The following is a 133,928-nucleotide window of genomic DNA, read 5'->3' as shown; positions in this document are numbered from 1 at the left end:
AGCGTGATAAGAACTACCTGAAATGACAGAAACCATCTTTGGGAAAAAGTTATTTGATTATTTTTTTGGCCCATGTCCCATCCACTAACATGGAGGAGGCGGGGCTTATGACCTATGTTGCAGCCAGCCACCAGGGGGCAATCGAGACATTTTGGCTTCACATTCAGGGAGCTGTCATGTCGTCGATCTTCATATACAGTCAATGGTTTATCCAAACCAGTGGTTTCCCATACACTCTCTGTTCCAGGTGACTCCACAGAGCCAACACCACTCTGCTCTGCACAGAGGACACTGCATGTGCATACAGCCGCCTGCAGGGGGAGACAACACACACACTGTGTTTTCTGTGATAATGATGTAATGTAAACTTCTGTATGGTTGCATCTTTAATACAAACTCTTTTGCGTTTTACTGATTTCACTGATGCTCAACTCTCATATGACTGAATTACAACGCAAAGAGGGAGGAGGAGCCTGCAGACTGTGTGCAGCTTGAGAGACCAAACTCAGTCTCAGGGCCTTAGCACATTAACACCTGAGGGAGACCGGTTCAGACTGGTTCAGACAAGTTCAGACCACATGACCGATAAACCAGTTTCTTTAGAATCAGTTTGTTTCTCACCGTTTCTCTCCACAAGAACTGAACACTGAGGACAGGGTTTAGTTGACTCCTGCAGGAGAAGCAGGGAGGCTTGATCCCACCTCCCTCTGAGAGACGCCTCCTCCTCCACCACAAAACCCTGACGACAAGAGAGGAGGAGAGGGGAGGAGGAGGAGAGGACAGGAGAGGAGGAGGAGGGGCAGCAGCAGGAGGAGGAGAGGAGGAGCAGGAGGAGGAGAGGACAGGAGAGGAGGAGCAAGGGAGGACAGGAGAGGAGGAGCAGGAGGAGGGGAGGAGGAGGAGAGGAGAGGAGGAGCAGGAGGAGGAGAGGAGAGGAGGGGAGGAGAGTGAGGAGGAGAGGAGGAGGATCTTAATTTAGTATCAGGAGTATTAAGTATTAATCTAGTATTATATGTTCGTTAAAAGAAGGATTTCTTTTTGTGAAATATCAACTTCAACACCTTTGTGACAGTAAAATATAACTTCATTATAATAATACATATTATTATAATTATATATATATATATTATTATAATTGAGTCCCTGTTGGCATCTGTGATTGGTCAGCTGATCTGTATATTGATTGGTCAGCTCACCTGTGAGGCTTCACCTGTGGGCGGGGCCAGCTCAGTGTGACACGCGCCCTCATGGTACCCCTCCCTGCATTCTTTGCAGAAGACAAAGCCGCAGCCGAGCTGTCTGTCACACTCCACCCTCCTGCTGTCCTCAGGTGGGACAAGCCCCGCCCCACAGCCAGGTGACGGACACATCAGTCCTCCAATCATCAAAAGGCACTCCTCTGCCCCGTACTGCAGGTACCGCCCATACTGAGAGAGAGAGAAACAGATCTGTTAGCTTGGTGCTCTCTGATGTTTCCACAGTTACAGCATCAGACTGTGGGTTCAGACAGAAGCTACCTCCATGTTCATTTATTCTATAATTAATATCAGACGAGTGTTTAGAGACTGAAGCAGCGTGACATCCAATAACACCTGTTATATTAATGAGGTGTATTTTAGATTGAATAGAACAGAACTGAGGAATTGAAGTTACATCCCACCCATCACAATAAGCATAATATAATATATAAATAATAATAATAATATAATTATATAAAAGTATAAATATAATAAACATCACAGAGCTGCAAAAACATGAGAAACAGTATGTGTATATACATATTCAATTCAATTTCATTTATATAACGCCAAATCACAACAAAAGTCATCACATGACACTTTACAAACAGAGCAGGTCTAGACCGACTATAATGTTATTACAGAGACCAACAGGTCCCACCATGAGTAAGGAAACACTTCCTTTAAAGAGGATACTGAGCCGCTGTGGTTGACTGCATGACAGCAACAGTAACTCAGCTTGGCAAATAGAGACATGAGGACTGAATGTGATGAACTTCCTGTTTATCAGACCACAAATGAGACAAGAAGTAGGTTGGAAAAACGATAGATGCTGCTGGAGCTGAGTGTTTCTGGGGACTGGGCCTCACTGATTACTGTACAAAAACACACAACTTGATTCACTGATTTTGGTGAAACTCCATCATTTTATGAAAATGTTTCCTGGTTTTCCCTCTGATGTCCTCCGGCTGCTCTGCCTCAACTCTCAGTGATTTACGGAGTTTCCTGATGGAGAGAAAACTTTAGAAAGTAACTGCTAACAGCAGCTACAGTTAGCAGCCGTTAGCTCAGTTTGCTCTGAGCACCAGGGGAGTGTTGGTGTTTACACCGCCAGCACAGGAGCTTTGGACTGCCGGGAGGAGGAGGTTTTTGGTCCCGGGCTCCAAGAGTCAGATGGTTAGAGTCAGCTAACTAAGAGCATATATATATATATATATATATATATATATATATATATATATATATATGGCTAAGAGGACCGCTAGCTGCACAGCTAACTAGTGAATGGCAGCTACAGTTAGCAGTAGCTAACAATGACTTTAGCAACAAGTAAAGCCGTCTGTCCATCAAGGAACGACCTCCTACCTACCTACTTTCCTTCACAACAGAAAAAGCTCTTTCTATGAGACACTGAACAACCAAGAGTAGCAGTAAAGAGTCGTCCTGAGCAGAGCAGCCCAACAACTCAGACAGACTGGGGGGGTGAGCGGCCCTCTACTTCGTGGCCGTGCTTTGTTTTCTTTCTTCTTCTTCTTCTTCGTGGGTGTGCTGTCACTGCTGTGCACTGAGCTGATGACCATGTGAAGAAATCCGGGATGTATTATGTAATATGTCTCATGGGGGTAGACACGAAAAGCGAATGGAGCGTTTTGAGCAGTCTGAAGCTTTTGGCTCACAGGAATTACTTTTACATACATTTTTTACATTATTTGGCAACTTTGGTAATGTTTAATAGGAATATCCAACATTGTAGCTCTATGTAAATGGAAGAAAATAAAGAAAAGGATACAGTGGACCAAAAGAAATTATGACATGTTAAGTGAAGAAGAAATATTTTGATTCTGCACTATTTTTAGGTCGGCAATCAAATTTAAGCAAATTTATGGCATTGACCAACTGAACTCCTTCGTCCAAAAGGTCAGATGTCTTTGAGTTGTGTCCTTCCATCGAAGCATGCGTTCAGATGACAGGTGGATCTGATCTCCTCATCGGAAGCTCGTTCAATGAACTCAGCTTGCAGCCGGTGTTCACCTGTTCTAAATATGGCTGTGCCTCAAGTTTCCAGCAGGTCATTGCTCACTAAGCAGCATTGTGATAGTGGGAAACACAGCATCAGAACTAAGTGAAAGTGTCAGAAGTCAAACTGGTATTCTGAGCAAGGAGGGGCTTTCTCAGTGTCAAATCATGGCCAGGCTAAGGGTTTCTAAGGGGGCAGTGCATGGATCTCTAAAATGCTTTGCAGAAACGGGATCAGTTGTATCCAAAGCTCGATCAGGCAGACCAACAGTGACCACACCATCAGAAGATCAACACATCAAGTTTAGTTCCCCGAGAGATAGAAAAGCACCTTCATCACAGATACACAATCTGCTAAATAAAGAACGCCAGACTCCAATCAGCAAAAGTCCTGTCAAAAGAAGGCTGTCTTGTCGTGGTCTCTGAGGACCAGTAGCAGTTTCTAAACCACTTCTCAGAAGGGGAAACAAGGCCAAACTCTTGGGGTGGGCTAAGAAATAGCAGCATTTTACTGTGGATGAAGAAAAGTCCTATTTACTGATGAATCCAGGTTAGAGACTTCTGGCGGTAACAGAAGGGTGTATGTAAGGAGACGAGCAGGAGAGAGAATGATACTGCCGTGGATCAAACCAACAGGGAAACATGGTGGTGGGAATATTCAAGTCTGGGGGGGTTTGCCTACCTAACCCTAACCCTGCAGTGAATCGACTACAACCTGACCAAGGAGAAGCACCACTCCATTCTTCAGAGACATGCTGTACCCTCTGGTCTGCATCTTTGTGGAGAGGGATTCATACTGCAGCAGGATAAGGACCCCAAACACACCTCAAAGCTAACTGTCATGGACTTTCCTCTTTCCTAAATACTAAGATTCTCTAAAATTACTTATTTTTCAAAGATTTAACTTTTCACTCAAATTGCTCAGCTGATCATTTGTAATGAAAAAAATAGTATTACATTTGAAACAAATGCAAAATAGAAGTATATTGACTGGTGGTCTCCACCCTTTTGGACCCCACTGTATATACACACCCACATACATACATGTATGAGGAGGAAACACTCACCTGATCGTCTCCCAAAATCCTGAAATGATGCAACTCTTTAATGAGAGAGTCGACGCAGCCAACTGGAGACACAAAATAACACATTTAGTCAGATTTACTGATTACACTGATCACCTGATGGACACAGTTTCTACTCTGAATTAAATATGAATCATAATGTGAGTGACGACGACCAGCATGAAGAATCTATTTTGGATGAATAAAGAAGAACTGAGGAGTTAATGATTACGATGTTCATGTGGTTTATTTGATAAAAGCTGGAGTAACAGTCATCAGACAGCAGCTGACTGTTGTTTCACAGCTGCCAATTAACTGTGATTACTCAGTAACAGTGTGTGTTTGTGCGTGTACTCTGTAATGAGGATTAATGAAGAAGCCGTCTCTGTGTTTACAGTCATGTGACTCTCAGCTTCAAACAGGAAGTGGATTATTGATCAGCAGGTTTCTGACAGGACATGACATCACTGAGTCTGCCGGAGCCTCACTGTGACATCATCATCAACTCATTATAAAACTATCCATTAATGAAACTATTACATCATCAAGGCCAGACTGGACATGAAACCAAGAGGTTTCATTAAGTAGCCACATGTCTTCATTGGTAGTCATCTTATACAGTAGCCAAGTCATCTTATGCAGTAGCCAAGCGATAACATTGCTGGCCTCAGGCAGTACGGATCACGTGTGCAGAAACTCATGAACTGATGTCATGTGAAGCTCAGACTGATGTCACAAATCGTGTTTTGCTGCTGACATCACACTGTACTCAACAGTATCACGCTAAGTCTCACCAGCACACGGCAGTGAGTAGCCAATCACAGGATGAGAAACAAACTGTCGCTCGTTTAGTCGAGTCTGACAATAACGACGGAAACAGTCGAGACAGATCACATGACGCTCCGAACACTGGAAGACCAGGACCACGTCACTGAGAGACAGACAGGGAGAGAGAGAGACAGGGGGAGACACAGAAAGAGAGAGACAGGGAGAGAGAGAGAGACCGGAAGTTTTAAAAGATTTAAAAACAAAAATAAAACAACATGAATAACAATACAGCTAAAACACAAAGCGATTAATAAAAGACTAATATTATTAGCCTATAAATAATGTTATATTCTGTTGTTATAGTTCATAATGTCATAGAAGCACTTAATGGACAGATCATGATTTATATTTAGTTAATAGATCAATTAATTAAAGAAGATAAACAGCACACACACGCACGTTCATACACACGTGGGACTTTTAGAAAATTATCACACAAATGTACGTTTCTGTGTCTTGTCCTCCGTGACTCATTTCACCCCTATAGTGTGTGTGTGTGTGTGTGTTACATGATGTCGGTGCAGGCGATACAGGTGACGTCTCTGCTGTTGGTCATGATGAGGTCGAGGGCCACAGAGAGGTCGTCATCTGAGGTCGGGTGGGACGCGCACTTCATGTAGAACTCCTGCACACACACACACACACACACACACACACACACACACACACACACACACACTGGAGGAACTACATCTCCCAGAATGCCACTGAATGGACTGACATCATTTAACCAGCTTATGTACACAAAAAGACACACACGGACTGTGGCAGCCATATTAGACAGAAACTCCTCGCCCTCTTACCGCCTCGTTGCCATGACAACCATCTGATTGACACACACCATGGATACGACCTCGGAGGACAACATCATCCCAACAGGACGGACCCTAACAAAGAGGAATCATAATCATCATCACACACATTAACTCACGTGTGCTGCTGAGTGTGTTTGTTAAAACAGAGTTCGAAAGTAACCATTAAAACTAAATCATTAAAACTTAACCATTAAAACTCAATCATTAACACCTAACCATTAAAACATAATCATTAAAACTTAATTATTAAAACTTAACCATTAAAATTTAATCATTAATCTCAATCATTACATCTTAACCATTAAAACTTAACCATTAAAACGTAATCATTAAAACTTAGCCATTAAAACTTAATCATTAAAACTTAATCATTAAAAGTTAACCATTAAAACTCAATCATTAAAACTTAATCATTAAAACTTAACCATTGAAACTTAATCATTAAAACTTGACCATTAAAACTTAATCATTACAACTTAACCATTAAAACTTAATCATGTAAACTTAACCATTAAAACTCAATCATTGCAACTTAACCATTAAAACTCATCCATTAAAACTTAATCATTACAACTTAACCATTAAAACTTAATCATTTAAACTTAACCATTAAAACTTACAAATTTAAACTCAATCATTAAAACTTAACCATTAAAACTCAACCATTAAAACTTAATCACTAAAACTTACTCATTAACACTTGACCATTAAAACTTAATCATTACAGCTCAATCATTAAAACTTAATTATTAAAACTTGACCATTAAAACTCAATCATTAAAACTTAACCATTAAATCTTAACCATTAAACCTCAATCATTACAACTTAACCATTAAAACTCAATCATTAAAAAACTTAATCATTAAAACTTAACCATTAAAACTTAATCATTAAAAAATTAACCATTAAAACGTAACCATTAAAACTTACTCATTAACACTTAACCATTAAAACTCATCCATTAAAACTTAATCATTACAACTTAACCATTAAAACTTAATCATGTAAACTTAACCATTAAAACTCAATCATTAAAACTTAATCATTAAAAAACTTAACCATTAAAACTTAATCATTAAAAAATTAACCATTAAAACGTAACCATTAAAACTTACTCATTAACACTTAACCATTAAAACTCATCCATTAAAACTTAATCATTACAACTTAACCATTAAAACTTAATCATGTAAACTTAACCATTAAAACTCAATCATTGCAACTTAACCATTAAAACTCAACCATTAAAACTTAATCATTTAAACTTAACCATTAAAACTTACAAATTTAAACTCAATCATTAAAACTTAACCATTAAAACTCAACCATTAAAACTTAATCACTAAAACTTACTCATTAACACTTGACCATTAAAACTTAATCATTACAGCTCAATCATTAAAACTCAATCATTGCAACTTAACCATTAAAACTCATCCATTAAAACTTAATCATTACAACTTAATCATTACAACTTAATCATTTAAACTTAACCATTAAAACTTACAAATTTAAACTCAATCATTAAAACTTAACCATTAAAACTCAACCATTAAAACTTAATCACTAAAACTTACTCATTAACACTTGACCATTAAAACTTAATCATTACAGCTCAATCATTAAAACTTAACCATTAAAACTTACTCATTAACACTTAATCATTAAAACTCAATCATTAAAACTTAACCACTAAAACTTAATCATTAAAACTTAACCATGAAAACTTACTCATTAACACTTAATCATTAAAACTTAACCATTAAAACTTAATCATTAAAACTAAATCATTAAAACTAAATCATTAAAACTTACTCATTAAAACTTAATCATTAAAACTCAATCACTGCAACTTAATATTTAAAACTTAACCATTAAAACTTAATCATTACAACTTAATCATTAAAACTTACTCATTAAAAGTTACTCATTAAAAGTTACTCATTAAAAGTTACTCATTAACACTTAACCATTAAAAGTTACTCATTAACACTTACTCATTAACACTTAACCATTAAAACTTAATCATTAAAACTCAATCATGACAACTTAACCATTAAAACTCAATCATTAAAACTTACTCATTAACACTTAATCATTAAAACTCAATCATTAAAACTCAATCATTAACACTTAATCATTAAAACTTAATCACGTCAGATGTTCTATGAGCCATCACAAACACTATAACTTCAAGTATAACTGCTCTGTTACAAATACTGCGTTTTAGCAGTATGAGTACTCACCCTGCTGAGCGTCAGTGCCGTCTGTCTGCAGCTTCGGCAGCGAACTCTCAGTTTTCCTGGTTGGACCGACCTGCAGCTCTTACAGTACACAAAGAAAGTACTGCAGGTACGTACACCTGTACACACAAGTACACACAGTCAGACATACTCAGAAACTACAGACATACTGCAAGAGTACAGACACTCCTTCACTGACCTCTCAGACCTGCAGCCTGCACTTCCTCTCTCGCCTCCTCTGCTCCTCCTCCATCACTCCCCTCCAGGATCACTGCCAGGCCGGAGGAGGTGGTGGGGAGGCGCGATGAGCTGAAGTCCAGCCTGGTCAGAGAGTCCTGCTCCTCCTCCCCGCCCCGAGCCAGGCGCTCCTGCAGGAGGAGCAGCCGGGAGGAAGAGGAACCTGATGGAGGGAGGACGACATGGACGGTACTCTGCTCTGGAAGGTCACAACCCTGAGAAGAAGAGGAGAGGAGAGGAGAGGAGGTTTGGTTTTCAAAGTCCCTTTATTGAACCATTGCAAGGACACACCAGATCACTGTCAAGTCGTCACTTGAGGGCAAAAAAAGAAAACATTCCTGAAATACAGAACAAAAACTGAAACTGTTTCTCCGATCAGAAATTTACAATCAGCTCTTCCCCCTCCCCCACAGAGCATAAACCCCCCCCCAACAGCCCATATGTGACTGAAGGCCTGCATATTGTCTGTCATCTGATAATAAGCATATTCCACCCTCAGTCGGGCCTTCAGCAGTGCCTCCAGAACCGACACCGGCTCCACACTGCCGGCACTCTGAGCCCGTTTCCTGTGTGTCAGTCAGATGGCCAACTTCAATTCAATTCAATTTTATATAGCGGCAAATCACAACAAAAGAGGAGGAGACGAGAGGAGAGGAAGAGAGGCGGAGGAGGAGGAGAGAAGGAGAGGAAAGGAGAGGAGAGGAGAGGAGGGTGAGGAGGAGAGGCGCAGGAGAGGAGAAGAGAGGAGGAGAGGCGGAGGAGGAGGAGAGAGGAAGAGAGGTGGAGGAGGAGGAGGAGAGGAGAGGAGGAGAGAAGGAGAGGAAAGGAGAGCAGAGGAGAGCAGAGCAGAGCAGAGCAGAGGAGAGGAGAGGAGAAGAGAGGAGGAGAGGCGGAGGAGGAGGAGAGAGGAAGAGAGGTGGAGGAGGAGGAGGAGAGGAGAGGAGGAGAGAAGGAGAGGAAAGGAGAGCAGAGGAGAGCAGAGCAGAGCAGAGCAGAGGAGAGGAGAGGAGAAGAGAAGAGAGGAGGAGAGGCGGAGGAGGAGGAGAGAAGGAGAGGAAAGGAGAGGAGAGGAGGGTGAGGAGGACAGGCAGAGGAGAGGAGAGGCGGAGGAGAGGAGAAGAGAGGAGGAGAGGCAGAGGAGGAGGAGAGAGGAAGAGAGGTGGAGGAGGAGGAGGAGAGGAGAGGAGGAGAGAAGGAGAGGAAAGGAGAGCAGAGGAGAGCAGAGCAGAGCAGAGCAGAGCAGAGGAGAGGAGAGGAGAAGAGAAGAGAGGAGGAGAGGCGGAGGAGGAGGAGAGAAGGAGAGGAAAGGAGAGGAGAGGAGGGTGAGGAGGACAGGCAGAGGAGAGGAGAGGCGGAGGAGAGGAGAAGAGAGGAGGAGAGGCGGAGGAGGAGGAGAGAGGAAGAGAGGTGGAGGAGGAGGAGGAGAGGAGAGGAGGAGAGAAGGAGAGGAAAGGAGAGCAGAGCAGAGGAGAGGAGAGGAGAGTGGAAAGGAGAAGAGAGGAGGAGAGAGGAAAGGAAGCGAGGAGAGGACCTCACCTGCAGTGTGGCAGTGCTCCTCAGCTCCCTCCCAGCGAACAGCACCCTGAGGTGCTCCGGTCGGACTCCCTGCTGACTCCCCACCACCTCCTTCAGCTCAGCCACACTTGCCTCTTCCTGTAGCTCCACGGCCACACCTGGCCCCAGGTTATACCGCACAAACACTGAGGAGACACACACAGGTGACAGGTGAGGTGTCAGGTGAGGTGACAGGTAAGGTGACAGGTGAGATGTCAGGTGAGGTGTCAGGTCAGGTGACAGGGGAGGTGTCAGGTCAGGTGACAGGTGAGGTGTCAGGTCATGTGACAGGCGAGGTGTTAGGTCAGGTGTCAGGGGAGGTGTCAGGTAAGGTGACAGGTCAGGTGTCAGGTGAGGTGTCAGGTCAGGTGACAGGTCACATGACAGGTGAGGTGTTAGGTCAGGTGACAGGTAAGGTGAGGTGAGAAGTGGGGTGTCAGGTGAGGTGTCAGGTGAGGTGACAGGTCAGGTGACAGGTCAGGTGACAGGTGAGGTGACAGGTCAGGTGACAGGTCAGGTGTCAGGTGAGGTGTTAGGTCGGGTGTTAGGTCAGGTGACAGGTAAGGTGACAGGTGAGATGTCAGGTGAGGTGTCAGGTGAGGTGTCAGGTGAGGTGACAGATGAGGTGTCAGGACAGGTGAGGTTTCAGGTAAGGTGACAGGTCAGGTGACAGGTGAGGTGTCAGGGGAGGTGTCAGGTGAGGAGACAGGTCAGGTGTCAGGTCAGGTGACAGGTGAGGTGTTAGGTCAGGTGACCTCTTCTGATTCTGATTCTGATTTCTGATTCTGACAGGTCAGGTGACTAACTACATGAAGCTGAGGATACTTGAGTACCTTTACTGCTGATACTTCAACTACATGAAGCTGAGAATACCTGTGTATTTTACTGCTGATACTTTAACTACATGAAACTGAGAATATTTGTGTAGATACTTTTACTACATGAAGCTGAGAATACCTGTGTACTTTTACTGCTGACTATAATTACATGAAACAGAATACTTGTCTACGTTAACCACGTGAATCTGAGAATACCTGTGTATTTTACTGCTGACTATAACTACGTGAAACTGAGAATACCTGTGTACTTTTACTGCTGACTATAACTACATGAAACTGAGAATACTAGTGTACTTTTACTGCAGATAATTTGACTATATGAAGCTGAGAATAACTATTTTACAGCTGATACATTAACTACATGAAGCTGAGAATACCTATGTATTTTCACTGCTGATACTTTAAGAAGCTGATAATACTTGTGTACTTTTACTGAAGTAACCCTACCACTGAATCTGTCATCGATAGTTTCAGCTGTGACGTATTGTTCAGATAATCAATTAGACTCTGATTGAACTGACTGTCACACACACACACACACACACACACACACACACACACACACACACACACACACACACAGAGAACCTTCAGTAGAACCACAGTAGAGTTCGGTAGAATCTAGGACTCACCGATCATCAGTTACTTCGTCCTTCAGTCTCTGTTCGTGTTTACGGTCTGTCGGCCGCGGTGCACTCTGGGTACTGTAGTCCCGCTGCAAGCTCACAATCGTTACTAACGTCCTCCAGTAAAACTACAGCGCCGTCACGCAGGAATTACGTCACAGAGCGGCACCGGAAGTGGAGGTAGTCATGAATTTTAATAAACTTGTTTTTCTTTTTTTTTTCTTTGTGTGTTTTTCGGAGCCAGCTGGCGGACTAAGTACCGGAACATTACCGGCTTTCTTCGGACATTAAAGTCCCGTTAGTGTCTCCGGTTAGTGTCTCGAGATGATGGACAGTCCGGACAGCAGCGTCCTGCAGCGGACACACAGCGGCGGTACCGGCCCGATGGTGAGACAGACGGTCATACCGGAGACATGTCACAAATACCTGCAGTGTGTGTACATGTACATAGTGTGTGTGTGTGTGTGTGTCTATATATATATATATATAGACACACACAAGTTATTGATGAATGTCTGCTGGTCAATAATCAGATGTATCGATTGGTGAAAAGTCCTAGTTGTTATCATAATGTCACTTTTAAAAGCTGAAGAGCAGGAGTTTATTTTAGTTTTCAGTTTAGTCTATTTTATATCCTGACTGAACATTTACTCAAATACAATTTGGAAATACTTCTATCTTGTGTTACTTTATTCTTCTGCTGTACTTCTACATTTTCGTATAGAACACATGATGAGCTTCTAAAACCTGAAGCAAAGAAACCTCTGATGGAGTCGTTTTGGTTTTATTGTAGAAAAGAAAAAAACTTTATCACATTAAACAGCATGAAGGAGACAAACAGTCAAACTCTGATCCACACGTGTCACTTTGATCACCATGACAACAGGTGGAGAGGACTTACAACCAATCATGTTGGCTTATGTTTCTGGTAAGTATCAGATTGATTGATGTGTTGACTGACCAATCATCCCCCCTCCCCCCTCCTGCAGGTGGTGAAGGTGGAGTCAGCTGGGTCGGTCCTGATCCCATCACAGACCGCTGAGCTTCACTTCCTGCGTTCTCGGGTTCGACAGCTGGAGAGAGAGAAGGCGGAGCTTTCGGCTGAGAACCAGAGACTGAAGAACATGCTGGTCCATGGTGAGTCCAGATCCACAACACTGCCTGGTCTACCTGTTCACAGGTGACCAATCAGAGACCAATCAGGTTCCAAGAGGTAGTCAGAGAGAGTTCACTGAGTTACTGAATTTTAGTTCTCTTTTGCATCCTATCACATCTGATCCAGTTTAAATTAATCTGATCTGGTTTGATTTTGTAACATTTGATTTGACTACATTTCTCAGAAATTCCTGGGCTCCTGTCCACCATGTGGCAGACGTTGGGCCAGGCCAACAGTCACCACTCCGTCTCCACGGAAACAGGCAGGAGCGACAGTTACGCTCCATACTCACATCTCCACCACTCGGCCAATCAGGACGAAGACTTCAGTCCCCAGGTCTATGTCCAGGAGCTCCAGGATGAGCTGAGCGGGGACATGTCGGAGTCCTGGGGCCCGCTGGGCTCCGAGGATGAAGAGGTGCCAGGAGGAGCAGACCTGGGCCTGGGGAGCCACATGGGGGAGGAGGCGCCACTCTGCAGCCAGACCAACATGGAGGAACTAAGGAGGAGCTGCTCTGAGAGCCAGTGTACCGCTGGACACCTTAATGGACATGTGAGAACTCCTCTGATCTGGTTTACACAGGGTCTTATCTGTTTACACTGGAGCTGATCTGGTTTATAATGGAACTGGTTTAATCTGATCTTCTTACACTGGATCTGGAACTGATCTGATTGGTTTAAATTAAATCTGAATTAATTTGATCATGTTTTTAAATAACCTGATCTGATTTAATCTGACCTGGTTTAAAGTAGATCTGGTTCGTTGTAGAGGTTTTGAATAAATAGTTTTTGTCTGATCTGGTTTTAAACGTGTCAGTTATGTTTTAATCTGTCCAGGTGAGCCAGGTGGAGGTGTACCCAGGCTCTGGTGTTCTCTGTGATGTCCGCTCGTGGCAGACAGCCAATCAGGCACAGTCTCCCACAGCGATGGCGCGGATGCTGCTGATAGGTGTGTTTGATATGAACACGCTGATGAACAGTAACCTGCGAGGTGGACGGAGCCGTCGGCCCGCCTCCCACCCACAACGCAGCGCGCTCGACCCGCACAAGATCAACGCCATCTTCAGTAGGTCTTCCTCTCTCCGACAGTCTTCCTCTCTCTGACAGTCTTTCTCTCTCTGACAGTCTTCTCTCTCTTTCTCAGACGCCATCTTGGCTAGGTTTCCTCTTGCCAAGAAAGGAGACATTGGCTCCGGCATCAACTCCAAACTGTCTGAGATCCGTTTCCGCTCCCGGAGAGCCTGTCGAGAATCTTTGACGCATAGCTAGACAGCTCCACCTACCTCACAGAAAAGAATCCAATGAGAACACAGCAGAGTGTAGCTGCTGGACCAATGAGCAGCTGTCCTACAGACTGACAGACTTAATTTCAACCTCTGTTCAGTTTCCGGTCAGGTCTGGTTCTCATTTGCCGAGTCAGCACCTCTTTTGCAACAGCGACCTGTTGGAGAACTCTGCGTTGCTGCAACGACCCAGTAACCTGCCACAAAACCACAAGAGATGCAAACAACCACAGAGTATTTTTTTGTGTCCTTGTGAGCCCTCAGCTGCTCACAGTCGGGATAGTCTTTGATTTCTATGTTGATTTTGCATTTTTATGTTTTACAGACGTATTGTAACATCTCGTGGTTTATATTTTTCATCATTAATCAACACTAACACGTCTGGATGTGAATCCTATTTGTTCTCCTCTACCTCCTCCTCTCCTCGTCTCACAGTTTCACACCTCCTCCAGGAATGACATCACTCTCTTTTTAAACAAGGTGCGTGTGTGTTGTGCTGGAATGTGTGTGAACTGTCTATTCAGACACTCCATTTGAATATGAATCAGCTGTCGCCAGGCGGAAAACACCCGACACAAAAGTCTCTCTCTCTCTCTCTCTCTTTTCCCTCCTCACAGCCTTGACTTCCTGAAACAAGGCGTCCTCCTTAATGATCAAAATCTGCTATTCTTTCCTCCTGAATGAAGCTCTGAGGACTCGCTGAGGCTGCCAAGGACAGACACAAAGACACCAGGCGGTAGGAGAGGAGGTGGGAGGAGGAGGGGGGAGGGGTCAGTCCTCTCCTTTCATACAACATGGAGGTCTGGCCTCAACCCAAACATGCCACAGCAGATCCAGATCTCCTCAAAGACCAGAGGGGAAACTGTGGGAGAAAGTTTAAAAAAATAAAAAAATAAATAAAAAAGACAGGAGAGGAGGAGAGGAAAGAAGGAGTGGAGGAGGAGAGGAGACGAAAGAGGAGGAGGGGACAAGAGAAGAGGGGGAGGAGGAGAGAGTAGCAGCAAGGAGAGGAGAAGGGTAGAGGAGCAAAGGAAGAGGAGGAGGAGGAGCAGAGGAGAAGAAAGAAGAGTGGAGGATAGGAGAGAGTAGAAGGAAGGGGAGGAGGGGAGGAGAGAGGACAAGAAAGAGTGGAGGATAGGGGAGGAGGAGGATAGGAGAGGAGTAAAGGAAGAGGAGAGGAGCTGAGAAAGAGGAGGAGCAGGAGGGGAGGAGGTGAAAGGTGAATAACAAGTATAATAAATATTGTCAATGTTTTAGTGGAAAATAAACTGATTCAGAGTCAGCTGCTGTCACATTGTCCACTGTGAATCCTCAGACATCCTTCAGCCAAACTGATCTGAGAACAGTGTTTCAAACATCTGCTCCGCTTTATATGACAGCTACTATTCTTTTAATTAAACCTCCTTCAGAATAAAAGCTTCTTTGGTTTGTGTCTCAGGTTGATTTGTGGAGTCTCTGCTGGTTCATTAGTCTGGCTCAGATCAGCTGGTCTCAGTCCAAAACCTGGACTGAGACCAGCCAGGACCTTTCCCAGGACCTCGTCCATCCATCACACACACACACACACAGAGGAGCAGGAAGTACTGAGCCTGTACTGAACAACTCAGTACAGTACATGTACTATATGGACCGAGAAGAGGTTCTTTTATGACAATGTATTTACCTGACAGTGAGCAGTAGGAATTACCCAAGGGGAACCACACTCAGGTTCAGCAATGTATTAATAACCAGATAAAGATAGCACACTTTAGTATAAAATACAGGGTTTAACACAAAAAATAAAGCTTTGTATAAAAGCGATAAAAGGCAGTTTTTTTTGCGACACAGTCCCTTGTCCAGCCGCACCAACACAGTCCACGAACCGCTCCCTCAAAGTCCAGCTCCAACAGTGTTCTTCCCACTGCTGCTCCCCACCACACGCCGCCGTTTTCGTTTGGGAAGAACAAGAAAAACAGCCGCCTGTGGGGAGTCCGACAGTAACCTACTCCTCTTCCACCCTTTACTCCACCGTACTTACACTTGGTCTGGACAGCAGACCGTGTGTGGATCGCCTGGGTCTGCCGGCGTCCCTCTCTCCGTGGCTCTGCGCCTCGTGCTGTCGCTATCCCAGTCTTCTGTTTCTGGCCCGTCATATACCGTCGCTGTGTTCATATCCCATCTTGGTAATTAGTTGGATTATTCTTGACGGCTGTGGCCGAGTCAAAATCTCAACAAAAACTAACACAACACAACACACGAGAATTCAACGCAACACTTGAATATAAATCATGCATCAAAATCAGTAAAATAAGATAAAATGCATGCAACTGAAAACATAGCAACCAAAATATAGCTGTAAAACAATAAAGACAATTATGGCCAGTCTCACATACTACAGTCTCAAAATACTCAAAATCCAGCATTTAAAATCCTACTTCAGTGTAAGTACACAAGTATTCTCAGTTTAAGTGCAGTAAAAGTACAATATTTCCCTGTGAAATGTAGTGGAGTAGTAGTATGAAGTAATCTAGAAGACAATCCTGAGGGCAGCAGAACACGTATTAATTTCTTTATTGTATTTAAGAGATTACAAACATAAATGTTAACGTGATGTTACATGATATGATATACTTTGTCTCAGATACTGCACACATATACCTGCCTCCATAATAATAACTAATAATAAAAACAAACAGAAGCACATACACAACCACACATGCCAATATACTGTACCTCCATGCCAAAGTGACAACAGTGTTTGAAAGAAGAATCTGAGTCCTGGGTTACACAGCACATTATATTTTATGAAGACACATAGAGGATTGCTCTAACGTATCATAACAGATTATAAATTGTAAGTTTCTGTCACTGCAGGTAGTAAGAGTGTCTTTCTGTCTGTATTTAAACATTGAGTCATTCTGAAACATACATACATAAAAACACAACAGGGGAAGATTCATCGCACTGTACTGTAGATCTCAGACAGAAAGACATTTGTTCTTTTGTCTGATGGAAAACAATGAAACAACACACAGTCAGCTGATCTGAACACACACACACACACACACACACACACACACACACACACACACACACACACACACAGTTCATCAGCTGTTTGCCATGTTGTTATTTCACAGTTTCTATTTGGAAAAGAAGCTCAGGGATAGATGATGAGAATCGAACCAACAATGTTAAGGTTAACTTGTTTGAGTTTGTCTGACTGAGAAATATTTATTCATCTAACGTTGCTACGTTTTATTATTTCATACCTGAGAGTCCAGACTCATCATCCAACCCACCTGTATGCCTGACTGTACTGTGACATCATCATCCAACTCACTACAGTACTGTGACATCATCATTCAATTCACCTGTGTGCCTGACTGCACTGTGACATCATTGTCCAACTCACCTGTACTCCTGACTGTATTGTGACATCATCATTCAATTCACCTGTACACCTGACTGCACTGTGACATCATCATTCAACTCACCTGTACTCCTGACTCTACTGTGACATCATCATCCAACTTACTACAGTACTGTGACACCATCATTCAACTCACCTGTACACCTGACTGTACTGTGACATCGTCATTCAACTCACCTGTACACCTGACTGTACTGTGACATCGTCATTCAACTCACCTGTACACCTGACTGTACTGTGACATCATCATCTGTTTGTCAGTCCGTCTGTCTGTCTGTCGGTCTGCCTATCTGTCAGTCTGCCTCTCAGTCAGTCTGTCGGTCTGCCTGCCTGTCTGTCTGTCGGTCTGTCTGTCTGTCTGTCAGTCGGTCAGTCGGTCTGTCTGCCTGTCTGTCTGCCTGTCTGCCTGTCTGTCTGTCGGTCTGTCGGTCTGCCTGTCTGCCTGTCTGTCTGTCTCTATGTTAATGTGACCTTCTTACAGTCTGGAGGTCGTCTGAGTGTCTTGACTCAGTGAACACTGATGTCGTTTGTTCCTACCAATCAGAGAACAGAGTGGGTGGGTCGTTCCAGAGATTCTTCAGTAAACACAAACTGATCCTCAATACTCCTTAGTACTCTGCAGTACTCCTTAATACTCCTCAGTACTCTGCAGTACTCCTCACTACTCCTCAGTACTCTACAAACAGACAGACAGACAGGTGAGGTTTCCAGGTGAGCGGCAGTCATAAACTGAGTACTTTTCCTGTTTTGTAAGTATGTTTTTCTGATAATACTTCTGTATTTTTACTTCAATAAAATGTGTAACTTTTACTTCTAACAAAGCGTTTCTACAATACTTTTACTTCAGTAAAGAGTGTGAGTACTTCTGAAACATCAACAACACTTTTCTGCCTCTTCTGGATTCATTTCACGATTTAAACAATATGAACTTTGTTTTGAGGAAAAAATGTTTTCAATCAGCAGAACGACACAATAAATCCTGTGTGTAAATGTGTGTGTGTTGAACAGCAGACATTTTGTTCTGTTGTTTGTCAGAAAGAACAGCTTCATTGTTTCTGAATGCTGTTTAAAAACCTTTGTTTTCTTCTTCAGCCTTCAGCTGTGACTCATCATGACTCTGGTCACATGATGCTGTCAGGTGACTGCAGGTGTGCTGACACATCACAGTCTGGAGTTTGTTGTGTCACTTCATCAGTTTGACAAACCCTGAATCCGGAGCCTCCAGATTAATCCAGAATCATAGACTGTATCAGAAGTGGAGGTAGCCACTGTGACGCCTCCCCATTGCTTTGTGGTCAACCGTTTTGAAGCCTCAAGTTTGGCATTTTGGCCGTTGCCATCTTGGTTTTTTGGAACCTGAAGTGACCATATTTGGATGAGAAAGTGGAGCTGGTCTGAGAACCCGAGGACACTATGCACGCCTGCCTATACCGGCAACCTGACTGCACCTGGCTCCTTGAGTCATGAGCTGTGTTCGGAATCACTTAGTACATACTGCCGACAAATGCAGTATGCAGTATGTACTACATACAGTAGTATCCAGTATGAAACTGTCAAATCAATGTATTTTTCAGTATCCCCGGCCGGTTTTGGAAAGCGGATGTAATCATGCAGGTATTAGAATCAGTACAACATCTGGGTATTTTTGACATACTGCATATTTTGCTTTTGTTTGCGTACTGCATACTACATTTCGGCCAAATCAGTACGTACTGCTTGTATAGTAGGCGGCCATGGTCTCTTGTCAAGGTGTGCCCTCCCCCATCCTCTGTGATGTCGGTGGCAGCAGCTGATCATAAGTTCAAACTTCGCCTGGTTCTGAAGTCACTGAAGTGTTTCAAAGCATCTTTATCTCCTCTACCTGCTGAGCTGCCAAACCTCTGGCTCACGAGTGTTCGCTTAACACCTGTGCTCTCGCAGGTGAGCAGTTCAGTCAACAAAACTTTATTCAAGACATCCAAAAATGGATTTGGAATTGACAGAATCATCACAAGATACAATTCAGGTTTCGTATGTGAATCTAGATGAGGCTGTAAGTTTAGTTTCACAAGTGGGGATGGGGGGCACATCTTTTACTTGACAAAGCAGTGTTTTTCAGCCCTGAGTCTTGGCTACAGGCCTCCTCACAGGCTGCAGGTATAACCTCCACCAATCAGAGGGTCGGGCTGTGGCGTCCTTGTAGCCTGACAGATGAAACAAGGAGCAAAGGCAGACCTAGTCCTGGTTCAAACATTCTTCAGTCTGATCTGTTTCTGCTCAGAGAGACGAGTTTTCAGCCAAACTGACATCACAAACACAAGAAGTGTTGTTGTTTTATTCTTCCTCTCCTCCCCCCTCCTCCTCCCTCCTCACCCTTCTCTCTTTCCTTTTCCTTTCATGCCTTTTCTTCTCTTTTTCGGCTCCCAGGAGGGGGAGAAGGGGGTGGAGGGGGAGACTTGTTTCCATATGAAAAAGAAGCAAAACCATTAAGCCAATTAAAGTATTTAAGGCGACAGATTCAAACTAAGAAGCTTTATCCACACTGATGCCTGGGAACGAGCGAGAGACACTGACTCTCTGTCTCTCTCTCTTTTCTGTGTCAACACATTTCTGTTTCTTTATTTTCTGTAAAAATCTTTTAAATCTTTTAATGTGATTTTTATCATTGAGAGAAATATTCAGATAATTCTTTTAAAATTAAACTTGTTTGAGGTCATAAACTCTGAACATTAACTCTTTTATTAATACATTTGATGTTAACGTTTCTGACAACTGACTTCCTATTAAAGGTTTTCAGGAGCAAAATTCATTTAATAGCTTATTAACATTTAAAGCTGCAGAACTAAAGATCTATTACAAATTAATAATTGATAATTAACACGAGGATAAAACTTGAACGCTCCTTTAATTCCTCCAGACTGCTGCTGTGACCTCTGACCTCTGACCTGCCGATCAACTGCTCTCTGATTGAACAGGACACGTTAGGTGATGTTGACTTCAAAATAAAAACGTTATAAACACAATTCAGAAAAGTCAAACGAATTAAAAACAGTGTGTTGTGTTCATGTGACCATGTGATTTTATTAACATCATTATTATTATAATTATTATTATTTTTTTAAAATTATTATTAATCTCTTCACTCTTCTGTGCTGTGTATTGTGTGTAAACTGCTATTACAAATAAATTTGAATTGAATCTGAAATAAACTTTGTCTTTATTTGCATTGTTGTAATACAGATTTAATGTTTTGTGTTTTTAAATATTGTTTCTATAAATATTTCAGCATCATTTTATTTCATATGACATAAGATCCAGAGGTATCCAGAAATAGTCCAGAGGAGGTTTGAGGTGATCAATATATTTATTGAACAATGACACGCATTCTCATGTTTTTATTCTGAAGGTTTGTGTTTTTACTCTGAAGGCCGGGACCGGAAGCTGTGTGCTTCCTCCTTAGCCTCCCCGTCAGTCTCAGTGTGTGTCTGTGTGTGTGTGAGAGTGTGTGGAGGACCGGACGGAGCGGAGGAGCGTAGCCGCTGCTCGCCAACAGACAGCCACTGAGCGCCGGGGAGTTCCGGAGGAGAGCGGGTTGCAGAGCTGGAGCTGCTGGAGGAATAAAACCGGATTCACAGCTGATTCTCCTCTGATCCGGACCACTTCACCAGTCGGAGGAGAGTTCAGAAAGTCGGTGTTTTATTTTTCTTCACTTGTGGATTAAAAGCAGAACAAGAGGAGGCAGAGAGCAGCTCCGGGACCGGGTCTGGGTCCAGGTCTGGATTTATCTTCATGCTCTGCATATACACAGGAGGTCCGCTGTGATCCGGATCCGCCGTATTATTTGTCTCTGTTTCTTTTCTGTTGCCGGACCATGGTGGGGGAGATGGAGGGGAAGGAGAAGCCGAGACCCAGTCCGGATTATCTGATGCAGCTCATGAACGACAAGAAGCTGATGAGCAGTCTGCCCAACTTTTGCGGGATCTTCCAGCACCTGGAGAGACTGCTAGACGAGGGTGAGACTTTCTCTATAATTATATTTAGTGGAAAGAGTACTCCGATAATTTACTTCAGTGAAAATATCACAGTGTAAAAATACTACAAGTGAAAGTCCCGCATTTATAGCTTTACTTCATAAAAATGCAGTATTATCCGTAAAATGATAAAATATAAGGAGCGAAAGTATGCAACGGAACGGCCTGAAGGAACTGAACAGCTACCATTTACTCCTCAGTGTACTCAAATACAATCTTGAGGTACTTGTACTTCCTATTTAAAGTATTTTCATTGTACTCAGTTCAGTCTTTATTGTCCTGCATGGGACTGATCAACTTTCAGTTTGGATTAAAGAGAAAATTAAAAATGAAGCTTTTTCACATTTAAAAATGTTTTTTATAGTAAAGTACAATCAGAAGTATCAGCAACATGAACTTTAGAGCTGATCGAGTAGTCGATTAATCAATTAGTCGATCAGCCGAATTTTAATTGGGAGCTACTTTCATCATTTTATTAACATTCATATGTTATATGTTTTCTGATATAAAACAGAGAAAAACAACAAAGTCTTTTATTTGAGAAGAGCTAGAAAATATTAAAATCGTTTCACCACTTTTGTTTGAAAAATGATTTAAAACGATTAATTGATTATCAAAATAGCTGATCATTTTTCTGTCGATCGATTAATCAGCTAATCGTTGCAGCTCTGATTTATTATTATCATTGATTTTAGATAAATGAAAATAACTTGAGTCTTTATTTAACAGTGAGAATATTTCAGAACTGAATCTTTTAATGTGAAACTGAAACAGATCAAAGTGAAATGAACTGACTTTTATGAAATTAAAAGATCGAAGAGTTTAAACACTGAGGATCTTCAAGATATCGGATCGGTTCACGTCTCTGTAATTTGTGTTAAATCACCTTAAAGTGAGACAAGAGTCATTAATGTTTGATGTTATATTTTCAGACCACGTTTTTATAGAAATCACAATTGACGTCATGTGCTTCATTTGTAACCTGCTGATCAGGAAACAGGTGGAGACACTAACCAGACAGTAAGGGTGGGTGGTTGGGGGGGGGGGGGGGGGGGGGGGGGGGGGGGTATCTGGAGCAGATAGAGAGAAAAAGAAGAGAGGCCACACACACTGAAAACATCTGGAACATCTGTTTTCTTACATGCTTGGTTTGGTTGGTGGGGTTCTGTGGGGGCATATGGTGACAGACAGGTGAGCAAGCACAGGTAGGCTGTGTGGCCCGGGCGTAAGTCTGATGACTTCTGATGAAGTCCATGTCAGAGGGGCTGTTCTTGTGGTGTGAGGTTTTGGTCCTGATGGGCAGTTTGACAGTTTGAGGAGTCCTGGAGGCATACAGGTTCTAGAGCAGGGGTCTCAAACTCAAATTACCTGGGGGCCGCTGGAGGCAGAGTCTGGGTGAGGCTGGGCCGCATCAGGTATTCCACAAAAAAAGCTTTGCTAAAAAAAATCCAAACTTCTCAAACTACATTACTAACAGTTATTTAACTTCAATGGGTTCTTCTGAACATGAACGTTCCTTCTTAACATGGCGTCTCTTGCCTACTCCAGAAACCTGGCAGCGCTTCCTCTCACATAGCTGAGCCGAACAGAACAGCCCGGTAGCAGTCGCCTTTCTTTTTGCGCTAGATATTCATGTCTTTCATGATGATATGAACATCATGACATTTGTAGATGGTAGAAAGTACCGGGTTAGTGAGCGCAAAAAAAGGCGAATTCTACCGGGCTGTTCATTATCCGCCGTGCTGTTGTTGTTGTTGTAAACGTTGTCATAGAAACAAGTGAAAGCATGAAGCCGGGACAGTGGGACACCATTATCCCATGGAAGCGTTATTTACTGGCTTTTATTTTCTATAATAACTCCATGGATGCAGCAGGAGCATAGCGGCGTTGTCTGAATCAAATATGTGGTGTGGCACAGCAGCAGGTACGCCTGGTTCTGTTTTATTAATGTCACACACTGTGGAATCACATGCACGAGCCTCATTTGCTGTCACACAGTGCGCCAAACGTGGATGTAAAGGTCTTTTAACGTCCGTTTGTACGTCTGCTCTACTCATTAGACCTCAGTGAGAATTACGCACAGGTTCTCCAACAGCTGATCAGTACGCACAGCTGCTGTGGATATTTGGGGCGACTTTACCCAAAATTCATCACATGTTTCTGCAAACCGTCACCACTGTAAAGTGTCAGTCATCATTATTAAACATCAGAAGAACGATAAGTGATGTATTGACAGAGCTCGTGTTGAAATGGACTTTACAAAGTGCTTCACAATAATTAAACTAAGTGATCATTAACGGGGAGATGATGCTCAAATTAAAAGAATGATGCTTTATTAAGGTTTAATAATGCATCTTTGAATTTTACAGAAAGCTGTGTAGCAAAAATAACAACACAATCTACCGTGAGGTGCGCACATTCTCTGCGCACATTGGACGAACAAAAATCGCGGGCCGCACTAACATTAAACTTTTATATCAAGGTGGGGGCCACAAAATATTGTCCTGCGGGCCGCAATTGGCCCGCGGGCCGCGAGATTGAGACACATGTTCTAGAGTGATGGCAGATTGCAGCCAATCACCTTCTCAGCAGAGAGCTGATGTTCAGCTCCCACTTGAGGTCCTGGGTGATGATGGTGCCCAGGAAGCTGAAGGACTCCACAGTGTCAACCGGGGGGTCACACAGGGTGATGAAAGTGGATGGGACAGGGTTCTTCCTGAAAACCACAACCATCTCAAGTGTCTTCAGAGTGTTGAGCTCCAAGTTGTACAGTCTGCACCAGGTCACCAAACCTCAGAACGCTTCCATGTAACATAACTGTAACTGTTATGTTCTGATCTTAAAATCCTTATTGTATTAATATAATCTGGATCAACTTGCAGGTGTCACCTGGTAGTTTACAGACCAGCTGGTTACACTACAGACACTATTTTTCAGACTGTTGTCTGAATCATTATCAAACAAATCTCACAACAAACAAGAGGGTAATCAGAATCAGAATCAGAATCAGAAACTGTTTATTGCCAATTAACATACATTACAAGGAATTTGCTGTGGTCTGAAGGTGCTATTGTTTTGATAACAAATAAGTAGAATATAAAAGCTAAAATAAGAATAAGAATAAAAATAAAAATAAGATAAGATAAATAACAACAGTGCAGTGACAAGAATAAAGTAAAGTGTCCAGGTAAAGTGTCCAGTAGGGGGTGATGTACGTTAATATAACATATAAGTAGTGTTTGTGTTGGGGGGGGGGTCAATGTAAGTTCGTCAGGTTGACTGCAGAGGGGAAGAAACTGTTTTTGTGGCGGGAGGTTTTGGTCCTGATGGACCGCAGCCTCCTGCCAGAGGGGAGGGGGTCGAACAGATGGTGTCCGGGGTGGGAGGGGTCGGCAGCGATCTTCCCTGCTCTCCTCAGGGTCCTGGAGGAGTACAGGTCCTGAAGAGATGGGAGGTTGCAGCCGATCACCCTCTCTGCAGAGCGGATGATACGCTGCAGTCTGCGTCTGTCCTTGGTGGAGGCAGCAGCGTACCAGACGGTGATGGAGGAGGTGAGGATGGACTCTATGATGGCAGTGTAGAAGTGAAGTGAACGTGTTTCCCCAGCTTCACGTGCTGCTTCCTGTCAGACAGGAAATCTGTGATCCACCTGCAGGTGGGGTCAGGCACGTTCAGCTGGGAGAGCTTGTCCTGAAGAAGAGCCGGGACGATCGTGTTGAAGGCAGAGCTGAAGTCCACAAACAGGATCCTGGCATAGGATCCTGCGGAGTCCAGGTGCTGGAGGATGAAGTGTAGAGCCAGGTTGACGGCGTCGTCTACAGACCTGTTGGCTCTGTAGGCGAACTGCAGGGGGTCCAGCAGAGAGTCTGTGATGGATTTGAGGTGGGACAGGACCAGGCGTTCAAATGATTTCATGACCACAGAGGTCAGGGCGACGGGTCTGTAGTCATTTAATCCTGTGGGCCCTGTTTTTTTGGGGACGGGGATGATGGTGGAGGCCTTGAAGCAGGCTGGCACGTGGCATGTCTCCAGTGAGGTGTTGAAGATGTCCGTGAACACCGGAGACAGCTTATCGGCGCAGTGCTTCAGGCAGGATGGGGAGATGGAGTCTGGTCCAGCAGCTTTTCGCTGGTTTTGTCTCTTGAAGAGTCTGTTCACATCTCTTTCAAGGACAGACAGAGGTGTCGATGCTGGAGGAGTGGGGGGCAGCTGTGGTGGTAGGAGGCGTGAGAGTTCAGCCCCAGGTGTGATGAGGGGGTTGGGGCTGTTGGGCTGGAGCTGGTGGGTGATGGTGTGGGGGATGGTGTCAGGACTGTCCCATTGTCTTTCAAAGCGACAGTAGAAGTCGTTGAGGCTGTTGGCGAGGCGTCGGCCGTTAGCAGAGTTGGGGGCTCTTGGCTTGTAGTTGGTGATCTGCCTGAGCCCCCTCCACACAGAAGCAGAGCAGAGGAGAACTGGTCTTGTAGTCTCTCTGAGTACAGTCGTTTAGCTTCCCTCACCGCCTTGCCAAACTTGTACTTGGCTTCCTTAAACTCTGCTCTGTTGCCACTCTTGAAACGCCTCTTCCTTTTCCAACCTCAGCTGTCGCAGTCTTGCTGTGAACCAGGGTTTGTCGTTGTTGTAACTCACCCTGGTCCGAGTTGGTACGCAGCAGTCCTCACAGAAGCTGATATATGACGTCACAGCCTCTGTGTACTCATCCAGACTGTTGGTAGCAGTCCTGAAAACTCCCAGTCAGTGCAGTCCAAACACGCCTTCAGGTCCTCTGCAGCTTCACTGGTCCACTTCTTCGAAGTTCTCACAACAGGCTTAGAAAGTTTTAATTTCTGTCTGTATGCGGGAATCAGGTGGACCATGTCGTGGTCAGAGTGTCCCAGTGCAGCGCGGGTGACGGCGTGAAAAGCGTTACTGACTGTGGTGTAACAGTGATCCAGAGTGTTCCCCTCCCTGGTGGGGCATTTAATAAACTGTTTGTATTTGGGGAGTTCATGTCTGAGGTTACCTTTGTTAAAGTCACCGAGGACAATAACTAAGGAGTCTGGGTTGGTCTGCTCCGTTTCCAGTATCTGGTCGGCGAGTGCGCGCTGTGCGTCCTGCACGCTGGCCTCCGGTGGAATGTAAACATCGACCAAAATGAATGAAGCAAACTCAAGGGGGGAGTAGAAGGGTTTGCAGTTGATGAAAAAGGTTTCCAGGGAAGGAGAGCAATGCCGTTGGATCACTGTCATGTCGTTACAGCAGCTACTGTTGATGTAGAAACAAATACCTCCACCCTTTGTTTTGCCGGAGAGGTGTGCGTCGCGGTCCGCTCGGAGTAGCTGGAATCCGTCCAGCTGCAGCAGCGCGTTGGGAGTTCTTTCCCCCAGCCATGTCTCCGTGAAGCACAAAACAGCAGATGAATAAAAGTCCTTGTTTCTCCTCATCAGCAGCTGGAGTTCGTCCATCTTATTCCCCAGATCAGGGGCTCTGGGTCTTGATTCCTCCCTTCTGACCGTTCTGATTCACACTTCAATCCAGAATGTGGCGGTAATGCACCTACAAGCTGTTTGGCAACAGAAAAAGAAGATTCCTCCTTTCCTCTCTGTTGTTTCTTACCTCTGAGTCAAACTACCGTATGTTGTACACGGCTAGCTACTTCTTCATCTTATTCTTCTATTTTTTTAATGGCGGTTGCCAAACAGCTTTTAGGTGCATTACCGCCATCCTCTGGAATGGTTGGAAGACAGGAATCAAGCATGTGGAACCCCTCGTTTGTACAGAGTCGATGTGATTGGCTAGTTACATGCTAGCTAACCCTGATTGGTTGTTTGATTCAGACTGGGTTCTGTTTTTGTAAAAACTAAATACAAAGGGGCGGGTGCTCACAGACATACATTTGTTTAAAGGAACCCTTCAATTGAATATTGTTAGTGACATAAAATGGTCAAAATTGGTTATTTCAACCAAAATGATAATTCAATGATATTTCCTGCTGTAGCTTTAAAACAGAAAGAAAAGAGTGTTGCAGAGAAAAATTTTAATAACAGCGACATAAATCATCCTGACAGGTTAATCATCGCCGCCTGAACACACACACACACACACACACACACACACACCTCCTCTCATTCAGGAGTATTATTATTGACTCCGCCCACATATACTCCTAGACTCTGATTGGCTGTCTAGAATATATGAATATGTGTTTTTTTCTATTCTAGGACTAAACATTTATTAGGTTATGTTCATAACGTCAGATGTTCTTTTCGTATGAAGATAATACAGTTGTAACAGAGAGTGATGCATTATGGTTTGTTTGTAGCCTTAATGTTGCTACGCTAGTCAGTTTCTTCATATCAGTGGTTCACTACTTGGGGGTCAGTACTCCTCAAGGGGACACAAGACAAATCTGAGGGGTCGCAAGATGGTTATAAGAGGAAAGCAGAAAGAAACACATTTCTGTTTCATTTTTATCAGTTTCCTGATAAAAAAAGTAATGCTCTTTGGTTGAAGAGGTCAAAGTTGGTAGATATTTGAAACTAGTGGAAGCAAACGTACTCAGGTTTCAGGGCTCACAAACCTAAAAGGTTTATCGTGAGTCTGTTCAAGTCAGTCAGCAGTTAGTGTTTAGTTAGTTCAGTTTAACCTGCAGTGCGTTCTGTTTAGAAACAGACTTGAGATTACTGCTGTCACTGAATGTGTCACAGAGAAAAAATCCACCTTCCAGAGCTGCCCTGGCTCCTGACTGGCTCAGGCAGAGCTGAAGTGGTGTGTGGATTTTGGTTGCTCTGAGCTGAATCATCACAAAGACAGCTTCATTAAATCTCCCAGCATGTACTGGGAAGAAGAAAAGCACCTGCAGAAAAAAAATCTGACAGCACAGGGAGGGAGGTTCAAGGTCAGAGATGGTGTGGGTGTCATGGCAACCGTTGTCTGGTTAGTGTTTAGATGCCTGTACAGGAAATTACCTCACAGTTTACTTGTGTGTGAATGTTAGTGCCCCCCAGTGGTCACACTTCTCTTTTAAACATTGTTGTTTATGGTGTGTTATAATTAAGTGTATTATTGTGTATATTATTTAAATGGGTTTTCTCTTTATTTGTTAAACATTATCCTCCATTTTTGTAGTCCAGAAGGTTAGGGGTATGGTATTATATTTGGTATTATTATGTAAGGTATGTTACTTAAAAACTAAAAAGTCTGTTTGATTTTTATATTTATCTCCATGTTATTCTCGTGTTAATGAGATTCTCATTTGATCCTGAACTGTGCAGCAACAAAGTCTGTTAGTACCATTGACTGTACAGCAGAAGTGGTCGTAGCCACTGAGACGTCCCCCATTGGTTTGTGGACTACTGTTTTGAAGCCTCCAGTTTGGGATTTTGGCCGTTGCCATCTTGGTTTTCTGGAGCCTAAAGTGACAGCTCTCTGTGCCGAGAGGCATGAAAGTTTTTTCCCTGCATCTGCATTTATAACATTTGTTTGACTCAAACATAGTCTAACCATGTCATGTGATTATGCTGTCAGCTGTTTCTCACTGGAACATGTGCCCTGTTAGCTGAGAGGTAACAGACTATCAGAGTGAGGTGTAAAGAAATGTTTTGGAGATGTGAGGATGAAGATGATCATATTCACCTCTAAACAGGCATTCTACTGGTTTCCTCAAAGTTGCTTTATTTTTAAGTACTAAAAAAGTCAATTTATTAGCTATCAGGACATTGTGGTGATGACCATGTACTTCCTCCACTATAAACAGAAAACTTGTCTATACGATGCTGTGTTTCCAGATGTGTGTGTGTGTGTGTGTGTGTGTTTCAGAGATCAGCCGTGTGAGGAAGGACATGTACATCGACACTCTGAACGGTTCAGAGAGGATCAGCGAGCTGCCAGATGCCGTCGGTCCCAACGTCCAACTGCAGGAGAAACTCTACGTCCCCACAAAGGAGCATCCTGATGTGAGTGTTTGTGTGTGTTGTTATATCAGTTTGTATCATGTATGTTTGTGAGATCATCAGTTTTCTGGATTTATTTCCTTCTGTTGCTGAAACTTTAAAGCATCTGTATTTGAATTTTTTTTTCAGGATTTATATTGATTGATTTATTGATTATTATTATTGATTAATATTTGTGTGTTAGTGATGTTGAAGCTTAACTTTAAAAATATAACTACACCTTAACATCGACAGAGTGACAGATGTTATATGTCATATTTTGAACTGACGTTTGACTGATGTTTTCTGCTGGCCTACTGTCAGTACATAGTAATGAACTAATTACAAAATCATGCATACAGAGCTGGTCACTCAACTACCACTGCTTTAGTTTATATGACTGATAACAACAAAGAAATGGTTGGAACTGCGTTGTTTGATTTTAGTGCATCTTTTGACGTCATTGATCACGAGCTGCTAAAAACCAAACGTGGTTTATTGTGTACTCTCGCTTGGAGAGTTATCTGTCTGTAGGCTGTCGGGATAAGTCTGACATTGGCAGACTATTTCACTTGGCACCCTTCCCGTGTGTTACCGTTTTGTAAGTTCACCGTCGCTGCATTCAAGGCGACTGTGATTGGTTTAAAGAAATACAAACAAGCCAGAGTGTTTTTTCCCCTATCCCAGAATGATGATGAGTTCAGCCAGACCTTTCTCCAGCACTAAAACAAAGTGTGGCGATAGGTCTGGCTGTGTGAGACTAGGTAGAAATAAAGTGCATTGTCTTTGGTACTAGAAGAATGCGCAACCATATAATTGCTGTTGTTGTACTCCTCCCACTGTCGTCCCGCTACTCCTCCCAGTGCGATCTCGCTACTCCTCCCAGTGTAGTCCCGCTACTCCTCCCACTGTCGTCCCGCTACTCCTGCTAGTGCTGTCCCGCTACTCCTCCCACTGTCGTCCCGCTACTCCTCCCAGTGTAGTCCCGCTACTCCTCCCACTGTCGTCCCGCTACTCCTCCCACTGTCGTCCCGCTACTCCTCCCAGTGCAATCCCACTACTCCTTCCACTGTCGTCCCGTTACTCCTGCCAGTGCCGTCCGGCTACATACGCAATGGTTATAAATGAGGCTCCAGGTCAGTGAAGGGGAGGGGTGTTGGCTGATTGGCTGGTTGTCATGGTAACCACATGGTAGTGTGATTTCTCTCTCTCAGTTTAACTTTGTCGGGAGGATTCTGGGTCCTCGTGGTCTAACGGCAAAACAGCTGGAGGCGGAGACAGGATGTAAGATCATGGTGAGAGGAAGGGGCTCCATGAGAGATAGGAAGAAGGTAACACACACACACACACACACACACACACACACACTGTGTACTTGTATACCTGTGACCCTGGACCCTCATTAACACTAACCCTGAATTGAACCTAACCCTGATTCTAACTTTAAACTCTTAAAGGCGTTTTAATTTATATTTCTTTCTAAAAAAACTACAGAAGTTTAAACAATCTACTCTTCAGCCATCTGATTAAGATTTAAAGATCATATTCTTTGTTTTATAGAGCATTTGTACATTTGATCATCTGTTCCTAATCAACTCTAGTTTTTTGTAATTGATTAAACAGCTGTTTGTTGTTTTATTAGTGTGGAGAGGTTCAAACCGCCTGCAGTGTATTAATACATGTAAGAAAAAAATGAAAAATATTTCACCATATATATATTTAGTGAAATATTTCAGAGAGAAGATTTTTTGTGCTTGTTGTGCTTGTGGTCGGCTGTGTTTCTGTCTTGCTGTCAATACTTGCTGTAAAACACTAAAGCTGTTTTAGTCCACAGTTTATTTGATTTCACAGTTAGGATTACCCTAACCCCAAAACCTGCACCAGCTGATGTTTCTGTCGACTTGTTTTCAGCCTAAACAAGTAGTGAACACAACATTTCATCACCTTTTAAAATTATATGTTGAACTTGTTACCAACTCCTGAGGAAAATATCTGTCTCGTTAGCTGCTAAATGCTCCACTATGTTCAGCAGCTCGTCTCTAAATGACTCTGTCTGCTGTCTGCTGCTGAGCAGCTCGTGTACAGTGGCTTCTTACAGCTTTGTCTCTGAGCACGACGCTGTGAGAGCTGAGAGTGAACCAGAACAGATAAACAAGGAGCTGAAAGTCACTATGAAGACTCAAGTTATACACTGATTAACATTGACCAACGCTGTAAACTATCAGCTTATAGGTAGTAGACGTAGTATTTCTGCCATCGTAGTATTTCTACTACCGCTACTCTCAGTCACATGCTCACAGTTTTTCATACTCCACACTGCTGATGGTTGATATCTGTATGTATATGTTGAGGTGTGGGGAGGTGAACGTGACGTCACCTGGTAGTTTTTGGGGCGGAGTGTCTCAGGTTACGTTACAGATGTTAAACAGATGTTTTGGGGGTAGATTTTCTCTGGAAAAAGTAAAATAATGTCAGTTGTAATGAACACTATAAATGAGACAAGGATCGATTTAGTATGAAGAAAGAGACAAGTGTCTACAAAGATGCAACTGCATTGTTCATACTAGCTCATTGTGGTTGTTTCTTCTACTTGTGGTGGTTTTGTGTCTCTTTGCAGTGTTTTGTGTCCCTTTGTGGTGGTTTTTTGTCTTTGTGGTTGTTTCTTCTCTTTGTGGTGGTTTTGTGTCTCTTTGTAATTGTTTCTTCTCTTTGCGGTGGTTTTGTGTCTGTTTGCGATGTTTTGTGTCTCTTTGTGGTTTTTATTCTCTTTGTGGTGGTTTTGCATCTTTGTGGTTGTTTATTCTCTTTGTGGTGATTTTGTGTCTTTGTGGTTGTTTCTTCTCTTTGTGGTGGTTTTGTGTCTCTTTGGTGATTTTGTGTCTCTTTGCGGTGGTTTTGTCTCTTTGTGGTTGATTCTTCTCTATGTGGTGGTTTTGTGTCTCTTTGTGGTGTTTTGTGTCTCTTTGTGGTGGTTTGTGCTTTTGTGGTGGTTTTGTGTCTCTTTGCAGTGTTTTGTGTCTCTTTACTGTGTTTTGTGTCTCTTTGTAGTTGTTTTTTCTCTTTGCGGTGGTTTTGTGTCTCTTTGTGGTAGTTTCGTGTCTCTTTGTGGTGGTTATGTGTGTCTTTGGTGATTTTGTGTCTCTTTGCAGTGGTTTTGTGTCTTTGTGGTTGTTTCTTCTCTATGTGGTGGTTTTGTGTCTTTGTGGTTGTTTATTCTCTTTGTGGTGGTTTTGTGTCTCTTTGTGGTGATTTTATGTGTTTGTGATTGTTTCTTCTCTTTATGGTGGTTTTGTGTCTGTTTTAAAGCAGATTGTGACTGAAGGCATGAAGCCATGAGTGAAGTGAAAATAAAGTGAGTGAAGAGGAAGAAGAAGGAAAGATGGAAACAATTTCAAACATTTCAGGTCAAACTGCTGCGAAAACATGGTGTTTATCTTTCATTGTGTGTGATGCTAACGATGTTAGCCACCTGCTTCGCTAACAGAGATACATGAGACAGAAGGAACAACAGGAGGTCTACAGAAACCAGATGGAGGAGAGGAGGACAGGAAAGGAGTGGGGGAGGAGGAGAGGAGGAGGCGGAGATAAAAACAGAAATGTGAGAGTTGGTTTGATTTGTTGTTTCTGGACTGATGTCCTGCTGAAACACACAGATGATTTATTTATTATCATAGTTCATCTGCATGTGTGTGTGTAAATGATTGTCCAATCAGCTGCGGCTCCTCAGGTTGCCGGTCACACAGAGGCTGATTGATGAGCTGTTGTACAGAACATTCAGAAAGTATTCAGCTTTGTGCTAAAATCATTTAAATTCATGTTTTCCTCTCATCAATCTACGATCAATACCCTATAACAACGAAGCGAAGACAGGATTTTAGACATTTTTGCAAAATTATAAGAAAGAAAAAACTGAAATATCACATTGACAGAGTTGTCCCTAAGCCACTCCTGTGTTGTCCTGGCTGTGTGCTGAGGGTCAGTGTCCTGTTGGAAGGTGAAGCTTTGACCCAGTCTGTGGTCCCGAGTGGTCCTGATATCTCTGTACCAGTCCACCAGTCCCTGTCACTGAAAAACACCCCCACAGCAGGGCGCTGCCACCGCCATGCTTCACTGTTGGGCAGGTTTTCTCCAGACATGACGCTTAGAATTGAGTTCAAACAGTTCAATCTTGGTTTAATCAGACCCAAGAATCTTGTTTCTCTGTCTGAGAGTCCTTTAGGTGCTTTAAGCTTTCAAGTGTCTTTCACTGAGGAGAAGCTTCCATCGGACCACCCTGACATAAAGCCCAGATCGGTGGACTGCTACAGTGATGGTTGTCCTTTTGCAAGTTTCTCCACACAGGATCTCTCAGTCACAGTGACCATCGGGTTCTTGGTCACCTCTCTTACCGAGGCCCTTCTCCCCCGATTGCTCAGTTTGGCTGGACTGTCAGCTCTAGGAAGAGTCCTAAACTTCCAAACTTCTTCCATGTAAGAATTATAGAGGCCACTGAGCTCTTGGGAACTTTAAGTGCAGCAGAAATGTTTTTATAGCCTGCAGGCATCTGGTTTTTGCTCTGATATGCATCGTCAGCTGTGAGACCTTCAATACATTTGCAAAATGTCTTAAATCATCCTTTGGCTTTGTCATTATGGGATATAGAGTGTAGATTGATGAGGGGAATTCTAGCATAAAGCTGCAACATAACAAAATGTAAATACTTTTTCTCTGAATACTTTCTGAAAGTTAGCTAACAAGATCACTGCTAACATGCTAGCCAGTCAGGCTAGGCTAATGCTAGTCAGTCTGGCTAATGCTAGTCAATCACAATACAAAACAAATCTCTGTTCTGTTTACTCCCTCTGACATTTTGTTCTTGCCTGGGTCCAGACCTTTAAATCCGCCCCCTCCACCTAGTTGACTGCCTCCGGTTTGGCATCATGACATGAAACAGCGGTTTCTTGGTTGAAAAGCAATCGATCCAATGAGTGTGTGGGGGGACTAACTATTAGCCAATCAGTGCCACAGGCAGGATTAACACCGCTGTCAGACTTGTTGTCAGACTTTTTCCGCCCCCACTAACCAATTTTCTGCCCCCACGGAAATCGGTTAAGGGGAGGCAATGTCAGACTGAAGATGGAAATGGAGTGAAACAAGTTGACAATTCTGTCTGATATCAGACTTATTAAAGAAGGAAAATAAAGCTATCAGAGCTAATGAGCTTGCTAATGGTCAGTTGGCAAGAGTTTGCTTGTTGCAAACAGGGAAGTAAGTTCAAACAGTTTATTTATCAGTATGATGTCCAGGCCTGGCTCTATTCAACATGGGGCCCTCGGCAAGATTTTCTTTGGGGGCTCTCCTTACTTTGCCCGGAGCCGAGAACTAAGAAATGAAACTATAAACTATATATAAGTAACTATATATAGGAAGAGATGTTTCTGAGACTGAGACTCACGGTTCTGAAGGTATTTCAGGTTCAGGAAGTAAAAGTCAATGTTTGCAAATACAAATGTTTTTATACATATATTTTTCATGATTCCATCGACAACATCTGTGTCTGAAATCAGTCCCTATCTTCTATTTACTGTCGGCCATTTTATGTGAAAGACGAAAGGGGTGAATGTAACAGGAAGTCTTAATTTTGTATTTAGTTACTCGTGTGATGTTGCTGTAACCTTCATCCTCTCTCTCTGCTCATCTCAATAAACCACAGATGATATTTGTCCATTTTGATATCATACTAATAATAATTCTTCATCAGTGTCTGATGAGTGTAAATGTTTCCTCTATATGGAGCCCTCAAACATTCACATTATATATTCTCCATGACATGTACAACATCAACTAGAATTCCCAGGATGCATTTCACTAACAAACATCCAATCAATATCACTGAGATGACACATTAAACACTAAACACTTTGCTGTCTCTCTCTCTCTCTCTCTCTCTCACTCTCTGTCTCTACCTGTCTCTCTCACTCTGTCTCTACCCGTCTCTCTCTCTGTCTCTGTCTCACTCTCTGTCTCTACCCGTCGCTCTCTGTCTCTACCTGTCTCTCTCACTCTGTCTCTACCCGTCTCTCTCTCTCTCTCTGTCTCCACCTGTCTGTCTCTACCCGTCTCTCTCTGTTTCTACCTGTCTCTGTCTCTGTCTCTCTCTGTCTCCACCTGTCTGCCTCTATCTGTCTCTCCTGTCTATCTCGCTCTCTTTCTCTCTGTCTCCCCCTGTCTGTCTCTCTCTGTCTCTCCTCTCTCTTTCTCTCTCTCTCTCTCTCTCTGTCTGTCTGTCTCTCTCTCTCTCTCTCTCTCTCTCTCTCTGTCGCCACCTGTCTGTCTCTACCTAACAGGAGGAGCAGAATCGAGGGAAGCCTAACTGGGAGCACCTGAACGAGGAGCTTCATGTCCTCATAACGGTAGAAGAAGCTCAGAATCGAGCCGAAATCAAACTCAAACGAGCTGTGGAGGAAGTCAACAAGCTGCTGGTGCCTGCTGTGAGTCATTTGACCTCTGACCTCTATAATAAACTATAGGTCTGTTATAGGTGTATTAAAGGGGCACTATAGGTGTGTTATTGATTATGTTAGTGATGAAACCTCACAAATAGGTTCATCAGCCTGAAACAAGAGATTTTCAACAGGTTTGTTCAGTGAGAGGTTGATGAATCTGACTAGAAGAACATGTGTTTGTTGTCTGTTTGTCAGCGGCTATAGGGCGTCCTGAACAAGGACTTCTATTACGCAGAGGGAGATATTGCATGGCCCACTTCCTCCTGTGAAATGAATCCTGTCTGAATGAGGCTTTAGACTTCATGTGGAGCAGTGTGTGTGTGTGTGTGTGTGTGTGTGTGTGTGTGTCAGACAGTGAGACAGGAAGTGCAGAGGTTCTGCTGATCCTCACTTCCTCCACTCTCACTTCCTAGATTTCATCCAACCAATGAGGAGCCAGGAAAACTCTGTTGCCGGGCAAGAAAAGCGGCAGAGAACCTGATCACCTCCTCTGTGCGTGTGTGTGGGTGTTCAGATCTGACAGGAAGTTGGTTTCATGTTGTGGTGACATTAAACATTTGTTCAGAAGTTAGTTTGTAGTTGAGTTCATTAATGAATGAACTCTTTATCTAATGAGCTAATGAGCTTGTTAGTGCAGGTCGGTGTTGAGCTGCACAGGTAACACAATAATAAATATAGCCACACGCAGCAATGGTCGGGGCAGATTGCGAGCATTTCGATGCTTGTTTCTTATTTAATTGACAAGAAGCAAAACTCTTGATTTTCTTTAAAATAACTCGTCATGGCCGTCACTATATGCTGATGCTCTGTTGAGGTTTATAAATCTACTTTCAAAACCACCACAAAGAGTGTCTCCATAACTCACACCACACACACTCATGTTCTGTGGTGGAGTAATTTTGATCTGCCCTTGTTAGAGAGTGGCTGCCATAAGCGATGACCTCATCTCCGGAGTTCGTGTTTGATCTCTGAGCCGCCTGACCCATGGACCTTGCATCAATGTAGACAACAAATCTGTTACACATATCAGGGTGACCAAGGACAGGAGGAGAAGTCAGATGGTCTTTGAGACACTGAAATGCCTTCTGATACTCATCTGTCCACTGAAACACAGTTACTTTTTCAGCACATTGAGAGGCTCCGCAACCATTGAAAAGTTAAGGAAGTAACGATGGTACCATCCAGCAAGACCCAAAAACCTTTGGACTTCCTGAAGGTTTCCTGGGACAGGGTAGTCATGAAGTGCTTCTGTCTTTGCTGGATCTGCTTGCACTCCCTCCTTGCTCACTACATGACTCAGGAATTAAGCTTGGAGCAACGTAAGTGGCATTTCTTAATTGTAAGACCAGCCTCCTTGAGACAATCAAACACTTGCTGGATGTCATAAAAGTGAGTTTTGATGCCTTTAGAATAGATTATAATGTCATCCAAATACTCCATACAGCAGTCTCCCAGGCAACTCGTGAGCACCTAACTCATTAGCCTTTGGAAGGTAGCTGGAGCTGAAAGATTCAAATTCAGCAAGCAAAGGTCCAAATGCTGTCATTGTAATATCTGTGATTGTTTAGATTAATACACAAAAGTCAATACTGCAGTGCTAGCTCAGCCAGCTTTAGCTTTGTTGTTGTATGGAAGACTGTTCTGGTCCTTGCTGTTATGTGTGTGTGGGTGTGGGTGTTGCTTCTGTATGTAAATTTACTTCATAGACATGCCCTGAAGGTAACAATATAGTTACGTGTGAAAAAGAAATGGTCAAACTGCAGGAATGCATTTGCTCGGCAACTTTGTGTATCTTTGATTTTCAGCAGCTAGCTTGCTCAATGGGCATCAGAAGCTCACATGCAATGCTTCCTGGTATATGTAGGCACCTCAGACAAGGCTCTGTGAGCAGGTGAACTCAGCTTTCTCTGTCAATATAGCACAGAGGAATTTATTGCTTTAACTGACTACATTCACCATCAACACTGAGTGGACATTAACATACAAGGTGGCAAATTTTACCATTTCTTTTCTAAGAAACATGACCACATCACCCCTATCCTTGCATCCTTACACTGGCTCCCAGTTCACTTCAGGATAAACTTCAAAATCCTTTTAATTGTCTATAAATCTCTCCATGGTCTCGACATATATCTCAGAACTTCTTTCCCCTTATACCACCACCAGACCCCTCGGATCCTCCCACCGTGGCATATTGGCTGTGCCCCATTGGTAGAAAAAAGTAAATCAGAGAACAGGGCTTTTTCTGTAGTAGCTCCTCAGCTCTGGAATAGCCTGCTGGAGGCCATTACACAGACTGAGTCTGTTGATGCTTTTAAGAGGCACCTTACGACCCACTATTATTCTTTGGCATTTAGTTTAACCTGTTTTTACTTTGTTTCTATTTTAATCGTGCTTTATTTCCACATCTGTTATGCACATATATGCCTTTATGTGTGTATGTGTCTGTCTTTGTGAAGTACTTTGGTGCAAAACCAATTTGCTTTTTGAGGTGCTATATAAATGAAATGGACTGAAACTGAAACTAAAACTGAAAGATAAATTATAATGTTAAATTGTTGTATTGTAGTATCAACTCAAGACTATTGATGCTTTACAGTGTAAATGCTGCAGCTTTAAATTCTTTATGAATGCATCGTGTTTTATAAACAGATCATATGTTTTTAACTGTGTAAAATCTTTATCGACTGAGTATCCAGTGACTACAGCTGACTACAAGTAAAGTACAGGAACCTCAAAATTAAACTTAGGTACAGTACATGAGTAAATGTACTTTCCACCCCTGTGTACATATACACTATGCAAGTATAATACACATATACTGCAGCACAGTATAAGTACTTGATGGTTGTTACTGTGTGTTTCAGGCGGAGGGAGAGGACAGTTTGAAGAAGATGCAGCTGATGGAGTTAGCCATCCTGAACGGGACATACAGAGACGCTAACATCAAACCCTGTAAGAGACCGACCAATCAGAGACCAATCAGACACTGTGACCAATCAGAGAGCAGAACAACCACACCTTACGCTGTTGAAACGGCTAATACTCCTCTCCTCATCTCCTCGTCCCCTCCTCCTCCTCCTCCCCTCCTCCCCTCCTCCCCTCCTCCTCCTCTCCTCCTTCCCTCCTCTTCCTCAGCCTCCCTCGCCTTCTCTCTTGCAGCCTCTTGTCAGACTCCTCGTTTTCTCACTGGCCCTACCCCTGTGATGGCCCCGCCAACCAACCTGCGTACACCTGCCCCCACAGGCCCTGCCCTCATGCCTCTGATTCGTCAGATCCAGACAGTTCTCCCCAATGGGGCGCCTCACCCAGCGACTCTGATGCCGGGGGCAGGGCCTGAGTCTGGTCTGATCTACGCGGCGCAATACGACTACCCGTACGCTCTGGCGGCGCCGGCATCCATCTTGGAGTACCCTCTGGACTCTGGTGGGGTGTTAGGTAAGCCTGCCCCCCCCTGCTCCTGCGACTGCTCCCCCACGCCTCACCACCACCCCCAAGGCCAGTGGAGCCCCGCCCCTACGCTGCTCCTCAGACACGCCTCCTAAAAGATGGAAAACAGGCACTCCTCCATGGCACACACATAGACACACACACACACACACACACACAAAGAAACACACGCGCCTCGTTCACTGTTGAAACCTGCAGCGTCGCCCCCTGCTGGACGGAGTCATAACTAGTGAAAGTGATGATGTTCACAGCACTTTAAAATTACATTTAAACAATGAAAACTCCACCAAGTGTCCTGATGTGAAAACATTAAAGACAGAGTGGAGAGTTTATTATTTAAGTTGTCATTGTGATATTTTTGGGAATCAGCTGTTCTGTCAATAAAGCATCAGTTGAAATGTAAAATATAAAAACCTAATAAGAAATATGTTTTCTACTGAAAAATATTTATTGGATGAACAGAGGAAAGTGTAAAAGAATGTTTTCCTTAGTATGTTTGTCCACAGGGGGGCGCTGTTGCTCAAACAAATGTTTTTAATTTAACTTCTGCTGTCAGGTGATGTGGTGTCAGCTGTGAATGAGGCATTCAGGTACGACTGATTACTCAGCCTTTACTGTCGTCTCATTGGCTAGAGATGTTTGTACTACTCTTGACGTGCCTCAGCGCTTCCTGTCACACAGAGAATCTCACAGAGTTTTATTTAACAAGAACAAACTGATGTTAGAAATGATCTTCATCACATTTGAACTGATGTCATGTGACTGCAGCTTCCTGCACTGAAATGCACGTAATTCCTGGGAATCTGTTACTGAGAACTGAACTGAAGCCAACCTGACCTCCAACATACCCCCAACAGACTTCCAACATATGTCCAACACACCCCCAACACATCTCCAACACGCCTCCAACACATCCCTAACACGTGTCCAACACACCCCCAACATGCCTCCAACACATGTCCAACACGCCCCCCACATTGCTCTAACATGGCTCAGTGACCTGATGCTAAATGAAGTTTTCAGATCTATGCTTACTGCTAACTATGCTAAACAACAGATGATCTCTGTGTTCTCGCCGGCAAGAAGTTAAGTCACGTTTCAAAGCTGCAAAAAACACAAGTCTGTTTTAAAGATGTTTTTAGAACTGAGATAAATAATAATTAACAATAAAACCAATTAAAAACAATTCAATAAAAAAATACTCAAAGAAATTAAACAAACACTTCTAACCAGAAGACGGTGTGTAAAAGGGGTGTAAAAATTTAAGGCATAAAGTACACATTTTATTTGTATTCAAAACCTTTTAAGTCCTTGAATTTAAATCACTAATAGAAGTAATATTGTCATAATATGAAAACGGTGCAATATTGTAAAAATATCTTTAAAAAAGTTTTAATTTAGAAAAAAAAGTTTTAAAAAGTAGTAATATTTTGATAAAAAGTTTTAATATTACAAGAAAAAGTTGTAATATTTCGTGCTAAAAGCTGTTACGAGAAAAAGGTTACTGTAGTATTTTGAGTTCACTATGATGGAGTATTAAAATCTTGTAAGATTATGACTTTATTCTTGAAATGTTGGGCTATGACCTTTTTCTTGAAACATTACAATTATAGCTGTTTTCTACAAACATTAGGACTTTTTTTCTCAAAATGTTACTTTTTCTTGAAACACCACAATTTTTATTCAGTACTGAGACTAATCTTTACTTAATATTATGACTTTATTCTCTAAATTTATGGTTACTTTTTCCTAGCTGTGGCACTAATCCTCCATTGTGGAACAGACTGTGATAACCAATAAAACTGATCCACCTGAAAGAGGCGTGGTCCTCATGATGACATCACAGTAAAGACTCGTCTGTTGTTTAAATCTCCACCTGAAAGCCTCTCAGATCTCACCTGTAACCAGAATCTGTTTACATTTGTGCCTTATAGCACAGTTCAGACCAAAGATTCGTGATGAGACGAGTTGAAACTACTTGCATGCGCTGGTCTGCAATGTTCTGAAACCTGCCAGTTTACACCAATGCAACTAGACGATACGGTGTATGGTTTCCATAGCAATGACTCTCTGTACTTCTGTTCTAACTGATCCACCTTTCAGGCTTCTATTGTAGTTGGATATAATTTGTAGCATCTTATTTGAGTACATTTTAAGGCTTGTGTCAGACAGACACAGCTGGTCCTCAAACTCATTGATGAGGTGATCCTCTCTTTTCTCCATCCAAAAACTCATTTCCACCAGCCGACCTGACCAGCTGACTTCACTATGAGCTGATTGGCTGTTGAAACAGGTGATGTGCTGTACACTCTAAAACCAGCCACTGGCGACTTGACAAGCTGAGTGTCAGGTGACACCATCAGCCGTCTTGAGTTGAGCTGAGACGGGCCAGTTTAGACCCCTGCAAGTTTCTTAAGCAGTTTTTCTCATTGTGAATCTTTGGTCTGAACTGGCCTTAACATGTATTTCTAATGATTTTCTGTCTTTGTGTAGCTGTGAGGATGTGATGATGTATTGACATATCTGTACTTGTGCGTACCTGTATGAAGTGTTGTGTGACGCTGTGGACAGGTGACTCCATGTCCTCTGTGACGGTTTGTGGTGTTCTGGTGCAGGTGCGGTGGCCTCTAAAGTTCGGAGACACGAGCTGCGTGTCCGCAGACCGAGGTTAGTCCGCTCAGACCCGTCCCCCTGTCTCCACACCTGCCTTTCCCACAATCCACTGCTTTGCTTCAACCGGCGTCTGTTCAGGGCGTTTTCACACCGACAACCAACCTAAAGAGTTCAGCATAGTTCACTAGAGTTTACCAGAGTCTGCTAGAGTTTGCCAGAGTTCACCAGAGTTCACCAGAGTTCAGTAGAGTTCAGTAGAGTTCCTCTTGTCAGTTAACAAAAGTGCATCTCAACCAGACCAACTGTTATTTTATGACCATAAACGTGTGACAAAATCAAGATAAATCCAGGTTCACCTGTGTGATCGGATATATATCGACTTTTAAAATCATCCATCACTGGAGCGCCATGATTTCATTCACTCACATTTTCCTCTGACCATTTTCTGGAAATTCAGTTAAACTTTGAGGTACATTTGGAGGGAAGTTTGACTTCTGATATACAGCCCCCCTCTGCTCACAGACTGAACTGCAACTTACTGCACACAACAAACACTGAACAGGAATCATTTGAAATTCCACCGGACCAGGTGTGAAAATGCCCAACAGGTAGCAGAACAGGTGGTTTCTGGGAAAATCAGTTGTGATGGTGAAGTTGCCCTATTCACCATTATAGACCTGTCAGCCTGTCAGAATAAGATCAAACAACAAACAGCAGAAAGTAAATGTTCTCTGAGAGTCACAGCACAGTGATGATGTTTGTTCGAAACTCACAGACATGTTTAAAATGACTTACTGCTCCATTATTTTCAGGACTTTATGGATCCGCCTTGATGTTGATGACAAATAATGGACCAAACACTTTAAACAGAAATGTTCTTTTAAATGTAAGAAGAGGGTGAAACCTTATTTACACTCTAAGTCTTAAAAGCTCATTTTAATAAATTCACTTTGTTCTCGGTTTCCTTCAGTCTGATGCTTCATATCAGTTTCATCTCTGTGTGTCTACTAGAGAGAGAGGGCCAGGACGTGGTTAGCCTAGCTTAGCACAAAGACTGGAAGCCGGGGGAAACTAGCTCAAATGCTAACTGCTGCTAAAACCACACGTTCCTCCACTTGTTCAATAAACAACAAATCACATGTAACTCAGACAGACTTGGAGTTGCTAGTTTCTCTTTTGATGTAGCTAGGCTAGCAGTTTCCCCATGCTTCCAGTCTTTGTGCTAAAGGCTAAACCCAACCTGGACTTACCTCTGTACTTGACTCTGGAGGCAATGGAGAACAAGAGGATTTACTTCTCAGCTGTTAATGTGACGATAGCCTATAGTGTTTGTCCTGAAGCATTTATCCGTGTGCACAAACCAAGTCTAGAAAAATCTGTTTGACTTTTTACCATGAATAAATTAAATTTGTTCCACATTACATTGGATTGTCAGACTGGTCGGTTCCCTCAGAGTCAGAGTGGACTGGAGACCTGAAGATTTCTCTAAACTGACAGACCTGAAAACCTTTTAATCCAACTTTAATCCAACAGTCTGAGACACTTAAATTATCTGAGAAACAGGACGAATTAACCATCTGAGATCAGTCTACAGTAAAAACAGTCGAGGTTTAATGAAGAATCTGATGTTTCTGTTACAGAATAATAGAGGTTGTGGCTTTCATGATGTCACAGCAAATAGCACATCTGTAGACCAGTCAGACCATTACATGGCAGAAAATTGCTGTATAATGTCCAATAGAGTCTCAGAGTCACTGTGAGTTCACTGTCCATCAGCAGAATAGTTTTGCCTCTCTGATCCAGAACGGTCCAGAACTCTTTCAGAAGCAGAAATCTTGTAAAGAATCCGAAGAAACATATTTTCATGAGGAGTTTTGTAACTAAAACTATCAAACTGTAATCTTTATTGATTAAAAAACAAAGTAATGAATACGTAACACTGACAAAATTAATTAAATAAATCTGATGAATTGCACAGAGTCCTGGTGTAAACCTGCCATGGAGACGTCCAACTCATCCGTCACATTAACAGGTCATCTAAACTCACCACACTCAAACAGGATCTATCTACATCTCATTGGTGACGGCGTCTTGTTGGATGCTGTTAGTCTGCAGCGGGTTGTGTTCAGGTACAACAAGTAAACCTGTGTGTTTGCTGCCGTCTGGCTGTGATGGCAGTGGACAAGTGGACAAAACGTGTCTTCATCAGCTTGTGAGGTGTTCAGGGACGCTTATGTCACTGCAAAAAACAAGATGTCATTTTCAACACAAGTGTTGTAGAATTTTGGAGTTTTAAATAGGTTCATAGGCATAACATGGTGAGACTTTATTTTACCCAAAGGAGAACATCATGCTATATTAGGTGATTCATAAAAAATCACTAATATCAGTTCTAAGTTTTTTACCAGATGTTACATTGCTTTTAGGAGACAGAATATGACTTGAAACCTTGTATCTCCAAAGTGTCACACTAGAATTAGTTATATTTTTGTATTAATTTATTTAACATATAAATAAAACTAACTTTATTAATTGCAATTTTGATTATTTTTGGTCAGTTATTTCAGTCAGTGATCTTGTGAATAATGCTGTTTGCAAATATGAAGCTGCCAACAAAAATGCTCATATTAGCACATGTACATTGTTATTTACATTTATTCATCTGGCAGACGCTTGAAGTGTCTTGAAGTAGTATGTCTTTGAAGTAGACATATTTTAAATTTAAATCAGCCTTCTGAGGGGCATTTGTCACGTGTGATATTTTATATTTAATAGAAAAAAAAGAAATGTATTGAGATAAAAATGTTAAAGGAGCTATATGTAATTGGCCACCTGTCAAATTCATAATCCAAACAAACAGGGGGCAGCATATCACCAGAGTAACAGCTAACTGCTGCTAACAGTATATGCCGTTAGCGAATTAGCTCAGTCAGCCGTGGGGGGGGGGTTTACCAGAACCGGAGCCAGGCGAGCGGTCAATAGAAGTGGGACCAAACACCGCCACCAAGACCGACAGGGGCCAGTTTTACGACAGAGAATACAGTATCGAGGTGATTTACTGTGACTCCGACCAGGACTCTTGACTCCGGGTACAATGAAGACACAGCGGGTTCTTGAGAGATGTGAGAGGAAGGTCGGGCATCAGGCGAGCCAAACCCAACCAGAAAACCACCTTCGTGTTGTTGGAGGGCAGACTGGATGCTACAACGACTCACTATCGCATTTTAAGGTACAAAGTGGTATTATAAGACAGGACAGGCCAGGGATAGCTTGTTAGCATGTTAACTTCAGTAGATATCTCTGCAACACAATACATAGACGTCTTTGACATGACAGAACTTTTGAATGTTTTAAACTATAATTCTTACATATTGCTCCTTTAAAATCCCAAAATTTGTTTTCACCATATGCTGATGATGCACTCTTTTATGTTTTGGAAATACCTGGGTCACTTGGCTTCATGAATACAGCTGATGACTGGAGGAAAAAAAGGTGTTTGAGCTTAAAGTTTGTAGTTCTTGATGTTCTGGAGCTGTGGTTTCTTTAAAGTTCAGTAACACTTATACTTTGGAGATACAAGGTTTTCACTCAGAAATCTACTGTCCTCCCTTGCATAAAATGACTCAATGAAACCTGGACGAGGAGCTTTAAACCAACTCAGCTGTGTTGAAAAAGAGATTTTGTTCAGGATGTCAGCAGTGAAATAGAGCTGTGAAGCTTGAGGAGTCACTGGTTCCTGAACAGCTTTTCCTCCATTCTGAATCTCGAATGTTTCTTTAAACATGACATACATACATTTCTTTGTCTTCTTTTCATGAACAGATTTAATAATCTGATTTTGCACTGAGCTCTGAAACAAATAACCTTCATGTCCTCTTCCTCCACATTTTAAAACCTCCAACAAACCTCAAAGGCGATGATTTAAAGTGAATAAATGTTTTGACCTGAGCAGCTTCAGGTCACTTCATGCATGAGAAGATGAAGAGTATGAATGCATTTTACACAAAAGCATTACACTTGAGAATTTCTTTCAGTTTTTCTGTTTTTTATTTTTTGTTGTTGGTAGTATTTACTTGTGCCTTGTTGATATATATATATATATATATATATATATATATATATATATATATATATGAAAAGTATATAGCAGGAATGTATATGAAATGTAAGATTTGACAAGTAGTGGGCTGTGTAAGAAATAGAGGTGTAGCAGCTTTATAGTGCCACTTTACAAGTATTTTTGATCTATTTTAAGGCCTTATACAAAAGATGAGAGCCTCCCTGTTTATATGCACGTTTCTATGAATGATAGTGTCTTTAAGCTGAGGGCTGTTAGTATCAAACCTTCTGTTTAGGAAAAACAATGTGGTGTTGCTTTGTATCATCACAGCAAAGATTTGTTTGTTGTAAAGAGAAAAGATTCTTTTTGAAATTGAATAAAAGCTATTATTGAGTAAAAAAAACAAAACTCTAAATGCTGATATCAGTGTCCTCTTTATTAAAATGTAATATATTACATGTACATTACATTCACTTAGCTGACACTTTATCTAAACCGACCTCCAATAAGTGCATGTTCAAACATGTGGATACAAACAAAACACTGCAAGAATCATCAACTTCATCAAATATGATGAACTGCTTCAAGTGCCGTCTGAACAGGTGAGTTTTCAGTCTTAACAGGTGAGTTTTCAGATGACCACTGAGTGAGTATTTCTGTCACCTAACACCGTGGTTTGGCCAACAAGTAATAGCTGTAGGCTAGCATGCTACTTCCACAGGCTGGAGTGATGTGGACCAATGTAATATTTAGGACAGTCAAGAGACACAGTGTGAACGTTGAGCCTCATTTGAAGCAAACTAAATAACGACAGCAGTCGGTTGGATGGCGGTAACTGTTTTTTCCTGTTGTTTTTTGTGGAACTTTATACTGCAACACTAGCTCAGCTAGCATTAGCTTTGTTGTTGTATGGAAGCCTGTTCTGCTCCTTGCCGCTACGTGTGTGCACATACAACATAAATTTAAGGTAATGTATGACTGTGTGGAAACTATAAACTATAAACAAGAATTCTGGAACAGAAAATTAAAAAACATTACAAAGAGAAAAAAAAATCTGATTAAGTGTTTTTATGATTCATTCATGATCCAGAATCTAATTAACATCAGTGGTGTGTGATCCCTTACAGACTGAACTATCTGGTCAGTAGTGAGAGATTTTCTCTAACAGGAGGAGACTCCCTCCAACAGAGAACACAGAGACACTGAGGAACCAGACCTGTTAGACCAGAGCCCAAAGCCAGGATACAGAGGTTCAGTGAATGTGGTGTTGAAGGTGTGGAGGTGGACCAGTGTGTCAGAGGAGACTCTGTAGAAGGACAGAGTGCCAGCAGGACAGTCCACATACACTGTCGCCTTCCTGTTGTTGTCAGACAGTCTGATGTTTCTGTTCACTGTGTTTGTGTCGAATGTGAGTTCACAGGAATCTGATGGAGAAAACGAGACACAATACAGCTGCAGTTATTAATCTATCATCTGTTCATTATTGACACTTTGATGATGACATCAGAGATCTGAATGAGTGATGTCACAGTCAAGTAAAGACACACTTACACTTCCTCAGACCTGGTTTCAATCATTGGACTCCAGCAGGCTCCACCCTGAAAGGGGGAGGGGGGTCAGACCAGCACATCCTCTTTCAGCATGGACATATGGACATTACATCGCTCTCATACACAGAGGTCTGTTACTCTCTACACATGTACTTACATGTTCACATGTACCTCTTATTATTAATCAGCTGTTAGTCTTTTAATTCAGTAGAGCTTCTTATTGCTCAATGGCTACAGCTCATTATTTTCACTTCACTATATACATATATATATTAACATACATACACACACACACACATATATACATAGACATATAAGCCTCTTCATACCTGAGAGTGTTCAGCCTCCAGTGTGGATCCTCCAGTCCAGCAGACAGCAGCTTCACTCCTGAGTCTCCCGGATGATTGAAGCTCAGGTCCAGCTCTCTCAGATGGGAGGGGTTGGAGCTCAGAGCTGAGGCCAGAGAAGCACAGCCTTCCTCTGTGATCAGATAGCCTGACAGCCTGCAAACACACACAAGTCACATAATCTGAGGGTACTAACAGGACTGGAAGGTTACTGCAGTACTGCAATACTGTCGGCTATTGTGGGTTACATTAACATTATTACTGAATTTTTTCTAGTTACAACCAAACATCCACTAAGGTCCATCAACAATCAACAATCATTAAAGGGAGCTCTCTGATTCATTGCTGATATTTCTAAGGCAAAAAACCCAATATAAAACATGTTCATGAAAAGAGATTGAAACTTAATAAACACAACTAGTTTGAAGTCATATAATTGGAGACAATCATATGCAGGTTATGATTTTATGCATTAAAGTAAACCAGGCTTTAAGTGGCCATCAGTTGAACAGGTTGATGAATCCTGACCTGAGAATGTCCAGGGTACAGTGTGAACTCTCTAGTCCAGCAGACAGAGGCTTCACTCCTGAATGCTGCAGGTTGTTGTTACTCAGGTCCAGCTCTCTCAGACTAGAGGACTGGGAACTGAGAACCGAGGACAGAGCTTCACAGCTTCTCTCTGAGAGGTTACAGCCACTCAGTCTGAAGAGACAATAAAAAGGAAAATACAAGTATTAAGTTTTCTTGCCTGTTGCAAGTATACCAGACAAGTTAAAATATAACAAATAAATCCACCTGTCTCTGTACTTACAGAGCTTTCTTGGAGGCTTTGACCACTGGCAGCAGCCTCAGAAGAGCCTTCTCTGAAGCAAAGTATTTCTTCAGGTCAAACACGTCGAGATATTTTTCTGATGATAGTAAGACGAAGACCAGAGCTGACAACTGTGCAGGAGAGAGTTCATCTGTGGAGAGTCTTTCTGATTTCAGGTACCGTTGGATCTCCTCCACTAGAGAACGATCATTCAGTTCATTCAGACAGTAGAACAGATTGATGCTTCTCTCTGGAGACAGATCCTCGTCAAACTTCTTCTTGATGTACTGGAGTGTTTCCTGATTCCTACTTCCTGTGCATATCAGCAGGCCTCGTAGGAGAGTCTGATTGGTCTGAAGTGAAAATCCCAGGAGGAAGCGGTGGAACAAGTCCAGGTGTCCGTTTGGACTCTGTAAGGCCTTGTCCACAAAACTCTGGTGTAGATATTTTAGATTCTGTTTGCTTTTAAAGATTTTAGACAGCCAGGATGTTGTTTGTTCTTCTTACAGCAGATTGACACCAGAGTTGATAAATGTCAGATGGACATGAAGAGCAGCCAGAAACTCCTGAACACGCAGATGGATGAAGCAAAACACCTTGCCCTGGTATAAACCTCTCTCTTCTTTAAAGATCTCTGTGAACACTCCTGAATACAATGAGGCTGCTCTGATATTGATGCCACACTCTGTCAGGTCTGATTCATAGAAGATCAGGTTGCCAGTTTTCCCAGAGACACAATCATCTCCCTGCTCTCTAGACTCCAGTGTTGATCTGTCCCAGCTCCTCCATCATACTTGACGTTTTTCAGTTTGGACTGAACCACCAGGAAGTGGATTTACATCTCAGTCAGGGTCTTGGGCAGCTCTCCTCCCTCTCTGGTCTTCAACACGTCCTCCAGAACTGTAGCAGTGATCCAGCAGAAGACTGGGATGTGACACATGACATGGAGGCTTCGTGATGTCTTGATGTGGGAAATGATCCTGCTGGCCTTCTTCTTATATCTGAATCTCTTCCTGAAGTATACCTCCTTCTGTGGGTCAGTGAAACCACAGAAGGAGGTGTAGGTATTCACCATGTCAACACACTCAGGAGGGATCTGATTGGCTGCTGCAGGTTGTGTGGTTATCCAGAGGCAAGCAGAGGGAAGCAGATTTCCCTTGATGAGGTTCGTCAGCAGCACATCCACTGAAGTGGACTCTGTAACATCAGTCAGGACCTCATTGTTGTGGAAGTCCAGAGGAAGTCGACACTCATCCAGACCGTCAAAGATGAACACAACCTGGAACTCTTCAAACCTGTAAATTCCTGTCTCTTTGGTTTCAGTAAAGAAGAGATGAACAAATTCCACCAAGCTGTACTTTTTCTCTTTCAGCACATTCAGCTCTCTGAAGGTGAATGGAAATGTCAACTGTATGTCCTGGTTGGCTTTGTCTTCAGCCCAGTCCAGAGTGAACTTCTGTGTTAAGACTGTTTTCCCAATGCCAGCTACTCCCTTTGTCATCACTGTCCTGATTGGTTCGTCTCTTCCAGGTGAGGGTTTAAATATGTCTTCATGTCTGATTGTTGTTTTTGGTCTTTGTGGTTTCCTGGATGCTGTTTCAATCTGTATGACTTCATGTTCATCATTGACCCCTCCAGTCCCTCCCTCTGTGATGTAGAGCTCTGTGTAGATCTGGTTCAGAAGGGTTGGGTTTCCTGCTTTAGCAATACCCTCAAACACGCGCTGGAACTTCTTCTTCAGGTTAGATTTAAGTTTACGCTGACAAACTGCAGCAGTACGTTCTGAATGAAAACACAACAAAGATCAATAAGTCAAGAAAATATTTCACTTCCTCAAAGAACGAGTATATAAACATATTTCCGTCCATCTCTTGAGACACTAGTAAATGCCCCATTCATCCAGCATGTTAAATCTGTAGAGAAATCCTCTTACTGCTCTGCAGACAGACAGCCAGCTCCTCCTGTTTCATTCTCATCAGGAAGAACGGTGTGATCTTCAGAAATGCTTCTCTGCTGCTCCTCCTCTGCTCTTCCTGCTCACCGTCCAACACCTCCTCATCCTCCCTTTGACTCTCTAAGCATTCTGGGTAATCTGAACTCAGAATCATCTGGATCTTCTTTAGCTCATTCTTTACAAAAGTGACAATGTTCTCCTCCAGCAGCTGTAACAGAATATCATATGAATAATACAATCAAACTAAATTAATGCAACCAAACATCAGATCCACGTTGGACAGACTGACAATCCACTGTTCTAAAAAGTGCAGCATGGACATTATTGTGAACAGAAAATATATAAAAGTAGTTGATGAACATGTACAGACCATAAATATAGAATCATTTTTGCACCATGGACTTTATACAGTTTAAGATTTGCAAACACACATACAACAGTTAGTTGAATATGTTGTGTTCTATCATGATTGATCATAATGAAAACATAACGAAACAACACTGTAAATGGTGGACAACCAATTTTGTATGTCATGACTGAAGATAATAACAGCTAATTCATCTTTAGAATTTTAAATCTAAATTTAAGTTAGCACTTAAAGAGAAACTTTGATTTATGAGGATGTCCACTCAGTGTTGATGGTAAATGTTGTCAGTTGAAGCAATAAATTCCTCAGTGAGTGCTTGGATTTCTAATCTTACGTTAGGTAGCCAGGGGGTGTGCTGCTGCTCAGAAACAAAACTTCTTCTCTTCACTTGTAAAGTAACTGTTTCCAATAGCAAAAATGTGACATCCCAAAATATGAGTGCAGAGTGCAGTATGAACGAGGATACATTTTTCAGTGCTTTGGCTGACTATGGATTTTCAGCCATATTATGGCGGAAGAAATGCAGCGGGTGGGCAGGAGGCTGAGGCTGAAGCTGCATGAGCCATGCAGGAGGATATGGCTGGCGGGAACCAACCTGAACTGCAGAGAGCAAACTGGTACTAGGAGCTGGAAAATTGTGGAGGTTATCAGTGAGCCAAACCCACACCACTACCGGCTAATGAAAAGGCCTGGCCCAGGTAGGTCACAGCCATAGAGCCAGGCAGAATGACATTCTACCGCCAAACCCAAGAGGGGGCCTAGACATTGCCCTCTTTGGAGATGTCAAATTCAGCCATGTCCATCAACTTCATACATGCTCAAGGGATACTGCTGCTTGCTCAGCATACCGTTTGTAGACAACTTTGTTACTTTTTTGAACTGCCCACACCTCAGACACCTTCAGACATGATGGATTACATCCAAATTTACATGGATCATGTCTCCTCGCCATGGTCATGGAACTTGCGTTAAATTCCTCTAATGTACTGCGCAACTGATGTTTGGTGGCACTCCACCAATCTAGAAGAATCACGTTTAGTTTGGCAAGATAGTCTTAAAACATATAGGAAGGCCCTCTGTAAAGCCAGAGCAGCCTATTACTCATCATTAATAGAAGAGAACAAGAACAACCCCAGGTTTCTCTTCAGCACTGTAGCCAGGCTGACAGAGTCACAGCTCTATTGAGCCATGTATTCCTATAACCCTCAGCAGTAATCATGAGCTTCATTAATGATAAAATTCTAACTATTAGAGACAGAATTGATTGATCACCTCCTGTCCTCAGGTGGTACCTTACCTTCAAACACAGGAATCTCGGAAACAGCTGTAAAACCTGATGTATATTTAGATTACTTTTCTCCCATCGACCTTCACCAACTAACTTCAACGATTTCTTCATCTAAGCCATCAACCTGTCTCTTAGACCCCATCCCAACTAGGCTGCTTAAAGAAGTTTCACCCTTAGTCAGAAATTCTTTACTAGATACGATCAATCTGTCTTTATTAATGTAAAGTATCTGTAATTAAACCACTTCTTAAAAAGCCCACTCTTGATCCAGAGAACTATAGAGCTATATCCAACCCTCCCTTTCTCTCTAAGATCCTGCTTGAGAAAGCAGTCATCAATCAACTGTGTGACTTCCTTCATGACAATAAGCTTGAGGACTTTCAGTCAGGTTTCAGAGCTCATCATAGCACAGAGACAGCACTGGTGAAAGTTACAAATGACCTTCTTACTGCATCAGACTTGTCTCTATACTTGTTTTGTTAGACCTTAGTGCTGCATACAACACCATTGACCATCATATCCTATTACAGAGACTGGAACATTTAATTGGCATTAATGGTACCGCACTAAGCTGGTTTAACTATTTATCAGATCAATCTCAGTTTGTACACGTTCGATGAATCCTCCATGTACGCCAAAGTTAGTCATGGAGTTCTACAAGTTAATACCATTCACCTTACTTATGCTTCCTTTTGGCAATATTATTAGGAAACACTCTATAAACTTCTCAACTCAGCTAAACTTCAAGCATGCCTTGAGGACATAAAAGTCTGAATGACCTGCAACCATCTGATGTTAAAACTTGGACAAAACTGAAGTTATTGTACTTGGCTCTGAAACACATTATCTAAAGATATAGTTACTCTAAATTGCATTGCCCTGGCCTCCAGCGCCACCATGAGGAATCTCGGAGTTGTCTTTGATCAGGAAATGTCCTTTAATTCCAACTTAAAACAAACTTCAAGGACTGCCTTTTTTCACCTACGTAACATTGCAAACATCAGGTTCATAGTGTCTTCAAAAGTAGAATGGGAGCCACAGCCTTCAGTTATCTAACTCCTCTCCTGTGGAACCAGGTTCAGGAGGCAGACACCCTCCCCAAATTTAAGAATAGGCTTAAGACTTTCCTCTTCGATTTGTATCAGAAGTAGAAGACCAGTTATACTGGGTAACTGTCAGGTACATTTTGAATTTAATTTCAGCTTACCTTGTAGCAGAGACTTTTCGTCTTTTAAAATTGATGCCACGTTCATTTGACCAGGTACTCTTGAGAGACACGCAGCTGGATTCAGGTTTGGCTCCAGGGGACTCTAGTCTCTGATAAATCCTTGGACACAGAGAAGAAGACCAGCAGGGTTATGGTTATGTCAAACATAATTAGAAAAATTGTCCATTACACTTCCTTAGAGCCCAAGATGACATCTTAAAAAAGTCCAAAACCCAAAGATATTCAGTTTACAGTGATATAAAATAGAGAAATAGATAACTGGACAGAGAGCAACTCATAACATTGGAAGAGCTGGAATAAGTGAATGTCAAAGTGAATGTCAGCTGTACTTCTGTAAAACAAAATACAAAAACATAATCAAGAACATATACACAGAATGGATGGATGGCAAGGCTTGAACCCTCAGATACAATGACACTGAATGTTGAAACACCACACACCTCTCTGAGCTGGACAGTCTTGTAGAAGTGTTAAGATTTGTCCATTCAACCAACTTCAATAATCAGAACAGTTTAACCAGGAGCATCCGTGTCGAACATGAGTAAAGCCACCCTGAGTGGGAATCAAACTCTGAGACTTCTGATTTTGAGACAGCAGTGCCAAGTCTGGAGTTGTTACTTGTGCCTATCAAATTTTGTCTAGATGAAACGTAGATGTGGGGGCTTCTTGGTTGAAAGTTTGTAGTGGTGCTATCAAGCCCCCTAGCCACACCCAAGCCCAAACCCAGATATCAGATATCAATTTTCACCAGTTCTTATGCATGTGTTTTGAGAGTTTCCGATCATCCCTAGCCCCTCAAAAATGCAATTGAGTTTGTCAAATAAAAATAATAAATAATCATTCCTTAAATTACATTAGCGCCCTAGCACTGGGTGGTGTGAATAAATGATTAATTATTATATCTGATGTAATAATTGTTGGTATTTGGTGTATGAATTTCTTACCAAAGGGTTGTCAGTCACGTGTTAAGATTTACTACTGTTATATCCTGTTAAACTGCCAACCACTCGAAATTGAGGTTTGATTTGGGCCAGAGCAGACATGGGAAAAGTCTGTTTGTGGCAGTACTAAACCTTGGGCTTGTTACTCCCCAGGCCTCTGCAACTATTCCCCAGACCTCTGCAGATAGTCCAGAGTGCTACTTCCTGTTTGATTTCAAACCTACCTAAGTTTTCCCAGACCACTTCTCATCTCTGTTCTCTAAACTGGCTCTCATGGCTCACATTCTCCTTGGCTCATATCCAGCTCAAGACTCCAGTGCTTGTCTGCGGGGGCATGAAGGCAACTGGTCTTATACACTCTTCCTCTACCTCCAGACATTTGTCCGCCGTCACAAAGAGAAACCTGTGGTACATTTTAAAGTCAATATCAACTTACTTTGCATCAGAGACTTTTCACCTTTTAAAATCGACTCCACGTTCATTTGACCAGGTACTCTTGAGAGACACACAACTGGGTTCAGACTCAGGTCCAGGGGAGTATGGTTTCTGATGGATCCTAGCACACAGTGAGGAAGACCATTAGGAAGGGAAATTCAGTTTTTAGTCGTCAGCCTCATTTTCGGCTTGAGAAACAAGCAACTATCAAACAGACTGGGATCAAAACAGCTCAATTCAAGTTCAACTACAACTGAGTTTCCTGAAGAAAATGTGTGTGAGTGCTGGGCAGCTGAAAATAATGGCTTAAGAAGCTGTAATTATAGAATAATTCAACATTGTACATTGTTGTGGAATTTTCAGTTGATGAGGATTATCTGAAATAAAGAAGTTGAACACAGAGTGTCTTTCTAAGTATTTATTCTTTGCAAAGAGGTTGTACAGTCAGACAGAGTGCAAGCAGTCTGCAGAGAGTAGAACAAAGTGCATTTCATATGGGGCGATATTTATGTTCCTCAATGGAATGCAGGAGTGGACAATAAAAGATACTGAGAGCAGTCTTCTGTGAGATAAGCAGTGAGACAACCCAGTTGGCCATGGCCTTGGATGTAGCTGGGAGTATGCGACCAAATAGCAGACAACAATAGGCCTCGGTAACTGTTCTAAAACATTGGGTTGTATGAGGACATGGTCGCATAAGAGATCACATTAGGACAAACATTTAAAACTTTCCATTACACTCCTCTCTTTTGATCATTCATTAATCACATAGTATATACAAGTATTACTCTAATAACAAACTTAGAAATTAAATCGGATTCAAACTAAGTTATCACCAGGAGTAATACAGAAAGCATGTTGCTGTTTTTATGGAACACTGCTGGGATTTGATCTGATAACATCAGATGAAAGAGCATGCATGTTGCACCAAGGAAGCTAACACCTAACACAGAGATGCATATCTTTAGGGCTGCAACTAACAATTATTTCATTGTCGACTAATCTGCTGATTATATTCTTGATTAGCAGTTTAATGTACAAATGTCAAACAACATTTTAAAAATTGTCCATCACACTTCCTTGGAGCTCAAGATGACATCTTCAGACTGTCCAATACCCAAAGGTAATCAGTTTACAATGATGCAAAATAGAGAAAAATCTAATTGGACAGAGAGCATCTCATAACATTGGAAGAGCTTGAATTAGTGAATGTTTGGTAAATGACTGAAATGATGAATCAATCATCATTTTCAGTCACATACACAGTTCACAACAGTTACATATTCATTTTCAGTTGATGGTTTCAGCTGTACATATCTTATGTGTTAAAACAGAAATGTACAGGCATGTTTCAGTTTGGTAAGACACAAAGTTGAAAGATGGGTGGAAAGGTTTGAACTCTTGGATCTGTGAGCTGGACAGTCTTGTAAAAGCATAGTTGTGTCCATTCAACCAACTTCAGTAAAAAAGCTGAAAAAATACAGATTCCTTGGTTAATCCACCCAGAAATCCAAAAATGGCCTGGACAATGGTATTGGCACCCTTTGAGAACTTGCAAGAAATAGAATTCAAGCAGGTGATTCACATTGAACTCACCTGTGGGAAGTCACTGGTGCCTGCAGTCTAATAAGCACTCATTCAACCAGTTTAAATGGAGCAAAGTACAAAGTACTGTTTTGTGTCACTGCCAAAAAGTGTTTTGGAGTGCAATGTTCCACCCAGTGGACACCCGTGGAGAGATCTGAAAACAGCAGCTGGAAGAAGGCACCCTTAAAATCTGAGAGAACTGGAGCAGTTTGCAAAAGAAAAGTGGGCCACACTGCCAGAAGAAAGGTGTAGGAATCTCACTGAAGTCTATAGGAAGTGCTTGACAGCTGTTGTTTTCATCCAAAGGCTGTGCTACCAAATATTAAATGTAGGGTGTCAAGAATTTTGCCATTTCTGTATACATTTCTGTTTATGGTTTAAAAGGATACATTAAGTTCTGAATCAAAAACAAAGCTACTGTACTATTAGCAGTGAAATAAAGCATTATGGAGATCAATTTCTTTTGGTATTTAAGCTTATTGCTGAGACAATTGTGAGTTTTTCTTTCAATATTTTTATATAAATAAATATTTTTATATAAATAAATATTTTTGGTGCTGTATTTTATGTTAAAATTAAGGAAGGAATTGTAAGTTTAAGAAAGAGGAGGGTCAGCCTGCAATTTATATGGCAGTGAATGAGAGCTTGACAACTCCTGTGGGTTAGGGTTAGGGTTAGGGCTGCTGCCTTTGACACTGTGGATCATAGGATCCTTTTAGCTCGTCTTGAGCAGTTCCCAGTTATCAAAGGTACTGCCATCAAATAGTTTCAGTCATACCTGACAGATAGGAATAACTCGGTTCACCAAGAATATTGTTCGACTGTGGCCCCACTTACATGTGGGGTCCCTCAAGGCTCCATTTTGGACCCCATCCTCTTTTTTTATTGTATATGCTGCCCTTGAGGTCTATTTTTAAGACATACAAATCTGTCTGCCTATAAAAACTAAGCCTTTGCTGGACTGCTTAAAAGATATTACAACTTGGATGGATTTAAACTTCCTCAATCTTAATGAAAATAAAACTGAGATCATTATGTTTAGACGACCTAACACATTGGATGACCCTGATGGTACTTTTGCCCCTTTAACGTCTTACAATCGATCCTCTGTTAAGAAGTGTGATTTTTAGTCAAGGTAAAGGCGTATCTCTCTCCCAAAGATTTTGAGAGTTATTCATGCTTTCATTACCTGTCAGTTAGACTATTGTAATTCTTTGTACTTGTAGAACAGTCGTCTTTTCGTCATCTGCAGTTAGTACAAATTGCAGCTGCTCATCTTTTAACTGAAAAGAGAAAGCATGATCACATAACACAAAGTTTGGCCTCCCTCCACTGACATCCTGTCCATTTCAGGATTTAATTTAAGATTTTACTGCTTGTTTTTTAAGTTTTAAATGGGCTGGTGCCACCTTATTTAGCAGAACTCTTGCATCACCATAATCCAGTTAGAGCACTAAGGTCAACCAACCAGGTGCTCTTGGATGTTCCGAGATCCAAGCTCAAAAATAGAGGTGACTTTAAATTCTGGCACAAGTGCAACATATCTTTTTAACAGTTGAACTTATAATTACATTCATTTTGTTACATATACACCTTACTGTAATTTGCAAAAAACTGTTCTACCATGTCCAGCTGTTGCTGTAGTCCTTGTTCAGCAGGAGACAGTAGAACCAGGTCCTCAGCATGAAACAGAGACTTCACCTCTCAGAGGACAGGAGCAGCACACTGATCAACTGAACAGCAGCTTAATTAATAGACATAATAAATGTAGGGCAGCGTGACGAACACCTCTTCTCTGGGTGAAGAATTCAGTTTGTTTGTCTCAGTTTTAACAGAACACCTATTTAACCAGATCCCCCCCCCCCCCCCCCCCACAATGTAGAGGTCTAATAGAGCCCTTCATGTCAAATAGAGTTGAAAGCTTTCTTGACATCAATAAAACAAGTGAATATCTTCCCATCTTTTGATTGGTGTACATGTTTGTTTGTTTTTAAAGTGTGTAGGGTATATACATGGTCAGTGGTGTGGTGTTTTGGGAGGAAGCCAGTGTGATTTTCACTCAAGATGAAGAATTCATCAAGGAAATCTAGTTTTTCTTTTTAATTTAGAATACTACAGAATTATTTACTTGACAGCTGCTGACACATATGCCACAGTAGTTACTAGGGTGTGTGTTTAGTTCAGTCATTTATGTTTCATGTTTCCTGTTTTACTTTAAGTCATTCTCCTCTCGTTTCAGTCTACTTCACTACCTGTCTTTGTGTGTTTTCCCACCTGTGTGATTGTCTTCACCTGTCCTGATTAGTTTCACCTTCCCCTCATTATCGCCACCTGGCTTCTGTGCTTGGTCTGTGTGTTTCTGTCTCTTCAGTGCCAGTTCGTTGTATGTCGTTGCTGTGTCCCCCCTGTTTTCCCACTGTCTTTGGACTTTTGGACTGTTTTTGGACTCTGATTCTTGCCTGTTCCTTTCTTGATCTGTTTGCCTGTTTGGACTGTTTTCCTGGTTTTGACCACTGCTTGGTCTTGCATTCTAGAGCTCTTCAGCTTTAATAGCTGCCTTATGAAATATCATTGGCCTTGTTTCTGCCATCTCTGGTAGGGACATATTGATTTTGGTCACATATTGTCATTCATCAGATCAAGGCCATGATGAATTTGCCTATCTGTAAGTAGGATTTAATTTATACAGCTTATTGGGTTCTCTTTTTGAGTCACTCATTTGTTTTAAAGAAAACATTTGTTTGTAGTCTGAAAGGGGGACTTGCTGCCTGATAGTGAAGGGGGTCCATATCAGTGATTGCAAAGTCTACTACACTAGACCCAAGAACCCCTGTCCACATAACACTTAGTAGACAAGCATCAGGATTTTAAAATCAATCCAAAGAGACAGCCAGTGTAAGGAGGCCAGAATGGTAGTGATGTGCTCCTTCTTATGACCTTGTTAAAACTCTTGCTGCTGCACTTTGAACTAGTTGGAGATGAGAAACTAGTGATACCAAAATATAACGAGGCGGGAGGATATATATAAGGCGTGGATATTTTCTCCATGTCAGAAGTACAGAGAACTGTTCAGAGATGAGATGGAGCTGCAGGAAGCTTAATTTTACTACTTGACTGATTTATTTGTCAAACTTATCTAAAGAGAGAGATGGATAGAGCTCTCTCCAGAGCATGGAGCCCCAGAGGAACGCCTTCTGCTTCAGCAGCTGAAGTTCATCCAGTTTATTGCTCAGTGTTTCATATATAGAAATGTTCCCGGACTGCGTTTCCCTCTCCTACAGTGTTTCACTGCATGGATGAAGGTGAGGACACCTCACCAAAATGTCCAATAATTCCACTGATGACACCAGAAAGGTTTCCCTGATCAAGAGCTCGGGACACCACAATGTTTTCTTCCATTTCGTCCTTACTGAATAAAAACAGCGAGTCAGTGATGCTGTGACAAAGAGATCAACTCCCTGTTTAGCTGATCTGCAGTTTACAGAATCATCCAGCAGGAGGAGACAGTTCTTCACAATAAACTCTGCAGGTTATTAATTAATGAATCATAATGAATCTGACTCATTATTCATGAATAATTTGCTTTTGATGTTCACTGAAACATGAAATTAAAATGAAGTGGATTAAATTTTTAATTCTGGCTACTGATGGAGATCATCAGGTCTGAAGAGGAGGAAAATGAAATGTAGAACAGGATGAGAAAATGAGGAAGAGGGAGAATAAAATGGAGGAGAAAAAATAAACAGATGAGGAGGAGCAGCATCTCTCCAGTCTGTCAGACACTGAGGAGGTTTGTGGAGGTTCAGATGCTCAGACTGACTGCTATTTGAATCATCGACTCTGATCCTCCTCCTCTTGTCTGAGAGGAGGAGGAGGAGGAGGAGGATGTGCTGCTGCTGCTGCTCTTCAGTCTCAGATTCCACAACGAGAAGATCATAGCAAAACTCCACCAGGATCCACTGATGTGATTAATACCCACTGTTTCTTCTTAAAGGCGTTTGAATGTTGAAACGTTGAAGCTTCATGTTCGACGCTGAAATCTGGTGAGTTTTTTTATGTTGATGTTAAATGACAGCTGATTCTGAGTCACGTAATTTGTCTACACCTGTCAGAGATGAAACTGATTTACTGTTATTCCTGTTTTTGACGCCAGAAGAAAATATTCTTCATACTGTGTATAAAATGTATAACAGAGTGAAAAAGAGGGAAAGATGATTGAAAATCCAACTCGGTCATTGAAACATGAATAACACTCATGCTGGTTTATGACACTTTGTTTCATTCAAGCACAGAAGAAGATGAAAACGGGAACCTGAAGAGGTAGAAAGCTTCTGTGAGATGGAAGATGGAGTCTGGAAACTGCAGCTGGTGTTTTTAACTGAAAACTGAGTTTAGATGCTGATGTATTTATTTAACAGACCATGAAGATGGAGTCTAAAAAACAAAATGAAGTTTAGAAGCAGCACCCGGTGGTTTAATTACCAAAGGATGACGTGTGGAACCAACTTCAGCTTTTAAACTAACAGAAGATGAAGCTTGGGGGCAGTCTTTGCACCCTGAACGTCGGTGGTCGCAGGTTTTCCTTCTCGGCGGAGCTGATGAAGCGCCTTCCTCTCAGCAGACTCAGCCGACTGCATCGCTGCGTGTCGGAGAGCGAGCTGCTGGAGCTCTGCGACGACTACGACCGCGAAAGGAACGAGTTTTTCTTCGACCGTCACTCGGAGGCCTTCAGCTTCATCATGCTGTATGTGCAGCACGGGACGCTGCGCTTCGTGCCTCACATGTGCGAGCTGTCATTCTATAACGAGATGCTGTACTGGGGGCTGGAGAGCGCCGACCTGCAGCCGTGCTGCCAGCGACGCCTCGACGAACGCATGTCCGACTGCTTCGTCCACTTCTTCCCTGAGGAGGAGCCGCGGGGCCCCGAGGAGCCCCGGAGCCGCTTGCTGGAGAGGATGAGGAGGACGTTCGAGGAGCCCACGTCCTCACTGGCGGCGCAGATTCTCGCGTCGGTGTCAATGCTGTTCGTTGTCATCTCTATGGTGATGCTGTGTGCCAGCACTTTACCGGACTGGAAGACTGCTGAGACCCTGGACCAGCACAGGTAGGACACGTGAGACCACCTTAAGACATAGACTATACACACACACACACGCCTACATATGAAATATGATTGTATGACCAGTCTTTGATTGGTCCTCTCTCCCCAGCTGATTGGTCCTTGTCTCTCCATCTGATTGGTCTTCTCTCCTTCCTCTCTCATTGACTGTCCCCCCTGCAGGATCATTGAGGCGGTGTGTATTGGTTGGTTCACAGCGGAGTGTATCATTCGTTTCCTCGTGTCTCGGGATAAATGTGAGTTTGTCCGTCGTCCTCTGAACATCATAGACCTGCTGGCCATCACGCCGTACTATGTCTCCGTTACTGTGACGATGCTGACGGGGGAGAACTCTCAGCTACAGCGGGCCGGCGTCACACTGCGCGTCCTGCGGATTATGCGGATCTTCTGGGTGATCAAGCTGGCCCGTCACTTCCTGGGTCTGCAGACTCTCGGCCTGACCTTGCGGCGCTGCTACCGCGAGATGATGATGCTGCTGGTCTTCATCTGTGTTGCCATGGCGATCTTCAGCGCGCTGGCTCAGCTGCTGGAGCACGGCCTGGACCTGGAGACCGGAAACCAGGACTACGCCAGCATCCCTGCTGCCTGCTGGTGGGTCATCATCTCCATGACGACAGTCGGATATGGGGACATGTACCCAGTGACTGTGGCGGGCCGCGTGCTGGGCGGCCTCTGCGTGGTGAGCGGCATCGTGCTGCTGGCGCTGCCTATCACCTTCATCTACCACAGCTTCGTCCAGTGCTACCACGAGCTCAAGGTGCGATCTGCCCGCTGCGCCCACAGCCTATCCGCTGAGTTCCTCAACTGACCAATGAGCAATGCTGCTGCTGAAGTGTATGCAACAACACAAAGTTCATCAACTGATCGCAACGCTGCAGCGGATTGGTGCCCAGCCAGGAAATGATGTCTTTTAACCACCAAAAACTCCAAAACTAATCACATCAGGTCCGACGAAAACTTTACTATAACTCTTTGTTTTCAAGAAGTTGCTTGAAAATGTTTGCACACTTGCTTTCTGTGCATCACCTTCGTGATCTCCTGAGGATGAATCCAAATCCTCTTGAACTTTTCCTTCAGACAATTAGTGGGTCAGAAAGTTTTCCTTTGGACTCAAGGACTCAAGAAACATCTGCAGATCTCCTTCCTGCTCCTCAGAGGACGAACTCTACATGTTACTGTTTCCTGTAGCGCCCTCCTCAGGACCAACATGTTTAGCTGTTTGAGACGCCTCTCTGGACTTTCAGGGGTTAAACCAGCAGTCTGTGGTGTGAATGGATCTGTTGGGCTGGATGCCGTCCACGGTTTCCATGGCAACATTAGACTCAGAGACAGGAAGTTGAAGTGTTGGAAACATTTGGTTTTGAATGTCAGGACGGCAGAGCTGCTTAAGTGTGAATTATCTCACTGAAGACACTTCTTCCTCTATTTCTTTTTCTTCAGTGTGAAATACTGCAGGGCTTAAACCAAAGCACAACTACACGAACTATCCCTTTAACCTTTAACCACTCACACTATTTATTACTTCTTTCTTTCTTTCTTTCTTTCTTTCTTTCTTTCCCTTCACTCAGATCTGTCTCTGTGTACTAAAACTCATGATTTGATCTCTTAAATGTTCTTCATTAAATCCCAATGAATTCTTCCTTAAAGGACCAGGTTGTGTATTTCTGAAGCATGTCAGAGTTTGAAATCACTCATAACCCTTTAAGGACACACTGCAGAGACACGATTTCGAAGTAAAAGGTTGAGTTCAGGTTTGTTTGTCTGAACCACAGAATTGATAGTAATAATAAGGAATGAGCACTGCTGAGGTCTCTGAGGTCTGAACCTCAGGAACTGTTACTACAGGATATTTTTTGTTTGTTTTTGTAAATGAAAGTGATCGTTGTTGCCTGAGTTGCATCATTTTAAGTTCCAACTTATGGTAATGCTGTAAAACAAAAATAAAAGTAAAAATCAATCAGATCTCCCAGTGATGACGGGTTCAGCTGTTCATGTAGTTTAGCTGCATATATGAATATGAGGACTGAATATATGAAGTGAGTCAACATCCCAAACTCTGACTCTTAATTAATATTATTAGTTAATATCATAACTTCAATCTGTAAAACCCACAAAGTGATCCTCTGTTACTGTCACATTATACAATTAATACTAAATAATTTGAATTCATAATAATCACCAAATGAAGAATGTGTTGGTATTTTTACAAATGAAGGTATTCTGATGAAGGATGTTAGTATTTTTAAACATTAATGTATTTTGATGAAGGGTGTGTTAGTATTTTTACAAATGAAGGTATTTTGACGAAGATGTGTTAGTATGGCGGCATGGTGACTTTGTACCCTAAGTTGCTCCCGATGGAGACCAGCACCTTGCATGGCAGCTCGGTCGCCATCGGTGTGTGAATGTGTGAGTGAATGGGTGAATGAGACTAAGCTGTAAAGTGCTTTGGGAACCGTGAAGGTTGAAAAGCGCTATATAAGTGAGGTCATTTACCATTCATTTACCATTTAGTATTTTTAAACATTAATGTATTTTGATGAAAGGTGTTTTAGTATTTTTACGGATGAAGGTATTTTGATGAAGGGTGTGTTAGTATTTTTACAGATGAAGATATTTTGATGATGGTGGGATTGAGGTTTGTGGAGGTAAAAACATATGACAGGGTCAGTCTCAGTCTCTCCTCCATCAACACCATATTTAACAGATTTAAGGTGGTGTGACACCAGTTGGCAGTTGGAGGATATGTTTTAAACTATTATAAAATATAGACCCATTTATAGCCTGATATGAGATTATAGTAGCTTATTATTTCAAAGAGTACTCGCTCATTAAATTTACCTTCAAATCATGAATACATTTTTTGAAGCCAAATATTTAAAATGTTGTGATTTTATTTCTATAGTATCTTTAGTATTTTTTTAACTTCTGGTTATCAGATCAGAAACGCCCTCCAGACGCTGGTCCTTCTGCCGCTCTGATGTCATGACGCAGCGCAGTGTCGTCAGCAGGAGGAGCTAGATATACTCGTATACTTTGGAGTGGAGCAGCAGATTAGCGGTGCATCCTCAGTGACAGGTTAAATATCGGTTTGTTCAGGTGTATTACCTGATGCAGAGATGTACTACCGATTGAACGGAGTGACGCAGCGGCTCACCGGAGCTTCAGCCGCCGCCTACAGTCCGCAGGTGAGACCCGAACATCGCCGACCCTATTAGCACCGATGTTTAGGTTTAACGAGTGACCCTGTCAACTGGCGACTTTCAGCCGAATGCGTCAGTTGTTGACGTAGTTACGGCACGTAGCTGTCCTCGTAAACGCCTCTTTGTTTAGTCTTTCATCAGAACATACCTCTCTGATTCGTCTTTGTTGTCTTGTTTGAGGAAACGTGTCACGTGCTAACACTTAGTCGCATTTTGAACGTTGTTACGGAATTTGTTGAAAACAGGAAGAGAGCAAGTTCAACAGACGCATTCGGCTGAAAGTCGCCAGTTAAGAGGGTCGCTCGTTTAACCGAAACACCGAGAGGAGCTGCTAATGCTAAGCAGAAGGAACAGGATTGATAGTGTGGATGAATGTGGTGATCAGTTATCATTTAATCACTAAATAAGATAAAAGAGGCTTAAGTTGATCTGACTTTGTTTGCCTGATAAACTCAGCTGATCAGTTCATTGTTCGATCAACTCTTTCCTGCTGTTTGTGTTATTGATGACCAGTGACGTCAGAAGACAAGCTTCCAGTTTAACAATCGGCAGAGTTTCTATTTAATATTTTTAACAGTTATCTTTCTTTAATGACTGAAACTATGTTTATTATCAATCGATCAGCTGATTATTGTCTCACGATCAATCATCACAGCCAGGTAGAGACACAACTAATAATTAGTTCATTATCGATCCACCTGCAGATTCTTTCCTGATGAATTAATGAATCCGTTTCTTCTTCAGGTGTTTTTATTCGACAGATGAATGAAGTAATTATCATAATAGTAGCTGATTAAAGTTCTTAATGATTAATGGACTGTTTGTAAACGTCACTATGTTTGAATCTTCAGTAATTTTATTAGTTGACACAGAACAAACAGTCAAACAGCTGCAGGTTAAAACTTTGTTTAAATATTGAAACTTAACAAACACAGGAAGAAGACATGTTTCTTTTTTCTGTTTTTACTTAAAGTCTAATTAATGATTATCTGTACTGATGTGAGTTCAGTTAGTTAACACTTAGCTGATCAATCAATTAATCATCAAAAGAAAAATATTTTGATAATTGTTGAGTCATTTATCAATTATTTCTTTAGTGTGTCACTTGACACATTTCTCTGTTGACTGAATCTCTTTATCTGAACACTTTATGACATTTGATCAAATAGAAAATCAAATCAAACGAATAATGATCATATTAATCATTAATGAAACTAATCATTAGTGTCAGCAGCAGCTATGTCAACAGTTCAGACTGACTGGATGTAAATGATGTTTAAACAGACTGATCTTGGATCTGTTTGCTGCTTTATTTACATTTAGTCTTTCTCTGTTTGCGTTTCACTCGAGGCTGTAAACTGTCGATGCAGTAAATAACACTCAGCGTGTTTATACAAGTGTGTCCACTTTATTAGGAACACCTGTACAGTCTGATGCAGTCCTGTTAATTATCTGATTATCACTGAGCTCATTGTTACACATTATACTGAGAGCTGTTGCTAATGTTTGCATCATGTGGTCAGAATATTAGGAACCCCTCTGAATATAATGCAGTCCAGTACAACACCATCACAAACTATGAGCTCACTGCTACATATTATTGAGTATATATATGTGACTAGAAACTATATATATTGATGGCCACAGGCAAGAATGATTTCCTGTGGCGCTCTGTTGTACATTTGGGAGGAATGAGTCTCCCACTGAAGGTGCTCTTGTGTCTGACCAGTACATCATGGAGAGGATGTGAGACATTGTCCAAGATGACCTGCAGCTTGGACAGCATCCTCCTGTCTGCCACCACCGTCAGAGAGTACAGCTCCACCCCCACAACGTCACTGGCCTTGCGGATCAGTTTGTTGAGTCTGTTGGAGTCTGCCACCCTCAGTCTGCTGCCCCAGCATGCAGCATAGAGGATAGCACTGGCCACCACAGACTCATAGAACATCCTCAGCATAGTCCAACAGATGTTGAAGGACCTCAGCCGCCTCAGAAAATAGAGACGGCTCTGGCCCTTCCTGTAGAGGGCATTAGTGTTCTTCTCCCAGTCCACTTTATTGTCAATGTGGACTCCCAGGTACTTGTAATCCTCTACAATGTCCACACTGACCCCCGGGATGGAAACGGGTCATCGGCACCTTGGTCCTCCTCAGATCCACAGTCAGCTCCTTTGTCACGTTGAGCTGTAGATGGTTCTGCTCGCACCATGTGACAAAGTTGTCCACAGCAGCCCTGTACTCCTCCTCATCACCCTCATCACTAAATATGTTAAAGTAAAATAATAATGTACATCCGCCTATTGCTGAGTCACCAGAAACCCTCTGAAGATGGCAGATCAGTAGCTGAAGTCCGTGGTGTAGATGGTGAGGAGCAAGGGAGAGAGGACAGTCCCTTGTGGTCTGCCAGTCCGGTAGTTGACAATCCAGGACATGAGGGGGGCATCCACCTGCATCTCCGTCAGCTTCTCACCCAGTAGAGCCAGACGGATGGTGTTGAATGCACTGGAGAAGTCAAAAAACATGACTCTCACAGTGCTCGCCGGCTTATCCAGCTGTCTGTCCGTCGCGACCTGTCTCTGTCACCTGTCTGTCTCGACCTGTCTCTGTCGCGACCTCTCTCTGTCTCTGTCGCGACCTCTCTCTGTCTCTGTCGTGACCTCTCTCTGTCACCTGTCTGTCTCTGTCACCTGTCTGTATCGACCTGTCTCTGTCACCTGTCCGTCTCGACCTGTCTGTCACCTGTGAGTGTGTGTGTGTTGCCCTTTTAAGAATCAAAAGTCACCTGATCACCTGGTCAACAGGTAACATTCCAGTTATAGCTTAATATGACACCATGTTAACCTGTCTCTCTTTCCCTCTCTACCTGTCTGTGTCCTCAGGGTCTGCGTCCAGGTGTCCCATCTGCCAGTTCTCCCATCATCTTTGCGTCTCCGACCAAACTGGCGTCTGAAACAGGAAGTCAGGTGGAGTACCTGGGAGCCAATCGAGTCCCCGAACTGCAGAAAGTCTTCCAGGTAACCCTGTGATGTCATCAGGATGTAAGACAGGACAAGGGGGGGGGGGGGGGGGGGGGGGCTGACTTCTACTGATGACAGCTGACAGCCAATGAGAGAGCAGAATTCTCTGTGGGCATGGTTAATCTAGTTTTGAGTCTGAATACTCTGGGAGTTCTTGAAGAGGTTGGAGTCCTTGAGAAGGTTCCAGGGGTCACTGAGCAGGTACCAGAAGTCCTGGAAAAGGTTCCATAGGTCCAGTGTTTCTTGAATAATATTAATATTAAATCATAATCTGATAAAAAAGGATTCTGTGGAAAGACTATCAGATGTTCAATTTCAGCTTCACGTCAGAACCAGGTCGAGGGTGTGATTAAAACAGTGAATGGATTTATGAAGCCAATCAAATCTAATAATGAGATAAACGCAGTACCAAGGCTATCACTATCAACATCCACATGAATATTAAAATCACTTACAACCATTACTTTGTCTGTTTTAAGGATTAAACCTGATAAAAACTCAGAGTACGGACCTGGAGTGCAGTACACTATAACAAATAAAACTGGCTTTAGTGTTTTCCATGTTGGAAGTGAAAGACTAAGAATGAGGCTTTCAAATGAATTACAATCCAGTTTAGGTTCAGGGTTGATCAACAGGCTTGAGTCAAAGACCTTGGTACTCCACCTCCCCAGCTGGTGCCTCAAGGAATGTGAGTATTAATGTGAGTGGAGGCTAACATAGGCTAACATAACAATGTGCAACAGAGCGCCACAGGGAATCATTCCTGCCTGTGGCCATCAAACTGTTCAGCTCCTCCCTCTGAGTGTCAGACACTCAGAAGAAACAGATTCTGGACTTATTTCACCTGTCATAAACTACTACCTCATTATTTATTCTTTATTCTCTATTTATCTTTCACCAGTGCAATACACTTCACATCACAAAAATCACAGATTACAACAGTCTCACAAAGAATCTTCAGTCAGTCTTTGAATGCTGCGTTTTCAACAACAACAAAAGAAATTAAAACAAATAATATCAAAGTTTTTTGCACTCTATAAAAATCCAAACTGATCACTTCAAGGGTAAAAATTGGCTGTTGATGGATTGCGTGTCCTCTCCTTCATGAGGACTGGAGTCAAACAAAGACTGGGTCAGTGAAAGCAAGTAGAGTAATGTTTCCGCTATGTTGCATTAAATCTGCAGTGACTGTGTTTACTTCTGCTGGCTTCTAAATGTCACAAAGGAAGTGTCTGTGTTACTGACTGTTTGGCTAGCTAGGTAAGGTTGCTCGGTAACATAAGCTTGTGACAGTTGGAAGCGTGAACGTCACTCTACGTACAATGAGTGTAAAGAACACTGATCTGATTTGATCTGGTGGGTAACTGCTCTAATGGAAGCGCAGAGAAGCATGCAGGACTGCAACTCTGCCTCCTGGTCTCAGCTCTGGGTTGTCAGACCAGGTCTCCTCCAGAAAGTCCGCCAGTTGTCTACGAAGCCCACATCATTGGCTGGACGCCACCTCGACAGCCAGCGGTTGAATGATGACATACATGCCATCACTGGTCAGATAGGGTAGGGGCCCAGAGAAAATCTGACTCGTGTCGCTCCTCTGTTTAGGATTATGCTTCCTTCAGACAACATCTTTAGATATGGACCCTTTTAGGTAATCAAGCGCTTTCATTACTGAGATATTTACAATTGCGGAAACAGTGAATTCATTATTTGCAGATTGTAGAACATCAAACACTGAAATGAATCCACAAAGAATGAACTAGAAGATAAAGAATCTTTATCTCTTTTCATTGTTCCTTTATTACCCAATTTTGAACTGATTTACCCTTCTTTGTAATTTTATTCATATTTTCCCAAATTAAATGACTATTTCCTTTAGGCTCATTGATTCATTTAGTTAAATCATCAGCTTTGATTGCACTGGTTTTTTTTTCTCTTATCGTGTGCTAATCCAGATTTAAGAGCTGACTCTAGCCATCATAATATTAGAACGTCTTTCCAGCTTAAATATTTCCTCAAATACAGTGACTTTAGTTTTTTGGGTTTTTGAGTAAAACATTAAAAAAAACGTTTCCCCTGTTGTTTGCATGAAAATCACTGTTCAGTCAGTTTTTAGTCGCATTAGGATCAAGATTTTGTGATTATAAAAATAACATCTGTGTTTGTGATGATTGAGTAACCCTGGTTTAGGATCGTGTGACCTGTATGCTGAGGTAATAAGCCCCGCCCCTCACAGGTCACCTGTCACCTCTCTCTCTGTCAGAGGTCCGACGGGGTCCCGGTCCACCTGAAGAAAGGCCTGATAGACAAGCTGCTCTACCGGACCACCATGGGTCTGACTATGGGGGGGGTGCTCTACTGCCTGGTGGCTCTCTACTTCGCCGCCCAGCCCACCGACAAGTGATGCTGCAGAGCTGCTGCACTCTGATTGGACGAGGGGTTTCTGAGAGACATTCAGAGTGACCGGACGAGGAGGCGTTCATGGACAGTCGCCGAAAACAAACACTTTGTACAGAAAATATTATTTAGTGTGAAGAATTAACAATAAAGTTTATTTTGTTGTAAAAGAATCAGGTTTTACTGACGTGTTTTAATAAAGTGATGACGTGAACTTGTGGACAGGTGAGGGGTCAGGCTTTAAACTCAGCAGCTCTTTAAGACTGAAGCTGAAACTTCCCTAACCCTAACCCCTGATCTTAAATTCAACACATTTATTTGAATAGTTTTAGTTTCATATGTGTTCAATAAAAGTCCAACAGGCATGTTTTTATTAAATCTGTAAAACTTTGGTTCAGAAGTGCTGCACTAAATATGTTAAAGTAAAATAATAATGTCCAATCAAACAGTCTTACTGACCTTATAACCTTATAAACGTAGTTTGTTTTAACTTCGTTTAATATTATGTAATATTTATTATGAGTCACAGCGATACTTTATTTTTATATATTACATTATTATTTGGTATTGGGTGTAAATATTCTCATACTGATTATGTCCTTCTAGTGTTCATAACCATATTTCTCAGTTTTCTTCTCCCATTAATGTGTCTCTCACATTCAGGTTCTGTTCCAAACTCCATTCACATTTTGAGCATTTCTACAGTTCACTCTACTGTCACTTTACAGAGGGACACAATTAAAGACCCTCAACAGCGTCAGCATGCAGAGTAAGAAAGTGAAAACTGCTGTCAGACTGGTCTGAGATAGTTCTTCGTGTCTTCTTCTGTTTGAGCTCAGGCGGCTATAGAGAAACTGTCAAATGTAAATGTAACTTTCTTTAATATTAATGGGGACAAAGATCAGAGACATCAGCTACAAACAGATCTGGGGTCTCATTTAAAACCGTTGTGTACAGCATGGTTCTATTGAAACGTGATCTATTAAAACTATTATTAAACTACTATTAAAAAGTTAGTGGGAGAATGAGCTCAACTGGACTAAACTCTACCAACATATTGGAGACGCTGATGGTGAGGTGGTGAACTGATGTCTGATTGTATAATGATGCCTCTCACGTTTAATTTCACTTAGTATCAAACATGTTTTTGTGCACACGCACACTTTTATTCTGCATCCTACACACTGTTTTAAAAATGAGACCACAGCTTGTCCCTCCTCTGATGTAAGTTGATCCTGTTTTTATGAATCCTGATCCTCTTCTTATTATCTCTTATTATATGGATTTAGTGGGGTTCTTTAGGATTATCCTCTATAAAACCACCAACAGACCTCAGATCAGCTTGACCTGAACAACAGTCAGACAAATGAACTATTTCATCACAAACTGTCATTTTACATTTATGCTTCTATATGAATTTAATAAAATAATAAAAGACATTTCGTTTTTTGTCTTGTATCTGTGAACAAAAGGAAAGTGTGTGTGTGTGAGGAATTGAGTGTTTGAAGGTCATGAGATGAATTACAGTAAAACCAGATTCATTTAGTATCAACAGGCTGAATGTTGTCCGACAGCAGGAGGTGATGAAGCGTTCTGATTCATTCTGCTAGAAAATGGTTTCATATTTTATCTCACGGCCTTCAAACACTTAACAGAAAAGGTGCGTGTGAGGCGTCACAGTGTGTTTTCAAACACTCGTGTCCTTGTTGACTGCAGTTCGTTTTCAGAGTTGCTGCTGATGTTGAACTGAACTGAAATGTTTACTGAAATAAAGTTTTAAATGTAGGATCATTTGAAGGGATTGTGGTACTGCAGCTTTAGTATAGATGTTTAATACTTCTTCTTCCAGCTGTTTGTAGATAATGCCATATACGTTTATTTCAGTTAAAACAGTTCATATTTACTTTTATTTCCGGGCATAGCATATGTTTTAAATTAGCAGCAAGCTAGCTACTAGCATGTGTTATTGGACCTGTGGCTGCTGCAGGTTACACACTTTTGACTGTATTCAAACCGTCTACTATACCACAGTATGCAAACAAAAGCAACATATGCAGTATGTCAAAAACACCCGGATGTCGTAATGATTTGGAAAAACTCTCCAGTCTGCATCGGACCGGTCTACCTCGCACACTGTGTCCCACAATGCAAAGCGCTGGCAGTGGTTTGCCATTAACGTTACATGAACTTTCACTTATTTCACCTTAGCAGTCACCAAAATCTGTTTCTGAACAAATAAGAAACCCATTTACTGAATCTTCACTTAGATCAGATCTTCAAGGCCTCATTTAAAAGTTTGTTCAGACTTTCATAAGGCAGGGGCAGAATACCTGCAGGATTATTACTGAACCTGGCCAGCATACTGCAAAATAAATCAATTTGACACTTTCATACTGCATACTACTATGAAAAGCTTTGTGCAGTATGTAGTTTACGCGGCATACTACATTTGTTGGTAGTATGTAGTAGGTGGTTTCGAATACAGCCTTTGATTCTGATTTGACATTAGAGATAGTGATACTGACCAGCCTGTAGTTCATATGTAGCTGCTCACCGACGTACCGCAGGCGCTATCTTGTGATTGTTTGTAGAAATACTGTAGACTGTAATTTACTGCCAGTTCTTTGTTATGGAAGCAAAATGTTGACTGTTCATAATTAACACACAAGTTTATTCTTTTGTTTTCTTATAGACTAAACACACACACACACACACAATATATTTAAGATCGTTCAGTGACATTGACGAGGTTCATTTAGTGGACATGAGGAGTGAATGTATGAGACGACATGTAAAGTTTAAATCTGAATCCTACCTTTTGCTGTTTTTACCTGTGTAAACTCCACCTACCTGCCATATAGTCCTCCAGGTGTGAGTCCTCCACCTACTACTCCTCACAAAGATAGCAATTCAAGCCCATACACACACACACACACACTCTCTCAGACTGATGAGACAAAATGATCCAAAAGTTGTGTAGCGTGTTATATCACTGGCCCTGTTGCCAAAGGGACGTTGACGGGTCAGGGACGAGTTAACCAGTTTATTAGGAACACCTGTTAACAGTCCTGTAATAAACTAAACATGTGTGATGAACTTTGTGCCGCTGTTGATCTGTCATACTGACAGCTGTCTCTGATATTTTGTCCACTCCATTTGTATCAATGTGGGTGGACTAAAATCAATGTAAGTTACATTTGTTGGGGTCATATTTTGGAAGGATTTTTTCTAATACGTTATTGAAAATGTTTGTGTTGATTCTCAGAAAGGAAGAAGTGAAAGAATAAAGAAACGCAGTAGGTTGATGGATGAGCTTTAATATATAGTGTTTTTGACGTTCAGTTTTTAATGTTTAGTGTTTTTAATGTTCATTTTTTCATGTTTAGTGTTTTTAACGTTCAGTTTTTCATGTTTCGTGTTCAAATTCAATTCAATTGAATTTTATTTATACAGCGCCAAATTATAACAGTGGTTACCTGTTTGGAGTTTTTAGTGTTTGGTGTTTCTTGTGTTCAGAGTTTTTGTGTGTCTTTGCTGATTAACTTAACAGAACAAGTAGAGTCTCCGCCGGTCACTTGACCCTTGCCTTGCAGGTTGTAGCTGTCCATCGAGTCTCCCTTCTCTGATTGGCTGGACTTTGGAGACCCTCGAGACTTCACAGGTCGGATCAGCTCACAGCAGGAACGTATCGTTCTGTTTTACAGAAATACAAGAAATGAATATTAGGTTTGATCGCACCTTGACTAAAATCACTGTCACGCAATGTCCATCAAAGAGATATATATACACTGCTCAAAAAATTAAAGGAACACTTTTTAATCAGAGTATAGCATCAAGTTAATTAAACTTCTGGGATATTGATCTGGTCAGTTAAGTAGCAGAGGGGGTTGTTAATCAGTTTCAGCTGCTTTGGTGTTAATGAAATTAACAACAGGTGCACTAGAGGGGCAACAGTGAGACGACCCCCAAAATAGGAATGGTTTTCCAGGTGGAGGCCACTGACATTTTTTCCCTCCTCATCCTTTCTGACCGTTTTTCACTAGTTTTGCATTTGGCTAGGGTCAGTGTCACTACTGGTAGCATGAGGCGATACCTGGACCCTACAGAGGTTGCACAGGCAGTCCAACTCCAGGGATGTCTGGAGAGGACTTAAGAAGATCTCTGGACATTGAAAAGTTGAGGGGAGACACCAGGACAGTAGAAACAGGGACTGGGCTAACCAACTGAACCTGTTTTTCAACAGATTCGATTCTCCCCAAGCTGTCCTCCACTGCACCCCCCTGCTCTTCCCCTTCCTTATTAACACCAGACCGTCACCAGTCCACAACTCCACGCCCCCCTGTCACCCCCCTCTCCTTAACAGCAGACCAGGTGAGAAGGGAGCTGAGATTCATCAAGGTGAGAAAGGCATCGGGGCCGGACGGTATCAGCCCCAGACCGCTCAAGGACTGTGCAGATCGGCTCTGTGGGGTGGTCATGCACATGTTCAATATGAGCCTCAGTCTGGAGAAAGTCCCGGCCCTGTGGAAGACTTCCTGCGAGGTCCCGGTACCCAAAACAGCGCATCCCAGGGAACTCAACCACTACAGGCTTGTCGCCCTGACCTCTCACCTTATGAAGACCATGGAGAGGATCATCCTCAAACACCTGTGACCCCTGGTGAGCACAACGCTGGACCCCCTACAGTTTGCTTACCGTCCTGGAATTGGGAATCGGGACGGTAAGCAACTACTACACAGATCCCTTTTCTACCTGGAAAACACTGGAAGCACTGTGAGGATCATGTTCTTTGACTTCTCTAGTGCCTTCAACACTATCCAGCCAGCACTGCTGAGGGTGAAGTTGGAAGGAGCGGGAGTGGACCGTCACCTGGCTTCATGGACAATCAACTACCTCACCAACAGACCACAGTATGTGAGGCTCTGGGACTGTGTGTCTGATGTGGTGGTCTGCAGCACGGGGGCCCCCCAGGGTACAGTTCTCTCCCCATTCCTCTTCACCCTCTATACCTCGGACTTCAGACACAACACTGTCAGCTGTCACATCCAGAAGTTCTCTGACGACACTGCCATCGTTGGATGTGTGTCTGAGGGGAACGACCTGGAATACAGGGAGGTCATCAGCGACTTTGTCAGCTGGTGTGAGCTCAACCAGCTTCACATCAACTCCAGCAAGACGAAGGAGATGATAATCGATTTCAGGAGGAAGTCATCCAGCATCACACCAGTGAACATCCAGGGTTTGGACATTGAGGTGGTGGATAACTACAAATTCCTGGATGTTCTCCTGAGCAATAAACTGGGCTGGTCTGACCACACTCAGACCCTGTACAAGAAGGGCCAAAGCCGCCTCCACCTGCTGAGGAGGCGGAGGTCCTTCGGTGTGTGCAGGAAACTGCTCCGGACTTTTTATGACACTGTGGTAGCTTCGGCTATCTTCTATGCTGTGGTCTGCTGGGGGGCAGCACGGACAGGGATAGGAGGCTCATCATACTGATTAGGCGAGCCGGCTGTGTTCTGGACTGTCCGCCCGGCTCCATTGAGGAGGCGGGGGAGAGGAGGATGTTAGCCAAGCTGACATCCATCATGGACAACACCTCTCAACCCTGCACAAGACTGTGGAGGCCCTGAGCAGCTCCTTCAGCAGAATCAGAATCAGAATCAGAATCTGTTTATTGCCAAGTAACATACATTACACGGAATTTGCCGTGGTCTGATGATGCTGACAACAAACATGTAAAAATATAAAGGTAAAAAAAAAGAAAGAAAAAAAGATAACAAACAGTCCAGTGACCAAATAAAGTGTCCAGTAGGGGGTGGGTGCGTTAATGTAACACAGGGGGGACAGGGGCGGTGTACGTTAATATAACGTATAACTTCTGTTGTCTTGGGGGGGGGGGGTCAGTGCAAGTCTTTGGCCATGTTTGGCAGAGGGGAAGAAACTGTTTTTGTGGCGGGAGGTTTTGGTCCTGATGGACCGCAGCCTCCTGCCAGAGGGGAGGGGGTCAAACAGATAGTGTCTGGGGTGGGAGGGGTTGGCAGTGATCTTCCCTGCTCTCCTCAGGTTCCTGGAGGAGTACAGGTCCTGAAGAGATGGGAGGTTGCAGCCAATCACCCTCTCTGCAGAGTGGATGTTACGCTGCAGTCTGCACCTGTCCTTGGTGGAGGCAGCAGCGTACCAGACAGTGATGGAGGAGGTGAGGATGGACTCTATGATGGCAGTGTAGAAGTGAACCAGCATTGTTTGTGGCAGGTTAAACTTCTTCAGCTGCCTCAGGAAGTACATCCTCTGTTGCGCTTTCTTGATGATGGAGCCCAGGAAACGGAAGGACTCCACAGTGTCCACTGGAGAGTCACACAGGGTGATGGGGGCAGGTGGGGCTGCACTCTTCCTAAAGTCTACAACCATCTCCACTGTCTTTGAAGCGTTAAGCTCCAGGTTGTTGTTGTTGCACCAGGTCACCAGATGGTCAATCTCCCACCTGTAGACGGACTCATCCTCACCAGAGATGAGTCTGATGAGGGTGGTGTCATCCGCGAACTTCAGGAGCTTGACGGACTGGTGACTGGAGGTGCAGCTGTTGGTGTACAGAGAGAAGAGTAGAGGAGAAAGAACGCAGCCTTGAGGGGAGCCGGTGCTGATCGTCCATGAGTCTGAGATGTGTTTTCCCAGTTTCACGTGCTGCTTCCTGTCAGACGGGAAATCTGTGATCCACCTGCAGGTGGGGTCAGGCACGTTCAGCTGGGAGAGCTGGGAAACCACATGATGGTGGATGCCTTGAAGCAGGCTGGCACGTGGCATGTCTCCAGTGAGGTGTTGAAGATGTCTGTGAACACCAGAGACAGCTGTTCGGCACAGCGCTTCAGGCAGGATGGAGAGATGGAGTCTGGTCCAGCAGCTTTCCGGGGGTTTTGTCTCTTGAAGAGCCTGTTCACATCTCTTTTAAGGACAGACAGAGGTGTCAATGTTGGAGGAGGGGGGGGCACTGTGGGGGGCAGCTGTGGTGGTAGGAGGTGTGAGAGTTCAGCCCCAGGTGTGATGAGGGGGTTGGGGCTGATGGGCTCAGGGGTGATGGTGTGGGGGATGGTGTTAGGACTGTCCCATTGTCTTTCAAAGCGACAGTAGAAGTTGTTGAGGCTGTTGGCGAGGCATCGGTCGTTAGCAGAGTTGGGGGCTCTTGGCTTGTAGTTGGTGATCTGCCTGAGCCCCCTCCACACAGAAGCAGAGTCATTGGAGGAGAACTGATTTTGTAGTCTCTCTGAGTACAGTCGTTTAGCTTCCTTCACCGCCTTGCTAAACCTGTACTTGGCTTCCTTAAACTCTTCTCTGTTGCCACTCTTAAACGCCTCTTCCTTTTCCAACCTCAACTGTCGCAGTCTTTCAGTGAACCAGGGTTTGTCGTTGTTATAACTCCCCCTGGTGCGAGATGGTACACAGCAGTCCTCACAGAAGCTGATATATGACGTCACAGCCTCTGTGTACTCATCCAGACTGTTGGTAGCAGTCCTGAAAACACCCCAGTCAGTGCAGTCCAAACACGCCTTCAGGTCCTCTGCAGCTTCACTGGTCCACTGCTTTGATGTTCTCACAACAGGCTTAGAAAGTTTTAATTTCTGCCTGTATGCGGGAATCAGGTGGACCATGTCGTGGTCAGAGTGTCCCAGTGCAGCACGGGTGACAGCGTGAAAAGCATTACTGACTGTGGTGTAACAGTGATCCAGAATGTTCCCCTCCTGGTGGGGCATTTAATGAACTGTTTGTATTTGGGGAGTTCATGACTGAGGTTACCTTTGTTAAAGTCACCAAGGACAATAACTAAGGAGTCCGGGTTGGTGCGCTCCATTTCCAGTATCTGGTCGGCGAGTGTGCGCTGTGTGTCCTGCACATTGGCCTCCAGTGGAATGTAAACACCAACCAGAATGAATGAAGCGAACTCACAGGGGGGGTAGTAAGGTTTGCAGTTGATGAAAAAGGTTTCCAGGGAAGGAGAGCAATGCCGTCGGATTACTGTCACGTCGTTACACCAGCTACTCTTGATGTAAAAACGAATACCTCCACCCTTTGTTTTGCCGGAGAGGTGTGCGTCGCGGTCCGCTCGGAGTAGGTGGAATCCGTCCAGCTGCAGCAGCGCGTTGGGAGTTCTTTCACCCAGCCATGTCTCCGTGAAGCACAAAACAGCAGATGAATAAAAGTCCTTGTTTCTCCTCATCAGTAGCTGGAGTTCGTCCATCTTATTTCCCAGTGAGCGCACGTTAGAGAGAAATATTCCGGGTAGTGGTGTGGATTGTCCTTGCTGGCGGAGACGCACGAGCGCACCGGCACGTTTCCCTCTACGTCGACGTAGAGCTGCAAAGGTGAGAGCTCCTTTGACCAGAATATTCCACAAAACGGCTGAGGGTGCAAGAAATTCGGGAAACAAATCCACTGGAGTTGTTTCCGAGCTCTTCTCTGGTGAAAAAGCTCTGCAAAACCAAAAAGAAAAAATGCTATTTACAAATATAACAAGGCAAAACAATGCGCTCCAACAGTCCGAGGCAGCTATCCGTGGCGCCATCTTGAATCTGCAGCAGCAGAGTGTTACACCCACGGTGTAAGAAGGAGCGCTACCGCGGGTCATTAATTCCTACTGTTATAAGACTGTTTAACAGCACTGTATAATTCTGTACATAAATCTGCACATCTGTACATATTTATATTTTCCGTGTATATATTTAGTTTGTTCCCCATATTTTTTATATCTGTATTTATTATATGTATATCGTTTTTTTTTTTTTAAATACTTCTGGTTTTTATTGACACAGTGCTTGTCTGCTGTGTGTTTCTGCACCTTTCTGTCTTTGCTGCTGTGACTTGTAAATTTCCCCGCTGTGGGATAAATAAAGTTTAAGTCTAAGTCTAAGTCCATATCAGTATAGATATCCAGCATGATTTTTTTCCCATTGAGATCTGATGTGTTTTCAAAGTGTTCCTTTAATTTTTTTGAGCAGTGTATATATACACACACACACACACACACACACACATATATATATATATATATATATATATATACACACACACACACATAGCTATAGCTATAGATGAAGCCATCAATGTTTCAGATTCCAGGTCTGAAATGGGTTCTCATGAAATACCAGGTTTCGTAATATTTCATGTAAGCATCAGATTCTGAATCAGATCAGAACCAGAATTTGTATATGTGTGTGAGTAAAATTATCTGTAAACATCCTGTTTTCAGTTGTTTTGACAAACTGCAACTGAACATCAGAATCTGACCCAGATTCCTGTCTGTTCCATCACCATGGTGACAGAGAACATTAGGTCACCGTCTCCATGGTAACAGCAGGATTTGTGCTATAGAGATTAAATGGGATTTTGATCAGAATCAGAAACTGTTTATTGCCAAGTAACATACATTACAAGGAATTTGCCGTGGTCTGATGGTGCTACATTTTTTTTAAACATATAACATATAATCTGACAGACAACAAGCATGTAAAAATATAAAGGTAAAAGAATAAGATAAGATAAATAGCAAACAGTGCAGTGACCAAAATAAAGTGTCCAGATAAAGTGTCCAGTAGGGGGTGTGTGCGTTAATGTAACGCAGGGGGGACAGGGGCCGTGTACATTAATATAACGTATAACTTGTGTTTGTGTTGGGGGGGGATCAGTGCAAGGCTTTGGCCGTGTTTGTCAGGTTGACTGCAGAGGGGAAGAAACTGTTTTTGTGGCGGGAGGTTTTGGTCCTGATGGACCGCAGCCTCCTGCCAGAGGGGAGGGGGTCAAACAGATAATGTCTGGGGTGGGAGGGGTCGGCAGTGAACTTCCCTGCTCTCCTCAGGGTCCTGGAGGAGTACAGGTCCTGAAGAGATGGGAGGTTGCAGCCAATCACCCTCTCTGCAGAGCGGATGATACGCTACAGTCTGCGTCTGTCCTTGGTGGAGGCAGCAGCATACCAGACAGTGATGGAGGAGGTGAGGATGGACTCTATGATGGCAGTGTAGAAGTGAACCAGCATTGTTTGTGGCAGGTTAAACTTCCTCAGCTGCCTCAGGAAGTACATCCTCTGTTGGGCTTTCTTGATGAGGGAGCTGATGTTCAGCTCCCACCGGAGGTCCTGGCTGATGATGGAGCCCAGGAAACGGAAGGACTCCACAGTGTCCACTGGGGAGTCACACAGGGTGATGGGGGTGGGTGGGGCTGCATTCTTCCTAAAATCTACAACCATCTCCACTGTCTTTGAAGCGTTCAGCTCCAGGTTGTTGCTGTTGCACCAGATCACCAGATGGTCAATCTCCCACCTGTAGGCAGACTCATCCTCTCCAGAGATGAGTCTGATGAGGGTGGTGTCGTCCGCGAACTTCAGGAGCTTGACGGACTGGTGACTGGAGGTGCAGCTGTTGGTGTAGAGGGAGAAGAGTAGAGGAGAAAGAACGCAGCCTCAAGGGGAGCCGGTGCTGATTGTCCACGAGTCTGAGACATGTTTCCCCAGCTTCACGTGCTGCTTCCTGTCAGACAAGAAATCTGTGATCCACCTGCAGGTGGGGTCAGGCACGTTAAGCTGGGAGAGCTTGTCCTGAAGAAGAGCCGGGACAATTGTGTTGAAGGCAGAGCTGAAGTCCACGAACAAGATCCTGGCGTAGGATCCCGCAGAGTCCAGGTGCTGGAGGATGAAATGTAGGGCCAAGTTGACGGCGTTGCTTACAGACCTGTTGGCTCTGTAGGCGAACTGCAGGGGGTCCAGCACAGGGTCAGTGATGGATTTGAGGTGGGACAAAACCAGGCGTTCAAATGATTTCATGACCACAGAGGTCAGGGCGACGGGTCTGTAGTCATTTAATCCTGTGGGCCTGTTTTTTTGGGGACGGGGATGATGGTGGCGGCCTTGAAGCAGGCTGGCACGTGGCATGTCTCCAGTGAGGTGTTGAAGATGTCTGTGAACACCAGAGACAGCTGATCGGTGCAGTGCTTCAAGCAGGATGGAGAGATGGAGTATGGTCCAGCAACTTTCCGGGGGTTTTGTCTCTTGAAGAGCCTGTTCACATCACTGTCGAGGACAGACAGAGGTGTCGATGTTGGAGGAGGGGGGGCACTGTGGGGGGCAGCTGTGGTGGTAGGAGGTGTGAGAGATCAGCCCCAGGTGTGATGAGGGGGTTGGGGCTGTTGGGCTAGAGTTGGTGGGTGATGGTGTGGGGGATGGTGTCAGGACTGTCCCATTGTCTTTCAAAGCGACAGTAGCAGTTGTTGAGGCTGTTGGTGAGACGTCGGTCATTAGCAGAGTTGGGGGCTCTTGGCTTGTAGTTGGTGATCTGCCTGAGCCCCCTCCACACAGAAGCAGAGTTGTTGGGAACTGGTCTTGTAGTCTCTCTGAGTACAGTTGTTTAGCTTCCCTCACCGCCTTGCCAAACCTGTACTTGGCTTCCTTAAACTCTTCTCTGTTGCCACTCTTAAACGCCTCTTCCTTTTCCAACCTTAACTGTCGCAGTCTTGCTGTGAACCAGGGTTTGTCGTTGTTATAACTGGTGCGAGATGGTACACAGCAGTCCTCACAGAAGCTGATATATGACGTCACAGCCTCTGTGTACTCATCCAGATTGTTGGTAGCAGTAAACTGTTTATATTTGGGGAGTCCACGACTGAGGTTACCTTTGTTAAAGTCACGAGGACAATAACTAAGGAGTCCGGGTTGGTCTGCTCCATTTCCAGTATCTGGTCGGTGAGTGCGCGCTGTCCGTCCTGCACGTTGGCCTCCGGTGGAATGTAAACATCGACCAAAATGAATGAAGCAAACTCAAGGGGGGAGTAGAAGGGTTTGCAGTTGATGAAAAAGGTTTCCAGGGAAGGAGAGCAATGCCGTTGGATCACTGTCATGTCGTTACAGCAGCTACTGTTGATGTAGAAACAAATACCTCCACCCTTTGTTTTGCCGGAGAGGTGTGCGTCGCGGTCCGCTCGGAGTAGCTGGTATCTGTCCAGCTGCAGTGGCGCGTCGGGAGTTCTTTCACCCAGCCATGTGTCCATGAAGCACAAAACAGCAGATGAATAAAAGTCCTTGTTTCCCCTCATTAGTAGCTGGAGTTCGTCCATCTTATTTCCCAGTGAGCGCACGTTAGAGAGAAATATTCCGGGTAGTGGTGTGCGTTGTCCTCGCCGGCAAAGACGCACGAGTGCACCGGCACGTTTCCTTCTACGTCGACTTAGAGCTGCAAAGGTGAGAGCACCATTGACCAGAATGTCCCACAAAACAGCTGAGGGTGCAAGAAATTCGGGAACCAAATCCACTGGAGTTGTTCCCCTGATGTTCATGAGCTCTTCTCTGGTGAAAAAGCTCCGTAAACCAAAACAAAAAACACTGTTTACAAAGAAAACAAGGCTAAACAATGCGCTCCAACAGACCGAGGCCATCTTGAATAATAATCAAGATTCGGTTTCACACTGTCTGCTGGAACAGTAAGATTTTCTCTTATAGAATCAGGGCGTCCACATGGTTAGGCATGGCCACATAGTGCTTAAAAATATAAAAAATATAAGTGCTACACAAACTCACGCAAAGCACTTTGGGAACCGTTACGGTTGAAAAGAGCTTTATAATCCACATTTAACATGTGTTTGTCCAAATGATGATTTACACGTTACTGAGCCCGAAGCTCTGAGTGGAACCATAGATCACTGAGCACCTGGGGAGCCTGGTTTTGAGTTTAAGATTAGCAAATTTAATAAAATTATCAAAATTGAAACATATTTAATTTCTTCAGAACCTAAAATATATTCTTATCAGCTCACTGTCTAAAGTTTTAATTGTTCCTTTAAAAAGTTCCACTGAGGTTTGTTTGTCTCTAATTTGTCCTCAATCTTCTGTCTCCAATTAATGTTTGTAATTTTTGTCTGATGATTAATTTCTGTGTTGAAGCGGCGAACGCCCATCTGAGTCACGCCTGTCTCTTGCCAGGAGCTGACTGGCTGATTATCGTGACAACAGTTACAAACCATATGACCCTGTGACCTCAGCAGTTTCACAGGAAGTTAATCAGGACAGAATGTCCTCATTAAGAGCAGCAGCATGACCTTAACAAGCTTCTCACATCGTTAACATACAGACAGGCTGTCGTCATGGTAACAACAGAGTGGACCACCAAATAACTTTGTGATCAAAGACTGATGTAGATATCATATACTCATTCATCCATTCATGTATTAACTCATTCATCCATTCTTATCTGACTATATGATTGTTAATGAGATGATCAGCTGTGTTAGGAGTGAAAGAGTTTAACTGAGTGAACATGAGATCATAAATGTAGATGTTCAGTTTAACCTTTGACCTCATGTTAAAAGTGAAAATGAATCATCTGAAATTAAGACAAAAGTATCTGAGTGATGTGTAAATACTTCCTGTTTGGTCCTGATCTCATCTCCTCACCTTAATATGTCTGCATAAATCTGCATATTAATGAGGTACAGCTGTTCTGATTGGTTGTCCACCTAAATGCACAACTGAGCGCCACAGGAAATCATTCCTGCCTGTGGCCATCAAACTGTTCAACTCCTCCCTCTGAGTGTCAGACACTCAGAAGAAACAGACTGATTCTGGACTTATTTCACCTCTGTCAGCAACTATAACCTCATTATTTATTCTTTATCTATATTTATACTTGAACTGTGCACTACTGACTGTTACTGACTTAAAATTACAATAATCTATGCAATAATTCACCAGTACAATACACATACATGTACACTGATATTATATATATTTTTTTATTTTTCACTTAAATACTGCAAATGCATACATTTTTATTTTTTATATCTTATATTTTTACATACTTCTCATTTCTAACTCTATGCTACTTTTTCTATTCTTGAATGGGAGCACCTGTAACTTGTAACTTGTTGTGTGTAATTTCAATTAAGTATTTCTGATTCTGATTGTCAGAGTTGATCACAATCATGTGTGAACGCTGATCATAAATATTAGTAGTTAATGAATCAGCTCATTAACATAACGAATGACTGTGACAGTGAGGTCATCAGTCAGCTGGTTGATTATTACATAACTTAAACACTGACAGACATAATGTAACTGATTAATTAATGACCTGATTAATACAATAATCAAATACTCAACAATAACCATAAATACAGACAATGCAGAGACAAAGACCTGAAATAACTGTGTGGGTGAACTCCAGGTGTGTTGGTGGTCTACGTATGTGCAAGTGGACTACAGGTGTTCTGATGGACTACAGGTGTGATGGTGGACTATAGGTGTGCAGGTGGACTATAAGTGTGCAGGTGGACTGCAGGTGGACTGCAGGTGTGTAGGTGGTCTGCAAGTGGACTACAAGTGTACAAGTGGACTACAGGTGTGCTGGTGGACTACAGGTGTGCAGGTGGACTACAGGTGTTCTGATGGACTACAGGTGTGATGGTGGACTATAGGTGTGCAGGTGGACTATAAGTGTGCAGGTGGACTGCAGGTGGACTGCAGGTGGACTGCAGGTGTGTAGGTGGTCTGCAAGTGGACTACAAGTGTACAAGTGGACTACAGGTGAACTACAGGTGTTGTCTACAAACTACAGGTGTGCTGGAGGACTACAGGTGTGCAGGTGGACTACAAGTGTTCAAGTGGACTACAGGTGAACTATAGGTGTTGTCTACACACTACAGGTATGCTGGTGGACAACAGGTGTGCAGGCTCCACCTCAACCAGCTACATTAAATCACATGAGATAATAACTTGTACACACAAAGTAAAAATCAGTGCTGAGAGAAGTACTAATATCGCAGTGTAAAAATACTCCATTACATGTTACTCAAGACCGACACTGAGCATCCCCATTGAGGGAGGAATTCACTGTCTGGCAGAGAAATCCATTCACAACAGAAAAACGAGGATATTCAGTCCATAATTTACACCTGACACCACCTGGAGCTACTTCTCATATGCCCCCAAGGTTGTCGAGATCCACTCCTCTCAATCCAATCCAGCACTCTACCAATATCTGCAGCAGCCTGTTGCAGGTCTTCCATTCCAGTCCCGTCATATTAAAGTGCATGTATGAAAGACAATTCATCTGTCTCACTGTCCATTTCCACATGCTGTCCCTCTGGGGTGAGGTCCGAGGGGGGTTCACAGCGAGGGGCTGACAGGGTGTTGGAACACTTGACTCCGTGTCCAAGCCTGTGGCATTCACCTGGGTGGTCACTTCCCATTGGGCGTCATTTACCATACCGGGTTCAGTATACCATTGTCCATCCTTGTGCTGTATGATCCAGTTAAAAGTATCCCATTCCAATATCCATCTTGCTCTTCTTCCTGTGGGATCCTTGTCAATAGACTTGCTGCAGAGGCCCAATAGAGGCTTATGATCAGTTATGATGGTAAATGCAGCTGACAATATAGCCCACAGCTCTCTGTCAAATGTGGACTAGTGCTTTTGGTGGGAGTAAGTGACTGACTAGCATACACCACCACTGTCTCTAGCCCTTCCCTGTCTTGAGCCAACACAGCCCCCACTGCTTCCATGGAGGCATCCATATACACGAAAGGGGGCATTGAAATCAGGCATGGTGGCAGCCCGGGGCAGATGAGAGCACCCCTTTCAGAGTTGCACGCTGGGCAAAGTCCTTAACAAAATGTCTATAGTAAGAGCATAGGCCCGCAAACGCTCTCAGTTTGGTTGGAGTCTGTGGTGTAGGCCAGATTCTGACCTTGTCTGTGTTTCGGGGGTCCGGCTGTACGCAACATGCCACAGGAATAATACATGACCTCTAACCAGATGACACTTCTTACGGTTTGTTTAGTGTCATGGCAGTTGCGATGGAAACATTACAACACTCAGGAATGAAGTGTTTGCCACTAAAATACTATTGTCCCATAATTGCAGGCGAAATCCAAGAGGGCATGGTTAGATACAAGAAAGTCCAGGCCCAGCAGTAGTGCTTGTGTAGAGCCCCTAAGTACATAGAAAACATGCTAATGCCTAATGTGTCAAGCATCTGGCCATTCACAGCATTTAGGGGCCACTTGCTGGAACAGACATGCGGAAATGATAAATGACTCTGTGGATCCTGAATCCACTAATATGTTGATTTCAGTCCCTTCAATGCTTCCCCTTACATATGAGGCACGCTGTCGTTCTGTCGTGTCATGCATCAGTGCATTACTTGCTGAGTGGATAAAGGTTTCTCCCTCCAATGGGCCCGTAGGTGCGGTAGCTGGTGTTTGGGCCGCAGCATCAGCTACATCTCTTTTCCTGACTGATTTGCTGGGTCCTCTCTCTTGGGGAGAGAAAACACATTCCTGAAGGGACCCCGGAGCAGGTCAAGGGCTCTGCCAATTGTTAGAGCAGGCCCGGTCATCATTGGGCACCCGGTAATCCTGTTCTCCTCTGCTCCCCGTTCTCGCCAGCCACAGTCAGGTGAACAACTAATTTCCCTCATGTTTTCAGTAAGTCTGTCTGTCCATGGTTGTCCATGGCTCTGTACAAACCACCTTCATGAATGCCTGAACGGCCACTGGCAGATTATCCCACAATGTAAAAGCAGCCTTGGTCAGCTGCGTTGGCAAAGTCCAAGACAGAAAATAATAACAATAAGTTCTCTATAATGCCCATACTTATGAATATTATAAAATAACAACATGTACGGGCCAAGATGGCAAACTTTACTGCCCCCAACACTGACAAAAGCAGCTCATAACAGATCCACATATTCCGTTCTTACCTTTCATAATAAAAGCCCCAAACATATACACTGTTTAACTGATCCCCAGAATGCAACTTAATAAAATAGCTTACATTATATTATATTATATTATGATGTCTGCATGTGCAGGCATCATAGAGAGTACACAGACTTTTATTTAACTATGTAAAAGACAACAGGTTTTGACAGTTTAGTTTTCTGTCTGCAGCTCCTCTGTTCTCCAGTAGGTCGCAGTAAGATGTAAACTGGTCCGTCTCCAAAATTAAAAACCAAGGAAGAAGAAGCTGTGTTTTTGTTACTAGCGGAAACAGCAGCAGAAGAAGAATCCGTTATCAGAAGGGTGTGTTTGTATTTCTTTGATTAAAGTTTCGGAGGAACCTGACTGTGTTTATAAAGACGAATCTGAGGTAAGACTGACTATGTTACGCTGTTATTCTGCTACAGTTCACTTCTCCGGTTATACTCACACTTTACACAGTTTACAGTTTGCGTTAGCATTAGCCGTTTCCTGTTAGCTCTGAACAAATAGAAACTCTTTCTGAATTCACAGCTCATCATTAAGGGTTTCTAACGGCACATTTAAGGTAGTTATTCGGTAGGGTTACCGTACAAACTGACCGGAGGGTTGGTGACGTTGTCGGTAATTTACAGATAAAAAAACGAAAAGCTGCTAAAAACTGACTAACGTTACATCCGGAGTTACAGACAGATTAGCTTCAGCTAAGCTAACCTTAAACATCAGACATGAAACTCCTGACTCTAACCTGGTGAATTACTGTTTAACTGAAGCTGAACATCAGTTTGTTAGTGTTCGACTGTGTATAGGAGGAAGCTGACTGCTAACAGTCAGTGTTTTGTTAACCTGCTAACAGTCAATGTTGTATTAACCTGCTAACAGTCAGTGTTTTGTTAACCTGCTGACAGTCAATGTTGTATTAACCTGCTAACAGTCAATGTTGTATTAACCTGCTAACAGTCAGTGTTTTGTTAACCTGCTAACAGTCAGTGTTGTATTAACCTGCTAATAGTCAGTGTTGTATTAACCTGCTAACAGTCAGTGTTTTGTTAATCTGCTAACAGTCTATGTTGTATTAACCTGCTAACAGTCAGTGTTTTGTTAACCTGCTAACAGTCAGTGTTGTATTAACCTGCTAACAGTCAGTGTTGTATTAACCTGCTAATAGTCAGTGTTTTGTTAACCTGCTAATGGTCAGTGTTTTGTTAACCTGCTAACAGTCAATGTTGTATTAACCTGCTAACAGTCAGTGTTTTGTTAACCTGCTAATAGATTAGCAAGGTAACTTTTTAGCCTGGATGATGTGTTTAGCTGTCTAATATTAAGGTTTACTCTTCAGTTGTAAAATATGCCACTCTGCTGCCAGTAGACGTGTCCATGTTTGTGATAGTCAGATGCTGCAAACCCCGCCCCTTTTATGTGGCTAGATTGGTAAACATTGGGTTGATTTACCGAGTTGATAACCACTGTCGTGTGACCGCTTAGTGGGATCGCGGCTGTTTGAGTTAGTGAAGCCAGATAAGAGAAGATATCCTGGGTATGTCGAACTTGAGTTGTGTTTAATCACACACTGTATTGTTCATGACAGAGAAGATTAGTGTTAATAAGTTAAGATAAGTTAAATAAAGTTAATAAACTGTTAAAACTCCCCTGAAGTCTCCAGAACTGTCTATGTGGGGCATTGTTTACAAATACTGTTTAATTACAGTTTAATAAACACGACATTCTAGTCTGTTATAAACTGTTTATTACATGTTAATATACTGACTATACATAATGAATGATGGGACTAAACAGGGATGTAACGATACACTAAATTCACGTTTTGTTATGTTTTTGGTACAGCAGGGAAAACAGAAACATTTAGAAGATAAAAAATATAAAAATTAATTGGCCATAATTCTTATTGTAACAGTTAAGGCACTTAAATACTGTCCTATTGTCAATAAGAAAAATAAACACAAATAAATAACACAAATGTCAATAATGCTCCATTGTAAGACTCTGACCTGTTGATAATATCTGATCAACTGCACACAGAGAGAGAACTAACTAACTAAGTAATGGGTGGTTCAGGGCTCAACAAATGATCCAGTCTCTGTAAGAAGATATGATGGTCAATGGTGTTGAATGCAGCACAAAGATCTAACAAGACAAGTACAGAGACGAGTCCTTTGTCTGATTATTAGAAGGTCATTTGTAACTTTCACCAGTGCTGTCTCTGTGCTATGATGAGCTCTGAAACCTGACTGAAAGTCCTCAGGTAAATTATTGTCATGTAGAAAGTCACACAGCTGGTTGGTGACTGACTTCTCAAGAATCTTGGAGGGTTAGATATAGGTCTATAGTTGGCTAAAACCTCTGTTAATAAAGACAGCTTGATCATATCTAGTTAAGAAATGCTGACTAAAGGTAAAACTAACCCTAACCTTTAGCAGCCAAGTTGGGATGGGGTCTAAGAGACAAGTTGATGGCTTAGATGAAGAAATAGTTTTGGTTATCAGAAATCAGAATCAGAAATACTTTATTGATCCCCGGGGGGAAATTATATAGTACGGGTGCTCCCATTCAAGAGTAGAAAGTAGCATAAATTTAGAAATAAAAGTATGTACAAAAATAAGATATAAAAAAATAAGAAATATACACATTTACAATATTTAAGCGAAAAAAGTGAAAAATAAAAATATTACAATAACAATGTGTGTATATATATATATATGTATGTATTGCACTGTTTAAAGAATAATGAGGTAGAATACGGCAGGTGAAGTAGGTCCAGATTTTCAGTCTGTTTGTTTCGTTATTTGGTGAAGGTGAGGGTTGATGGGAGATAAGCAATCTAAATATATATCATGTTTTACAGCTGTTTCTGAGGTTAAGCCGACCAGCATCCTACAGCTGATAGCCAACAACCAAAACTGCCAAAACCTTCTGCGTAAAACTTGCACTCTACAACTTTTTGTTCTGCTTGTGTGAATAGTCAACAGAAATAGACTTCTTCCTGTACCAAGCAGTTCGGGATGCATGCATGTATTGTTACACCCCCAGGGTTACCGCATGTGTCAGTATATACAATGAATATATACTGTATATTAAAACAATATATGTAGAGTATATATGTTAAGTATATAACTCCAGTGTGTTGTGACAGATGTACTACTATCGATATGAGAACGCTGAGGTCAGCTGCTGCTACAAATACCTGATGTTCAGTTACAACATCATCTTTTGGGTGAGTTACCTGCTGACACACATACCTGATTACCTGATCACATGTTCACATGTTAAACTGACTGAGATGTTTTCTTTGAAAGCTGTTTCCTGTCTGCTAGTCAGTTAACAGGAAGTGATGTCAGTGGCATCCTGTGTGGTTGACGGAGCAGGAAATGTGAAATCTTTCTCAATCTGTGTTCTCTTCTGTACTTGTGTTCTTGTGAAGCGTCATTACTCACAGTTCTGTTCTCATTCAGAGTCACATCTAGACCAGTTCAGTGTGAATTACCTGAAGAGGTCTCGCTCCTTCTGGTTTATCTGGAAACTTTAGCAACTGACTTTATCCCCAAGTATCCCAGCATGCATTTCACATCAACCAGCAGTGATGGAGCAGATTTTCAGTCAGATGCTCAATGGTTATAATTTTCATCCTGTGGCTGTTATTATACGACTTTAATAAGTTTTTATATTTTTTCAGGTGAGAAAGTAACGCAGCTCTGTGTCTGTTTTTCGATCTGACTAATTGCTGGTGTGTGTCTTTGTGTTGCAGCTAGCTGGTGCTGCCTTCATTTCGGTTGGTTTCTGGGCGTGGAGTGAAAAGGTGAATGAATATACTCATTCAGTAATAATACAACAGTATTTATCTCTTGTTTCATTTTGAATAAGAGTTAAATGAGTTAGTTAGTTAAAGTTAGTTTGAGTATTTTTACACACGTTATATCAAATAAGATATGACATTTATCATCACATCATATTAATATCTGAAGGTTAGACCTCTGGTACTTGACTGACTGTTTACTGGTTCACCTTTCCTGAACTGGTTTGTTGTGATTTGCAGGGAGTCCTGTTGGATCTGACCCAGGTGACCCGGTTGCATGGTTTTGACCCAGTCTGGTTGGTCCTGGTGGTGGGCGGAGTCACTTTCATCCTGGGCTTCACCGGCTGTGTGGGAGCTCTGAGAGAAAACATCTGTCTGCTAAAGTTTGTACGTTAAAAAACTTATGTCCATTAAAAACATCTGTAAGTTTAAAAACGTCCGTCTGCTAAAGTCTGTCTGCTATGTTTTGATGTTTAAAAACATCTTGCTGTATGTTTTCTTGTACGTTGAACCAGTCCTTGTGTTTTTGCGGTCAGTTTTCCAGCGTGATCGGCTTCATCTTCGTCCTGGAGCTGACGGTGGCGGTGCTGGCAGTGGTTTTTCAGAGTCAGGTCAGAGATTGGATTAACGACTTCTTCCTGGCAAACATCAAAGCGTACAGAGACGACATCGACCTGCAGAACCTCATCGACTCTCTGCAGAGGATGGTAACTCGTCACTGTCTGTGTTTGGTTGTGTTTCAAATAGAAAGTCATGATTCAGGAACCTATAGGATATTGGTCATGTTGAGCACCGTATCTAGTTTCCTTATTTCCTGCTAAGTATCTTGTTCTTTTAACAGAACCATTGCTGTGGAGCTCAGGAACCGGATGACTGGAATCTGAATCTTTATTTCAGCTGTAACGGGACTCATCGCAGCAGAGAGAAGTGTGGAGTTCCTTTCTCCTGCTGCATCACTGATCCTGCTGTGAGTTTATCTGATCAGTATCAGAATCAGAATCAGATCAGATTGTGAGTTTATCTGATCAGTACTGATCAATACACATAATTAGTCACCCTGGTTACATGACAATATAAAAAGTCTGAAGCTGATAACAGTTTGTTTGTGTTTCAGGACACGGTGCCTAACACTCAGTGTGGCTATGATGTGAGAAACAGACCAAAGGTGAGGTCACTTCCTGTTTTTTAAATCTAACTTCCTGTTGGGTCAGGTGTGGGTCAGCATGTTGGTGTAGGTGTGTCTCTACAGGTACAGCCAGGAAGTTTAGATTCATCAGTGTAAAAGTTTCTACCAGCAACATGATCTTTAACGTCCTATTGGGAACATGTTCTTTAATGTTCTACCAGCAACATGTTCTTTATTGTTCATCCAGCAACATGTTCTTTTAACATTCTACTGGGAACATGTTTTTTAACATTCTACCGGCAACATGTTCTTTAACGTTCTACTAGCAACATGTTCTTTAACGTTCCACCAGCAACATGTTCTTTAACATTCTACCAGCAACGTGTTCTTTAACATTCTACCAGCAACGTGTTCTTTAACGTTCTACCAGCAACATGTTCTTTAATGTTCTAACAGCAACATGTTCTTTAATGTTCTACCAGCAACATGATGTTTAACGTTCTACCAGCAACATGTTCTTTAACGTTCTACCAGAAACATGTTATTTAACGTTCTACCAGCAACATGTTCTTTAATGTTCTTACAGCAACATGTTCTTTAATGTTCTTACAGCAACATGTTCTATCAGCCACTGAACAAAGCAAATCATTATCATTAACCCGATAACGTTATATCGGGAACATGTTCTTTAACGTTCTTCAATGTTCCTGTGCAGAGTGAGTGGAGTGAGCATATCTACATTAAAGGTTGCATTGCTGCGTTGGAGGACTGGTTGCCTGGAAATCTGTACACTGTGGCCATCGTCTTCATCGTCATCTCTCTGCTGCAGGTACAATACTCTGTCACAGTACTGGTACTGCACAGTTCTGTGTATATTGACAGTACTGCATGTGTACGTACTGTTACTTGTCTCTACTGGTTTCTACTGTTCACAGCTTCTGTTGACTCAGCAGAGGGGCAGAGTTACGTACCTGATATGTCTGTTTACCTGTGATCAGATGGTGGGGATCTACCTGGCCAGAACTTTGATCTCTGACATCGAGAAGGTCAAATTCAGCTACTGAAGCTACACCTGCATGGGGCGGAGTCTTCACCAGCAGGGGGCGGAGCCTCTATCAGGTGTTACTGGACCAAGTTTCTTCAGTCAGACGTGCCTTCTTCTTCTTCTTCTTCTAACTCTGCTTTATCTGCCTTCACCTCATGTCAGTTCAGTCTTCTTCTGATGATCTTGTTGCTATGGTAACTGAAAATATGGCGTTGTGTTGAATGTGTGGAGCCTCCACAGTCCTGAAGGAGGATATTTTTTTGTTCCTGTGTGAAAGATGCATCTAATAATCTTCTGATAAAATATATATCTTTCTGGACTTAGAGGCTCTGTGAGAACGTGACGTTCTCCTGATGTTTTAATTGTTATATTTTTTTATGTCATTGTTTATGTTGTTTTGTCACTGAGGGCTTCATCATCTAACAGACGTGTGCCTGCTCAGCACCAGACTGCCTTCACTTCTCCTGCAGTTTAAGAATGAACACAAACTGTTTCTCACTGTGACTTCAGGCCTATTTCTACTGTTTCAATCCTCTGTGAATGTTTAAATGGTAAATGGTCTCAAATATAGCGCTTTTCAACCTTCTCGGTTACCAAAGCGCTTTACAATTACATTCACACACTGATGGCGACCAAGCTGCCATGCAAGGTGCTGGTCTCCATCGGGAGCAACTTAGGGTTCAGTGTCTTGCTCAAGGACACTTCGACATGACGGGGGGAGCCAGCCCGCAACCCGCTCTACCCTGCTCTACCTCCTGTGCAACAGTGCTAATCACTGCCGCACCATGCCGCCCAGAGACTTATTGAAACAGTGACCTTTGACCTGATTGGCTGTTTACCGTTCAGTGCCTCCATCATCACCATCATCATCATCATCATCTGTTTCAGTGATTTAAAACATAAAATTAACCTTTGAATGAAAAACAGGTTTTTAGAATTGGGTTAGGTCTCCTGCAGCACAAGATGATGTCTTTTATATAATCGGCCACAAATACGACCAAGAACAGAAGTGAATTCTCCCATGGGAAATGGGAAACATCAAAATGTTTGTATTTGCTTGAAAAATAAAAGCCTTAAACGATCAATCAATTATTGAAATAGTTGCCAACTAATTTTCTTTCAATAAATGAATTGTCAAAATGAAACAAACTGTAAAACGCAACTTTTAGAGGCGGGACTATCGATGTGTCGAGCTCTCATTGGATAACTGATGAAGGTTCAGTAGAGTTCAGACTGTAGCTGTCATCCTACTGCCTGTTACTGTTTTCAAAGTCCCTGTCGTTATGTGAAACGACGACACCGACAACCTCCTAGGTAGCAGCTGGAAATGGCAGGTTTTGACAAAGATTTGGATCCTCGGTGGTTTTAACGGGTCCAGTGAGCTCCTCCAGAGCTCAAGTATAGGTAGGCTTCACCTCCAGGACACTGAACCTAACCCTAAACCCAAGTTATGTTTGTCTTTTTTAACAGTAAAAGTTGTAAAACCACAGTCTACATACGTCGTCTACTATTTTATGTTGCATTTTCTTTAGCGAGGATGTAACCACTTTAATGCCAGGGCTCACCTCCCCACGTGCAAATGTTCCACCAAAACAAGTTCTCCCCACACACTATTTTGTAACTGCACCATCGCTGCATCCTGGGCTTAGCTCCGCCCAAGACGATTGTGATTGGTTTAAAGAAAAACAAACAAGCCAGAGAGTTTTTTTTATCGTAAGTCCCAGGACGACAATGGTTTGAGCCAGACAGGCTATGCAAGGTTACGGTCATACAGACCACATCCAGAATTAGAAACCACAGAATTCAGAAAGCATCAGAATTCAAACAGAAGTTAAAATCAGTTCAAAAACAGACATTAACATCACAGACTATTCCAGGTTCAAGTTGTGGTCGCATGTTGATTGAACATGAAGACAGAGAACTTTATTGACACTGGATTCGTGTTAACAAGCTTTGAATACATTTTTGTTGAAATGTTTTGTATGAATAAGGATTTCAGGATGTTTGAGCCAATCAGAAGAAACCAGAGAAAAACCTGAATTATTGTTTAAATGTTCTGCTGTAAAGGTTCTATGTGGAGTTTTCTTAATGACAAAGTGGGCCCCGACGTTAACTGTAGTCAGCATCCTGCTGCTCACACAGCCAAAAAAGTGACGTGACATACATCAGACTGATTTAACGATCTGTAATGTTCCTATATTTTATTTGGACCATTGGCAACAAACGCTACATCTGTGACGTGTAGCTGAGTTACAGCTAGCTGGCTAACCTTAGCTCAGGTTTGAGCTATTTGTATTTGTAAACGTCAAGCTGGCCGGGAATCTGGACGGGTCGCACTGTTGCGGTGTAGGTGTAGGTGAGCTGAACGTGGAGGCTCAGGCATTTACATCGATATCAGTCCACAGGCCGTTATAGGCCACGAAGAAAGTCGGGGAAGGTATCACAAGTTACGTTGCAATCCATTCACACATCGGCAATAAAACGATTAATACATGTAAAACTCCACATAGTATCTTTAACTTGTTTTTAATGATTTTAATGATTTCATTTCATTTTCTGTTTGAGTTTAAACAGACGATTTATTATGAAAGGGATTCTGGTTTTTTTTTTATAAGTGAATTTTTATGTCTATATTCAACAAAATAAAGTTTTGTCTGAGTTTGTTGTTTCATTGTTTTATTCTATGTTTTTGTTGATTTATAAACTGAAGGTTAAACAGTATTTACATTTTATAGTTAAACAATTAAATTGACAGAGACAAAAACTTTGATTCAAACATTAATGAAGAAAAAAACTGATGTTTCACTTCCTGCTGTTAGTGTGATGACGGTGAGTGACCGCCGGGTGGCGCTGGTGCTCAGTAACTCAGAGAAACCGCCTCTGAACGTTTGTTAGTCTGAGATACTGAAATCTGACCTGCCTCTCCCTCAGTCTCCCCGTCTCCTCAGTCCTCCCCCCTCTCTTTCCCTCTCTATACCCCCCTCCCTCCTCCTCCGGGGAAGCGCGCGTTGCCAGAGCAGGCGGAGTCGGAAACGCGCAGCAGCGTCGGTCCGTCGTGTCTACGGCTCCGCGGCTTCTCTCGTCTCTCTCTCTGCTGTCGGATCCTCCGGGGAGCGGCTTCTTCTCCCAGCCCGCAGGAAAGCGGTGGATCTTCAGCCTCACAGACGGACGGACAGGGCGGGCTGTGCGGCGGGGACAGACCCGACTGGGCTCGACTCTTCCTCCCCCCGCTGCGGTGGAAAAACCCGTACGGAGGCCCGCAGTGTGCGCTCAGCCTCTCGCAGGCCTCCGGCCCGGATTCCCGCTTTTCTCCCGGAAAATGGACGGATTCACCGGCAGTTTAGGTGAGTCCCAGCCCTAAAGAGCACATGGCCATCTGTCCATGCAGCGGCTGGATGGTCAGAGTCCCACGCACTTCTGGTGGCTTTACACGTGTCACGGCTGTATTTATCAAGAAGACTCTGCACCGCCCCTCCGGCGGCTGCAGGGCCACAAAGCTAACAGCTCCTCCTAAAGGAGACTCGTCAGAGTCTTGGACCCCCTCAAAGATAAAGACCTGTATCTGTTTGAGAACAGCAGAGTCTCATCTAAAGTTTGTATTGTTTCTGTGAAATATTCAGAATCTGATGAGACGCTGCAAGTCCCCGAACCACAGCTTGGACACCACAGTGTTAACGTTACTATGTGTGTGTTACTGCGCGCGCGTGTTTGTGGACTCTGAGCTGCAGAACAAAGACTCAGTATATGGATGTGTGCGTGTGTTTCAGTGTATTTCAGGAAGTAGTCAGAGCCGGTTTCTGCAGTATTTAAACAGATGTCTCAGTGATCTGAATGATGTTAGATTGACAGAAATAATAATCATGTTTATTTAAAATCAAAAAGTAAATATTAAACTTGTTTCACTTGTTTTTGTACAGTATTCAATGAGGCCCCCAGGAACTAAATTCAGTAAATTAATCAAATTCAGGTTAAAAATAACAACAACGTATTTGGTCTTTGCAAACAGAAATGATGTTTGTGTTTATTTGCATACAGAGCGGGAAGTGAGATCCGCATGTGGAGACACAGACGTGATGTCAGAAATCACTCCTTACTCTCTCATGGCTCTACTGTGTCTGAAAACTGTAATTTTCTGAACCGACTTATCACCCCCCCCCCCCCCCCCCAAGTATAGAGAGACAAACTTTTAGCAGTTAGCTGTTAACTAGCAGTTAGCTGACTGAAACTAAGCCAGACTGTGAGTCAAACAGACTACACACACACTTGTGCGGCTGTGGCTCAGGAGGTAGAGCGGATTGTCCATCGATCACAGGGTTCGATCCACTGATCACAGCGTTTGATTAATCACCGATCACAGGGTTCAATCCTCAGCTCCTCCTGTACAGAAGTCTAAGTGTCTTTCAGAGACGACTGAAGTCCAAATTGCTCCCGATAGTCAGACCAGCTCCCTGCATGGTAGCTCGCTGCCATCAGTGTGTGTGTGTGTGTGTGTTGTAAAGGGGCGGGGCATAGAGCTGAGGAATGTGAGAAACAGCTGTGAAATATGACACATATACACCCCCCCAGCACCCACCCACCCATACATGCACACAGACACCTGAACACTGCCAGTTTATAGAGGGTGTTGTATGCTGTACAGATTGTAATGCCCCCTGAGGCAAATTGTTCTTTCTGATATTTGGCTATATAAATAGAATTGGCTTGACCTGACCCCCAAACATGTAAACATGTAAACATGTAAACAACAGACATTAACTTGGAGTTTAACTTAAATGATTGTTTATGATGATTTTATTTTGAAGTACCAGTACTGGACCACAGTCCTTATATGTTTTTGGGGTTCAGTTGATGTGAGAGAATCTGTCTGAAGGAGGAAAGAATGTGAATGAACATGTCTATCTTTGATAAAGTTAGCATCATGTTTGCACCCTGTTAGCATTCTGCTAAGAGCAAGAGATCATCCTGGTTTTCTAAAGAGAAGCTGCAGATGTCTCTTGATGTTTGGGTTGATTGAACCTCAAAATGTGTTCAGTGCTTAACTTCAGGTTTCATGTAAATGTGGAATAAAGAGCAGCAGCACACCTAAATCACTCGATTTTTGTTCTCCTTTGAGAAAAAATGAGAAACCAAAACGGAGAAATGTGTAATTTATAATTCATTAAGACACCCCCCTAGCTGTACTTTAATTTGACAGAATACACTCAGGTCATCTACATATATAGAGACCTTATTTTGATACAGCCAATCAAGTCTTACATAAAGCAGTATCATAGTCACAGCAGACAGTCACACCAAGCCAACCAGCAGCCTGCTACACAACACAAGAACCACAGACTCTGAACAACAACCCACATTAGCTTCCTGCTAAAGTCTCCTTCTTATCTAACTTTCAAACATGAACACACGTCTTGTCCTGTACCTCACCTTGCTGAACGAGCCACTAAACAAACATTTGCCGGGGGAAATATATTCAGATTCACTGTAGATGACTGACGGTATATTCAGATCCAGTGCCTCACTGTAGATGACTAACTGTATATTCAGATCCAGTTTCTCACTGTAGATGACTGATGGTATATTCAGATCCAGTGTCTCACTGTAGATGACTAACGGTATATTGAGATCCAGTGTCTCACTGTAGATGATGGTATATTCACATCCAGTGTCTCACTGTAGATGATGGTATATTCACATCCAGTGTCTCACTGTTGTTTTCTCACTGTAGATGACAGTATGTCTGGAGCGAGTGTCTCAGATGTCAACGACCGCCTTTCTGCTCTTGAGCTTCGTGTTCAGCAGCAGGAAGATGAGTTGACAGTGATGAAAGCTGCTCTTGCTGACGTCCTTCGGCGCCTTGCTGCTTCTGAAGTCTCTGTTGCTTCCTCAACCAAGAAACAACATGGAGGGAAAGGTAATGTTTACATTTTTAAATTGTTTTTACTTGATAAGTCTGTTATTTATTCTTGTACATGCGTCAGAGGTGGTGGAAATTTACATCTGAAATGGGTCTTGCGCATGGGTGTGGCAAAATGGCTTGATAGCACCCCCTACAAATTTGGTAGGCACATGTATCATGTCGAGACTTAAAATAAGCCTCTTGGAGCCATACCCTAAATTGAATTTACTATACACTTTTAGGGTATTTTTCGCCATTTACAGGTTCTGTACTTACGTACAAACTCCTCCCTAGAGATTTAATCAGATCGGCTTCAAATTTAACCCAACATGTGGGAAGATGCAAGGGCCCATTCATCACTGCTTGCAGCTTTCATTTTAGGTAGCTCTTATCACGCTGATGTATGGGCGCGACGTCGTCCTCGGGAGGAAGTGGAGACCCTTTGTCCATTTTTATCTTACAATGGTTAACAGCAGTGTGCTGCCCCTGCAGGTGGTGCTGCACTGCGTGAAGCCTACTCGATGTCCTGTATCGCTAACGGAGGAACACCTGGACGAAAGAGAGAGTCCACCTCTGTCACCAGGAAGGAGACGGTGTCGTCCGCCGCCAAGAGGTAAAGACACACACACACACACACACACACACTCACTTTCCACCAGTCTGAATTCAATCCAATGATTTAATTTGTAAGGATTCATATTGGGGTAATTTTTAGGTTGGTCATAGTTATCTTGTTGTTTTGAATACTTCAGTTAAGGCAACCTTATGAGAGAATTGGATTTTTTTTGTGACATGGCACCTCTACAGTTTTTGGAGTGCAGTTCACCTTCATGGACAGCTGTACACGTGCATTTGTTGATAAGCTGAAGGATGGGGCTTATGGGCTGCCTGGGCTTATTGGATGCCTTGGCTTATGATCAAAAACGAGCGAGGCGCCAACTTTGCTAACACAGCCAAACATCAAGTGGGTGCAACATCAGAATATATAGCAAGCCAGCTAATTAATATTACTTACTAATCCAACAGTCTGAGATTTACTCTCGTCCGGCCTCGTGCTTGGTCACTAATTTTTTCAGAATCAGAAATACTTTATAGATACCTGGGGGGAAATTCTTAGCTTCCTCTGCCAACATCCTCTTTAGTCTCTTTGCCTCTGCCATGATTCCCGTATTGAGAATACCGAGCTAGACCCATGTGTGACGTAGTAAAGCATCCAGGACATAAAGTGTTAGGCACTTCTCATGGGAGATTGTACCCGTTCAACCAAGTTACATAATTCAGGAAGAGGCGTTCGGGCACAGAGTGTAGGGCTGCACAATTATTTGAATATTAATCTCCATCATGATTTTAGCTTCCCACAATGGAATGAACATGATTGATTGCGATACTGAAGTTTAAAATGCGTGATCCGCTCATGGAGAACATGCATATCAAATCAAGGGCTTCCTAAACTAAGAGCCACCAGGGGGCGATCAAGAGGTTTTGGATTCACTGTTGGGGTAGTCTCGCATAGCCAGTCCTCCGATCTCCACACTTCATTTTAGCGCTGTACTTTTGGGCAGAGCCATGTAAATAGAGGCTCTGCTTTTTAAAAAAATTTTTTAACACAAATCTTTATTTTAGTGTTAACAAGCCAAATGTACACAGTCAAACAGTTCAACACATAAATAATAATGTATATAACATACAGTCAATAGACCTATGTAATAATACAAAGTGCTAAGTGATAAAGTGCTGACTAATAGCAGAAGAGAAATATACAACAACTAGCAGATGGGCAAAATGAAAATGTCTGGAGCAGAAGAGCTAGTCTCTTGAAACAGATAATCATCGGTTGTTTGCAAGTAATTCGTATTTAGGGCAAGTGATATTAAGCAAGAATAAATCATCTGTAAAGAGTGCATGAGACTTGTGTCTGCGCCGCAAAGCAACACGTGTTATTTTATTTGTATTTTGCTTCCAGGAGATGCATTTTGAATAATGACCAGTCTTATTTTGTTGCAAACATTTGTACATTAGCAGGAATGTAGCACAACATTGAAGGGAAAGTAGTGCTCGGTTTATTTAAATGTCAAAGTGAAAATAAATATTTTGTCCCTAAAATCAATAAATAATTGTGATAAATAATAGTGATCTCAATATTGATCAAAATAATCGTGATTATCATTTTTGCCATAATCGTGCAGCCCTAGCAGAGAAGGAATGAAAGAGGCACCATTCTCCCTATTTTAAGTAAGTGTACATCTAAATTAAATTGAAGCTGTTATTTCGAGGGAAAATGTTTACATAATGTTGCTTTAACTGTCAATGATTTTTCTCCACAGCTTTTTGATTTCAGCTTCCAGAGTGTCTGCAGACTAGATCTAATTAATATGGCTGATGTAATTTATATAATCAATGACTCTGCTGTTTGTTTTGACTCACTTTGTTTGAGGACATGTGCTAAGTGCTCTGACATACCCAGTATAAACCAGTGGAGTCAGTCAGCAGCCTGAGATTAGGTTGAATCACTGCAGTAAACACAGTAATAGAATTAAGTAGCAGCTGTACCAGATGGCTCTCATTCACTAGAATTAAATGGAACACAGTAGAAATACAGGAGAATCAGTAGTAGTTTCTGGTCTTTCACAGTCCTGGTCTTGTCCCACAATGGAGGGGAATCAGTAGTAGTACAGGAGAATCGGAAGAAGCACAGTAGAATTAGAATCAGTGTGTCCTGGTCTCTCACAATCCTGGTTTTGTCCACAGTGGAGCAGACAGGAAGAAGGAGGTCAGCAGCCAGCGGTCTCAGATGGATTTTGGTTTGAATCACTGCAGTAAATACAGTAGAATTAGTAGAAACACCGTAGAATCAGCTGATTTAGATTTAGAAACAGTTGAATCAGTAGTTTGTGGTCTCTCATGGTCCTGGTTTTGTCCACAGTGGAGCAGACAGGAAGAAGGAGACCAACAGCCAGCGGTCTCTGATGGAGGAGATCCAGGAGCGTGAGGAGCATCCTTGCCCAAAGGACCCGTCCCACTCTCCCTCCTCCCCCCACCCTCCCCCGACCCCTCAGACCCCCCAGAGGCCGGCCCAGTCCACTGACAGCAGTAAAGGCCACGCCCCTCCCAAAAGGTTTCACTTTGTAATCTGTGGGCTGCATCTAACCTGGCTTCCTGCTGACGCTTGCTCTTACCTCACCCTGTCAGTGGTTACTAACCCCGCCTCTGTGGACCCACAGTCCTTTCCTGCTCTACCCACACCTAAGTCAGGCTGAATGCACCTGATCCAGCTGTGGGTAGAACAAAGCAGGACTGTGCTCCTCAGAAGCAGGTCTGATTGACCTCTTGGAGATCCTGGAGTCTCCCAAGGCCTCCTGGAGTCTTCTGAGGTCTCCTGGAAATCCTGGTGTCTCACTGAGATCCTGCTATCTCCTGGAGATGCTAGAGTCTTCTATTCAATTCAATTCAATTCAATTTTATTTATATAGCGCCAAATCACAACAAAAGTCATCTCATGACACTTTACAAATAGAGCAGGTCTAGACCGACTCTATATAATGTTATTACAGAGACCCAACAGTTCCCACCATGAGCAAGCACTTTGGCGACAGTGGCAAGGAAAAACTTCCTTTTAAGAGGCAGAAACCTCGAGCAGAACCAGACTGTAGGTGGGCGGTCATCTGCTTTGACCGGTTGGGTTTGAGAGAGAGAGGGAGAGAGGGAGGGAGAGAGAGAGAGAGAGCTAGACGTAGACGTAGACGTAGAGACACAGACAGACAGACAGACAGACAGACAGATAGATAGGCAGAGATATATGGCAGCACTAGCAGTAGAAATAGCAGCTATAATCTTCTGAGACCTCCTGGATTTTTCTGAGACCTCCTGGAGATCCTGGAATCTCCTGAGACCTCCTGGAGATCCTGAAGCTTCCTATTTTCCCCCACAGAGGCTGGAGCTTCCTGAGGCCTCCTGGAACTCCAGAAGGTGTCAGGAAGATCCGGAGCCTGTAGTCATCTGAGGCCTCCTGTATATCCTCTTTCCTCTTTGCTGGTAGAACTCTCAGGCTGAGCTGTGTGTGTTTTATCCTAACTACTAACGTTTTCTCCTCCCACCCTCACCTGAGGACCTCCTCCTCCGGCAGATCTCATGTGCTGTAACTGGACTTTCTTGCGGAGATCCTAGAGCTTCCTTCATGGAGTCTCCTGAGGCCTCTTGGGGATCCGGGAGTCTCCTGAGGTCTCTTTGAGATCCTGAAGCCTCCTGATTTCTCACCCCTTCTGGCTCTTCTTTACTCTTTGCTGGTAGAAAGCTCAGGCTGGGCTGTGTGCGTTTTATCAAAACTACTAACATATTCTCCTCCCAGCTTCACCTTCACCAGGACCTCCTCCTCCACCTCCAGCAGGCCTCCTGCAGCCTGGGACTTGAGTTTCTGATGTATCTCAGCTCACTAACCTCGTCCTGGGTCGTGTGCTTAACTTTGTCCTGCTGAGATGTGTGTCTCTGGAGGAAGAAAACTTTGAGTCATTGAGATTTTTATCTATATAATTACAAACTGAATCTGCAGCTCTTTGAACTAAATGATCATTTTAAATTGATGGCATGTGACAGTTTGTTTGTAAAAGCAGGATAATGGTCGGGATAATGGTTTCTATGGAGGTAAAGAACATAACACTCTTTGCCTCCTTTTCATCCATCCTAATTGTTGAACATAATGTATAGAGCCACTGGGTCAGGCAATTAATCTTGTTTGATAGATAAACCAAATTACAATACAGACCTGATGATGGCGCTAGATGAAAAGTCAGAGCATCAGCAAAGTTATTACAATTTATCCTGAGAGGGACATGAATGTCTGAACCACATTTCATCAAAATCCATCCAGCATTTTTTGAGCTATTTCACTCTGGACCAATCCGAGGCAGTTTGGTATGAGTCCTCAGATGATGCAGATCTGGTTGCTGCAATCAGGGTTTCGCCTGGACTTTGTCTTCCCTTCTCATGTCATTTTATCCATCACTTAGCTCCAGAGTTGTATCTGAACAACTACTGCTCATATTGTCCTGAAATATTCTGAAACCTTTATATTAGATTTGAATGACCCCATTTTTTAATCTTTACAGTCCAACAGACACAGACTGCAGACAGGTTTCTGGTCATACTACAATGAGTGTCTGCATACACCAATGTAGTAGAGTTCTGCAAAGGCTTAAAAACTGAGACCCAAACACGGCCCGCACCCATTTGGATGGATGCTGAAACTCTTACATGTAGTAACTTGTTTGTCAGTGTGTCAGCCATAAAGTTTGGGCTTCATGCAAACAGTCTACACGGACCTTTTGTGGATGTGAGCGAATGAAGAAGTTACTGTCATGAAGACCTTTATGGACACTGTGGAAACTAGATTTGCACTTACACATAAATGATCAGGATGTTTGTTCAGTTGTGGCTGTAATGTACTCTGCAGACTCTAGACAACGCTAATAGGTCTACAGACTGTGACACTGGCTCTGATTGGGGTTATTATTATTCTGATTACAGCAAACTTATGCATTTAATTGAACTGCAGAGAGAACCAGGCATTTATTTCTGATGTCCCCTGGTCAGTGCAGTTGGCATCAACAGCTGAAACACTGAAAGGATTCTGTTTATTAATCATGTTTACAGGCTTCAAAACTACACATTAGTCAGTAATCAACAAAAAAACTACTAAATCGAGATAAAGCTCAGTGACTCACAGTGACTTCCTCCTGATGTTACAGCACTACTTTGATACTGATTGTGTTATCGTGTGTGTCTGTGTGTGTTCAGGGGACCCAGTGTGAAGCGGTCCTCAGGTATGGAGCGTTCTCAGAGCAGCACCTGGGACAGTTCAGAGGAAAACAGGAACAAACTGGTGAAAGCTGCGTCCACCTCTAAACTGCTTGCCAAAGTGGTCAAGAATGCTGAGAGGTATATACACACATATAAACTGTTTACGTATAAATACACACATATATACTCTGTATATATACAAAAAGTTGGGTCACCCCACACATTTATTACTATTTAAAATGCCTAAAATTAGAATCAGGTGCAAATGATTAGAACACTGCTAGAGGAGTCTGTCTATACCTCTCTGAGGCCTTCAGAAAGAAGGTTGTAGATGCGTATGGGTCTGGGAAGGGATTTATAAGATCTCCAAACATTTAGAAATCAGCCATTCCATTGTCCCGAAAAAACATTTACAAGTAGAGAACATTTAAAACAGCTCCCAACATGCCCAGGTCTGGCTGTCCTAGCAAGTTCAGCACAAGAGCACACCGCAAGATGCTTAAAGACGTCTCCAACAATCCAAAAATATCATCACTGGACCTACATGTAGCTCTTGTCACAGTTGAAGTCCAAGTACATGCATCTACCATCAGAAAGAGACTGCACAAGTTTGATTTTCATGGTAGGTGTGCAAGGAGGAAACCATTGCTGTCAAAAAAAAGCCAGAACACCTAGACAATACCAGGACTTCTGGAACAATGTGCTTTGGACAAATGAATCCAATTTGAATTATTTGGGCACCGTAACAGAAGACATGTTTGGCACAAAACAAAAGACAGCTTTTCAGCACATGAACCTCATACCAACTGTGAAGCATGGGGCTGGAAATGTCATGGTTAGGGGCTGCTTTTCTGCAGCAGGGCCTGGCCAGCTCACCACCATAAAATACACTATGAATTCTTTATTGTATCAGGATTAATGAGGAAAATGTGAGACCATCTATCCAAAAATTAAAGATGAAGCGGATGTGGACCATGCAATGACAATGACCCAAAACTTTCCAGTAAATCCACCAAGGCATTGCTCAAAAGAAAGAAATCGAAAGTTCAAGTTCCATATTTCTTAAAAAATAACTAAATGGTTCTGGTAATAATGGCCAGCTGAACAGATGGTGAGCCCAGATAGACAGGAACTAACTAAAATACTGCAGTTTGACACATCAGAATCAGAAATACTTTATTGATACCCGGGGGTAAATTACACAAAACAATGGCAATCGCAAATGTCAACAAAAATACCTAAGTTGAAGCCTGATTACTACCGAACAAGTCCCCCAGAAACCAGACAAGCTAAGCTTAGGATGGACGTGGCTAGTGCTAACAGAGCTAGCATGACCCACCTAGCTAGCTCAGCCCAAGCAAAATCAAACGACAACAGAGAAATATTAGCAGCAATCAACTCCCTGAAAGCAGACGAGCTTCTGGCTGCCAGCTCTGAAATCAAAACTAATCTCAGTTCCTACTCTGGAAGACTGAGGATGGCCAAGGATTGCATTGGTGAGACAGAAGTGTGCTTCAAAAACGGAGGATGGAATGGATAAATTGGTGACAGCATTCACCAAGAAGATGGACGACCTTGAAAATCACCATAGGAGGTCCAGTCTATGTATTGTAGGTCTCCTGGAAAACACTGAACACAGGGAATAGAATTCGGCTTACACTGGATATACACGCTGCACAACCGACAAAGACGTGTCCGTGTCTCCCAAAGAGATTGAGGCATTTCTCTGCGATGGAAAAGACATAATTGACGGTTAAACAAGGCTAGTTAACCTATCTGGACCATTCAGTGGAGCCGTAAACTTCCTCATTTTGACTGAACAATCGCATTTGTTTTATGGACTACAACCTATGGATCTTTTTTTTTCATTTAAAAGCACACAATTGATCCCTGTGGGGAAATTGTACAGTACCGGTGCTCCCATTCAAGAGTAAAAATTAGCATAATTTAGAACTAAAAGTATGTACAAAATATAAAAATAAGAAATGGAAAATAAAAAATATACACTTACACTATTGTGTGAACAATAAAGTAAAAAATATATACAATAACAATGTATATGTATGTGTATACATATATATATATATATATATATATATATATATATATATAAGGGGGGGTGCCAGTGCTCATTCATAAATCTCTTCCTTTTCAAGTGAAAGACACCTGCATCCATTTAAAGGCCCACCAGGATGGTGCTTTGATACAAAATGGCTGCATGATCCAGTTTTTTTGAGCTTTGTAAATTTCCACATAGATATGAGCTTTCAAATTAACACTACACAAACTTCTCCCTCTGTCAGGTTAGAGGCATTCCTAACGTACATTTGAGGGCAGATAGATGCTATACGAACTGTAAGTTTCATCATCAGATGTCTGATTTAGAAAAAGACAACTAGAAAGGGACACAGTCCTTAATGATACTCTTAATCTGCAACCTAAGTTGGCAGTTGAAATAGCCCACCATAATGAATTTTCTTCCAATAGAGCCTTGGTGAGTACAAATAGACTTAAACAGTCATTTTATGACCAGGGTGAAATCTAACTTCAGACCCTAAAGAAAGTAATGATTCATAAGTCAGAGCCTCCCTGTGATCCAGAGATTCAGACAGACTTTTTGGATGGAATACAGTTTCCCTGTCAGTGCAAATTTAGATGCCCCAATACCATAGTTGTCTGATGCCATGACTAACATGAAGGGTTAGGGTGGGAGGAGAGCGGGGCCTGACGGGATCTCCATAGACATCTATAAAGCCTTTTAAGGAGAAACTGCAAGATTGGAGGAAGACAACACTTTTTAAATACCTCCATAACCAAAATGACCAAAAGCTGTGGCAGCAGACTGCACTAATAACGATTATCCTAAAACCAGGAAAACATCCCTCCAGATGTCTCTCTTAACATTGACCATATCTGTTCTTAATTCAGACACAAAATTGATAGCTAAAGCACCGGCTTTAAGACCCGAAGACCACCTGCCTTCCCTGGTAGGCCTTGATCAGAATGGAGACTGATTTAATATTTTACACGTAGCAAGGGGGGCTTCTAATACGGCCATTCTATTCCTGGATGCTGAAAAGGCTTTTGACAGGGTGGAATGGTTTGGGTTTGGGGAGAATTTTTGTACACAATTCACCATTTGAGGCATTGAAAATTGCCTGGCCCTTTATGCTGATGATATTGTTCTATTAGTGAGAAATCTGTCTGTGTCATTGCTGGCTCTTATAAAACTGATTAAGGATTTTGGTGTATTTCCACCTGATCACACAGATTTCCAAAAACTAAAGTATTTTATCAATAGATGGACACTACTCCCTTTTATCCCAGATTGGACACTGAACATTAATATCATCAAGATGAATATCCTACCTGAATTTCTGTATTCATTTCAATCCCTGCCATTGAACCCCCATCTTCATTCTTTCCCAAAATGAAGAAGATTTTTACAAATTTTATCTGGCGCAACAGGGGACCAAGATTTTGCTTGTCCCTTTTATACATACCGTATGAAAGAGGAGGGATCCAGCTATTCAGTCTTTCCAGCCCAAATAAGAGCAGCAATGTGTTGGTTTTAAGATGGAACTTAATAATAGTAATGATCTGCAATTGTATATAATGATAAAACAATCAATACATACCCACGAAGCTACCAAAGGCATAAGATGTTTTCAGATGTAGTTGGAACTCAGATGCAATAAAACAATAGCTCTCAGTCATGCTCACTTACTTCCTGATTACTGGTCACATGACATAACGTCCTGCCACTGATATCCTGTGATTCTTAAAGTGACCACAACAAAATACAGAACAGAAACAAGACTTCCAACATATTAACTTAGTTGTAAGAAAACATGGGCTAACAGGAGATTTACTCTGGGAACACCTGATCCTGGTTTCAAAATATGGGCTGACAAAGGCCTCAACAAGATCAGTGATTTCTACCATAATGACTTCATGTCTTATGACCACAATACTTCTGACCTTTGAGATTTTGAGGAATAAACATACTATTCCTTCAACACAATTCTTTAAGTATCTGCAGCTAAGGAGTTAAATATCAAACGCACAAAATTACTAATGTCTATGTCCACCTCTTTCCATGTTGGAAAAAGAACTTATGTAGCTCCAATAATCTAGACCAATGGGTGAAATGCAATGTTGATAAGGGAACACTGCTCTTCTGGGATTGCCCAAAGATAAAATAATTTTGTAAAGATGTACTTGATTTCTATCTTCTTCAAGCTAAACATACAATATCTATCTTTTGAGAAAACCCAGAGAAACTTAGTTGACTAAATAATATCTATTATTTACTTTGTCTTGATGTGCTGAAAAAACAAAAAGCCAATAAATGTATTTGTCAACATAACCCCTAATAATGATATTTCATGGGATGTCCTATTTTTTTTTTGTTTAGATATACAGTGCATCCGGAAAGTATTCACGGCGCTTCACTTTTTCCACATTTTGTTATGTTACACCCTTATTCCAAAATGGATTAAATTAATTTTTTTCCTCAAAATTCTACACACAACACCCCATAATGACAATGTGAAAAAAGTTTTTTTGAAATTTTTGCAAATTTATTAAAAATAAAAAACTAAGAAATCACATGTACATAAGTATTCACAGCCTTTGCCATGAAGCTCAAAATTGAGCTCAGGTGCATCCTGTTTCCACTGATCATCCTTGAGATGTTTCTGCAGCTTAATTGGAGTCCACCTGTGGTAAATTCAGTTGATTGGACATGATTTGGAAAGGCACACACCTGTCTATATAAGGTCCCACAGTTGACAGTGCATGTCAGAGCACAAACCAAGCATGAAGTCAAAGGAATTGTCTGTAGACCTCCGAGACAGGATTGTCTCGAGGCACAAATCTGGGGAAGGTTACAGAAAAATTTCTGCTGCTTTGAAGGTCCCAATGAGCACAGTGGCCTCCATCATTCGTAAGTGGAAGAAGTTCGGAACCACCAGGACTCTTCCTAGAGCTGGCCGGCCATCTAAACTGAGTAATCGGGGGAGAAGGGCCTTAGTCAGGGAGGTGACCAAGAACCCGATGGTCACTCTGTCAGAGCTCCAGAGTTCCTCTGTGGAGAGAGGAGAACCTTCCAGAAGGACAACCATCTCTGCAGCAATCCACCAATCAGGCCTGTATGGTAGAGTGGCCAGACGGAAGCCACTCCTTAGTAAAAGGCACATAGCAGCCCGCCTGGAGTTTGCCAAAAGGCACCTGAAGGACTCTCAGACCATGAGAAACAAAATTCTCTGGTCTGATGAGACAAAGATTGAACTCTTTGGTGTGAATGCCAGGCGTCACGTTTGGAGGAAACCAGGCACCGCTCATCACCAGGCCAATACCATCCCTACAGTGAAGCATGGTGGTGGCAGCATCATGCTGTGGGGATGTTTTTCAGCGGCAGGAACTGGGAGACTAGTCAGGATAGAGGGAAAGATGAATGCAGCAAAGTACAGAGACATCCTGGATGAAAACCTGCTCCAGAGCGCTCTTGACCTCAGACTGGGGCGACAGTTTATCTTTCAGCAGGACAACGACCCTAAGCACACAGCCAAGATATCAAAGGAGTGGCTTCAGGACAACTCTGTGAATGTCCTTGAGTGGCCCAGCCAGAGCCCAGACTTGAATCCGATTGAACATCTCTGGAGAGATCTGAAAATGGCTGTGCACCGACGCTTCCCATCCAACCTGATGGAGCTTGAGAGGTGCTGCAAAGAGGAATGGGTGAAACTGCCCAAAGATAGGTGTGCCAAGCTTGTGGCATCATATTCAAAAAGACTTGAGGCTGTAATTGCTGCCAAAGGTGCATCAACAAAGTATTGAGCAAAGGCTGTGAATACTTATGTACATGTGATTTCTCAGGTTTTTTATTTTTAATAAATTTGCAAAAATCTCAAATAAACTTTTTTCACGTTGTCATTATGGGGTGTTGTGTGTAGAATTTTGAGGAAAAAAATGAATTTAATCCATTTTGGTATAAGGCTGCAACATAACAAAATGTGGAAAAAGTGAAGCGCTGTGAATACTTTCCGGATGCACTGTATATGCATATATACTGCGTATATATAACACAGTTTAGACTGACAGCAGAAATTTACAGAACAAAAATAGTTTTCAGGAAGAATCAAGATTCATTGATTTTAATCCTCTCATTGTGACACTGGGAGCTGTGATTAATCATTACAGATAGTCTTAATAATTGAATAGCATATAAGCAGCAGTAGATGCTTTCAAATCAACATTAGAAAATAAAGTTGAATATGTTTACAGCAGGAATGTCTGTAAATAAGTTTGCATTGTTCTGTAAATGAATCTGAGTCCCACAGTATCTGTTGTCTTTAAGTGTTTTCTTCAGTTCATTGATTCCCTGCAGATGTCTGAAGGTTGCAGGACACATATATTGATAAATAAGCTGTGACATTATGACACACACTGTTCACTGTGTTTACCTTCATTAAATCACATATAGACACCATCAGTCTGCTGCAGAATAACCACACACACACACACACACACACACACACCAGACTGTTAGTTATAACTCGATATTATGTCTGTTTATCACCTTTTATAGCTAAAGTGGTATTTTATTCCTGAAATGCATTCCAATACAAATAGTTATTTGTAATGTAGATTTCAAACATAGAGCACTGTTTTCAAAATACATCTGGCTACTTTAGTGGAATCAATGACATGATCAGACTTTGTTACATGAACTCAGGTCTTAAAAACCAGCTCCCTCCTTCTGCAGATTCATGTTTTGGCTCATGGCTCAGCTGTTTCAGAGTAATGAGACAAGCGATATGATTGGCTGAGAGTGTGAATAAATTAATAAATGCAGTTTTACTGTTTACATTCAAACTGTCTATTATCAGCTGGTCAGTCGTCTGTAAAACACCTGTATTAAAGTTTCTATACTGACGAAGTTTGATTGATCGATTGTGTTTTTGATTCAGTATTAAAGACTGTTGATCAATCAATCAGAGAGACATATTTTTTTTCTTCTGTCTCGTTTCAGACACAAAGACCCGGTGGTCAGTCAAGGTAAATATATATTTATCCTCATCTTCATCATGAAGGTACCATAGTCATCATCATCATCATCATTATCATCATCATTATTGTGTGTAACAACCAATAGGAAGCCAGAGCTGTCACCATCAGCAACACAGCGCCTGACATTTTAAAATATTTCAGCAGAAATCCTCTTTAGTTTGGTTTCCTGCATTTTTGTTTCTCCTGTAGTGACTCAGAGACCGTGAAGATGTTGTTGTGACGGTTTAGAGGTCTGAGCCACGAAGTGATATCAGTGGGTTATCCAGCTCTCTTGGGGCTTTCTGGTTTCGCAAAACTGGCTAACCAGGATAGATCACCATGGTAACCTATGCTGCAGGGTTACTTCAGGATCAACAGCCTGACTGCTGACCAATCGGATCAATGGAAACATAGTGACACCATTCTTCAGGATCTGGGCAGGGACAAATGGGTTTATAATAAAGTGACAAATAGAGATCAATAGATATTTGTATTGATCAGTAGAATCAATTTGCTGTTCAGACTTTCACTTGTGACTCTGGTTTTAAAACACAGCAGAGTTTGACACTAAATATAAGATGATGATTGATTTGTTGCTTAAATAAAGTTTTCTTCATAAACCCCGCCCCTCCCATGTTAGTAGATTGGGTCGGGTGGTTGTATGGGCGGCATCTCGATACCGCGGCTCGGCCATCTTTATATACAGCCTGTGGTGGAGGCGCGTCACCCATCTTTACATACAGTTTATGGTGGAGATGTGTCAGCCATCTTTATATACAGTCTATGGTTCTGAAGATGTTTGTAATTAACAACTCTACCTCTCTCACATAAATGCACTCGTGGTTGGATGACAAAACTCCGATGCTGGTTACTAACTGGACCAGTGAACTGGTTAGGGTTAGCATAACCAGCATCATGATACCAGTTATTATCAGGATCACTGATGAAGACAAGTAGTCAAATCTTGCTTCGTTGTACAGACCCTGGTCTCTTTGCTACTTGTGGTTTGTGTTGTTTGTGTTGTTGTTGAGTGACGATGTCTTTGTCTCAAACCAGCCAAAATGTCGACCCGAGAGAAAAACAGCCAAGCTGGTAAGTCTTGATGAGTCGTCAGACTGAGCTAGCAGGCTAACAGCAGGCTAACATGCTAACAGCAGCGGAATAAGTGCTTCCTGTTTCTGCTCTGAACCAATCACATCTCTCTTTCTCTCCTTGCTTTACATCATCAGCCTCGCTCACCCACCTGCTCTCTCTCTCCTTCAGACTGATAAGGTGATGTTACACCTGTCTGTGGCTCCGCCCCCTGCTCTCCTTTACCTCCATATAAGGTTGAACAGGTGGTACCAGAAATGTATTAACCTGCCAGATAAGACAAATTATTAAAGGACTAATCAGTGACACAAACAGAAACCCACCGCCTAAATGTAAACATGTCATTGGATGCTGTTGTCACCCTCACATTGACTGACTTAACATCAACTCAGTCTGAGATATTCAAGTTTGTTTCCAACCGTGATTCTATGGAGGTAAACAATGACACATCAGGTGTTTCTGTCTGATCTGCTTCACCTGCATGGCATCAAGGCTTCTTCACCTGTCCCTCACCTGTCTGTCTGACTGATGTTTGATTTTTTGGCTCCATGTTTTGTTTTATTGACTCTGCAGAATTTCGAGTCCTCAAGTCTGTTTCAGAAGTTGTTTGAAACTGGCTGAGACCTTACCTGTTCTAACAGATTTCTTTAATCTATTCACCTGTAAGAGAGAACCTGACTGATGGATCATTGTCAGATTGAATCTCCTCAGTATCAGTGTGTCTGACTGATGTGCTCTGATCAGTAAATATCAAAGACTATATATATTGTATATACTGTATTTTTGAGGTCATTTAGAAACTGTGTTTCTGTTACAGAGTTCGTTCACCAGACACTTTTATTTTTACACTGTAAAAATGTCAAATGTCAAAATGTTCAGTTAAAGTAGAGATGTTCTGATTTGATCAGTTTTATTATTAGATATTATTATCTAAATCTAGTTCAATGTTTGTTTTTGTGTATAAAACAAACACAAACAGAAAAATGATTTGTGGTCATTTTTTTCAAGTCTTTCAGTCTTTGGCTCCTTGTATCATAATTTGATATCATCTGATATTTCATTATCAGAGTCTTTAACCATCATTAGCCACCGAGGCTGAATATCTGTTTGGATGTAAATTTAATCAAATGTGAATGTTGATGAGAAGATTTTAAATCAGCAGTGTTGTTCTTTTGCTCTGATCAATTTCTCCTCAAACATGTTTTCATGTCTTGGTGTCTGTCTCTTGTTTCAGAGGGGAATCACATTAAGATGTTCATGCGTGGTCGACCGATCACCATGTTCATCCCTTCAGATGTGGACAACTACGAGGACGTTCGGACAGAACTTCCTTCAGAAAGACTCAAGCTAGAGTGGGTGTATCCTTCAGTAGTAGAAATAATCAATAATAATAATAAATTGTATTTATACAGCACATTTCATACAAGAAATTCCTCAGAGAAAACTTTAAAATGATTTGAGAAAGCAAGACATCTATCAGCAGTTGAAAATTAAACATACATCCAACTATACATCATAACAACAATAATATTGATTGATAATAATTAGCTAGTGGTTCTTAATTAAAAAAAACGTGCAGTTATAGTAACAGCTAGTAGGTAAACGCTAAAATGTGACTTTATAGGTGGAGTTAAAAATCCTCAGAGTAAGAATGAAACTATATTCATGATCTCCAGGACTCATACTGTAACATCAGAGATTGATGTAGGTCCAGTAAAGGGTGCTGAGATGATCTGGATCAACAGATACAGAGAGATGAGTGTTGTCTGCATATAACAGTAAAATGCTGTGGTTACAGATGATGAGGCACAATATGAAGACTGACGTGATCCTCTATAGATCCCAATGGATCTTAAGTAGATACATTTCCTAGATCCTCAGGAGATCTTTAGTAGGTTTCAGTCGATCTTCAGTAGCTCCTCTTTAGATCCCCAATGCATCCTCAGTGGATCCCCAGGAGACCTTCAGTAAACCTTCAATAGATCATCAGAAAATCTGTAGTTGATCTCCAGGTGTTTCCCAGGTGCTTCCTTGACTTCCTACAGGTACGGTTATCGCGGTAGAGACTGCAGAGCGAACGTCTACCTCCTTCCAACTGGAGAGATCGTGTACTTCATCGCCTCCGTTGTCGTTCTCTTTAACTACGAAGAAAGAACTCAGAGACATTACCTCGGACACACCGACTGTGTCAAGTGGTGAGAAGGCATTCACATATAAAGAATCTGCTGCTCTCCTATTGGCTGGTTTGTGTTGACAGGTCTGCGATATCATCTCTCTGTCTTACTTCATCAGTTTGGCCATCCATCCTGATAAGATCCGGATCGCTACAGGACAGATTGCAGGAGTGGACAAAGATGGACGGGTGAGGACAAACACAGTTCTGATGTTGAAGAACGAGGCAGGAAGAGTTTTGTCAACAAAAACTATGACAAAAATATTTACATTATATTTAAACTATGCCCAGAAATATTTAATGTCTGTTTATAATAATATAAACTGCAGCTGTAACTATGGTAACTGTACACAACAAAGATGGCAACATCTGGTAGGCTCAGAATGATTAGAAGACATAAAAATAAAAAAACATGCACAATAAATATCAATAAATAAATTTCAATAAATGTCTCTTATAATAATAGTAATAGTAATAATAATGATAACTAGAGACCATCTTGTGATGGGATCACAGCAGCCACGACGTCCTTCAACATGTTGGGGGGGGGTTAATGACCCCTTCCCTACTTCCAGTGTCCTTGCTCAGACTACACTGATCTTCGAACTCGGCCTTCAATTTCATCTCAACTACACATATGTAAAACAACAAGACAAAATCTGTTCACAGACAGACAGACATATAAACACCACACAGAGATTCACAAGGTGAAAACAACAGCAGCCACATGCTGCCTGCTGGTAATAATGACTTCACTCTTTGTCCATGTGTTCAGGCACTGCAACCTCATGTTCGTATCTGGGACAGCGTCAGTCTGTCAACTCTTCAGGTCATTGGTTTGGGAACATTTGAGCGAGGCGTCGGCTCTCTGGCTTTCTCCAAAGCTGTGAGTATCACCCAGGAGCATCATGGGAACTGAAGTCCATATAGACTACACTGCTCAGATCTTTGTTGTTCTGTACATCACAAAAGTTCATATTCAGACTCTGCTGAAGGTCTTTGAATGTCCTCTGATCACTGAAATGGTGGAATATTATTTGGCAAATATAAAACTGTTCATGTTTAACGGCTTTGTTCAGACTGCAGGCAAAAGTGACCCAAATCAGATTTTTTTCCTCACATGTGCCTCTGTTGTTGTATTTTCATAACAGTGTGAACACCACTAATCACATGGAATCTGATCTTTTCAATTCTGATTTGGGCCACTTTTATATGTGGTCTCAAATCAGATACAGGTCAGATATTTTTTGATGTGACCTCAGTCTGTCATGTTGGAATTAATGTGACTTTTACAGCAATCTAGATCAACATTTGTCACCATCGCGCTGGTAAAAGATGCTCAGTGAATACAGACAAGGAATGCGGCTACAATGGAGGGACAGTGAAGTGTTGGACCTCATAAGTATTTGGGGTGACATATTTAAAAATGTAGCTCTTTTTCTCCTCATCCATCAAATTAGCTTATAAATATATATAATATATATAAAAATATTTATAAATAATTAAAAAACCTTAGAAATGAAAACCGAGACGCTGACTTCAGTGGCCTCCATGTTTACTTCCATAAGACAATGTGCTGCGTGTGACGTCTTTGTTATTGTTCTTTTGTGCATGCGGGTCAGTTCAGGACTGTGACCAGTTCACACTGTGAACAGCCAAACAAATGAATCAGATCTGAGCAACAAATCAGAATTGAGCAATAAGGCTTGCACTGTTTGTCTCATATCTGTCACTTCTGTCTCACATCTGTCTCGTACCAGTCTCACTTCTTTCTCACGTCTTATATCTGTCTCACATCTGTCTCGTACCTGTCTTGTTCCTATCTCACATCATGTCCCTCTCTCGGTCTCTCTGTCAGGACTCTGGTCAGCACCTGAGTGTTATTGACGACTGTAACGATCACATGTTGACAGTTTGGGATTGGCAGAAGAAGTCAAAGATTGCTGAGATCAAGGTGAACACTCTCTCTCTCTTATGACTGCATCCAAAACAACACAACATTGTATTATTTAATTGTATACTATATTATATAAGTGTTTGTATTTCTTTTTTTGAATGTATACATATTGTTATGCATTATAATACAGTTTCATTTCAGTTTCTGCTCTTAATGGTTCTAAGTGATTCTGTCAGGTTCTGAGTGGTTTTAACTGGTGTCTGACTGAGTGAAACTGGTTCTAACTGGTGTGTTTCAGACCACTAACGAGGTGGTCCTGGACGTGGAGTTCCACCCCACTGACCCAAACACCATCGTCACCTGTGGAAAGTCCCACATCTTCTTCTGGACCTGGACTGGGACTTCGCTGGCTCGTAAACAGGGAATCTTTGGGGTGAGGAGACGTTTTCTTTGTTTTCAAGTTCTTTTGATTTATAGTTTTAATAAAGATAGACCAGCATACTGTGTGTTTTATACGCTTCCATGGCAACACGTTATGGTTTATGGGTCAAATCTCTGGGTCAAAGTAGTAGAAGTATAATAGTAAGTAATAGCTTAGTTTTTTTCAAAACACCCTGTGTGTCTGTTTTTGGATCCGGTTTTCCTTTTAAATCTAACAGAACCCAAACTTTATAACTTTCATAGGGAATTTTCCTTGAATTACACACAGTGATTTCATATATAATGCAGAATAACAAATCAACACTGACAGAGGATAGATCATTGTCCTTCTGTTTTCACTATTTCTAGAAAGGTTTACATAGTATTGATAAGAGTGGAGAGTGAGAGAAAGAAACAAACAAGGTTTCGTCAGCTTGTTCTCTCTGATATTTGACCCCTGAACGACTAAGAAACTTCAGACATTTTATAAAACAAATACCGACTGACGAGTTATTTCCAGATTAAGTGTTGTTTTCTTGATGTGTTGGAACTTTAAACTGAAAACATAAAGCTAAAAGATGCAGCAGTTGATTTTTGTTAGTTCTTTGAAGACCTTTTACATCAGAGTTACAGTAACAGTATAAAAACATCACTGACATAAAACCACAGATAAAGATAAATAAATAAATGCTTCTGTTTAAGAATCTGACCTGAAGGATTAAATTCGACAAAATGATGAATGAGGTTTGGTGGAGGAGAGACTGAAACAAATTGAATGTGAGGAATTTGATCTGCAGACGAACAGGAAGCTCCACCTGGCTGAACACAAAGGAACAAACTTTCAGATTCAAACTTTTACACACATTATTATGATTATAAAAAACCTGCAGCTACCGTTTATTTTCACACAGTCATACTGTTTCAGATCCAAAGAACATTTAATCTCATATGTGTTAAGTAAAACATAGTTTTAAAAGTAAAGACAGGAAATAACACATCTGCAGTGAAAACGTATTTATACAGTTACAGTATACATGTATTACAGTAATGCTGTGATGCTCCGGTAGCATCCAGATTGAGTGTAAAGTGGTCCGGTTCTGCAGTCCTGATGCCAGATGTGCAGATAGGTGATGATTCTGGAAATGCAGGCATTATATAACAATATATATAATTATAGTAGTAATAATAATAATCAGAATAATAGTATTCTGAGCAGCTGCTGCATCATGATTTATATGCAAGATTTACAATATTTTTCATGTGTTTCACTGAATCATTTCTTACTGTCCATATTCACATAACTATTGTTAATATGACTATTAAAGGGGACCTATTATGCTTTCCCTTATTTTCTGTCATATATATGATGTTACAGTGTTGGATATTCATATTAAACGTTGCCAGAGTTTCAAATAATGAGGTAAACATATGCAAAATCAGCCACTGAACAAAGCAAATCATCTCCATCCAATCAAGTCATTTCTGTCTTTGAGTCTTAACAAATGTATTTTCTTAAAACAGGTGAAAAAATCTGTCAGTGCTGTTGGAATATTTACAATTTGTTTCCAGTAGAAATCAACTTTCTCAAAAACATTTCAACTGATCGTCCTATAAAGCAGATCGCTGTGAGGTTTTTCCTTGTCTGGAGTCCTGGTCTGCAGTTGTTGTCTAACTCTGACCCTGTTTCATTTTGTGTTTTCAGAAATACGAGAAGCCAAAGTTTGTTCAGTGTCTGGCCTTCCTGAGTACTGGAGACATCCTGACCGGAGACTCTGGAGGAGTCCTGCTGGTCTGGACCAGGAGCTCTGCTGAGACACCTACTGGGAAGGGACCCAGAGGTGAGGAAAGGGGGGTGGTGGATTTCTTCATTCAGACTCTTCTTCTTTGAACTGTGTGTAACATAGAGAGCAACTTAAAACCGGACTCCTCTGTATGTGTTCACATACTAGGCCATTGAAGCTGATTCTGATTCTGGTTTTGGCTTCCCATAATTCTATTGTGCTCGGTTTATTTAAATGTGAAAGTGCAATAAAATATTTTGTCCCTAAAATTAATAAATAATTGAGATGTCAATATTGAAGGGTTATTGCAAAGTAGAAACTGAACTGCACATATCTACAGACACACTCCTGTTAACGATACAATCTGATCCTAACCTGACTTGACATCAGTTTAACACTGCAAAGAAAAAACACGAAGAAGAACAATGGGGGGGGGGGGGTAGTGTGTGTGTGTGTGTGTGTGTGTGTGTGTGTGTGTGTGTGTGTGTGTGTGTGTGTGTTGGCCCAGTTTCAGTAATGGTTTTACTGACATGTTGTTAAACTGGTTTAAAGAGGAGTGATGCCAAGAATTAAAAGTTTTTTCGGGTGAAGTTCTGCACTGGAATCAGATCAGACTGCTGAAACATGTAATAACAGAATAGACTCAGATTAGACATGTTAAAGTATGTCTGAATAAATGTTCAGTAAAACAACAGACTCAAATCAGAGTTCATGTTCAGTGTCACACAGAAACAATTCTTTAAAGATCACATCTGAGTATCAGTATTACTCACAAATGTTTCATGGAGTAAACTGACAGAACAAATGAAGTTCAATGAAATCCGACTCCAGCAGCAGATTTGTTCAAACAGGAAGTGAAAGGAAAAGTGTTTTCAGAGGAAACCAGAAGAAACAAGGGTTTTCTGTGTGATCTTCTGCCTCCTGCTGGCAGATGCTGGAACTGCACCTGAAAACACTTGGCCACATCATTGTCCACAGAATTTCAGAGAACACAGAAAACACGTCAACAGCATGCAGCATCATTGTTTAATTTGAGATGTTAATATTGAAATATCACAATATGTTGTGAGGCAGTTTGAATCAGATTCAGTGTTAAGTTTTTTCTCCTGTTTCCTTCTGTCAGGAAACATTCCTCCAATCTTTTAGTTCTGCAGATGAGCGGTGTGACTCACCTGTGTGTTGTGTGTGTGTGTGTGTGTGTGTGTGTGTGTGTGTGTGTTTCTGTGTGCACGTGCAGCATTTCAGATCACTCGGCAGGTCAAAGGTCATGAGGGCAGCGTGTTCTGTATGTGTGAGATGAGGAGCGGCACTCTGCTGACCGGAGGAGGAAAAGACCGCAAAATCATCCTGTGGGACCACGAACTCAGAGCTGACCGCGACATCGAGGTTACACACACACACACACACACACACACACACACACAGGTTTAGTTGAGTCCTTTGAACCTGGTTGCTGCAGTTTGAGTCAAAAGTCACACTCCTTCTCAGAGTCATAACTCAGATCTGAACACACATACATGAAACACATTTTGGATAATTCAGCAAGACTTACATTTCCTGAGGATATCATCATCTCTGCTTCAGAACTTGCCTGAGAGTCATCATGTTTTTAAGTTTTCTTCAGTATCACAGCAATCCAGTGATAGTTGTCTGTAGATCCATGGGTACACTGCTAACAGCTGATTCAGCTACTTTTAATGGATATTAATCCTAACCTTGGGCTCCGAGAGTCAGATGGCTAGCTGCACGGCTAACTGAGCTAATTAACTAATGTCAGTTACAGTTAGCAGTAGTTACTTTAGCAACAAGTAAAGCCATCTGTCCATCAAGAAACTAACCAAGTTTCCTTCACAATTGAAAAACACTTTCTGCAAGACAAACTGAACAACGTCCACACACCTGAAAAGTCATCCTGAGCAGAGCAGCTGAATAACTCAGACAGACTGAGCAGGTGGACGAGGCATGCCTGTACGTCATGGGCGAGCTGTCACTGCTGTGCCTGAAGCAGATGACCATAAAAAGAAAAATCGTTGGGAATGTAGCGTTCAGAGCAGTTGGAAGCCTGAGCTTTCTGCTCAAATGGATTACTTTTACATACATTTACCTCATTATTTGGCATTTCTGGCAATGTTTAGTATGAATATCTGACATTGTAACATTATATGTATATGACAGAAAATAAGGGAAAGCATAATAGGTCCCCTTTTGATAATAATTTTTTTCATGTCGCACTATCAAGTGAGGTAACATGACGAGGTCAAATGACTGTGTGTGTCTACAGGTCCCGGATCAGTACGGAACCATCCGAGCGGTGTCTGAGGGGAAGGGGGACGAGTTTCTTGTCGGGACATCTCGTAACTTCATCTTGAGAGGAACCTTCAACGATGGCTTCCTGGTGGAGGTCCAGGTGAGACTATGTGACATAATCATGTTGTATGAAGGAGACAGGACTGATGAGACATTTTCATCTTCCTGTTTATTCAAGTTCACAATCCAAAATAAAATGAATTGTCATGTCATGATGTGTTCAGGGTCTCAGTATGTTTGTGTCGTGATGTGTTCAGGGTCACACAGACGAGCTGTGGGGTTTGGCGTCTCACCCCTCCAGAGAGATGTTTCTGACGTGCGCTCAGGACCGGCTGGTCTGCCTCTGGAACTCAGTGGATCACAGTCTTCAATGGAGCCGCACGCTGGAGGTAAGGGGGGGGGGGCTGACAGCTGATTGGTGGATTGATTATTTATGGGTGATTGACAGACAATTAACAGCTCTGCCTCTCCCTCAGGAACATGGACACTGTGCAGACTTCCATCCCAGTGGAGCTGTGGTTGCCATAGGAACACACTCAGGAAAGTCAGTACAGATCATATATAGATATATTCAAACATCACCCCCCACCCCCCACGATGGTCTAACTGGCTTTCTTGTCTCATGATGGTCTAACTGGTCTACTTGTCTCATGATGGTTTAACCTTTCTCAGGTGGTATGTTCTGGACGCCGAGTCCACAGACCTGGTGGCGATCCACACCGATGGGAATGAGCAGCTGTCGTTGATGCGCTTCTCGTTAGGTGGGTGGAGTCACGTAAAATCATCCTGTTTACAAACAAGCTGAAAAACCAGCAGGACTGTTTACATGACAACGTTATGACAGAAGTAAACTACATGACCCAGAATGCTCCTCTCTGTGTGTCTGCAGATGGCGGACTGTTGGCTGTTGGCTCTCATGATAACTTTATTTACCTCTACACCGTCTCGGACAGAGGACGCAAGTACAGCCGATACGGGAAGTGCACCGTAAGTCTGTTTGTTTGGACTCTTCAGAGTTCAACATTATTTTTAGTTTAACAACTAACTTTTTGTAGCTTTTAAATAGTATTTCCTGATATCATGCTGTGTTGTTTTGAGACTCTGAAACAGTCAGTGTGTGTTCAGGTGATGATGATGTTCAGGTGTGTTCATGAGTTACCTGAATGTTTCCACAGGGACATTCCAGCTACATCACACACTTGGACTGGTCACCTGACAACAACTTCATCATGTCCAACTCTGGAGACTACGAGATCCTCTACTGTGAGTACTCTTATACTTTACTACTGTAGTATTGGGTACTGTGTACATAAAGCACTGTGTAGTTGTGGTACTGTAGTGTTGTGTTGTAACAGTTGTGTCTTATTCAGGGGACGTTCCAAATGGTTGTAAACTGATCAGAAATCGTTCAGAGTGTAAAGACATCGACTGGGCGACGTACACCTGTGTACTGGGATACCATGTATTCGGTTTGTACACTTGCACACCCACACATCAGCAAACATGTTCACCTTCACATCAACACACCTGTGCACCTGCACACCTATGAGATGTCAAACAGTTCAGCCAACTAATGCACAGCCTACCTTCAGCGCATACTTGCTACAGCTAAAGTGCGTGTATAAGAGTACACATGTATACATGTAATTTGGCGAGCTGAAACAAACGCCACATCAACTCTCACACCTCAGTTGAAAAAGATATCTAGGCGTGCGTATAGGTAGCGCCCGCACCGGCCAGAAGAACTGTAGATTTAGTGATAATAACTCTGACTCAGCTTGCCTGGATATTGTAAATGACAAAACAACCCAAAACCCTGCGCACTGTGAAGTAAGAAGGACTAACAGTATCTATAAACACCTTAGTTTAATTTTGCTGGGCGTCTCAAGCAGAGGCTGAGAGTGTACCCACCTAGAAAATTGCATTTCCTGCAGAAAATGCGAGTGAATGCTGACTGCTATGATTATTCTGAAAACATTTCTGGAAATGCAGAAATGTGAAATTAATTGCCTGAAAAATCTGAAAGCTTAAATACTTTGACTGCACTGCTGAAAAACCTGGAAGCTCAAATGTAACATTGGCAGAATTGGAAGCTGAACTGTATTACCTAAAGAAGGTAAGAGCTGAAATACAATACTAGAAAAGCTGGAAGGTAAACTGCAATATTGTCAATGGTTTTCACTTCTATTGTAATAAATTGTTGAAAATGCAATAATATGAAATTAATCGCTTATTTTGAAAATCAAGGCTTGTCTGTGGCCATCCGGTAAGCTCCTGATACCATCTTGGGACTTTTATTTTGAAAATACGGCCGGAGCGCCTATTGTTACTCCTGTTACCTGATTGGGATGTGTATGTATAAGATAAGGTAAAACTTAATTTATTTAGGATGTATGTATTATTCAAAGAAGAAGAATCTGTAGGACATATTGGTGAAATGACCTCAACATCAACACCAGAAGGCATTGCTGAACATTTAGATCTGTGTGGATAAAGTCAACAATGACTGAGATATCACCGTTTAAAAAGTCCCACTTTTGTTTTTGCAAAAGTTTTAGAGCCAAAATATCACCACCCTCAATGAGACAGCTCAAGGGCTCTCTTGGTGCTTTGAGGCAGACAATTCAAAAACTGTATGTCCTGTGGGTTAAATAGTTACACGATCTGAACCAGGACAAGTTTGTCTACGTTTTGATGTAGAAAGTGTGTATGAAGAGTGAAAATTGTTTGAATGAGAACAAGTTGAATAGAAATTTTCAAGATTTTACAGCTGCCCTCCACTCTCGCTCCGAAAATTAAAAATAACCCTAACACACAACCATTATAAACTGAGAAAAGGGCTGAAAAAAGCAGAAAACCAAAACTGTGATTATTGAAAAACTGAATACAATTCTAATAATTGAAAGTCTTGTGACCCGTTTAAAGTTTAAATTCAGTCTGTAGCTGAAAGTATGCGGAAGGAGTCACATTTCAAAGTACAGTCGGTTAAAGAGGATTTGAAGATTATTTCCATTGACTTATATTGAAAAAAGTTTAATATTTAAAAAAAAAAAGCTGAAAACAAGCACACGTCCTCAATGAGCTGAACATTTTGATATGTGAATGGTGTCTGCAGCTGAAAATAGTAGTTGACTGATTACATGTACAGGTAGGTGTGGCATATATTGCACTAAAGCAGTTGTAGTGCATGTTATGCACACGTGCACTTTGTGTGGACGCCACATCTACATGAATCATGACACTTACGCCACGTGTTCGGAGGTTTGCTCAGATCTTAGATGTAGTAATAGGTGCTATTGAGACGTTTGATGTTAGTTGGCTGAACCGTTTGTTTCTTACTGTGTTAATATTAATGTGTGTGTGTGTGTGTGTGTATGTGTTTCTCTTACTGTGTGTGTGTTAGGTGTGTGGCCAGAGGGTTCAGACGGCACCGACATCAACGCTCTGATCAGATCTCACAACAGGAAGGTGATCGCTCTGGCTGACGACTTCTGTAAAGTTCACCTGTTCGCCTACCCATGCTCCACCCCCAAGGTGAGACACACTGAACACAAACGCACACACTTTTCTAACAAACTCAGAGTCAAAGAAGTCAGAATCTTTCAAACACAAACTTTAGTATCTTAAAATAATTTAACATGAATTATTTCTGGAGTCCTTCACTGACTGAGTGAGAGTTATACTGGTGTCCAGTTATACTGGTTACCGGTTATACTGGTTTCCTGTTATATTGGTTTCCAGTTGCACTGTGAGGGGCCTGAGCAGGTCGACATGAGTACGGCTGCAATGATGAATCTACTAGTCGATTGATAGAAAATGAATAAGTAATATTTTGATAATTAATTAATAATGAATAATTAATAATTAAATGAATCGTTCCATTATAAAAAAAAAAGTACAAACATTTATTGATTCATTGATGTTTTGGGCCTTTTACTTTTTGCGTTTTTTGTTAACAGTTTGTGAGTAATAATAAAGTAAAGCAAACAGAATTGTCTTGCCTTCCTGCTTCTTTGGTCTATATTGATCATGTTTCAGCCATCCTGGCGTCCTGACTCATTAGAAACAAGCTGAGGATCGATCAATCAATCAATACTCAATAATCTGTATGTGTGTCTGCAGGCTCCCAGTCATAAGTACAGTGCCCACAGCAGTCATGTGACCAATGTCAGCTTCCTGTATAATGATAGTCACCTGATCTCGACGGGGGGGAAGGACACCAGCATCATGCAGTGGCGTTTGGTGGAGAAAACTTCGCTCTCTCTCACTGATGGCCTCCTCTCTAACTCTGCCCCCCACCGGGCAGACCCTGTATTCACCCCGCCCCCTCCCGCCACAGTCACGCCCACACAGGAACCCGCACCTCCCCCGACTGCCAACGGGACCCAAGATCCCTCACCAGACACCCCGCCCCCCACAGAGCTAGCCCCTCTTGTAACCGAGTTAACCCCACTTCGCTCAGAGTCGACCCCACCCCCCTCTGACAGCACAGTGAGTCTGAAGGACAGCCTGGAGCCGAGCGACGACACGGCCACGCCAAGTGACGAGGGGCTGCCTCCTCTCACCCCCCCCTCATAGACAGAGAGAGTCAATGTGAGTGTTTGTACAGCTATCTTTGTGAGGACCATGCTGAGTTTTACATCTTGTTAGGACATTTTGTTTGGTCCATCCTTTATATTGGACCTTTAAATGTCTGTTTGAGGGTTCAGACTTGGTTTTAAAGTTAGAATCAGGTTCAGGTTCAGTTTAGGATAAGGTTGAGGCTAGGCATGTAGCTGTGTTGGTTAAGTAAGGGTTAAAACAATACAATACACAACTCAATGTCATGTATGAAATCTGGACACACAGGCATGTAACACATATTAAATCATTCAGTGTGACTTACACTTCCTGAGGATATCATTACCTCTGATGTCCATCCATAAGTCCACTTAGAAATCAAAGAGAAAAGATGCTGCAGAAGTGTATAGAAGTATGTGTGTGTGTGTGTGTGTGTGTGTGTGTGTGTGTGTGTCAGGACTCGAACCTGTGGCTGCAGAGTTGCATGGTTTTTCCTTATCAATCAGCTGTTAAAAGAAACCTTCCTTCAGTTTCAACAAACATGTGATGTCACAGTTTGAAACAACTGGAGAGTCTGATTTACCTGAGCAGAGACTGGCAGAGGAGCAGTTGCCTGACACACACACCTGTCATACATGGACATTTACTCTCATCCTTAAAATGTTTGAAATGTTTAGTTTTAAAATCTCACCTTGGTCCAGGTGTGCCTGTCACAGAGTGGCTGCAGAGGACAGGTAGGAACACCTGATCAAGATGAAGAAGACGCATGAAGGTGAGCTTTCAGCTCCTGAAACACGCAAACTTACACACGAGACAGGTGTGTCTGAGGTGTGTCAGGTAACTTTTTCTCTTCCATTAAGTGCAGAGCAGTTGAACAGGAAGTGTCAGGGGTTCAAAGAGAACCTGTGAGTCTTAAATGTCTTTTAGAAACTTGTTTTTTAAAATTTATTCAAAATTATTTCGAGATAAAAAGTGTAATCTCTAATCATGTTTTATTTGTGTAATATCTCTATGATTGGTTCCTTACAATTATTGATCAAAGGAATCATGTAAAATGAGTTGCAGACTGTAAATGCTCAAAACTTTAAAGAGAAACACTGATTGGGTTAATTCATTTGTCTCAACTTTGTTGCGCTTTTATGTTGTTTTGCTAAACACTATACCTCTGAGAGATGTTTCACAATAAAAGCCCTTCAGGGAAGGTACAGTACTATGGGAGGCTTTTAATGTGAAACTTGCAGGAAATATGAACTATACAGGACAAACCAGGAAGCATAGAGGCTTCAAACTACAATATGATCGAATATAAAACAGGAGAAATAAAAATGAGTCTTGAAGGCAGTTTCTGAAATTATTCCCAAATGTTTGATAAATAATCAAAAGGTACAAGAAGCCTGTGGACATAAAACCTTTGAGGTAAACATTAACTACGACTCCCAAGGTGCATTTCACTAACAAACAGCTAATCACAGAGCATCATATTCTGTTGTCTCAGGTCGGGTTCAAGTGTTAAATCTGTCAGGTTTACTCCAGTACGGTCTTAAAGACACAGTCCTTGGACGTGTTAGGAGAGCCTCTCACCTGAGACAGGTACGCTTCAATCCAAAGTGTTGAGACATCGAGGCTGAAGTTAAACTTACACTGAAAACAAGAAACGGGAAGTAAACAGGTGAAAACAGGAAGTAAAAAGGATGTAAACGGTGTAAAGAGGAAACATGACCTCCAGAGTAAAAACTGTGACTCAAATGTTTGTTAATAATCAGATTCCAGAGTTGACAAAGAAGTGGATTCGAGTGAGACGTCTTTCTGTCAGAGGATCTGTGTTTGTATATACTGCAGATATCTGTGTGTATATTTCTGGTCACCACCAGGGGACAGCAGTTCCTCAGCTACACTGTAAAAGTACTCAGCCGCCCTCACGTTCAACACTCACATCTCAGCCAACCAGGTCACATGAAATGCTCTCCTCTGATTGGCTGGTTTTCAGTGACTTAGTGAATGACTGCTGAAGTTGTTTGTTTTTGTCTCTTCTGGACCATTTCTGTTCAAAATATTTTCTGAATGTTATGATGTCACGATGATGTCACTCTGGGGTGGGGAGGGGGTATGTGGCTTATCGGGGGGGGGGGTCATTTATGTTTTTGCCTTTTTAATACTCCTCATCTTTAATATCTACGTCTTTTTAATGCTCATCTCTCTGAAGGGCTTGTACAGAGTTCAGGGCGTCACCTGGATGTTCAGGGAGGGGTAGGGTCAGGGTTACGGGAGGGGTTGTACCAGGCGGGGTAATAGGAGGGGCGGGGTCTTGTGGGAGTTTCTGGATTAAAGTGTTTATTTTTCAGCGATCAGTAACGACATTGATACACATAATGATGATGATAATGATGATGACAATGTTCTTGTGACTGTTTTGAGCCAATCATGTCTTCTCTCATGCATTCCTGTCAGATGACAGACTGTACTGAAGATTTCAACAAAAAAATGCAAATAAATGTTTTGAAAATTGACGACTCATTGAATTTTGTTTTCTTTCTGCTGATGTCGCCGTGGCGACAGCGGGAATGAATAAGTTACAGTTGTGCTCATAAGTTTACATACCCTGGCAGAATTTGTAAAATGTGTACCATTCTTTAATGAAAACATGAATGATTAGGATTAGGATTAGGGGAATAGGGGTAAAAACCACAATGACTGATTTGAGGATGACTTATTCTTGAATGACTTCTGATAGGAAGGTCGTAGACACTTGAAACCAAGATACGTCCCCCCTATATCGACTACGGCCGTTCCAACGGTAGCACCCTCGACTCTGTACGAGCTTCCGGTGCGGAGCTACGTCAGTTTTTGAGCGGAAATTGTGTGTATCTCAGCAACGGAAGGTCGTAGAGAGCTGGGGACACTTTTAAGTGTTCAGCGTGGTGTAATTATGGTAAACGGAAGCTGTTTCCAAGTGTCTACGACGTTTGGGTGGGGAGATATGGGCGGAATATGAATTTGGTATTGATATGAATGGGCGAGTGTTTTTGTGTTCATAACTTTTGATAGGAAGGTGCTAGAGACTTGGAAGCATGATTCGTCTAGCATATATCGACTATTGCCGTTCCAAAGGTACCAGGCACGAGTCTGTAGGACGTTCCTGTCCGGAGATACAAGTGTGTGATATCCTCCATAGTAAATGAATGGGGTGATTTTGAAGCGAAAAATGTGTGTGGAGGGTGGTGAAAATTCCCTAACTAAATGGTGTTGCTGGAAAGTAGTTAGGAGGGTTAGGTTGGGTAATAGCGGAGTGTTCCGTAGGAACGCTACGAGGTGCACTGGCTCATGGGAACAATAAATTAGTTAGTTAAAAACTTTTTTTTGCCAATAAAATTCCATAAAAGTCAATAAAATTGTTCATAAAAGCCCTGTGGATATGTTTTTTACTTTTCCATGTTTGCCTCCTCCCCTTCTTTAAAAAGCTTTTTTTCTTTAAATAAATTTCTTTTATGAAAATATGGGGTATAACTGGGCCACTGAACAGGTGTACCAGCGGGAATAAGTAAATTAAGAGTCCTCCAACCTCCCTGGGTCTCCACGGGCACTTTATGTGTTGGCCCGTCCCTGTGGTGAACCTGCTAAAAAGACCCACATAAACATGCTAAAAGTGTGTTAAGAGCCGACAAGGTTATATGGCCTAAAAACAAAACGTGTTAATAAAGTGCTAAAATATGGATGAGTAAGACAGTGCTTTTAAAACAAGTGCTAAAATCACATAAGACACACTTCAAACAATAAATCCAATATATACACCACAAAAATAAAAATAAAGATAAAAACATGATAACAACCACATTCATTTAAAATTGATAAGAATATAAAATTGTTAGGATATACCAAGTCGGCGTCAAGCACACAACCAAAAACATAAAAGTAGGGGTCCCAATAAGTGATAGGTAAAAGATTCATCAAACAGGGACGGGGCCCGAATCCCCTCTTCAATAGTTATCCCTACGTGTGGTGCACTAAAATGAAAGATGGAGAAAAAAAACACACAATAGTTGATGAATAATTTAAAAGGAATTCATTTATAAACAGACATAAAAAAGGGGGGGGGGGGGGGGGGGGGGTTTGAGACTCCCTGTGTAGATTAACCCTAGCATAAAAGGATAAGACATGCATAAAAGTGCTAAGTTAAAAAGTAAGTGCGTTAAAATCAACCATATAAAAAACAATACAATATCTAATGTGTAAAAAAGAGTAGAAAAAAATGTTAGGACTATTTACAAAGGTTAGTAAAATTCAAAGTTAAATACACACTCTTTAAAATCATTAGGGAGTCCACATTATTATTATTATTATTATTTAAAAAAAATATTTTCTTAAGAAAAGGAGGGGGAGATTATAAATATTAGTAATAACAATAATAATAATAATAATATTAATATTAATAATCATCATCATCAACATCATCCTTGTTGTGTTAATCACACGTAGAGAGGCTCTCTTTCAAGAGGAAGCGTGGGAAGTGCCGTGTCGAAGAGGCCCCGGGAGGCTAGGAGGTAAGCATTGCTAGTCAATACTATAAAAGGAAAAATTTTTTACCAAGTAGAGGTGGACTCATCATCCGTACTTTTCATTTAAACCTGTCGGGTCTATTGTTTTCAATCGATGAATCCACCTCCTCTCCGCTGCTCGTCTCTGGGCAGTGGTCCAGTCCCTGTTACTCTCCAGGCCCATAATCTGAACATTTTTTGGGCCATGGAGTTTAAAATGTGCGTAAAGAACGCTTGAGCCGTCTCCGCTGTTTATTTTGTAGATATGTTGTTTTATTCTGAGGCTGATCTCGTTCCTTAAGGTCCGTAAAGTCTGTGGCAGGCCCTGCATCTAACTGCATAAATTGCGTTAATAGTATTGGGTTTTAGGGCCTGCCACAGATTAATTCCCACCCGCGCGTACGGGTTAAAAACGTGGGGGAGACGGACGAAACCAACCTCAGAAATTCGAGGCGCTTCCCTAGTTTTACTTTCTCTGTGAATATTGGTATGGACTAAATAGTCTTTAAGATTTTTGTTTCTGCGGAAGGCGGAGATCAGCCGGCAATTGCTCAGCACGTCGCAGTCCGTCCTCGCCCCCTCAAAATTTGTTTTAACAGTTGTCAAAAGGCTTTTCACATTTTCTGAGAATGTTGTTATTAAGGGGACGAGGACTGGACCGGACGGCCGAGCAGAGATGTTATTATATTTTTGTTTAAAAGTCCGGCCGACCTCCGCCTTAATAGTTCTAAGGAAGCGCCTCGAATATCCCCTGGGCCTCAACGCACTGAAAAGAGTCCTGGTAGCCTCCTCCACATCCTCCGGGAAGGTACAAATCCTGTGGAATCGTATCAACTGGGACTTTATCAGACCTCTGTATGAATAGGGGTAAAAACCACGATCAGCTATTTGAGGATCAGCTATTCTTGAATAACTTGTGATAGGAAGGTCGTAGACACTTGAAACCAAGATACGTCCCCCCTATATCGACTACGGCCGTTCCAACGGTAGCACCCCCGAGTCTGTACGAGCTTCCGGTGCGGAGCTACGTCATTTTTTGGCCGGAAATTGTGTGTATCTCGGGAACGGTAGGTCGTAGAGAGCTGGGGACACTTCCTACGTGTTCAGCGTGGTGTAATTAGTGTATACGGAAGGTGGTTTGGAGAGTGTACGAGGTTCGGTTCGGGAGATATTCGCCAAAGTGTGTTTTGTGATTGATTGTGATTGGCCGAGTGGTTTTTGTCTGCTAACTTTTGAAGGGAAGGTGCTAGAGACTTGCAACCCTCATTCGTCTAGCATATATGGACTATTGCCGTTCCAACGGTAGCAGCCACGAGTCTGTAGGACGTTCCTGTCCGGAGATACAAGTGTGTGCTATTCTCCATAGAGAATGAATGGAGTGAATTTTTATCGAAAAATGCCTAAGTGTGGAGGGAGGTGAAAAATGCCTAACTAAATGGTGTTCCCAGAAAGTGGTTAGGAGCACGTTTCAGGCAATTTGGAGTGGATTTGATTTGACTGTACTTTTGAGCATTTTGGTGGATTGGTAGGTGACGACGCACTAGGGTTAGGGTTAGGGTTAGGGTTAGGGTTAGGGGTTAGGGTTAGGGTTAGGGTTAGGGTTAGGGGTTAGGGTTAGGGTTAGGATTAGGAGGTTTAGGGGGTTAGGGTTAGGGTTAGGGTTAGGGTTAGGGTTAGGGTTAGGGTTAGGGTTAGGGGTTAGGGTTAGGGTTAGGGTTAGGGTTAGGGTTAGGATTAGGGGGTTTTACCCAAAGTGAGCCTGGGCTCACTTACTTTTTGGTGAATAACTTTTGAACGGAAGGTCGTAGAGACTTGAAACCAAGGTCCTTGAATTGAAATAGTGGGCCGGCCTTTCCAACGGTAGCACCCCCGAGTCTGTACGAGCTTCCGTTGCGGAGATACGTCACTTCCTTTGGTCATGATTTTGTGTATCTCAGCTTGGGAAGGTCGTAGAGAGCTGGGGACACTTCCTACGTGTTCAGCGTGGTGTAATTAGTGTATACGGAAGGTGGTTTGGAGACTGTACGAGGTTCGGTTCGGGAGATATTCGCCAAAGTGTGTTTTGTGATTGATTGTGATTGGCCGAGTGTTTAAGTGTCCATAACTTTTGAAGGGAAGGTGCTAGAGACTTGCAACCCTCATTCGTCTAGCATATATGGACTATTGCCGTTCCAACGGTAGCAGCCACGAGTCTGTAGGACGTTCCTGTCCGGAGATACAAGTGTGTGCTATTCTCCATAGAGAATGAATGGAGTGAAATTCAAGCGAAAAATGCCTAAGTGTGGGTTAGGGTTAGGGTTAGGGTTAGGGTTAGGGTTAGGGTTAGGGTTAGGGGTTAGGGTTAGGGTTAGGGGTTAGGGGTTAGGGGTTAGGGGTTAGGGTTAGGGTTAGGAATAGGGGTAAAAACCACGATGACTGATTTGAGGATGACTTATTCTTGAATAACTTTTGATAGGAAGGTCGTAGACACTTGAAACCAAGATACGTCCCCCCTATATCGACTACGGCCGTTCCAGGGGTTAGGGTTAGGGTTAGGGTTAGGGTTAGGGTTAGGATTAGGAGGTTTTACCGAAATTGCACCCCGGTGCAGTTCGTTTTTCTTTAATAACTTTTGAACGCAAGGTCGTAGAGACTTGAATCCAACACTTTTGAATAAACACTCTGGGTCAAGCTTTCCAACGGTAGCACCCCCGAGTGTGTACTCGCTTCCGTTGCGGAGATACGTCACTTCCTTTGGTCATGATTTTGTGTATCTCAGCTTGGGAAGGTCGTAGAGAGCTGGGGACACTTCCTACGTGTTCAGCGTGGTGTAATTAGTGTATACGGAAGGTGGTTTGGAGAGTGTACGAGGTTCGGTTCGGGAGATATTGGCCAAAGTGTGTTTTGTGATTGATTGTGATTGGCCGAGTGGTTTTTGTTGAATAACTTTTGAAGGGAAGGTGCTAGAGACTTGCAACCCTCATTCGTCTAGCATATATGGACTATTGCCGTTCCAACGGTAGCAGCCACGAGTCTGTAGGACGTTCCTGTCCGGAGATACAAGTGTGTGCTATTCTCCATAGAGAATGAATGGAGTGAAATTTTATGGAAAAATGCCTAAGTGTGGAGGGAGGTGAAAAATGCCTAACTAAATGGTGTTCCCAGAAAGTGGTTAGGAGCACGTTTCAGGCAATTTGGAGTGGATTTGATTTGACTGTACTTTTGAGCATTTTGGTGGATTGGTAGGTGACGACGCACTAGCCTGGCCCCTTTCCCTGACCTTAACCAGTGTGAGATGTGTTGCCTAAGCCCAACCTTGAGCTTGCCTCCCCCTGTGTTGGTTAGGGTAAGGATAGAGGAGAGGTGAGGGTTAGTGTTTGGGTTGGTGTTTGGGTTGGTGGTTGGGTTAGGGTTAGGGTTAGGGTTAGGGTTAGGGTTAGGGTTAGGGTTAGGGGTTAGGGTTAGGGTTAGGGTTAGGGTTAGGAGGTTTTACCGGTTAGGGTTAGGGTTAGGGTTAGGGTTAGGGTTAGGGTTAGGGTTAGGGGGTTAGGGTTAGGGTTAGGGTTAGGGTTAGGGTTAGGGTTAGGGTTAGGGTTAGGGTTAGGGTTAGGGTTAGGGTTAGGGTTAGGGTTAGGGTTAGGGTTAGGGTTAGGGTTAGGGT

At 42.3% G+C, this 133,928-nt stretch overlaps 6 protein-coding genes and 1 pseudogene across 8 annotated transcripts in view; 5 read left to right on the top strand and 2 right to left on the bottom strand.

The window, feature by feature from the left end:
* The window catches only part of prkn (parkin RBR E3 ubiquitin protein ligase), a 12,299-nt gene extending 794 nt beyond the window's left edge, over positions 1-11,505 (bottom strand). The window contains exons 1-11 of the mRNA XM_070916114.1: positions 11,468-11,505; positions 9,979-10,142; positions 8,405-8,657; positions 8,209-8,324; positions 5,950-6,033; positions 5,656-5,771; positions 5,113-5,249; positions 4,322-4,383; positions 1,197-1,427; positions 622-739; positions 1-311 (exon numbers count right to left, since the gene is read on the bottom strand). The exon at positions 1-311 is cut by the window's left edge and continues 794 nt beyond it. Of these exons, the coding sequence (XP_070772215.1) occupies positions 208-311; positions 622-739; positions 1,197-1,427; positions 4,322-4,383; positions 5,113-5,249; positions 5,656-5,771; positions 5,950-6,033; positions 8,209-8,324; positions 8,405-8,657; positions 9,979-10,142; positions 11,468-11,474 (1,392 nt within the window). The 5' untranslated portion in view covers positions 11,475-11,505 and the 3' untranslated portion in view covers positions 1-207. The remainder of the gene's footprint in view (positions 312-621; positions 740-1,196; positions 1,428-4,321; positions 4,384-5,112; positions 5,250-5,655; positions 5,772-5,949; positions 6,034-8,208; positions 8,325-8,404; positions 8,658-9,978; positions 10,143-11,467) is intronic.
* A 9,656-nt stretch (positions 11,506-21,161) lies between these two features.
* On the top strand, positions 21,162-42,074 carry LOC139294116 (protein quaking-B-like). 2 transcript variants are annotated; one of them, XM_070915917.1, is made up of 7 exons: positions 21,162-21,303; positions 29,119-29,255; positions 30,446-30,562; positions 35,558-35,701; positions 38,584-38,671; positions 38,879-39,154; positions 41,782-42,074. In XM_070915917.1, exons 1-7 carry the CDS (start codon positions 21,162-21,164, stop codon positions 41,943-41,945), a joined length of 1,068 nt encoding a protein of 355 aa, XP_070772018.1. In that variant the 3' UTR covers positions 41,946-42,074. The 2 variants fall into 2 exon arrangements, with proteins under 2 accessions (XP_070772018.1, XP_070772017.1); XM_070915916.1 differs by having other exon boundaries at positions 38,855-39,154.
* A 5,319-nt stretch (positions 42,075-47,393) lies between these two features.
* Positions 47,394-50,517, bottom strand: LOC139294200 (protein NLRC3-like; annotated as a pseudogene).
* A 10,359-nt stretch (positions 50,518-60,876) lies between these two features.
* LOC139294433 (voltage-gated potassium channel regulatory subunit KCNG3-like) lies at positions 60,877-62,274 on the top strand. The gene is made up of 2 exons (XM_070916329.1): positions 60,877-61,451; positions 61,629-62,274. Exons 1-2 carry the CDS (start codon positions 60,877-60,879, stop codon positions 62,272-62,274), a joined length of 1,221 nt encoding a protein of 406 aa, XP_070772430.1.
* Positions 62,275-64,485: 2,211 nt separating this feature from the next.
* On the top strand, positions 64,486-70,249 carry LOC139294173 (cytochrome c oxidase subunit 7A2-like, mitochondrial). The gene is made up of 3 exons (XM_070915994.1): positions 64,486-64,654; positions 67,548-67,682; positions 69,943-70,249. The coding sequence occupies exons 1-3, from the start codon at positions 64,586-64,588 to the stop codon at positions 70,081-70,083; spliced, it is 345 nt and encodes a 114-aa protein (XP_070772095.1). The 5' UTR covers positions 64,486-64,585; the 3' UTR covers positions 70,084-70,249.
* Positions 70,250-87,100: 16,851 nt separating this feature from the next.
* tspan14 (tetraspanin 14) lies at positions 87,101-93,869 on the top strand. The gene is made up of 9 exons (XM_070915589.1): positions 87,101-87,193; positions 89,954-90,034; positions 90,566-90,616; positions 90,854-91,000; positions 91,150-91,320; positions 91,455-91,580; positions 91,728-91,778; positions 92,455-92,568; positions 92,738-93,869. Exons 2-9 carry the CDS (start codon positions 89,954-89,956, stop codon positions 92,801-92,803), a joined length of 807 nt encoding a protein of 268 aa, XP_070771690.1. The 5' UTR covers positions 87,101-87,193; the 3' UTR covers positions 92,804-93,869.
* A 1,951-nt stretch (positions 93,870-95,820) lies between these two features.
* LOC139293882 (echinoderm microtubule-associated protein-like 4) lies at positions 95,821-126,736 on the top strand. Of its 2 annotated transcripts, XM_070915534.1 has the most exons (24): positions 95,821-96,128; positions 98,510-98,695; positions 99,173-99,293; positions 101,604-101,795; positions 104,471-104,611; positions 111,510-111,535; positions 112,583-112,618; positions 113,853-113,976; positions 114,664-114,813; positions 114,911-114,980; positions 115,567-115,677; positions 116,650-116,745; positions 116,987-117,121; positions 118,811-118,946; positions 120,127-120,275; positions 121,171-121,296; positions 121,454-121,585; positions 121,673-121,740; positions 121,869-121,957; positions 122,086-122,183; positions 122,372-122,459; positions 122,567-122,665; positions 124,600-124,730; positions 125,319-126,736. In XM_070915534.1, exons 1-24 carry the CDS (start codon positions 96,104-96,106, stop codon positions 125,772-125,774), a joined length of 2,985 nt encoding a protein of 994 aa, XP_070771635.1. In that variant the 5' UTR covers positions 95,821-96,103; the 3' UTR covers positions 125,775-126,736. The 2 variants fall into 2 exon arrangements, with proteins under 2 accessions (XP_070771635.1, XP_070771636.1); XM_070915535.1 differs by lacking the exons at positions 101,604-101,795; positions 112,583-112,618 and adding an exon at positions 119,741-119,743 and having other exon boundaries at positions 104,480-104,611.
* The last annotated feature ends 7,192 nt before the right edge of the window (positions 126,737-133,928 follow it).

Source organism: Enoplosus armatus, chromosome 12, assembly GCF_043641665.1.
Source record: "Enoplosus armatus isolate fEnoArm2 chromosome 12, fEnoArm2.hap1, whole genome shotgun sequence".
In the NCBI taxonomy this organism is placed as follows: Eukaryota; Metazoa; Chordata; class Actinopteri; order Centrarchiformes; family Enoplosidae; genus Enoplosus; species Enoplosus armatus.
This window is presented reverse-complemented; position numbering and strand designations above follow the sequence as displayed.

What these genes read in the sequence shown, in the direction of transcription:
- LOC139293882 (XM_070915534.1), top strand. Translation starts at nt 96,104, where the DNA reads ATGGACGGATTCACCGGCAGTTTAG. An exon ending in GTGGTCAAGAATGCTGAGAG is followed by an intron (nt 104,612 to 111,509) that starts GTATATACACAC and finishes GTCTCGTTTCAG; the next exon opens with ACACAAAGACCCGGTGGTCA. An exon ending in CTCTGGCTTTCTCCAAAGCT is followed by an intron (nt 115,678 to 116,649) that starts GTGAGTATCACC and finishes TCTCTCTGTCAG; the next exon opens with GACTCTGGTCAGCACCTGAG.
- LOC139294116 (XM_070915916.1), top strand. Translation starts at nt 21,162, where the DNA reads ATGGTGGGGGAGATGGAGGGGAAGGAGAAGCCGAGACCCAGTCCGGAT. An exon ending in CCACAAAGGAGCATCCTGAT is followed by an intron (nt 29,256 to 30,445) that starts GTGAGTGTTTGT and finishes TCTCTCTCTCAG; the next exon opens with TTTAACTTTGTCGGGAGGAT. An exon ending in CCATGAGAGATAGGAAGAAG is followed by an intron (nt 30,563 to 35,557) that starts GTAACACACACA and finishes TCTACCTAACAG; the next exon opens with GAGGAGCAGAATCGAGGGAA.
- LOC139294433 (XM_070916329.1), top strand. Translation starts at nt 60,877, where the DNA reads ATGAAGCTTGGGGGCAGTCTTTGCACCCTGAACGTCGGTGGTCGCAGG. An exon ending in GAGACCCTGGACCAGCACAG is followed by an intron (nt 61,452 to 61,628) that starts GTAGGACACGTG and finishes TCCCCCCTGCAG; the next exon opens with GATCATTGAGGCGGTGTGTA.
- tspan14 (XM_070915589.1), top strand. Translation starts at nt 89,954, where the DNA reads ATGTACTACTATCGATATGAGAACGCTGAGGTCAGCTGCTGCTACAAA. An exon ending in TCGACTCTCTGCAGAGGATG is followed by an intron (nt 91,321 to 91,454) that starts GTAACTCGTCAC and finishes TTCTTTTAACAG; the next exon opens with AACCATTGCTGTGGAGCTCA. An exon ending in TCGTCATCTCTCTGCTGCAG is followed by an intron (nt 92,569 to 92,737) that starts GTACAATACTCT and finishes ACCTGTGATCAG; the next exon opens with ATGGTGGGGATCTACCTGGC.
- LOC139294173 (XM_070915994.1), top strand. Translation starts at nt 64,586, where the DNA reads ATGTACTACCGATTGAACGGAGTGACGCAGCGGCTCACCGGAGCTTCA. An exon ending in CCGCCGCCTACAGTCCGCAG is followed by an intron (nt 64,655 to 67,547) that starts GTGAGACCCGAA and finishes CTGTGTCCTCAG; the next exon opens with GGTCTGCGTCCAGGTGTCCC. An exon ending in AACTGCAGAAAGTCTTCCAG is followed by an intron (nt 67,683 to 69,942) that starts GTAACCCTGTGA and finishes TCTCTCTGTCAG; the next exon opens with AGGTCCGACGGGGTCCCGGT.